General features: G+C 40.9%; 1 protein-coding gene across 1 annotated transcript; it reads right to left on the reverse strand.

Annotated features, from left to right (window-relative positions):
• Positions 1–415: 415 nt before the first annotated feature.
• Positions 416–98,280, reverse strand: pard6a (par-6 family cell polarity regulator alpha). Its single transcript, XM_041192469.1, has 3 exons — positions 98,114–98,280; positions 97,216–97,438; positions 416–3,548 (listed from the first exon to the last, which is right to left on the reverse strand). Exons 1-3 carry the CDS (start codon positions 98,210–98,212, stop codon positions 2,704–2,706), a joined length of 1,167 nt encoding a protein of 388 aa, XP_041048403.1. The 5' UTR covers positions 98,213–98,280; the 3' UTR covers positions 416–2,703.
• Positions 98,281–136,337: the final 38,057 nt, after the last annotated feature.

Raw genomic sequence — 136,337 nt, forward strand, 5'->3', positions numbered from 1 at the left:
AAAATCATTTTTCCCCAGCTGAGAATTTCACTTTTTAAAAAATTTTAATTACTCAACCTAGCATTAACAACAAGGGGCAAAACAGGCTTAGAGGAGTTACTGAACACGACATTGAAAAGGAACCAAATCAACATTTGAGAAGTTAAAACATGAAGCTCATTGACAGCAGAACCTTCAGCTAAATGGATGCTGCTACTCTAAAACTTCATCTAAGCCCCTTTGCTTCCATCTCTTCCTGCTTTAAAAACCACCCAAAAATCCCTTTTTGGTTAACCCTTGATCTCATTCCCGGTTCAGTAGTTTTCCATATGTCAATCTGTGAAGACCTTGGAAATTTTGTGCGCCTCACCGATCCTGTATAAATGCAAGTTGTTATAGATTACTGGTGGTTTACAAAGCCTAAAGACGCACTAGCCCTTGTTAGAATTTTTATTTGAATAATCATACATCTATGTAACATTCACAATATTATACAGCTTGAACCATTAAGACTGCTAATCTGTTAAATATTATAAATACAAGGTTTGTACAGTTTAAGGGAAATCAGGTAGAGGCGAAGGATGAGTGGGGTCAAATACAAAAAAGTAAGAAAAATATTGCCCTCATTTCATAAAAAATTTATACAAAATATTCCCAGTTAGATAAAATTGCCCCCATCTCTTTAGTAAACAGATTAGATGTATAACAAATTGACAAAAATACATAGATGGTCTAAAAACAAAACCTTCAGGAAAGTTATACCCCATTATTGAACCCTGCTGACTTAGAACTACCATAAGTAAAATGTGATTGGGGGAACCTCCATTAAAATATAATTAAAATAAGGTAATGGTGAAAACAAATTCTGTGTACGATGTACTAAAGTGATTAGTCATTTATATTGAAATTAAAATTGAGAGAGAATTCCTGAAAGCATTTTCACTTCAATTTGTGTTTTTTCCCTGAAAGCTTGAGCCTTTTCAGTATTAAGGAAATACTGTCTTTAATAAAGAGTTTTTGGCAGTCCCAGTTGTGTTTTGGGAGAAAGCAGAGCCAAGAAACACTATGCTTATTCCACAGGAAGCTTATTAAAACTGCCAAGTCATTGTGCTTCAGACTAGTGGAACTGCTTTTGAAGTGCGCAGAGATGCAAATACTTTGATTATTGCTTTTAATCCAGGGGTCAATGTGTGAACTCTGGATTTAAATTTTAAGCATATTTGGCTATGTAACTAACCAGCTGAAACTAAAAGAAAAATTTAGTTGGTATTTCTTGATGTGCTTTTCCATATAGGGAAGAAATAAACCCCATTTTTATTGTTAAAGGCCCCTTGCTACCAAGGTAAAGGGTCTGCATGGCTTGCATATGGAAAGCACTCAGTATTTCTATCATTTTTAATGAAGTAAAAGTTTATATTGAAACAGACTGGAGTCTGTTCTGTTACAAAAGCTTTAACGGTCAGTCAATATGTTGGTCTAGTAGAAAGTTGTTCTAGGAATTTAGACTGTGCACAATTTTCAAGGTGGGAACACTTTTTAAAAACAAAATGAAAAAAATCATACCTTCATGGCATCCACTGAATTAACTCCAATCTTAGTTCTGCAAAGAATTAAAAATGTAATAGCCATTTACACAGCCAATGCAGATGACAGTGCTGCTTCAGTTAAAGATAGAATCAAGGTTTTCCAGTCATCTAGAGCTTCCATTTTACTGATTTTGTTTATTGAGGTTAAGGTCAAAGAAACTCTAGATCAATTATCAATTTTTGACTTTAACTACTATAAAATATTAACCAAGGAAAACATTTGGGCTTTCAATCTACAGTCTCACACATCTCATGTTGAATATTGCTTTGAAAAAATAGGCTGTAAAACAATTACAACATAAAAGAACACATCAAGCAGCATGATAAAGAGCACTGAAGTCAGCAGGGTCTCTTAAGATACAGGTAGATGTTTGATAGATTACCCTCATACCATCAAAAATGAAAAAACTTACAGCAGCATATCTATAAATTTAATTTTCAAAGCACTCAAAAATATTTTCCTCTCAGGGAGGAAAACAGCAATTTTGAGAAAGGTTTCACTAGTGTTCCACAGAAATTTCAGTACACAGTTTTGTAATTATGTTTTCCATAGGAAAAAGGGGGCTGTTATCAAATAGGAAATGGAAATAATAGGAAATTGCCAAGTAAGGTTTTTTAAAAATTGATATTTGTAGTAATGAGGTCACTATAAGATGTGCAAGAATTGTGGTATGAGGTTACTGAACTTAAATTTTTAAACAGTTTTGCAATTTCACAAGATGCATGTGTGTGTCTTCAGGTCACAGGTAACATTTGTTCAATTGCAACTGTGTGACGTGGTGTATTTCAGTTTTATAAAATTGGAATTGTTTGGGAGGTTGGCTCCTAAAGTGATGTCTTAGCTAAGTATTTGGTAATGACCAAAGTTATAAAATGTCTCATTTCCAAAATAATATGAAGCATAATTCTCTGAAAGATCCTTAATGTAAAAAGTGGTTGCAATTTTTTCCTCTTGCTTTCATATTTGCCAATACCCTTTTGATTCACCGCTGTCAAATATTGCTGGGTGAAAGTAAATTTGATTCCAACCTCCTTAACAAGGTTCCTGTCAAGCTCAACAATGAATTAACCAACAAATATAAAGTTTTATTCTGAATGCTCTATATACTAAAAAAAGTGACAGAACAGGGGAGAAGGTTTATAGCGTTATCATTGTTCCATCTTCTCGCATGTTTCCATGACTTGAAATTATTTTGCTGGGACTGTCACTGTTTGTGTTCAAAGAGTTTAATGAGCCTTTGTATTTACTTTCTTTGTTGTCTAGCAGCGAGCTGTTTAAAGAGATGTTATGCTGCAGCTTTTTGGTTAGGTCTCCATTCACATAATTGGGGAATATTGTTTTTGGAATGTATGACGGCATGTCATTTTCGATTATTATATCACCTTCATCTTCACTCTCTCCTTCTGCTGTACTGTAGTGGTTATAGTTTGAAGTAGTTGTTATGGCATGCTGGCTTGGTGTACTGTCTGTTGACACACCGGAGCTACCAGAAGCTCTGCTGCTGCGAATAACATTATTTCGTTGATTTGCTGGCTTCACAGTGATGATCAAATTGTGACTGTTGGCCACCATCATGTCAGTCACCTGATCCAGCGACTTCCCAACAACATCAATTCCATTTACCTCTAGTATCTCATCATTCACCGCGAGCAGGCCTGTGCTCTCTGCCAAGCCACCCCTGACAAGCCGTGAGATGAAGATTCCTGGAACTTTCTCCACTCCTTGAGGGGTGACCCGTACACTCACCCCATCACGAATATAGAATCCAAGTGGTTTGTCAGAGCCATGTTTGTGAAGGCGAACTCTACGATGAGTTTCTGGAAGGATGTCTACATCAATAATAGAAGAGATTTGTCGGAAATCCTGAGGCATTCCAATCAAGATGTGAGGCTTTGACTTGTGATGGACAGGGCGCAGGACATGAAGACCTTTTTTCTTGCGCAGGAGGGAATTGGTTCCGAATGCTCCACAGTCACCTTCAGCTGCAGAAAGGTGAAAATATTTGGTTACTTTTCTGCATCAGCAGTAACATTTGAGCTTACATAGAACAGAGCAATGAACAAAGTTATATCCATTGAGTTTAGAAGAACGGAAGCTGGTCCTATTGAAACACAAGATCCTGAGGCAACTTGATAGGGTGGACACTGGGCATATGTTTTTTCTTGTGGGAGAGATTAGAACTAGGGGACACAACTGAAGAATAAGAGGTATCCCTTTTAGGAAGAAGGAGATAAGGAGAAATGTTGAGGATTGTTAGCATGTGGAATTCTCTTCCCCAGAAAGCTGAGGAGGCAGGGTTATTGAATTTATTCAAGGCTGAGTTGGATTTTTGATAGACGAGAGAGAGTCAAAGGTTATGAGAGGCAGACAGGAAACCGGAGTTGAGACAACCAGATCTTACTGAATGGCCTACTCCTAAGTCCTAGGCTCCTATCTAAATATGATTCGCCCCCCCCCCCCCCCCAGTTGTAGAACTGTTCCCAACAGAGTGAATCTCCCAAATGGTTTATAATAAATTTCAAACTGTTTGGAAGAGTGTAAAAAGTACCCTTAAAGTGACAGTTAAATAGCTACACTGTTATAGTAAGGTACGTCTTAGGATAAATTGAGAAGTGTAAGTTTTTATACTCTTTGAATTTGGCATCGTCAATGACATGTTGCCATACAGGTTGATCATTATTGAGATTCATTCCCTACAATTATTTATCATCTTGATAAATAAAGATAACAGAAAACTAGAAGGGAAAGAGTGAAGGCATAATTCACTCCACAAACCTTCCTTACACCTCCACCAATTAGCCCTCAGGGCATTCTGAAACACCTACTCCCATCAAAATGAAATGTGACCATTCCAGGAGGCACTAACCTTCTCTCTCAACAGGGAGGTAACTGTGGATAGGAAACAATGATAAAACTTCATGGCTGACAGTAATAGGTAAAATTACTACTCATTTGTATGGTTCCTTCTATATCCACCTCCATTATCTCCACCCAACCGCCCCCCCCACCCCCCCCCCCCCCCCCCCAAACCACCCTGGAAGAACTTAAAATATTTTCTATAATAAGTATTCTTTCATATCATCTTTACATTAAGAACTACAATTTAGGTTCCACACTGATGGTACAATTGAATGAAGTATTAAAAAAGCTTATATTAGGAATGAGATTAAACAACTTTTCCAACACTGTTTTCTTTCTAACCACCACACCCCACCAGCAACCCCATGGGATTCACAATGGTAGTAAAAAAAAGTTATAAATTGTACATCACAGCTAATCCATCCTCAGATGAGAATATGTCATACTACATTGTCCCGGTGGCCCTTTTGACTGACCTGAAAATCCATTTTAACTGGACTTAAGTGATTGGCAACCCCTGGGACTTCAACCCTTGACTGCTTGAGCTGATAAAACATTGCTGCAACTGCTAGTCTGCCAGACCACTTCAAGAGATTAACTTTTCCTTGTGACAAAATGGAATTTCGTTATGGTCAGTTTATGTTAATGTAAAGCCTGGCAACTTGAAGCAATACATTTCTCATGTAGGGCCAATCCAATTAACATTTGGATGGTAAATTGAAAAAATAAAAATCAATGTGGAGCACCTTGTGGGGAAGAGAAGAGGACCAAGTGTGTATCAGGTCAATTGATTTCTGATCAATCCATTAACTTGTTTGTTAATTGCTTGTTAGTCTATTATAAAGTGATTCCACTTTATTTGGACTAATTAGCTTACAAGTATGCTTTATCATACCTTCTAAGATACAACAAGACACCAAGATCTAGTTTTCTTCCCCTTTTTGCTGAAAACATGCATACAAATATGCACTTTAAATTGAATATTAAATTCACATTGCATCAAATTCAGTATTTGAAATGTGAGAAGTTGCTTCAAGCCCTTACAACTGACTGACAACATATCTGTCAAGCAATGTATCAAGTTGTCATGGATAACTATTTAAACCTCAATGAATATCTTGAAAGCAACTGTGATATTACAATAGTCATATAGTCCTTCAGATTTGATGAACATTATATTTGCTGTCCTGTAGTGTAAGTATTTGATGATATTTAAACTTTAAGGCAATTACTAAATAGATTAAGACAATGAATGCATTCTTCTTCTCCACCACCACCCCACCAATGTAGAGTCCTTTATTTGGATTTCAAATTTGTTGTTTTTCTGCCTGCATTGCAGGATGAAAATGCAACATTCCTGTAAAGCTCAAGGAAAGATCTCAAAAACCCTTCCATTAACCTAAATGCATATTATTGAGGGGGTTTATTTTTTCACGGGATGTGGATGTTGCCGGCTAGGCCAGCATCGTTGCCCACCCCTAATTGTCTTCGAAAAGTTGGTTAGCCACCTTCTCGAATCACTGAAGTCTATGCGCTAGTCGAAACCACAGTACAAAATTCAAATCACTATGCAATTAACAGTATTGTGGTAACATTTCAGCCATTTTACATGGCATTGTTGCAAGAAACCTTGCCAAAGGGAAGAAAAGAATTAAACCAATAAGATGAGCTTGACTTCATTACCAAAACAGATCACTGATGCAAACTAGTTCACAACAGTAACTATGGCTTTGAAAATTCTCAAAGAACTGCTTATCACAAAGACATTTGAAATCATATAACATGTTTTTGTTCCAATCAAGAGCACAGCTCATTCCTCAAACCAATTGACCAGTGACCAACAAATTCATCACCATCTTATACAGTAGATGCCGATTTGCTGAACAGGGTTTCTTTTCCAACTTTGCTGCCTGGTCAGTGACCTCAGGGAATGGATTGCTCACCTATTGTAGAACCAAATGAAAAAAGGGATTAAAAAATTTAAGTGGGTTCTACAACAGGCGGTCAATCCACTCCACCAGGTCACTGCCCAGCAGACTTGTAAAATGCTACCTTCAATATAATGCAACATAATTTGTGAAGTTGGTTTTAACTCCTTTTATGTTTAACAAGAATTCTAGTTTTTAAAAAAATTAGAAATGAGTGTAGCAAATACAAAGTTAAATTAATAAATTTGCAACTGGAGTTGATCTTTGCAGATTGAGGCCATTCTAGCATAGGCATAATAGCAAATCATGTATTTCAGATGATAGTAATCAACATATTTACCATAATCACTATCACATACATGGATTTAATGTCTGAAAAGCTTTGCCAGACAGGAGAAATGTTTTTAAATGCTTGTGAAAAAGCATTCCTGAGTGATGCTCCATTGAACTAAAGTAGGTAGGCAATTGAGCACACAATTCAGCATTTCAATATCTGGCAGCTTTCTCGAGCACTAATTGATTTTAAAGCATAACAGCAAGACTTACTCCAGACTAAGTTCTAATTTTTTGCCAAAAATATACTTTATTCATAAATTTGTAAAAGCACATTACAAAACATTGAATTGAAAATTACAGAGTGCAATAAAATTCAACTTTTCTCCATATAGCATGTTCCACTCGAGGTGCCCCAATACAACTGCAACATTCTTGATATACGATTCATACATTTCATGTCAGGTATACAGTTCCAGTTTCCAGCCCCTTGGTGTACTATGGCTGAAAGGTCTTAGACAGCAGCCTTTCCCCATTGTGCCTCTGTGGCAGCTCCCCAAACTTCAGCGCTAATTATTCATCTGAGAATTAGTAGTACAATAGTTACATTCAACTCAGATAACGCTGAACAGGAGATCTTCAATTCAATTCCCTATGAGCTAACTAATCTCAGTTGTAACACAGGAAACAACTGGTCACAATAGTCCTGTATCAGGAGGAAAAACAAAATGCGGCAAGACCTTTACAGGATGGCGTATGCAAGATGGAAAAGTGCAAGACTCTGCTTTAGAGCCCACTAATCCACCAAAATTATGCATTCTTACAACCAACTTGAATACATCAATTGCCCAAATTATACTCCACCTACCACCTTGTTGTCCACTCATTTAACTTGTTAAAAGATTGCCTTGGCTCCATCTTAGAGTCTTGGAACTTAATCTTTTCTACGCAGAAGTTCAATGCAGAGTTACTAGAGTTCATACTAACATGTGAACATTAATAGAGGTAAAGATCCTTTTGTCCATCCAGCTTCTTCTACACAAGTGTGATATCTTGTACACTCCACCCCAACTGAAACCATGTGATCTCCAGGGTGGAACATAAAGAGAGAAGGGATAGGTCCATAGCAATGCAGTGGTGGTCTTTAAAGGGATATTTCAGAATACACAATAGATACATTCCAATGAGAAAAATAATTTCCAAGGGGAGGACCCACCATCTGTGGTTAACTAAAAAGTTAAAGACAGTATTAAACTTAAAGAAAAAGTGTAATTGTGCAAAGATGGGTGGCAGGTCAGGAGATCGGACAGAAAATAAAGAACAGCAAAGAATGACAAAAAGAGGGGGGAGAAATTAGAGTACGTGAGAAAGCTAGCTGGAAATATAAAGAAAGATAGTAAGTTTCTATAGATGTTTAAATAGGAGAAGAGTTACAAGTGAGCATTGATCGTATAGAAAAAGTGAGTCTAGGGAATTAATAATGTAAAGTAAGGAGATGACAGATGAATTAAACAGGTAATTTGCACCGGTCTTCACTATGGAGGATACCAATAACACCACAGACATAGCTGTAAATCAGGAACTGGAAGGGAGGGAGGAAGGAACTCAGGAAAATTTTAATCACCAGGTGAGTGATATTGAGCAAACTGTTGGGAGCTCCCCAGGTCCTGATGGACTTCATCCTAGGGTCTTAAAAAGTGGCTAGTGAAATAGTTGATGCATTGGTTTTAATATTCCAAAATTCCCTAGATTTGGGGAAGGTTCCATTAGATTGGAAAATAGCAAATGGAATTCCTTTATTCAAAAAGGGAGACAGAAAGCAGGAAACTATAGGCCAGTTAGTTTAACATCTGTCACAGGGAAAATGTTAGCAACTATTAAAGATGTTATAGCAGGACAGTTAGAAAAGTTGAAGGCAATCAGGCAGCGTCAACATGGTTTTGTAAAAGGGAAATCACTTTTAACCAATTTATAAGAGTTCCTTGAAGGAGTCATGTGCTGTGGATAAAGGGAAATGTGGATGTACTGTATTGAGATTTCCAGAAGGCATTTGCTATTGTGCCACATCAAAGGTTATTGTGGAAAATAAAAGCTCATGGTGTAGGGAGTAATATTGGTATGGACAGAAGATTGGCTAGGAAAGAGAAGGTAACCATAAATGGATCTCTTTCTGGTTGGCAAGATGTAATGAGTGGTATGCCACAGGGATCAGTGCTGGAACCGAAACAGTTTACAATTCACACAAATGACTTGGATGAAGGGACAGGTGGTATGATTGATAAATTTTCTGATAAGGAAGGAAGGAAAGCAAGTTGTGAGGAGAATGTGTGGAGGCTACAAAGTGACATAGGTTAAGTGAATGGACAAAGACCTGGCAAATGGAGTATAATATGGACAAATGTGGAATTGTCCATTTTGGCAGGAAGAATAAAAAAGCATATTATCCAAATGGAGAGAGACTGCAGAGCTCAGATGTGTCCTAGTGCATGAATCACTGAAGACTCGTATGCAGGTACAGCAATTAAATTAAGAAAATTAATAGAATGTTGTTTATTGTAAAGGGAATTGAATACAAAAGTAGGGAGGTTATGCTTTAGTTATACAGGGCACTGATGAGACCATATCTGGAATACTATGTACAGTATTGATATCCTTATTTAAAGGAAAGATGTAAATGCATTAGAAACAGTTTAGAGAAGGTTTACTAGACTAATACTAGGAATTAACAGGTTGTCTTATGAGGAAAGATTGCACAGTAAGTAGTAACCTGATCAAAACCTTTAAAGATCAGGAGGGGCCCTGACAGAGTGCATGTTGAGGAGGATGTCTCCTCTTGTAAGAGAATCTAGAACTAGCAGTCACAGTTCAAAAATAAGGCACTCATTTAATAGGAGATGGGGAGAAATTTTGAGGGTCATGAGTCTTTGGAAGTCTTCCTCAAAAGGCAGAAGCAGGGGCCTTGAATATTTTTAAGGCTAGAGCTAGATAGATTCTTGATAAACAAAGGGGTGAAAGATTACAATCAGATCAACCATGATCTTATTGAATGTAAAGCAAGCTTGAGGGGACAAGTGGCCTACTCCTACTCCATGTTCGTATAAAAACCCAGTCCAAATTTAGGGAAGGAAATTCTGGAAAATTCCTCTGCAACCTTTCTGGGCAATCAAAACAAGTCCAGGAGATAGAACTTGGGGCCAGAGTTATGATGTAACAATCCTTCGTAAGAGGTGTCGTCCATCCAACCACGACCAGGCCCAGCTCTTGATGGAATTCAGCGAATCGGCATCTACCATATAAGATGGCAGCCTATTCTTCTTAAGGGTCCATTATTCTCTAGGAAAAGGACCACCTTCTGACAACTATCTACATCTGGCCCTATAAAACTTAAAATTGTGACCCTTGTTCCTCCTTAACCCATTTAACTGGAAGTTATCACTTGTTGAAAAATGTTATAACTTTCATATTGGCATGCAAGTGTAAGTTTTCTAACATCTAATCTACGCTTTAAGTTTTTGGCCTGTCCAGTGCCCAGTAATCAAATGAGAAACACCAGGTTTCATTCATTTCTTCCAAAAGCACTATTGGAAACCCAACATAAAACTTCTCCTGACAGCACAATACAGGATTATTTCATTGGTCTAAGTGAAATAAAAACCAGTACCAGTTGAGCTGCTCATAGGCAATACCAACTGCCAAACTCACCCAAGATTGATTAGATGAATTGTTAGGGCAAATTTACAAACACTTCAAGTGAGGCAGCCATATGACATCTTGCCTTTGCACTACTGCAGTTTGGACCAGTTGGTATAAATGTACAAGGACATAAGTCATTAATACTAATGTTCCTACTGTATTACTGCTGCTGTTTAAAATTCCTATTGTTACATACTCAAGAAAAGTCTGCCCGAAACATGCTGCAAAATAGGAGGACCATTTGCTCATTAATTTAGCTATTTTGAGTCATATAAAGAGCACTGAATACACAAATTGAGAGCTGTTTCTATATTGCACTAAAAAACCTATGCATGTCGCACTGGTTTCCGAAATGTGGCCTTAGTGCAACCAGCTTGAACCTTTTCAGGATTTTGCATCTTCTTGGCTGCTGGGCCTTAGCAAATTCTAGCCAATTAACTTTTGGTTGCAGCTGACTACATCAGGCTTGTGCGATGGATGCTGAAACTGCTAGCATGGTATTTAGCACAAAAAAAAGCAGCTTAGGGCACCAATTTTTTTTTTAAGAAAGTGCATTGAAGCACTAAGAAAATGGTTTTGTTCAGCGTCCAAGGATGTTTTCCTTTCAAAAAAAAAAAATCCCAGGCCTGCAAGAGGGCAAGTATTTTAAATTATAAAAATACTTTTGAACTTTATTTTTACATATGGAAGGAAGAACCAGTCTGCTTAGAATAGAGCAATGTTATTAAACAAAGTTGATCAATGTACTAGTCATTTGTGACAAGAAAAATGTTCACATACTGTATTGGGAATTGGCCAAAGCTCCAGATTACTTTAAGAACAAGACTGCTTTTATCCATTAATAAGTTCTACTGGGCAAAGTTATCATTTGTAGTCTTATAAACTTTGCTTTAGTTATATAAATGAACATTTGCTCCCCACAAAATTCTGCAGAAATTGATTCCCTGTAGCCTTGCAGAAGGGCACTAATCTTCACAGAAAATATTGCTTTACCAGTCATATGCAATGTTTTGCCTCTATCCCTGCCCCCAGCCGACAAATCAAATTTGCAGATTGTTACAATATGAACCAGACCTACATCGACATCCCTTTTATTCTTTCCCCAACAATAATCCATTTAGTTCTGCATTGTTCTAGCAAATTAAAACACAAATTGTTCTTTTCCATCCTCAAACATGGCAGCTTGCCTTAGCGCACATGTAATCTATATGTAACACCAAGATCCTATCTTGTGGCTGGGGTCAGTCATCCTTTAGGTTACTGCCACTTCTGAAGTATGAAAAGCAGTAGCTTTAGGGATCCAGTTCTCTTTATTCTATTTTCAGAGTGATATTGAAAGACCTTTTAAAATGTATATCAAGACAATCCTTTATAAACTCAGATCTTAGTGAAGGTGATTTTTAGTTGCAGCTTTTTGCAAGAAACAGTGTTCATTTCTAAAAGATACTCGCCCAGTTTTGAAAGATGCACTAAATGATAGAGCATAAAGCAGGAAACATCCTATTTTTCAGAATAATATCTTAAAGATACCAACTTACAATGAATTTTTAAAAATAAGCGTTTAAGGAACATTTTTGAATTGTAATTACATCAGCACGTCAGTGATGTAACTCCAACTAGGGAAGGGGTAAAGCATTCCGAAGTAGCGTTATAGAACACCTGAACTCAACAACTGAAGGCAGGGCATCCTGAAAGATGAAGTAATAGATTATAACAACCATCTGGCATCATGATGCATGTTCATGTAGAAACAAAAGTATGCTCATATCTATGGAGTTCCTGAAGAATGTTGTTTTAACAGCTTTAAACCCAAGAACCTCCTTTTTATACATCTTGAGATCTTCAGCTGCATGGAACAAAGATTTCATTGAAAAATCATTCTATTGCTTCCACTCTGCACTGGTCAGTCTTTGCCCAAGTGTCTGCAGACGAACACCTATATCTGAACAGGCTCCAAGTGAACCATAGGAACCTGCTCAGAATATATGATGTGTAATCATTACTGCAGCTTTCATAGGGTTTTTTAAATTACTTGCAATTAATCAACTCACTGGAGGAGGTGGCTCCACAAATATCCCCATCTTCAATGATGGAGGAGCCCAGCACAGCATGCAAAAGATAAGACTGAAGCATTCGCAACAATCTTCAGCCAGAAGTGCCAAGTGGATGATCCATCTCTGTCTCTCCGGAGGTCCCCAGCATCACAGATGCCAGTCTTCAGCCAATTCGATTCACGCCATGTGATATCAAGAAATGGCTGAAGGTACTGGATACCGCAGAGGCAACATTCCAGCAATAATACTGAAGACATGTGCTCCAGAACATGCCACAACCCCATCCAAGCTGTTCCAGTACAGCTACAACACTGGCATCTACCTGGCTATGTGGAAAATTGCCCAGGTATGCCCTGTACACGAAAAGCATGACAAATCCAACCCGGCCAATTACCACCCCCATCAGTCTACTCTCCGTCATCAGTAAAATAATGGAAGGAGTCATCAACAGTGCTATCAAGCAGCATTTGCTTAGCAATAACCTGTTCACAGATGCCCAGTTTGGGTTCCACCAGGGCCACTCAGCTTCTGACCTCATTACAAACATGGACAAAAGAGCTGAACTCCCAAGGTGAGGTAAGAGTGACTGCCCTTGACATCAAGGCAGCATCTGACAGAGGAGCCTTAGCAAAACTGGAGTCAATGGGAATCAGGGGGAAACTCTCTGCTGGTTGGAATCATACCTAGCACAAAGGATGATGGTTGTGGTTGTTGGAGGTCAGTCATCTCAGCTCCAGGACATCAATGCAAGGGTTCCTTAGGGTAGCATTCTAGGCTCAACCACCTTCAGCTGCAACGTGAATGACCTTCCTTCCATCATAAGGTCAGAAGCGTATGTTCACTGATGATTGCACAATGTTCAGCACCATTCGCAACTCCTCAGATACGAAAGCAGTCCATGTCCAAGTGCAACAAGACCTGGACAATATCCAGGCTTGGGCTGACATGTGGCACGAATGTTACTTGCCACTTAAGTGTCAGGCAATGACCATCTCCAACAAGAGAGAATGCAACCATCACCCCTTGATGTTCAATGGCATTACCATCACTGAATCACCCACTATCAAGATCCTGGGGGTTACTATTGACCAGAAACTGAACTGGACTAGCCATATAAATACTGTGGCTATAAGAGCAGGTCAGAGGCTAGGAATCATGTGACGAGTAACTCACCTCCTGACTCCCCAAAGCCTGTCCACCATCTACAAGACACAAGTCAGGAATGTGATGGAATATTCCCCAATTCCCAAATAAATGCAGCTCCAACAACACTCGAAGCTTGACACTGTCCAGGACAAAGCAGCCTGCTTGATTTGGCACCACATCCACAAACATTCATTCCCTCCACCATCGACGCACAGGGGCAGCAGTGTGTACCATCTACAAGATGTATGGCAAGGATTCACCAAGGCTCCTTAGACAGCACCTTCCAAACCCACAATCGCTACCATCTAGAAGGACAAGGGCAGCAGATAGATGGGAAACACCTCCACCTGGTTAATCGCGGGACAAGTGTTGGCAGCTCAAATACTCTTTGAATCTTGCTATCAGATCCCTAAGGGGTAGATATGGCCTGTTTAATGTCTCATCCAAAAGATGCCACCCAAAACAGTGCAGCATTGGAATTTTAGCCTGGATTATGTGCTGAAATGGGACTTGACCTACAATCTTCTGGCTCAGATGACAGTAAGTCACAGTGAAGCATGCTATAATGAACATGGAATGGATCAGAATGTTTGTGCTTTTACATACAGAATTGGTGTATAAAGGATGCTATTTGACAATGACCAGACCTTCTGATGTACTGCATAGTTTGTCATGTTCTCACATGATACATTTAACAGAACAAAGTTGTGGTATATTCCTTCCAGCACCTCTAGTGGTACCCTCAGCAACAAGTGTTACACTATTAATAATCATCACCCTGAACGTTCAGAAACCTGTGATATGCAGCAAATTGCCTAATAGTTCAAACAGGAGAGTCATGTTCAAGTTAACGTGTCCTCTCCACAGCTGCTGCCAGACCTGCTGAGTATTTCCAGGACTTGTTTTTGAAAAATGTTCACCATTTTAAACAATATAAATAGTCATAAATGTTGCAACTACATTAGCTGGCTTTAAGTCATGTGTACATGAAATCTCAATGTTATATATTAGGTATCTACATTAAAGAGTTTTTAATGGGATAGCTCCCTGCAACTCTGCAATGCGTGAAAAAAACAAATGTGGATAGTAGATGGTCAGTGAACATCTGTAGAGATATAAAAAAAAGGTTGATGTTTCAAACAGAATCCTTCAGGGAGTTGGTTTCATTTGGATTCCAGAAGACTGATGTCTGTGCTGTGTCTTGCAGTGATGCTAAATCCAGCTCTTACCCCAGCAGTAGAGTCAGTAAACCAATTAGAGGTGCTGGTCTGCTAAAATCCAAAATAATGTCTCCCTTAGACTCAAGGATGGTGCTAGAGCACTGGAACCTTGTGCAATAAAAGGGCGTAAAGATAAGCCCAGCAACTACAGGGCAGTTAGTATAACCTGGTGGTGGGGAAGCTTCTAGAAATGATAATATGGGATAAAATTAATAGTCATTTGTGCAAATGTGGGTTAAGGAAAGCCAGCTCAGATTTGTAAATGGCATTTATCCAACTTGCCCGAGTTTTTCATGGAGATAACAGCGTTGATGAGGGTAATGCTGTTGTGGTGTACATGGACTTCCAAGAGGCACTTTATCAAATGCCAAACAACAAGTTTCTGAGCCAAGTTAGAGCTCATGGAAAAAAGGGACAGTAGCAACATGGATTCAAAATTGGCAGAGTGACAGGAAACAGTAGCGCTTCATGAAGGTTTTTCAGACTAGAGTGGAGTTCCCCAGGGATCCGTGTTAGATCCCTGCTCTTCCTGATACATATTAATGACCAAGACCTTGCTGTACAGTGAAATTATAATGAGTCAAACTCAAATGACTCAAAATTCTAGTTCTGTTGAAGCTGTCAACCATTCTTACCAGCAGAATAACAAATGCCCATAGAACAATGCCAGTGATGAGCCAAAATTCTGCACTGGTCACTCTGGATTAGCCAAACGTGTCCAAATTTGATCTTACCAACCATAGCAGAGTTAGACCACACAAAAAGGGTGAAATCATGGAATGCTGAGCAAGCCATCATTTGTCATTAAGACCTTCCAATGAAAGGACATGCAAAACCTGAGAGTATGGTTAAACCTGTGAGAAACTTTAAGTGTTGTCAAACAGAGAGAAGACAAAGCCAATCCAGCAAGTGGAAAACAGTGACATGAAGCAGAAAGCAGACAGAATGAGAACGAAGCTTTGCTAACATGATATAAGGTGGCCCAAGCAGAGAATGTTCTCATCTCTGGTCCAATCCTGCAGGAAATGGGACTCACCCTGGCAAAGCAGCTGGGCCACATGCAGTGACAGATGGCTGGACCAATTAAAGACAAGGCATGGCATCATCTTCTGCAAGGCAAGCAGTGAGGGTGTGGTAGTTACGGCAATGATGACACATGACTGGCTCCAAAATGGTCTCGCTAACATACAAGTATGCGCCAAGATATTTTTAACATGGCTGAACCTGGAATATTTTACTTTCTTTTGCCAGGCCACTCTGATGTTTAAAGGTGAAACATGTACTAGTGGGAACGAGAGCAAGAAATATGTCAACATGGATGGTACTGAAAAACTGCCACTTCTTGTGACAGGCAAGTCCAAGAAACCATGTTGCTTTGCAAGTGTCAAGACACTACCTATGTAGCATGAGGCTAACAAAACTGCCTGGATGACCTCCGGCCTTTTTCAATGCAAAGCCCCAGCCTTTTGCAAGTTCAGGTCACTAAAGCATGAACAAATTGAGTAGACTTTTTCATACATTTCCTGCATTTTCATTTTGACATTTGAATCTATTGTTTTAGACACACTTTAGTTTATAGACATATCAGCTTACATAGAGATGCATTCATATGGAAATGGGGCCTGCTCAGCTATCATGAAGCTCTATTTAAATCACAAATTTGGAAGCGGCTCCCCTGGGATTTGACTCATTGGGATTTTACTGTATTGTAAATGGTGAGGATGACAGTATAGGACTTCAAAAAGGATATAAAACAGGTTGGTGGAATGGGCAGAAAGACAAGTAACAGATTAAATTTAAGTGTGAAGGGATTCATTTTGGTAGAAAGGATGCAGAGAGACAATATAAAATAAAAAGGTGCAATTCTAAAGGGGGTGCAGGAGCAGAGGAACCTGGTTATTTATGTGCATAAATCATTGAAGGTGACAGGACAGGTTGAGAGCATGGTTAATAAAATATACATTATCCTTGGCTTTATTAATGGGGGCATAGAATACAAAAACAAGGAAGTTCTGTTAAGCTTTTATGGAACACTGATTTGGCTTCAACTTGAGTACTGTGTCTAGTTCTGGATGCCACACTTCAGGAAGAATGTGAAGGCATGGGAGTGCAAAGATTCATGAGAATTGTTCCAGGAATGAGAAACTTCAGTTACATGGATAGACTGGAGAAGCTGGAACAGTTTTCCTTTTTCTTGAAGAGAAGGTCGAGAAGACTTGATGGAAGCACTCAAACAGAGTAGGTAGGGAAAAACTGTTTCCATTTGTGTTAGGATAGAGAACAAAAGGACACAGCTTTAAAGGTAATTGGCAATATGAGGAAAAACTTCACACATTTGAGACATGCAACTGTCATTAAGTATAGACATTGAACAAAATACTAGCTGGTGACTACTTTCAATAATACATGGCTCATTCTTTGGAGAGCAAAGCACCAATTTCCAAACTTTTCTGAACAAATGGGGAGAAGCAAAGCATTGGAACTCCCAGCTTCAATTGGAAGATGTCAGTCTTTGTTTTGTAAATGCAGTTTGCATTTACAAAACAAGTTAAGGATCTAGGTGCACTGCCTGGGATTGGTGGAGGCAGATTCAATCAAGACATTCAAGACAGAATTGGATTATCAGAAGAAGAATGCAGGACGACAGGAAAAAAGGCAAAAGAGTGGCACTAGGCAAATTGTTCCTTCAGAGAGCCATCACAGACACGACAGGCTGCATGGCAGCCTCCTGTAAACATTCAGTAATTCTGTGATGTAGCATTAATGCAAAAGCACAACATTAAAAATGCCATAGAATTCAGCTTTAGCCAGATTTAATGATCATTTGGCTGCAACAATTGATCTGTCATGTCAAAACTGAAACCTGTTTGAATCTGACAAAGGAAAAAAGTGACCTTAACATTACTACCCTTTGTTTCTTTTTCTATATATGATATCTGACCTGTGGTGTATTAACATTTTCAGTATTTTGCTGCATGGATAAGTGTGGCTTCTTTGTAAATGAAAAATGAGGCTTTGTTGGTTGATCAAATTAGCAATACTAAGATAGGGGTGGAAATATTTACATACTGAAATTATTTTATTTAAAAAGCTCTGCTCAAAAATCTACCTTACTCCAAGCTTTCAGATTACTGTCCCACCTCCAAACTCCCAAGATCTTCAGTGTTGATTTCTCCGAGCTCTGTACCCACCTCTAAAACTCCATTTAAATCCCTCCAGTCTGGCTTCCACTTACTTACAAACACCAAAATATCCCTAGCCAAAAGTGACAAACAATATCCTGTCTTGGTGCTTTATAATTAGCAATCTTCTTAGTCAACCATATCAAATGCTGCATTCTTCAATGCCTCCCTTCAATTGTCCAGCTTCATGGGACTAAAGTAGCATTCTTTTAATCCTATTTACCTGGAAGTACCTGGTGTAACTCTGATAATCACTTCTATGCTCCCCAGTCACTTCTGGGGTTCCCCAAGAATCAATCGTTAGCTGCCTCTTGCATCATCATTCACAGGCATGCAGGGCAACTTTCACACACAGCATTCCAGCACCTCTCAACTGCCTCTGTATTATCAAACTGTTTATTTGCCATCAAGATATGGAGGAGTTAACGCCCCTGGCAAAGAACAAAACCATAAAGTTTACCTCCCATCACAAACAACATTTCCTTGCTGAATAAAAACAAAAAACTGCGGATGCTGGAAATCCAAAACAAAAACAGAATTACCTGGAAAAACTCAGCAGGTCTGGCAGCATCGGCAGAGAAGAAAAGAGTTGATGTTTCGAGTCCTCATGACCCTTCAACAGAACTAGGTGAATCCAAGGAGAGGGGTGAAATATAAGCTGGTTTAAGGTGGGTGGGGGGAGAGAAGTGGAGGGGGGTGGTGTGGTTGTAGGGACAAGCAAGCAGTGATATCAAGCAATGCCACCCCACCCCCCACCTTAAACCAGATTATATTTCACCCCTCTCCTTGGATTCACCTAGGTCTGTTGAAGGGTCATGAGGACTCGAAACGTCAACATCATTTCCTTGCTGGAATTCATCCTACTTTCTGGCCACTTTCTTGGGTTAAACCAGATTGTTCACAACCTCAGCATCTGGTTTCAGAGTTGAGCTTTAAACCCACATATTACTTACCAAAACTGATTGCCCACTTCTGCCCCCAGGCTGCTGAAACTTTTATAGATAACCACCACCTCCATATTTGACAGCTTTAACACTCCTTGCTTTCATCCTTCTCAAACCACATCACACCCAACTTTTGCTGCACACCATTTACTTACCTTCTTGCTAATCTAGCATCCATTCCATTACCCAATTTATAGAAATTACAATATTCTTCCATTCATGGCATTGTATTACCTGCTCTTCCAGCACCAAATCCACACTAACATTCTCTTCCTGACTTCTGCTTTTATGCATCTCCTCCCTCCCTTCACTCCATTGGTTACAAAGCCTTCAACTGCCTCAGTTCTACTGACTCCTTTAAGTCCTTTCATATTTCAACTATTTTCAAAGTCTGTCTTTAAACAAGTTGCTTCCTAATCTCTCAGCTCAACATCTAACCTCATGACTGTTTTTACAAAGCATGTTGGGATATTTCTGCATACAGCACCTTTCACATGAAAACTGATTTGCATTTACAAAACAAAGACCAATTGAAACTGGAATTTCCAGCGCCCTGCTTCTCCCCATTTGTTCATAACTTTGGAAATTGGTGCTTAGCTCCCCATAGAATGCACCATGCACTGTTGAATATAGTCACCAGATATTTTGTTCAATGTCTATACCTACTAACAGTTGCATGTCTGTATTGAAAGATTAGAGGAATCGTGGGGACCTGCCTAAATCAATTACAACGAAACCCTGTTGCACTAGTTTTAAAATAGCACTAAAAGTAATTAACTTTCAGAGATGCACAAGGTGCATTTCCAGCTACACATTAAAAAATACAGAATCTTAGTCTAGGATTTAGAACATCTGCATGCATGTTAACATGGTACATGTGGAAATAAATAGGAGCAAAGGGGTGCTTGGAAATGTGTCCAAAAGTAGAACTAAACCAAGAGTTAGCATAGCAGGATTAAATGAGTAATTCAGCTATGGATATAAAGCTTTTCAATTGTAAATGGGTTATTTTTTTTTATAAAAGCAGAATGTGGTTCATCTGGATAACATTTTAAAATATTGCTGCCAATTTCTTTCATTGTTTGTTTTCTTTATTCATTAGAATTGTTTAACTTGATACACGAGCTGTTAATGTTTAACACGTTACCTAGGTTGATGGGGGTGGGGAAGGGGAAGCGATTTCTGGTATTAAGTGGCTCCATAAAATAGCTGTGATGAATCTGCATGTTATTTTTCAACAACTCTTATGCCCTTGATTTTTGTAGATAGTATTTATGAAGTTCTAAAAAACAGGCAAACATTCCAAAGTAAATTACAGCAACCTCAAAGCCAATATTATTAGTTTCAGTTTAAAGTGTAAAACATGTGGTCATATATATAATGATAGAGTTCATAGAAACTTGGATCATAAGAGGCCACCATTCAGCCCATTGCTCCTGTGCTGACCCTTTGAAAGAGCTATTCAATTAGTCCCATTCCCCTGCTTTATCCCCATAGCCCTGAAACTTTCTCCAATTCCCTTTTGAAAGTTACTGTCTACCCTTCCAGACAGTGCATTCCAGATCATAACTTGCTGTGTAAAAATACACCCATCTCACCTCTGGCTTTTGCAATTATCTTAAATCTTTGTCCTCAGACCTTCCTGCAACCAAAAACAGGTTTTCCTCATTTACCAAATCTAAATATTACATGATTTTGAACATGTCTGTTATAAACCTCCTTAATCATTTCTGCTCGTAGGGCTATGGGATAAAGCAGGCAGTGGGACTAATTGAATAGTTCTTTCAAAGGGTCAGCACAAGCACAATGGGTTGAATGGTAACCTCCTATGCTCCAAGTAGAGCAATCTTAGCATCTTTAATTTCTCCATACAACTGAAAGTTCCTCATCCCTGGTACCATTCTAGTAAATCTCCTCTGCACCCTCTCCAAGGCCCTGACATCCTTGTTAACATTTGGTACCAGAGTTGGACACAACTCCAGCTAAGACAGATGATTTTTTAAAATAATAATAATATAGCAAGAAAGACCCAAACCTCCCTGTCCCTTGCCATTTTAACACTCCACCCTGCTCTCTTGCCCACATGTCTGTCCTTGGCTTGCTGCATTGTTCCAGTGAAGCCCAATGCAAACTGGAGGAACAGCACCTTATCTTCCAACTAGGCACTTTACAGCCTTCCGGACTGAATATTGAATTCAACAACTTTAGATCTTGAACTCCCTCCTCCATCCCCACCCCCTTTCCGTTTCTTCCCCCTTCCTTTTGTTTTTTCCAATAATTTATATAGATTTTTCTTTTCCAACCTATTTCCATTATTTTTAAATCTATACCTTTTATGCCCTGTTAGTCTTTCCACCCCACCCCCACTAGAGCTGTACCTTGTGTGTCCTGCCATCCATTCTTAATTAGCACATTCGTTTAGATAATATCACCACCTTCAACACCTCTTTGTTCTTTTGTCTGTGACATTTTTTGATCATCTGCTCCTATCACTGCTTGCTTGTCCCTACAACCACACCTCCCCACCCCCACCTTAAACCAGCTTATATTTCACCCCTCTCCTAATATTACTCAGTTCTGTTGAAGGGTCATGAGGACTCGAAACGTCAACTCTTTTCTTCTCCACCGATGCTGCCAGACCTGCTGAGTTTTTCCAGGTAATTCTGTTTTTGATTTTTTTTTAATGTTTAGCATAACCTTGCTTTTATACTTTATGCCTCTATAAAGCCAAAGATTCCATATGCTATAATGGGGATATCAACAAATCCTGCCACTGAACATAACCCTCATGGTTTCTGTTCCTGCACCCTTTTAATAATGCACTATTTAGTCAATATTGCCTCTCCTCATCTAAAATGCATCACTTCACATTCTTTGAATTAAATTTCATCTGCCATGTTTTTGCCCATGTGTCCACATCTGCTATCCTCAGTTTGCTACTGAGGAATTTCATATCATCTACAGCCTTAGGAATTATACCCTGTAAACCCAAGTCAGGGGAACTCCACTGTATTTCCCCCTCCAGTCTGAAAAATAACCATTCAACAACATTACTCTGCTCTGAATCTTAGCCAATTTCATATCCATGCTGCCACTACCTCTTTAAAAAAAATGAAGCCCGTGAGATTTAAACTATTAAGTGGTACTTTGCCAAGGTCTTGTGGCAGTGTTAGCACCCCTACCTTTGGGCCAGAAGCTCAGGTCTCAAGTCCCACTTCAGGACTTAAATGGCCAAGAAAGATGCTTTCGTAATGTGGCCAAACAGGTTGATTAACAGCCTGTGGCTCTTTCCAATATGCCTAACGACAGGCCGCAGGACTGTTTCCTGTAAGCCGTACTGCAGAAGGCAATGGAAACCACTGCAATACTTGGCCGAACAATCATGGACCAGTCCATGGTCACCAACACACCTGGAGGTGGTGGTAGTGCTTACCAAAGCCTTTTGAGATTTCATAGATACAGTAAACACCCTCAACCATCTTCTGTTACTTAAAAGAACTGCACCAAGTTAGTCAAAAGTTTCTGCATAATCAGGAGGAATCATCCAAACATGAGGTGGATTGCTATTCTATCTTCCACTTTGATTTGTGTAGTTGATAATACATAATTTTAGTCTAATGTATTTACAGTTAGTTATTTGCACAGCAACTTCCATCTAGTTATGAGAGCTGGGGTTCATCATTCTATCCATCTAAGTTACAGTACAAGGTTGAAGTTTTATTTGCTTACAGGATGTGGGCATTGCTGGCTAGGCCAGCATTAATTGTCCATCCCCAATTGCTCTTAAGGCAGTGGTGAACCAGCTGCAACCTGTTGTGTAGGTACACCTATAGTGCTGTTAGGGAGGGAGTTCCAAGATCTTGACCCAGTGACAGTTAAGGAACAGTGATATTTGTTCCAAGTCAGGATGATGAGTGACTTGGAGGGGAACTCCGGGTGGTGTTTCCAAGTGCCTGCTGCCCTTGTCCTTTTAGATGATAGCAGTCGTGAGTTTAGAAGGTGCTGTCTAAGGAGCCTTGGTGAGTTGCTGCATTGCATCTTATTAGATGGTACATACTGCTGCCACTGTTTGTCAGTGGTGGAGGGCGTGAATGTTTGTGGAAGGGGTGCCAATCAAGCAGGCTGCTTTGTCCTGGATGGTGTCAAGCTGTAGTATTGCCTGGACAAGTGCAGCTCCAACAAGTGGAGTGTATTAAATTATCCTCCTGACTTGTGCCTTGTAGATGGTGGACAGGCATGAGTCAGGAGAGTTACTTGCTGTAGAATTCTTAGCCTCTGACTTGCTCTTGTAGCCACAGTATTTATTTAGCTAGTCCTGTTCAGTTTGTAGTCAATGATAACCCCCAGGATGTTGATACTGGGGGATTCAGTGACGGTAATGCCATTGAATGTCAAGGGGCAATGGTTAGATTCTCTATTATTGGAGATGATCTTTGCCTGGCACAAATATTACTTGCCACTTGTTAGCCCAAGTCTGGATATTGTCCAGGTTTTGCTGCATTTGGACATCGACTGCTTCAATATGAGTCATGAATGGTGAATGCACAATGTTCAGCCCCAATCATCAGTGAACATCCCCACTTCTGATCTTATGATGGAAGGAAGGTCATTGATGAAGCAGCTGAAGATGGTTGAGCCTAGGACACTACCCTGAGGAACTCCTACAGTGATGTCCTGGAACTGAGATGATTGATCTCTAACCATCACAACCATCTTCCTTCATGTTAAGCATAACTCAAGCCAGCAGGGAATGTGTGTCTCCCCCACCCCCGATACTCATTGACTCCAGTTTTGCTAGGGATCCTTGTTGCCACACTTGGTGAAATGCTGCCTTGATGTCAAGGACAGTCGCACTTACCTCTGGAATTCAGCACTTTAGGACCAAGGCTATAACGAGGTCAGGAGCTGAGTGACACTGGCAGAACTTGAACCGAGTCTCAGTAACCAGATTGTTGCTTAGCAAGTGCTGCTTGATAGCACTTTTGATGACCCCTTACATCACTTTACTGATGATAGACGGGGCAGTAATTGGTCAGCTTGGATTTGTCCTTTTTGTTTACAGGACGTACCTGGGCAATTTTCCACTTTGCCAGGTAGATGCCAATGTTGTAGCTGTACTGAAACAGCTTAGCTCGGAGCGTGGCAAGTTCTGAAGCCCAATCTTCAGTACTACTGCCAGAATATCATCAGGGTCCATAGCCTTTGCAGTATCCAATACAGCCTTCAGCTATTTCTTGATATCACATGGAGCAACTTGAATTGGCTGAAGAATGACATCTGTGATGCTGGGGACCTCTGGAGGAGGCAGAGATGGATCACCCCCTTCTGGCTGAAGATTATTGCAAATGCTTCACTGATGTGCTGGGCTCCTCCATCATTGAGGATGTGGATATTTGTGGCACCTCCTATTCCAGTGAGTAGTTTAATTGTCCACCACCATTCACGACTGTGGCAGGACTGCAGAGTTTAAATCTGATCCATTGGTCGTGGAATCGCTTATCCCTGTCTATCACTTGCTGCTTGGGACACTAGTCCTGTGTTATAGATTCACCAGTCTGACAACTCATTTTTAGGTATGCCTGGTGCTGCTCCTGGGCATGCCCTCCTGCACTTCTTTCAACCAGGGTTGATACCCTGGCTTGATGGTAATGGGTAGAGTGGGGGATATGTCAGGCCATGAGGTGACAGATTGTGGTTGAGTACAATTCTGCTGATGATGGCCCAGAGCACCTCATGGATGCCCAGTTTTTAGATGTTAGATCTGTTCGATATCTATCCCACCTTTGACTACAGCTTTTGTGAGCAAAGTAGTGAGCTGATTTGGCAACTTAGCACCAGGATTCTGTTGTGGTTGGCCTAACTTGTGGCTAAGATTTACATTAGGGAAACAAAGTCATTTTTAAAAAGTTCCAGATTTGTTTCCTGAAGTCCGCTGAATTAGCTAATCTTGTTCTACGAGAGAGGGGGAGAAAAAACAAAGTCATGTTTACCATCGACCCTCCCTTTGATGCCCAGTGATTCCTGCTAGAGAATTCACATGCAGAAGGACAGGATCAGGCTCAACTTAGATACCATAGTCAAACTTTGCCAAAATTCACTGTTTAGATTCAGCCCTGAAGATTGACCATTTGGGCATGATACCAATGGGCTGTTGATTTTGTGGAATTGTACTGGTGAGTCACACTGGAGCTGGTGGTTTTTGTACAGAAAGAAACAAATGACTTATGGAATTCCTTCTACAATAAACAAAATATACTACTGCAAACCATCTTCCCAATAGATATACAGTTGTGACTTGAATTATTCAATGCTATATTGCACTGCAGGAAGATAACCAAACATTGGATGTTTGGAACTGATTACAAAGGCAGTAATCTCATCTATGTTAAGAGATCATAAACCAAAAGAGTGAAGCACTGATCAGAATCCAAAAGGAAATTATGAGCTTTATTTGCTTTCAGTCTTTAGAGACCTGCAGCAGTATTGTTCCAGACAGTGATGACCAGGAAGCAATATTGCACATACTGAAACATTAGCTGTCATCAATGCAAGCTTATCAAATGATAGCAGCTGATAATATAAACCAATATATACAAAATGAATTAAGATGGGTTGGTTACTTATAAATCCATTTTGCTTTTTGGTAGAAATCTAAAGGTGCTGCAGTGCAACAAATTACTAATGTGTATTGCTGCTTTTTGTACCATTAGTTCTGGTACTATTCCTGCAGGTCTTCACTTAACAACAAGCGCCACAGGGATCAATGTGCCAAAACATAACCAAATCCATCTGGTGGATGTATTTTTTTTTAAAATAATGGATCACAAATGTGATCTATAAATACCTTTACAACATCAAAGACAAACAGCATTCTCAAACAGGAATGCTCTTGCATGTGCATTAACAATTGGAGGGAAGAATTTTCCATTTCTTGGAAAAGCTTTTCTTTCTCAGCAAAATGTACTATATATTTTATGTTCCTAACTCTAGGTCAGCTTCACATTTTCTTTTATTACATGGATTTGAGCTATGACTGAACATCTGAATAGAGGAACAGCCATTGACATACTGCCATCATTTCACACTACCCCCTCCCCCTCTAAAGATGGTTCCTGGGCTGGTAGCTTCATGGAGAGATCCTTTGTTCTACAATTCTCTACTTGGTCATCCGCTGCCCATTTCCCCACCCCAGTGTCCTCTTTTTCTCATTTCCCTGGCTCTAAAAGTGGGTGCATGTTAGCCCCTTCTGCAAGTTAAATGCTAGCTTAAAGTTACTTGCGTGAATTCACTGCTTGTTCCTCAACCATGCCTGCTCTTTTCCCCACTGAGCATTGACTCTTTGCTTAAATTTGGCTTAAAGATATCTCGACATCTTTGGACATCAAGACATTTCTCCACTGGTCACCACATTAAGACTCAGCTGATGCATCTCTGATCTGCTGTTCAGCTTCTTAAAATTTGAAGTCACTTTGTTTAGCCTTCAGCCATCCCTCACCTCTACTGTTACCTGCTGAACTTACAGCTGTCCATCAGTTACAATCTGGGTCCTGACCACAGATTCACTCCTGAGCTGTCTCCACTGGCTTTAGATCTTAGGGTGAATGCCAGCTTAGCCACAGTTTATCTACCCCATGATCTGTTCTGCACACCTTTAGATGTTCACTCCCATTGAAATACCTCCAGCAGTGCATCCTCCAAGACTATCGTTCAAATCGCTCACTTGCTCACCACATCATGCTCGGGATCTGGATATCAGGATATCAGATAGTCAATACTCAACTGACCCCATCTTATCTACGCTAAACTTTGGCTAACTCTGAACTCCCTATTATCATCTTTCCATCTATTCCTTGTTTATCACCAGGACATATCTAACCTAATCTTGCTATGTAAGCAGGCCTTATGCAACTTGAACTTTGCTGCACCTATTTCCATGCACAATTCAGTTGTTGCTCCAAACCTGAGCCCATCAATCCTAGTTCCCTCCTTTCTTATTTCCCTTTATCCTTTCTAGGACCCTGCCTATTGACATGCCTTTACATATATCCCCTCAAATTCTTACTCCAACCCTTCAGTATTCAACCTTCTACTCTCCAGCCACCATTCCAAGCTCGACTCCTGCAGACAAGCCTACAGCTTCCTTCTGTCTCCCTTGGCATATGCTAAAGGACTTCTTGTCCTCAGCAGTTTGAAGATGAGATTGAAATCACCATGGTATGCTCATTACCCTCCTATCATCCATACAAGCTTCCTTATCTGTATTCACAGCCACCCACTTGACCTTGCATTTCATATGACCAGACTACTCCCATACCAAATCAGACAAGGCCATCTGACTTCCTTGTGTGTGTGGAGAGCAATACATTCTAACCCCATTTCCTGCTGTTGTCCTAGAATGACAAGATAATCTCCAACTTCTCTTAAATACAAATCCTCTTGAACCCCCTCTCCTCACCTTCTCCATCCTCACCTCCCAAGTGTGAAGATCCCACGGACTTCTTGGTCACTAAGATTGAGACATCCATTCTGCTGTCTGTTGCTTCCTTCCCTTCCCTGAGCCCCCTTGGCCAAGTTTATTGTTTAATCCTGAACTTTAATCACTATTTTCTCTCCTATCTTCTTTCATACTAACTCCTAGCTCACTTATGAACTCACCTCCTGCTTTTCTTGACACTCTTCCCAAACTGCTGACCACCCAACTTCCTTTACTGGCCCCACATTATTTGATATTGTTAACAGTTCTTTTTTCTCCCCTCAGGAACCGTCCCCCGTCCCACCCCTTTAAAACATCACTCCCACTCAAAAGAAAACAATCCCTGACTCCCACTCCTGTGTTTGAGCACAAAAACCAAGTTTGAAACCAGTACTGAGGGCGTGCTGCACTGTCAGAGGTGCTGTCTTTTGGACGAGATGTTAATTTGAGGCCCTATCTGCCTGGTCAGGCGCACATAAAAGATCCCATAGCACTATTTTGAAGAACAGCAGGGGAGTTATCCCCAGTGTCTTGACCAATATTTATCCCATAAGCAACATCACAAAAAGATAATCTGGTCAGCATCATGTTGTTGTTTGTGGGAGCTTGTTTTGTGCAAATTGGTTCCACGTTTCCTACATTACAACAGCGACTACACTTCAAAAATACTTCTTGGCTGTAGGACGTCCAATGGTTATGAAAGGCCCTATATAAATGCAAGTCTGTCTTTTCTGTCCTTGCAAACAATCATCCCATTCCCAAACTCTCTTCAAAGTCTTTGATTCTATGTGATTTTGATTGCAGTAAACTATCCTTTCTTGTCCTTCTTACTTGTCTGCAGTCTTTAACATTATTGATCACACTATTCCCCTCCAGTGCTTCTCCTATCATTCATTTGGTTCCATTCTTATTGACCATGTTGTAGCCAGAAAATCACCTGCAATAGCTTCTCTTCTCATTCCCATACAGTAATGTCCAGAGTCCCCCCATGATCCCTTTCTATTTCTCATCTACATGCTGCATCTTGGCAGCACCATCTGAAAATATAGCAGGTTCCACATTTATGTTGCCAAAACTCAGCTCCACTTCTCACCACCTCTCTCAATCCCACCATTGTCCTGAATTGGTCACATTGCTTGTTTGATGTACACTACTAGATGTGCATAAATTTCCTCCAATTAAATGTTGGGAAGACCAAAGCAACGGTCTTCAATCCCTGCCACAAATTCCATTCCCTAGTCACTGACTCCATCCTTCTCCCTGGTAATTATGAGGCTAAACAATACCATCTGAAAGTTTGATTTTGTATTTAACCCTGACTTCTGGCTTAAAATGTGACACCAAATCTTCTGACTACAGATCTACTCTATCCCCAAGATGCCTACTTCTACCTCCATATTATCTGACTTCAACCTAGCTTAAACTCTCATCCATGCACTTGTTACATCTAGGCTTGACCATTCTCCTAGCTAACCTTCTACCCTCCATAAACTTGGTCATTCAGAACTCTGCTGCTTGCTCATGTCCTTACTGCCCCAAGACCCATTCACCCATCACCCCTGTGCTCGCTGACCTATACTGGCCCCCAGTCAGCAACACCTCTATTTTAAAATTCTCATCCTGGTTTACAGATCCCTTCATGGCCTTGCCCCTCATTTCCAATCTCCTCCACTCCCACAACCCCAAGATATGTGCTCCTCAAATTTTTGCCTTTTGCACATCCCAGATTTTAGTCACTCCTCCATCAGAGGCTATGCCTTCAGCTTCCAGGGCCCCTGGATTTAGAAATACCTTCATAGATCTTTCTGCCTCTTTCCTCCTTTAAAAGGGTCCTTAAAATCTACCTCTAATTCCCTAATATCTCCTTACAGGTCAGATTTTGCATAATAATGCTCCTTTGAAGTGTCTTAGGACATTTTATTACACTAACAGACATTACATAAATACAAGTTGTTGGAAAAATTTTAAAAATAGTTTAGTCACATTTTAAAAGTAAGTCAGGACTATAAAGTGGGATTCTAGCATTTAGAAGTTGATTCCATGGACAAAGGAATGAGAACAGGGAATATCAAAAGTAAAAAAGTTATTTTGGGATGGAGGTTTGAGCCCCAGGATTATAAATAATGTATTTAGCTTCAGTTTGGTTACACATAGAAAGCGTCATTCAAATGTTTACCACCTAAGGAGTACATTAGTACAGTTAGAGCAGAATCCATGACTGGGCTCAATAAAAATCCCATATAAGGCAGCCAAAATTTGGTATGAAATGTGGTAGTCTTCCTATGCTTAAAACTAAAATTTCTGCCCTTCTGTTTATTGCAAGCAAATTGTTTGCAGCTGCATGTGTAAAGCCAGCCAAAATCAATTTTAAAATGATACCATCCAAATAAACTGTTATGGCTTCAATTTTGTACTCTTGGCTGATCAAGCCAATTATGCTATTATTTCCTTTTGTAATATAATTCTAGTTATGTTACGACACAAGGTGATGTTCTAATTAATTGAGGCATTGTTGCTTGGATACAGGGTCACAAATTGCTGCAGCAGCAGGATGACATTTAAAAAATTATACTCCCATATAATCATGTCTGCTCAGTATGGCCACCTTTAAATTTGTTTCAAGATGTTAAATTATTTAACAAGGGACAGTTGTGAGAAAGATTCACCAAGCAACAATTTTACCAGATAAAATTAAACTTACATTCAAACTCTAATAAGAGCAGCTTTATGCAGACAATTGAAATAGAAAAGAAATGTTGAAGAAATACAAATACAAGGAAGTTTGTAATCTAGTAACCCGAGGTCAACCTTAGTCAGGCTACATTTCAGTTATGCCACATCAAGCCAAGAGGAGCACTGAAGAGTCACTATTCCATACTGGTTTTTCAGTTAGTGCAATTAAACACATTTGTAATACCACAAATTTAGAAACAAGAGCATTTTAGTTTGCAAATCTTTGCATACCTTAGCAAGATCTTCTCCTTGGGCAACCATAGTTTCTGTAGTATAACTGGTAAGTAGAGTCTCACAGCATAATATAAGGTAGTTAACAGAAATCTGATTTTAACTGATTTAGTCATGAACTGCTGTCATTTACTTGTGCAGTCCTCACACCTCACTCTCCTCTACCAAAACTGCCAAACTCTTGGATCATCCTGTGGTAGCAAGTGGTTTTGGCAGATAAGTATGCAAAAACTTTTAGTCTCCTTTCTTCACTTCCATCACTAAACACCCTTGACCTCATGATTGTTTTTGTCACCGAGCCCAAGGCCATCTGTTCAGTTGTCTCTGCTGCTTCCTCACCTTGCAGGTTTCCCCTGCCCTCAACTTGAACTGCATCTTTCTCTAGTTACCTCTATCAATATTCAGTATTTCCAAGCTTCCCCCTCCTACTCCCTTGACCCAATTACCACTAAACTGCTGCCTATTCAACTTATCCTCCTGGCCTCCAAGCTAGGTGGCATTGTAACCATTTCTCCATTTTTAAAAATCACAGCTATCAAGCCTCAAGAAACCCAACCTTGTTCTTTTGCTGGTACTGCTCCATTTCCAAAATCCTTTTCTTTTAAGCTTGTAAACATGTCTTTAACTCCATGGGCAGAACATTACATTTCCTCGCTAGCAGGTTTGCGGAAGGGGTGGCATAAAATTTCTCAGATGGCTTTCCCACCAGGCTGCCGCTTGCCCCAACCTTTCTGCAACTATACGGTGGGACAGGGGAGGCCTAGACTGCCACCCCCCCTCCCCCCCTCCCCTCTTTCACCCAGAGGCCAAGTAGTCATTAACTAGCCATTTAAGGGCCATTTACCACCCAGCTTCAATTTTCAGGCTGGCAGAAAGAAGAGAAAGCCCAGAATGTCATTCTGCTCAGGCCTCAAAGAAGGTGGAGGGGTGGTGGTGAGGGAAGCAGGGTATGCCTCTGTCAGCAGTCTCTTTTCAACATCAGGTGCCCTATCCCCCAGCCTCTCCAACACCCCCAACCTCCTCCTTCCCCCAGCTCTGCCCACCAATTTGGGATTCATCTCCCCTCACTTACCTGATCCTAGACTCCCAAATTCCAGTCTCTGGGACTAAAGATTGGCCCTCAGCTTTGAGCTAGAACTTCCTCCCAGGTGAAGGGCAGAAGTCCAGTTGCCAGTCAATTAACACTTGGAGTGTTTACTATCAGCAGAGATGTGTTCACCACTGACTCTTCAGAAGTTGCCTTGAGTAAAACTTGGCAACTAACGCTTCAAGCCAAAACATCTCACAAATGTTGTATGTTAGAAGTTTTTCTAATTATTGGTTAATTCAGAAAGTAAGTCACTCAAAACACGTCTGATGCACTTTTCCACGAGGATTATTCAGAACTACAATCAGTTGCATGGCAAAGTTCCGGAAAGCAACCTTTAACACCTACCCCAAGAGATGCAATTCCACTTTTGGGCATGTAATTAGAATAATAATGAAACAGAGTTCAACTTTCCTTCAATAATGTTTTATATACAAATTTTGAAATCGTTACCACTGTAAACATTTCTACAGTCTTTCAGTATCTTTCACCTGATCCAGCAAGATACCAGAGAATAGAAATTAAAGGCAATGCACTTCGATTTATAATTGAATGCAAAGCATACCAAATTAGTCATGCACCCAAGATGAACAGGCATTAACCCCAATGCTATGTTTTTTAAAAAGCCTGTCTGCATGCCCAAACTGACAGGCTCCTAAATATGTAAATTAGGGGCCAACACCTACTGAAGGACCCCATCCAGAAATCAGTTGCTGTTGAACAGGTCAGTTATTGGGCCTACCCAACTGAGGGCTCTTCAGCCCTCTCAGCAAAAAGACATTGATTTCTTTTTCCTAAAAATATTTCCATGGAACCAGAAGGAACAGGACTGATTGCCTCCTCCCTCCCCCACCCCAATCAACTGCTTGCCCCTGGAACTTACAAGGACACTTACCAATGAGGGAGGCACCTTGACATTGATCTCTTTACACTCTGGATGCTCAACCAGGAATAGCTGCATGGGCCACCCAGACCAGACTCTAATCCTAAAGATTCTTGTATATTTACATATTAGGACTGTTTAAATTTTTTTCTAAATTTTCATTCATGGGCTGTGGGCATCACTGGCTAAACCAATGTTTATTGCCAGTCCCCAAATGCCCTTGAGAAGGTGATGGTGAGCTGCCTTCTTGAGCCACTGTAGTCCATGTGGTGTAGGTACATCCAGTGTTGTTGGGGAGTTCCAGGATTTTGACCCAGCAACAATGAAGGAATGGTGATATAGTTCCAAGTCAGGATGGTGTGTGGCTTGGAGGGGAACATCCAGGGAGGTGTTCCTAAGCATCTTGTCCTTGTCATTCTGATGGTAGCGGTGTTAGATTTTGGAGGTGCTGATTAAGGTACCTTAGCAAGTTCCTGCAGTACGTCTTGTAGATGGTATACACCGCTGCCACTGTGTCGATGAAGGGAGCGAATGATTGTGGATGGGGTGCCAATCAAGTGGTTGCTTTGTCCTGGATGGTGTCAAGCTTCTCGAGTGTGGGAGCTGCATTCATCCAGGCAAGTGGGGAGTATTCTATCACACTCCAACTTGTGCCTTGTGGTTGGTGGACAGGCTTTGGAGAGTCAGGAGGCAAGTTACTCACTGCAGGATTCCTAGCCTCTGACCTGCTGTTGTAGCAACAGTATTTATATGGCTAGTCCAATACAGTTTCTGGTCATTGGTAATCTCTAGGATGTTGATAGTGGGGGATTCAGTGATGGTAATGCCATTGAATGTCAAGGGCAATAGCTGGATTCTTTCTTGGAGATGGTCATTGCCTGGCACTTGTGTGGCATAAATGTTACTTGCCACTTGTCAGCCCAAGTCTGGATATTGTCCAGGTCTTGCTGTAATTGGACCATGGACTGCTTCAGTATCTGAGTCATCACAAATGGTGCTGAACATCGTGCAATCATGACTGAACATTCCCATTTCTGACCTTATGATGGAAGATCATTGATGAAGATGTTTGGGCCAAGAACACCATGTGAGGAACTCCTGCAGTGATGTCCTGGAATAGAGATGATTGACCTCCAACAACCACAACTATCTTCCTTTCTGCTAGGTATGACTTCAACCGGCAGAGAATTTTCCTTGATTCCCACAGACTTCAGTGTAGTATCAAGGAGCCCTAGCAAAACTATCAAATGCTGCGTTGATGTCAAGGGCAGTCATTCACACCTCAGCTCTTTTGTCCATGTTTGAACTAAGGCTGTAATGAGGTCAAGAGCTGAGTGATCCTGGCAGAACCCAACTGAGCATCAATGAGGTTATTGCTAAGCAAGTGCTGCTTGAAAGCACTGTTGATGACCCCTTCCATTACTTTACTGAAGAACAATTCTGGTTTCACCACCATTTCTGATGGAAAGCTACTTTTGGAGCTCAGGAGGAATATACAATTAGGTCAAGTAATTGAACACTGACTTCCCCATAAACTGCTGTTTGCTATGATCACATTCAAACAGTCTTGTGCATAGAAGACAATAATCGAATTCCAAATTATACTAAGAAAAATACACATTTCAAATCATACTGGTAGAGCTTATGCATAATTGCTTGCTATATTGGATTTACACAAGTTGAGTGTGTTGGGTAACAAAAACCTGAGCCATTGTATTGTATACATCACCTAAAGCAAATAAAAAAAATCTATCCCTGTGTGCAGCAGTCTGGTTTCTGGACAGATAGCCAAGATCCAGCAGCAAATCACATTCCACCCTTCTCACTGGAGTAGGCAGGGAAGGAAGAAAAAAAAAGGGTCAGGCAAGAAAAATGAAAAAAACTATAGGGAAGGGCATGAGTGTGTAAACCTGAGAATAAATCCTCCTGCCTCTGAAGCTTTCCTTCTCTTTGAAGGATTTAGTGAAAGTTTCCAGAAGCGATAGGAGATTAGCTAATATAGGAAGAACATTTTGTAATAAACAAAACAATTGTTTGGACCAATTGTACATTATGGGAATAAAAATAATCTAAGGGGTTGGAACCCCAGACTTGTCCTTAGGGTTTTATTTACACCACAGGATTTGTCCTTAAAAAATAAACAGAACAAAAACTTCAATTGAAACCTGAGCAGAATGCAAGTCAGGGGGCAGGGCCTGTACTGACTAAAACGCACCAAGTGGCACATGACTGATTTATTTGTACTGAGGCCGTGAGTGCATCTATTCCAACTATTCAATCTGTTGAATCACCACTTGAAACATACTGCTGGAATGAATGATTCCAACTTCCAACAAGTCATTCCACATTAAAAAAACCATTCAGGTGAAACAAAGTGTATTCTTTTCATGTATTACTGAGCTGTGTGCATATCTGACTGTTCACAGCAACTGATTTACTGATAATGGAATCAGGTGATCCATCACTAAACAGAATGGAATGTGGTGCCGAATACCACAAGCAGCACATCACTTCGTAACCAGGGTGCACAGGCATACTAAAGGAAACTGGAATGTTTGCTAATAAATGTGAAGCTCATCTTTCATAAGCAGAATGCAAGATAGAGCTAAGCCATCCCACAACCAATGGATCAGATCTTTAGTCCTGTTACATATAGTCGTGAGTGGTAGTGGATGAAATAGAATAATTTTCAGTGATTTATTGTAAGAGTGGGTTAATGGTAGGGTTTGGATAGAGTGTGCACGTGAGATTTAATTGAATTGGAGACAACTCAAGGACTCGGGACCACCTATCAAAAAGCAGCTAAGTTTGAAATGCTAAATATGTAAACATGGCTGAAGTTTTAGAATATGAGGTGTAAGGAAAATTTGCATTTTGATAAATTAGGGTAGTTTGAAATTCAAAGAGATGGTAGGATGTAATGCCCAGCCAGAAGCAGCTAAGCCAAACAGTGTGTTTATTTATTCCGAGGATTACTGATAATATGAGCACTATGAAAGATTTATATTATGAGGAGGGTAAAGTTCCAAAAACATATTGGAACAATGGAATTTGCATTAAAAAAGGAGAGAAGGCTATGTGTAAGAGGAGAAGGCATTCTAAGATCTAATAAGTGTGGAAAAACTTCCAGCCTTTGTGCATCAAATTGCTGTCTACAGGAACCGAAGCTGAGAAAACTCAGTTTGAATATCACTGTCCAGGGCAGTGTGTTGCTTTTCCTGGGTTTATTTAAATCTATTGGTTTTTCTACTGTTATCTTAACAGGGAAGCCAGATTAATTAGGAGTTTTAAGAGTTATTTTGGTAGTAATTTGTAGACCTATGTATATGCTTGAAATCTTTTGTTAATAAACGTTTAATTTAGTTTTCTAAAAACCTCAAGTTGTGGAAGTCTCGTTACTGAATTCAGGGCACACATCAAAATAAAGTACAAATGGCAAAACAGTTTTGGCCACGTGATCAAGTTTCCCTTGTGCATTTGATCCACCTGGCACACATCTGCCATGTCATAACAGTGGACATTTAAACATCGGAGGAAGTGGCTCTGGACATTGCCTGCCATCCACAAGATAGTAGAGCCAAGCACATCAGTGCAAAAGATAAGGCTGCAGCATTTGCAACTATCTTTAACAAGAAGTGTCAATTGGATAATCCTCTGATTCCTCTTGAGATCCCCAGCATCAGATGCCAGTCTTCAGCCAATTTGGTTCACTGATTTTAAGAAACAGCTGAAGGCAGTGGAATGGATACAATAAAGGCTATGAGCCCTGACAACAGCCTCACTAAGACTTGTGCTCTAGAACAAACTGCACCCATAGCTAAGCTGTTCCAGTACAGATACAACATTGGCATCTTACCAAAAATGTGAAATATTGCCCAAACAGGCCCTGTCTACAAAAAGCAGGACAAATCCAATACAGCCAATTACCACCCCTTCAGCTTAAGTTGAATCAAAGTGATGGAAGGTATCATTGAGTTCGCTATCAAGTAGAACGTACCCAACAATAACCCACTCGGTTTGAGTTCTGCCAGGGGCATTTCTGCTCCAGATCTCATTACCTATGTTGGGCCAAGGCTGTAAAAAGTTGAATTTCAGAGGAGAGGGACTACCCTTGACATCAGAACAGCATTTGATCGAGTTTGGCATTAAAGAGCCCAAGCAAAATTGAAGTCAATGTGAATTAGGGAGAAAGCTCAACTAGTTAGAGTCATACCTAGCACAAAAGGAAGATGGTTGTGGCTGGTGGAGGCCAATCATCCCAGTCCCAAAACATCACTGCCAGGAGTTCCTTCAGGTAGTGTTTTAGGACCAACCTTCAATGACCCTTCCCTCCATCATAAGGTCTGGAGTGGTGATATTCACTGATGAATAGTACTGAACACTGCAATACTGAAGCCATCCATACCTGCATGTAGAAAGACCTAGACAACATTCAGGCTTGGGGTGATAAGTGGGAAGTAATATCTGCGTCACAAGTCTGGACGATGACCATCTTCAATGAGAATCTAACCATCACCCATTGACATTCAACAGCATTACCATCACTGAATTCCCTACCATCATTCTTGGGGGTTACCATTGACCAGAAATGGAATTGGAGCCATATAATTACTGTGGCTGCAATGGCTGGCCAGAGGCTGGGAATTCTGAGGCAAGTAATTCACTTCTTAATTCCCCAAAGCTTGTCCACCATCTACAAAGCACAAGTCAGGAGTGTGATGGAATATTCACCACTTGACTGGATGAGCACAACACTCAAGAAACTCGACAAAGACAAAATTAGCCCCTTGATGTGCCACCATCTACCGCTGTCACCATTCACTCCCTCCCAGTGCCTCTGCATAGTGGTAGAAGCGTGTACCCATTTACAAGATGCTTTGCAGCAACTCACTGAGGCTCTTGTCAACACCTTCCAAAACCATGCCCTCTGTAACCTAGAACAACAAAGGAAGATGCATGGGAATATCATCACCTGCAAGTTCTCCTCAGAGCCATACACCATGACATTGAATGATAATCGCCACTCATACACCACCAGTTGGCCAAAACCCCAGAACTCCCCCCAGCAGCATTGCGAGTGTCCCTACACCACATGGACTGCACAGGTTCAAGGCAGGGGCTAACCACCAAGGGCAATTGGGGATAAGTAATAAATGCTGGCCCTTCCAGTGATGTTCTTCCATGAATGAATAAAAAATACTGCAACTATTTATAGGAACCTTTGGTATTTCTAGTGTAATATTTTGTACAATTTCAAACAATTAGTCCAGGCATGTTAAGTGCTGTTGGCCTGAGTTTCTGCAAAATTCCTCAACCACTTCACAGATCACTATTCCAGTGTAAACTGGTATTGGTTGGACAGGCTGTATTCCACAGCAACAAGGGGAGATAAAGTTCCTGCAAAGAATTTGAATGCTGAACCAATAAACAGTGTAGATAACAACTGTCGCCTGAGCCAAACTAATTGCGAAGAAATGCACCTCCACCAGAATTTGTAATTTTAAGAAATCATTATTCACTGGGAACCATCTCATTACTGCAGTATGCGCCTTAGCTAGAATAATTTTATTTCACGTAATGCCTTTCACAATTTCAGGACATCCCAAAGCATTTCGCAAACCATAGTCACTGCTTTAATGTAAGGAAGCAACGATTTGCACATAACAAGATCCTACAAACAGAAAAATCAAGTAGTTGGATGATCAGATTTTTGAAAACCTCAAATTTGGCCACAAGAGCTTGCACATCCACTTAAGTGTACAGAGAGGGCCTCTGGTTAATCTACCATTTGAAGACACCAACAAGTGTCAGCCTATTTTAGCAGTGCTTATACTGTGTGAACAGTTTCACCTGATCCACAGCCTGCCGAGTCTTGTTGAAACTTGGTGGCCAGATCACCTGAACACTGCTTCCAACAGCCCCGGAAAACTGCATTTAAAATTGTGTGCCGTAGCAGTGCTGGCATACACTTAGAGGAGTGATAGATAATGGAACCAGATGGTGCATGGTAGTGGTGGGAAAGGGGTTGGGCAATAGGGTAGACAGAGACCAAGTGGCAGGAGATCAGTGTCAAGAAATGTGGCAGTGTTGAGGTGGTGGGGGGAGCAGTGGTGGTGGGAGGGAAGTGGTCTAGATATAGTGGATAGAAGGACTTATTTCTCCTTATTGAGAGGTCAATAACCAGGGGGCATAGATTTAAACCACATGGCAGAAAGATTAGCAGAGTTAGATTACATTTTCTGCCAGAGCACACAAGCGTCTGGGAATTCACTGCCTGAAAAAGGGTGGTAGAGGCAGAAATTCTCCTTGCGTTTAAAAAGTATTTGGATATGCACTTGGAAATGCTATGGAGCAAGAGGGTACTAAAAGAACTTCATTTTTTTCAGCTGCTGCAGCATTAAAAAGCTAATTGGTCCTTCCATGACATGCTTCACCTAATTTCCCCCCCCTCATCTTGTAGATAGCTCCCAAAAGAGGGACAGGGCCAATCTTTGCACATTTAAAATTGATGCAATAGTGATCTTAGACAGCTACCACAAATGCTTAAGCAGCAAGCACCAATTAGGCAATAGTATAGGACCAATTGTGCCCAAAGCACAGGCATCTTACACATCAATCCCTACAATGAATACAAATAGCTTTTGCTAAATATGGCCCACACCAAGTGCCATGGTGTCAGAAGAGGCCCAGAGTTTGATTATGTACTCACCTCTGGACTGGGGTTTCAACCCGTGACCTCCTGATTGGTGAACGTGCCACCATTGAAAATATTGAAGAAATCCCCTTTTCGATCAAGTAGTATGCAAGAATAAGGACAATGACTAGACCACCTGACACTCGAGCTTGACTAGGATGATGTTTAAAGAAATTACTCGTTCTCACATTGCTAAATGTGTGCGTAGAGCGATTGAGAGATAAGTAGGCCAGATTATTACTTTTTATCCCTTAACCCACATTGAATATTTCTAAATTTCAAAGCTTCATGGAGGTCAGATTAAATTTTTCACTTACACATTATTGCTGTATTTGTAGTGTGACATCACCTTGAACTCTACACTTGCAAAGATTTGTTTCTTAAACCTACTTTCAGGGTCTTAGTTATGCTGCCAGGAAAATATTGACCTGTTCTGACACAAAAGGATAGCCTTAAGTTGATAGAGCTACCATGAGAAGGTTATAAAAATGCTACATTTGAAAAATTGACTAAAATGAATATACATAAAATTACAATTTTTCCATAAAAGTGCTACTTTTTTTTTAAAAAGTAGTTCAGTAAATGGCATTTAGTTTTCCATTTCAAAGGCAAGTTCACTTGGGAGAGGTTCTCACATACTAGATTGAGAAGCTGAAAAAGACATCCATATGAAAGAAAAAATTGGAAAGGGGACAAACAAAAAATGTGCCATTTTGATAAAAAAGGCTAAAAAGCGGAAAGAAAAATCAAAATCTAAAACTAAGGAAAAATTGGAAGAAAGAATTTGTTTACATTACAGATTTGGGTTTTTTTGCATTGAAAAGAATTCTTGGAATGTGGTAAACATTCACTCACCCTCAATTGCTCAAGGGCAGCAAGAGTCAACTATTTATAGTATGAGACCAACATTGCATGTGGATGAGATCAGATAGGGTGAATCAAGTCCTTCCCTTATAGATTAAGGAAATCTGTTGTTTTTTTCCCTGCAATCTTTCATAGTCAGATTGTTTAAGAATTTGCCATGGTAGAACTTTAACACGTGATCCCTCTTTAGCCCCACAATCCTTAAAGACTTTGTCTAACTCTAGTCTCTTGAGCATTCTTGATTTTTCACTCCATCAGTGGTCACGCCTTCATTTGACAAGGCCCTAAACTCAAACCTCTTCACTTTAAAGAGGCCCTTAAATCTACATTAGATCAGTGTATAAGTTGAAAGATGACCTGATTTCTTTTGGCATGTCATTTGTTTACATATACTTGGCATACAAATTGACTCCCCTTTTCAGTTACAAATATTATACTCTGATTAGTAGCTGCCCTCCAATTTTTCACCCCAGATATGCATTTTTTTTTTTTAAAAACTTGCCTTGCACTACATGGGACCAAGCAGGCGACACAGGCTCTGTTGCAAAGATGCACAGGAGTTCAAGACTTACCCAGAACATGGCAAGTGACAACAAAAACGGGTCCTCCAGCAAAACAAATCAAGTTATGAAGCCAACTTAAAGCTAAAAGGTCATAATATTTGCCAAAGTCAAACAACTGTGCTGCAGAGAGGGAATTCGGTGTTAGAGAAAAACTGCTGTGAGATTGGAAGGAGGAATCCTATCTGATGAGACTAAATGTGCCATCAAAGCAGGGACCAGCCACCCATCTGATTAAGTGGGCCAATTCAAATCTCAAGTTCAAAGATTTCAGAGTAACAGCTAATTGGTATAGCCACTTTATGGCACAACACAAGACTATGATTGCTCAGGGACTACCAAAAGACCTCAATGCCAAAAATGACTAGCTTCCAGCAATTCAGACTGTGGCAAAAAACAGTACTTATTATGCCACATCAGCAACATGGATAAACGCCCATAAGTTTCAATATGCCCAGCAGCCAAACTGTAAAACCATGCCAAACATCAAGATCCCTGCAAGAGTTTTGTGCTTGTCCATGACAACAGTTGGATGGAGTGAAGTTATGGATTGATAGTGTAGAATAGATGTCCTAGTGGCCTACATAAAGAATGCAGATTAGTGTAGGACATGTTCAGATCCCATGTGACTACTGAGATCAAGAGATGCCTGCAAAGAAATAGCACCCATGCCTCAACAAGCCACTCAAGGATCATGTGCACATATACTCTTTTTTGAGTGAAGGTTTTTTCTTGGTCCAACACCCTCCTCCCCCATTCAGCATTCACATACCTTTGTGTGCTCCCCTGCTTGATGTTTTGTGGGGTTTCATTATCAAATGATGGGATGTTGTTGCTACATCAAGTGTCATCAGATAGATTAAAAAATGCAGACTATCCAATACAGTGGATGGAGAGGAAGATGTGGAATGATGATTCTGAAAGCGGAAGCCACATCTGATCCAGAGTGGTATCCTTATGATGCCATAGCCAAAAAGTGACTTAATGAATTTGATGAACTCTTTGCATCAGATGCTGAAAATGACGAATTGGATGGTTTTAAAATGTTTAGATGTGGTTAATTAATTTAATAAACTGTGATGTTAATTTAATATAAATTACCAGTGTTTTTTTTTATATTTCAAAGAGCAACCACCCAGATCAGTGGTTCACATTTTTTTTTTTAAACTCAGCATTTAACTTAACCCCATTTTGAGGCTTCAAAAGGTAGACTTGTATGCCATGATCTATAGTATCCCTTTGACCAAGTTTTAGGGTATTTGCCCCAAGATCTCCTTTTGTTGTTTGGTGTCAAATTTTGCTTTAAGTTTTCCTGAAGTGCCTTGGAATATTTTATTACATTAAATTTCAAGTAGTTGTAGTACTGGACTAGCATCCACAACTGCTAAGCTACTGCACTCACTAATTTTTCATAAGTAACCATGTTCCTGACTGTCATCACTTTGCAAATCAAAGAATAATTAATTCTGAAAAATGTAATCCATGTACTGTGTCAATGACATACTGATTTGCTTTTAAAAGAACTTCACAACCTGTTGGTCCTAATGCCCAAGGGGGGGAACCCTCAATTCTGGCCAAGTAGTTGACAATCATTCAACACTGTTGATACAAAACATATAAGTGACATTACCAGTACAACAGTATAAGGGGAATTCTCAAGTTACTAGTTCTAATGCTGTGGTTTTAATGCTTCTCTCACTACCAGCAGACTCCTGAAAACTAATCATTTACTAAATTGCAGGAATGCTATGGGTTACTGATCTGAGATGTGGCACACAAGCTGAATGCTCAAATTTATCCTGCAGGTAAAAAGTTTTGGACAGCTACACAAAGGAGTAACAGGATTTTGTAAGCGTGACCAAAGTGCAGTAGATGAACAACAATTATTTGACTGCATTTCCTTTGATTATGTTCTGTAATAATCCCAAATTTAACTCACCTTTCAGTCAAATTATTCAATATCTAAAACAAATGCTTTAGAAATTGCTTAGAAAATGGGTGCAAAAGTTGGAGTGCTTTTTAATAATAGAGCATGCACATATAAGGTAGCTTAGTATTAGTTATTGAAACTGTGCCAGGTAGCAAGCAAATCCTCAAAATATACTAAAATGAAACTGTTGTTTGGAATGTCCAAAGAACACTACCTTCAAAATTACTTTGTCATTCCTGTTCCAGCAAAGTGTACACTGAATGATTAAAATTGTGCCACAGTTGTATTTAAGTTCAAGTAAAAAGGGACAGTAGACCTGTTGTAGTTCAATTGAACCCTTTCTCCTCCCTCTTAGTTTACCCCCAGCTTTTCCTATAGCATGAGGGCCAGTAAAAACACAGCATTTTAAAGCAACTAAAAGTCTTTCGTATGTCAGATCCTTAAATAATTTAACTTTATTATCCCTTGGATATGCATGAAATCAAAGGTAACACTATAGGTTACCTGATCCAGTGGAATACGATAGATCAAAGTAACGTACTTCAGAACAATTAGATTTCCAAGTTCTTAAAAATTCAAAAAAAATCAAGATAAAAGTCATCAAGTATTTGTGTTTGAAGAGCAAGGCTTTTTGATTAAAAAAAAAATCCCTTATTCATGTTCAAAGTGATCAGAATATTTGTTTTAGTCAAACAAATAATACAGAATTAATTACTATTGATAGGCTTGAAGCATCCATCAGGAAAAATGTGAACTTACCAATTTACTCTAGTAAAATTTTTATACTTTTAGAAACCACCAGTGTTTTGTGTTGATTTATAAGAAGCATGTGTCCTCAGTGTCCCTGTATCCTACTTTTAAAATCTAATAATTAGGGCCTGTGCCTTTGCCTCTTAGTCCTGTCCCTCCCAGTCTATCATGTTAGCCAGTACCTTCATTATAAAAAAAGCAAAAAACTGCAGATGCTGGAAATCCAAAACAAAAACAAAAATACCTGGAAAAACTCAGCAGGTCTGACAGCATCTGCAAGGAACTATGTTCCATGAATGCAGCTGTCGGTTACTGAATTTCATTGTGTTCCATTATAGAACAAGGACATGTCCAAGATTAATTCCACTTCATGTAGACTCCAAAGCAGCAAACTGAGTGCTCGTCATTTGTTGAGCCCAGTGACTGCAATACTCAAAGCAAACAGAAAAAATGAAAGTGTTTGTAACGCTTTCCTTGCCTATCCAGAGACAGTTGTAAAAATAACATGCGTTTTTCTGTGCAATGTTCAATTAAATGAGGTAATCCTTTACTCCACAAAAATCTTCACTTCTAAATGATTTTTGTTTAAGTGTGTACAGGTTCAAACTATCTATTTAAAATTGAAAAGTACATTTGGTCCATATAACTGGGTAAATCATGCGTCAATTTAAGCTTGTCTAAAACAATAAATGCTCTACTCCGCTTCAGCGCAAAGTAGTCTACACAGGACAGACTTGTTTTATTGTAAGTTAATGCATTTAGTATTTATTAACCATCCCAAATTGCCCTCAAGGTGGTGGAGGGGAGCTACCTTCATGATCCACTGCAGTCCACGTGGTGAGGGTCCACTGTGTTGTTGGGTTGGGAGTTATATAATTGAGTTGATGACAATGAAGGAAAATTTCAAAGTCAGGCAGTACAGAAGCATACAATCAAAAATATGCTAATTTAAGATTAGCATTCATGGCATCCAGGGTAATGAAATATTATGTATGAAGTGACATTTGTAACAAAGTAAAAAGTAGTTTAAAAAAGTAATTTTGTTTAGAAATATTCACCAGTAACTGACAAGGAAACATTTGCAAATTGTTCCTTTCAGTGCTGTAGCTATCCATGTCCCGCCTCTCAGACTGATATAAAAGGCAGATCAAGTGACGTTTGAACAAACAGCAGAATCACATTGCAATTCTACCTTCCTGACTGTTGTCCATGACCTTAGTTAGAAAGTATGCATGGGTTGAGTGTCGGATGAGTATAAGGCTGGGCTTGTCTATTGCACAGCACTAAACTTTCCAACACAGAACTCCCACTGGGCAAGGTACAGGTATGTAGCTGGCAAGCAAGCGCTAGTGCCTTCAGGATGAGAGAGAGAAAATTGAAACAAATTTGGAAAAACTTTAGTGTACTTGCATTTATGAATTTGCTTTTTGAAACTAATTCAGGAATACTGGGCAGAATTTTACGGCCCTGTCGTGACAGGGGCAGGGCAGGGCCGTAAAACACAACAAGCTGTTCAAAAGTCCATTGACTTCAGCAGGACCATAAAATCCCGCCAGTGTAAAATTCCACCCATTGACTTGGGCATGCTGAAACAACCCAAGTGTATTGGTAACATTGCCGAATGGCCTCTGTAACTGAAGTTCCATTTCAAAACTATGCATCCATAGTTCAACTTGTAGTTGATACAATGTTGGTGGCATACCTCCCCCAATTTACTAATGAAGCTATGTAGAGTAGCAGCAAATGTAAATTTGTGTCAGATTAGGGAAAGCAATCAGTCCAAGACAAAACAAAACTAATCAGCAAGACCATATTTTATTCAGGTTCTCAGTGGGAGAGGGAGCTACTTGTGAAAACTTTTTTGTGCATACATAACCTTCACAGGGCACCTCATCTACATGTCTATTTATTGCAAACAGAAATGTCGTCCATGATGAGCCAAGAGCAATACAAACACTGCAGTTAGGTCTATGGTTATGCTTTACTAATTAAGTGAAAGATCTCATTCCAATAGTCAACCTTTTCTAGTAGCAAAAGGTGGTTCAGGATGACCTGTGCATTAAATTCAAGTTACAATCCAAAATTATTTTAGATTTTGCAAGTATTTAGCTAGAGAGTTCCCCTAATGCTGTTTCAATAGTTCGATTAAAAAAGTCTCACTCCCAATGTATTTTACAGCTACCTTTTTATTTGCAGGTATCAAAGTGCTAATATATTATTTAATTCAGTTAAATAAAGTCAGTTAACATATGATTAAGCAATATACAAACCTAAGATAAAAACAAAAAAACTGTGGATGCTGGAAATCCAAAACAAAAACAGAATTACCTGGAAAAACTCAGCAGGTCTGGCAGCATCGGCGGAGAAGAAAAGAGTTGACGTTTTGAGTCCTCATGACCCTTCGACAAGGTCAAACCTCCTGCTTTCTGTTGCAAAGCTGGTGATTTACTCCAACACAGATTCCCACCAAAGGGTGGTGGGAATCTGGAGCTCACTGCCTGAAAGGATGGGAAGAGGCAGAAACCCTCATAATATTTAAGTAGTATTTGGATGTGTACTTGTGATTCCATGGCATACAAGGCTATGGGCCTAGTGCTGGAAAATGGGATTAGAATAGTTAGGTACTTGTTTGACTAGTGCAGGCTCGATGGGCCTTTTTCTGTGCTGTAGCCCTCTAAGATTGTGCATGAACAGAATCAAAAGACAAGGTGTTGGCCTGGATTTTATGTTATAATAGCAAGACCACCAGTACTAATCATTATTAGACTAAACCAGACAGCAACCTTTAGATTTCTGCATTTTACTGGATACACATGAACTCAGCTTCAGAAAACAACTTCTGGTGCCTACACATGTGCAGAAATCTGGAACTCGCTGTCAGAGTTGCTCCGCTTTTATACAGGCTTCACTATACTGGAACCTTGATGAGCTTGACGTTAGAATCTGTACTTACCCACTAGTTACCCAATAAACAAGCAGGATATAAAAGTTAGGGCTGCTACATTCTGGCACAAGTGAGTTTTTTTTAAAAATGGCATAGTACTGCTAAACAATCTCTTGCCCTGATTCACATTTGTGGAAACTCATTCCTTCAGCATTTAATGGTTGACAATTTTTAAAAAGTGAATGATTTCTGTCTCTTTTCTTTCCTCAATCCCATGTCTTTCCCTCTTTCACTTTCTGTACATAGTGAATTAAAATATTTAACTTGTACTTCCTGTGTCTGAGGATTCTGTAGTCTTATTGGTTGGCGAGCCACAATGTTGCTTGTCCTGTTTACACATTTGGAAAGCCCCTGCATGGTGCTGGATCAGATATCACAACAGTAAGTTGCCATTCAAAGATCCACAAAAAAGTTTTGTAGACAGCTGCGAGTACAAATGAATGTCAGGCACCATTCCTTCGCCACTGAATCAAAAATCTGGGCCATTGAATGTGAGGTAGTGTAAAAGGGCAAATAGAAAAGTGGTAGCCTATGTCACATTTCTCCAGATTTTTATTTCCATTGGCTTCAATGGAAATAAAAATTGTAAGAGGTGTAAAATAGATGCAAACATATGCATTTCATTACGATCAGGAAGGGGGTTTACTTTAAAAACAGCCCCGATTTCTCCTTTCACCATCAGTCCGTAAACAGAAAGGCATTTTTGATTTTGATTTCCCCTTTATAAGCATTTCCCAACCCCTCAGTTTTGGTGTGATCCAATTTCTATTAATAACCCCACAGCAAACTCAAGATAGGGTAAACTCAGGGTTAGTTTATTTGCACACACAAACACAAGGGTTGGGGGGGGCAGGGGTGGTCACAACATAGTCTCCTTTTCACTCAGAAAAGAGGGGGGATAGACAAAGAAAATTTACAGGGCAAAGACCCCAGAATAAAGAATTGTTTCACATGAGTTCAAAATCAAAGTGCAATGATGTATTCTTTCAGAGGTTGGCAGGTTGAAAACTGATGCTGGATAATTCACTTTTCCAGTAGAGTTGACTTCCGCAATGAGATAGGCATGCAGAGATGAATTGGTCTTGTAGGCGATGATATAGAAGTTCCAGAGTCCTAGCAGAAACACAGTGTAGATGGGAGAGCAGAAATTCAAACCTGGACAGATCTCTGAGCTGCTGTTTGCTATATGGAATATGGAAGACTGATTTGCAGTACAGCAAGACAGTACAACTGTTTCACCCAGCTAGGGTGGGGTTATGTCACATAACTCCTACCTCCCCACTTTGTTAATGGTTCAACCATTAAGAATTTGAAAGGAAAGGTGCAGGGTCCTTTGTCCTAGCAGACTGAGACACCAGTAGTTAGGCCAGGCTTATTAAATGTAGATGGCCTTGATATAATCCTCCTCAAATTAGGTCTCTGCAGCCCACAGGGTCATTAACATCTCAGAGATACAAGGTGTCAGCTTCTCTGATATTGCCAAGTTCCTTTGGTTCAGCATTACAAGCAGCCATAGCTTCAGCTTTTTTTAAAAAATCCATTACAATTTGCAGGAATTATATTAATTTTGAATATAATAATGTTTGAAATTGCAATAACTGCCTCCTGGACTGAATGGGTTTCTGCACTTTGAATACTATGTCATGGGTCCTTCGTAATATGGTGTAATTAAGCTTTACCAGAAGAAAGCTTGATCATTCCGGACTTAGTGGGCATTAGCTATGTGGCAATATTGCAATTAGCCTCCACACTCCTGGGCTAAGGAGTGAGCAAACACCTGTTTCTTGTTTCTATTTGTGATCTCTCTGATAAGGGCAACAAAACTTTCCAACCCCTTCCCCCACAAATCAAATAACATGATCTTAATCCCCTATAGTTACAGAATTGGTGATTAGGAGGAAATGCTGGAGGGTAGCCAGCACTGAAACTAGATATGCTTCAATGTTTTAGGACAGGAACTAAGAGGGAATAATGCAATAAAGTAGGTTACAACACCAAGTAAATAAAACAAAAATGGACTGTTGAACAATATGCTTTTTAATGCAGTCCTAGATCATTGTTAAGGGTGTGAAGCACAGGATTTTTGATTTCACTACTTATAATTGAAAGCCTATTGAATACATATTTATGGTCAATTCTCCCCATTAGAAAACTATACAGACATGTAATTTGTATTCTAGTAGCACAGAACTGATTTAATGCAATTAGCATGCCAAGATGTCTTTAATTGACGAGATTTTACTAAGTCTTAGGGAATTGAACAAAAATTCTCACAGCTCAACAGCAACTGCTCAAGGATATCAATGGCCATGATTTTTACCCAGTGGTGATAATAATTAGCATTTCCATCAGAACCTGTGGCAAAAGTGGACTAATGTAACATTTTCCAGAGCCAGTTGGCAGCAAGCAGATGAAAGCAACAAAAAAGCATAGCCTTTCAACATGAAGGAACTTAACTGACTTCAGTCCAGATTGAATCGACTATTTTAATTCCACTCACTGGTTCAACCGTTAAATCAAGACAATACTAAATGCTTAAAACTTTATTATGACCTCCTAACCTCCAAATATTACTGCTAAATTCCTTTTGAGACTGTGGTTTTATGCAAAAATGGGAAAAGGATGCTCTATCTGCAAAACTTCAGTTCTGAGAGGATCTGCACTCAGCAACATGAGACAGGAGTATGCCTACAGCCGATTGATCTCACTGCCAGAATAGGCTCATCGCTGACATCAACTCCTCCCCATATCACAATTACCTGTTCAAAAATCAATCTCTTGAATAGACTAACCAACTGAACTTCCAAATCTCTCTAGTATAGAGAATTTCAAAGATTTACAACTGTCTGGGCCAAAAGGTTCCTCATCTCCTTTCCTCAAGATTCAGCCTTCTAGAAAATCTCAATTGCAATTTTTAAAAAAAATCAAGGTGATAAAATTAAACCCACTACCTTGACATAATTACACATTCATATTCACTTTAATAAGCACAGCTCTTATACATTTGCACTTCCAGCTAAGTAAGGCATTTGTCTTCTTCTAGATAATTTGGATCTTGATGTACAGGTTTTCCAGTCTTAGAAAAGAGCATTCCAACTTATAATAAACAGCAAGCAAACAATACCAGTGTGCCATTGGCAGCAAGGCAAACAACCTACAGCTGACATTCTAAAAAATGCTTTAGACAGCATGATCAACGTATCCTCAAATCATCCATTGCAAATATGGTAGAATAGAGTTAGTTATATTTGGAAAAGACCAAGTGTAAATACAGAAGAAATTGAGGTTGAAGAGTTTTCCTTTTGACAGTATTTAATGCTGACACCAGAAGACAGTTGATCTTCAAGGTGAATAGCCACCATTGGGTAGATTATAAATAGTGCGTGCACCCCCCCACCCCCCAACCCCAAAACACTATCACAGCCTTTCTTGACTCAGCTCTGAATTTTAAGGTGTCTGTTTCAGATCTCTGACTCAAGACAGTTGCAGTCACATCATGAAGCAAGAGCAGGATTGTGAAAAAAATACTTGACAAGGAGATCCAATACCAAATCAGCTGTGCCAGCTCAGCTTTCTACAAAGTATGAGTGAGTGTTTGACAAAGATTTGGGAAAATAAACAAAAGACCTAGTGTACAGAACAGTTGTCGCTCCTGTACTGCAGTGGGACCCTAGATTGCATCAGCAGCACATAACAGCATTAGAGAAATTCCATCAGCAATGCCTCTGCCACATCCTCTGAATTCAATGGGAGGACTGACAATGGTGGAATCCTTCTTGAAGCCAGCTCCACAAGCATTCAGACAAAACTCCTGCAAAATCAACTTTGATGGACCAGACAAGTCCAAATTGCTGAAAACCCTCCTTCCAGGTCCTATTTTTACAACTCAAGGACCAACAAAGAGGACAAAGACACTCTCCCTGAAGCACAGCAGCATTGACATTAATGACTGGGAGGAGCTTGCTACCAATTGTGTTGAATGGCAACTTATCAAGGTTTAAGCCCCAACATCTTGATGAGGCAGAGGAGAAAAGAAAGCCAATCCTGCACTTCAGATCCCACTACCTTGTGGGACATCCTGCCCCATGTGTCCAAAGATACTCAGGTAGAGAATCAGCCTGTTTGGTCATAAGACAACCCATGGCAGAAACCGAGTTGATGACATCCTCGAATTGAGGGACAGCTGATTTGGAAAAGCAAAATCAGATCCCACTTGTCCAGAACTTGAATCCCCCAAGCAGAGGGGATTACTTCCATCACTGCTTTAACTCACTGCTGAATGAATCGAAACATTGATAATGTAATAACACTAACATTTTTCAGATAATGATTTATCAATTTTCAGATTTCGTCACCCCAGCCAAATTCACACTCCAATTTGAATGTTTCCAATATTTAATGGTTCGATCTATCACTTGAGGGTTTGATCATTCTCCTTTACAATTCAAATTATTTCAGTCAATATCACAGTATCTTTACAGTGCAGGAGGCTATTCAGCCCATTGAGTCTGCACTGGCTCTGAAAGAGCATTTCACCTAGTCACATACCTCTGCCTTATCCCCATAACCTTGCACATTCTCTTTCTGGTAGCGATCTAATTCCCTTTTGAATACCTCGATCAAACCCGCCCCCCACCCTTTCAGGAAGTTTGTTCCAGACTCCAACTAGCCTCTGGATGAGAAGAGTTCTATTTCAAAAGGAGGGTTATCATAAACAGTGATATATAAAAAAAGTACGATGTGTCTAACATTCAGCGAGTTGCTGCTTATAGTCAAGCTTAAGACTTCTCATTCCAGCTTCTCACATCATGTCATAGGACATTTACATTTGAAAAGCACAGTTTGGATTTGTTAGCGCCAGTCTGCTGATTTGATGTGCTGTTTGCCAGTTTGAGATTTACCCTACACAATGGATCTAGAAAAAGGAACATAATCCTGAATGCCAAGTAAAGTCCACTCATCTGTTGTTTCCGAGAATGCAGTGAACGCACAGATAAGTGATAGCCAAGTATTAATCTTTTGAGTTTATTTAAAATTATAGTTTAATTTTTTTCTTAAGAGTAATTACACTAGAAAGGCTTTAAAACCATATTTTTCAAAAAGTTTGGATATCCAATGTTAAATGAAGCTTTTCCTTATCAAAAATATCCCAAACAAACGTTGTTTCTCAAAATGTGCAGAACTGCCCAAAACCTTACCATGTACATGCAAATGCCAAGTGATCAACATTACCATGATTTAAGGACCGAGTTTTGCATAACTTATTAAAGGGAACCTCAAGATTCAATTACTATTGTTTTACTCCCATCCTTAAAAACATGTAATAGAACTAGGCAAATCTAGCAGAAATGCCAAATCACATGCATTTACCCAATTTTGTCCAGCATATATGGTTTATCAACACTTCTCATACTTGTATTTGATTGGTTGAAATTTCACTTTCAGAAACTATGACATATCACAACTTAAAGGGTACGAAACAAACCATCAGCGATTTCAATAACGTCCAATTAAAAATCAAACAAATGATTGACCAATAAATTTCTCCAAGTATCTTTTTATGGCCACCATCTTGAACAGTCACTGTGAAACTTATTTATAATACTAATTTGTGTTAATGTAATAAAGACCTACAAAGCTACAAAACCTCTCCCAAAAAGCCATATGATTTTATTTATACAGCAGCACGTTTAAAACGTCCAAAAATAATTTTCCACTGGTGGTCTTGCCGTTGTGACAAGCCTAGCCAGAGTCAAGGTGTGCTCTACAAGCTACTGCTAGGGAGACAAAATTTAGAGTCTTAGCATGCATCTCTGTCTACAACTCTTAAGAGCTAACTCATGAGCAACGTGATAAGGAATATGCTAGTACTGAATCAAATACACAGTCTTAAGGAAAATAATTTCAGAATAGATTTGAATTGCTTGAGAAGTTATGCTTGAAACCCTGTAATCAAATCTGATGTCTGATTATTCATCTCATGCATGTTCATGAACGTGGAATGGCTGCTATACTTCTAAAAATGTAATTAATTGTTCATTTGTTGCCATTCTCACCAAGCTCTTTCCAACATTAAGACCCACACACCAAAACGATCGAATTAAACATAAAACAAAGCTTTCTATTTCAACCACTACCATCACTTACGTAACTCCATCCTTGATTCAATCACCCTGTACACAGAATCCAGATTACAAGTTGAGCCAAACAATCATGGTGATCTATCATTGTGCTTTGGGGTGGTGGTCTGCCCAGGGTTACTGTGGGCAAAAAGCTGGTTATTGGATTGGCACAAACTTCATTGGCACCATGCCTGTTATCAAAAAAAATAATTTTGGCAGTTAACAAACATGCAAGTCCAAAAGACAGTCAGTACTTAAAGGGTTAATTTGAGCTGTTTCATTTCAGTGATAAGTTAGCATTTCAAACCCCTCTGCAACACAGCATTCCTACCACAATCTCTTCCAGCCTCATGGTTCCTTTTTGCACCCTCTGATCCTTACTGATCTCCTTGCTCACTAGTCATTTTCGTCCAGTGTCTTCTTTCTAGAACACTCAGCAATCCCACCTAGTCACCTTCCGACAGCTTTTAATCTCTTCTTCCTCCTGCTCAAATGTTCATTTATTAACTATTAGCCTGTAAAACCAATACCAAGCCAAATTTTATTTTCACCCAAAATGTACACAAATACAGTTCAGCAAGAATCACTATGACAAATTAGCAGTGGCAATCCTAGCCAAATGTAACACTCCAGCTGAAATCAGCTAACTTAGCATAGTCCACAGATCAATCCTAGGGCCTTCTGGTCTGTGTGGCTCAGTTTCATATTTTACACCCACCAAATCATTAAGGAAATTGCCAGCTTTAAGTCAGTCATGCTAAAAACTGTTCATCAGCCAGAACTTCAAAAGACAGATTAAAATCTTGTCCCTATAGTTCAACTGTAAATTTAAGTACAACAATGCCAGACATTTGAGTTACACAAGCCAACAACTGTTCTGGAACAGGTTTTGGGAGACGTACTATAATATTTCTGGCAGTAGCTGAAAAGATTGATTTATAAAAGAACAGACATATACATAGTCTCAAAATCAGTTACTAAAACATCATTCAATTCTAACCAACTCTTACAATTAAAAAAAAACAATATTTTTAATAATGAATAAAAATGCAGTCTTGGGGGAAAAATGTTTTATACCAAAAATAGATAATGAGCCTTGTATAACATTACAAGTAAAGTTTTCAAAAAAAACTTGTACAGTACTTTTCACCTAATAAACCATCTCGAAGCACTTTCACCAGAGCATTATAAAAATAAACTGGGTCACTGAGCCACATAATGAGATAGGTCAGATGAACAAATGAACAAAAGCTTGGTCAAAGAGGTAGGTTTAAGGAGTGTCTTCAGCGAGAGACAAAGGTGTAGGGAGGCTAGAGGTTAGGGCCTAGGCAACAGAAGGTGTGGACAAAGATGAGCAATTAAATATAGATATATATTTTGAGATAGAAAACACTAAAAACTCAGCTCTGAAGAGTCAGACTCAAAACGTTAACTCTCTCTCCACAGATGCTGCCAGACCTGAATTTTTCCAGCATTTTGTGTTTTTATTTCAGATTTCCAGCATCTGCAATATTTTACATTTATATGAGCAATTAAAAGGTCAGGGCAGCTTATGAGGCCAGAATTTGAGGAGCCCAGATATGAGAGGGTTGTGGGCCTGGAAAAGATTAGAGATAAGGAGCGGCAAAGCCTTGAAAACAAGGATGAGAATTTTTTAAAAATCAAGGTGTTGCTTGACCAGGAGCCAAAATGTTGGTCAGCAAACATGGGTAATGGATGAATGGGACTTGGTGAAAGTTAAGACACAGGCAGAATATTGGATGACCTTCAGTTTAGAGGGTAGAATGTGGGTGCAAGATAAGGCACAGGCAGAGTTTTGGATGACTTCAAGTTTACAGAGTTTAGAATGTGGGAAGCCAGGCAGGAGTGCATTGGAATTGTCAGGTCTAGGAAGTAAATGAAAGCATGAGGGTTTTAGCACCAGGTGAGCTGAGGCAGGCAGGGAAGTCAAAAGATGGAAATAGACAACGGCATGATTGATTACGAGGCCAGAAGCTCATCATCTCGGGGTCAAATATGGCACCCTTAAAATGATTATACAGCATGTATACATCAGAGGGAGAAGAAGATCTAACAGAACTACAGACTTCTAAGCAAGTAATTCAAGATTTAAGATTGTTCATCCCACCTACCTTTTCATTGTTTGAGGGGAAAGCGTATATCACAGAATTACAATTCTTACAACACAGGAGGCCATTCAGCCTCTACCGGCTCTCTGAATGAGCATTTCACCTAGTGCTATTCTCCCGACTTTCCCCTCATAACCCTGGACATCACTTACTTCCCTTGAATGCCTCAATTGAACCTGAACTCAGGCAGTTCATTTTAGACCTCAACTACTCGCTGAGTGAAAAAGTTTTTTTCTCATATTGCTTTTGCTTCTTTTACCAATTAACTTAAATCTGTGCCTTCTGGTTCTCAATCCTTCTGCCAATGGGAACAATTTCTCCCTATCTAGCCTGCCCAGGCCCCTCATGATTTTGAATATCTCTATCAAATCTTCTCTCTGCCTTTTATCTAAGGAAGTGTCTCAACTTCTCCAATCTATCTTTGTAACTGAAGTTTCACATCCCTCAAATCATCTTCATAAACCTCTTCTACACTGTCTCCAATGCCTTCATATTCTTCCAAAATGCAGTGCCCAGAACTAAACAGTACTCCGGCTGTGCCCAGAGCTGTATGCAGTACTCCCACTTAGGTCTAACTAGTGCCTTATATAAATTCAACACAACCTCCCTTGCTCTTGAACTTTATGCCCTTATAAATAAAGCCTAGGATACTGTATGCTTTATTAACTGTTCTCTTAACCTATCCTGCCACCTTTAATGACTTATGCACATATACACCCAGGTCCCACCGCACCCCCTTTTGAGTGTATCCTTTATTTTATATTGTCTCTCCATGATCTTCCCACCAAAATGAATTACCTCATTTCTCCACGTCAAACTTAATCTGCCACCCATCCACCAACTTGTCTATGCCTGTAAACTGCGAGGATGACAATACTTCAAGTTTTGTATCGTTCCCAGATTTTGAAATTGTTCCCTGTACACCAATGTTTAGATCATTATCGGGAAAAGCAAGGGTCCCCATACCAACCTTTGGAGAGCTCCACTACAAATCTTCCTCCAACCTGAAAAGTATCCATTAACCATTACTCTGTTTCCTGTCATTCAAGCCAATTTTGTATTCATGTTGCTAATGTTCCTTTTATTCTGTGAACTATAACTTCTCAAGTCTATTATGTGGCACTGTAGCAAATACCTTTAGGAAATGAACAAAGTGAATAAAATGCACAATGAACAAATAGCAGAAATAATACTTCTGTTTTCCTATATATTGAAAGTATCATACTGTCCCAATTGCATCTGCATTACTTAGTGATAAGTCAATCAAAGCAGATTCATTTTGCCAAACTCTCCAATTCTCCCCTCCCTCTCCTACACAGCAAGATATAAACAGACATGATTATTGCTGAAGAGAGACACATTGCTGAAGCTTTTCATCTTGCACACATTAGGACAGATGCAACAATATCAAATTTCAAATGAAAAGGGGTTCCAGTTGGTTGACATATAGGCTGATTACTTACTCCTTGGCAAAACTTGAGCCAAAGTCAAGCTGATAACCAATCAGCTCCCTTTTTTCCCCCTGTAGTATAAGTTGTGTTCATTTGAAATTTGGTACTCTTGCGTTTGTCCTGATGAATGCAAGATGAAAAGCTTCAGCAACATGTCTTTCTTCAGCAATAAAACAAGATATTTCATTCAAGACTCAATGGGCCAAATAGTCTGTTTCTCTGCTGTGCTCAGAACTGTTTAATGTTCCATCAATTGAGCTCCTGCTATTTGCAGTTATTCATTAGAAGGCATTTTAACCTTGTAAAAAAATAATTGCAAGATTACAGCTATCATTTTAGCACTAACGACCAAGCTACTGGCTGAATCCAATTTTCTATAAATGTTTATTTCAATACAATGGATCTGCGGAGGTGACGTCTCATTATTCTATAGGCTATGCTTTTTCAAACATACCACACTGTACAGGTCATTTATATTGTAAGTTCCACCCAGCTCCTGAAACTATTTGAAACAACCAAGCATTACGCATAATATAGTTTCCCCATAATCTCGGTTTACTTTTTTAAAAATCTCTTAGTCTGATAGCAATTGACTAAAAGGCTAAATATACTTTGAATTTTAAAAATCCAAAGTTTTATTGCTGGATCATATATTTTAGATTATGAAAGGATGGTCTCCAAACTCAGAACAATATTCCAGCTGAAGTCAACCAAGTTGTGCATTACAATGTATTCTGTGCCTAGGTCAGTATAACCCACAGCTTCAGTTTTTCCAACATGTGAAAATCTACAATAATTTGCACAAAAGATCAGTGACAATAAAAAATTTGTAAGACCGCTTAAACCAACCAGAGATATTGAAAGATTGCAAGAATTTCCTTCATGGCATTCACAATTCATTCTTGAAAAGAAAACTGCAATAAGCCACTCAAACTCTTGCTAAGTCAATAAGTATCACTGGTGTTCAAAATACTGGCCCGAAATATTAAGCTACTCAAGGAGATAAAACTTGAGTAATGTAAACCAACCAGTCACCCTTAAACATAGTCTAAAGCCAGCTGACATATTTGACATTGTTGGAAATACACCCAGTTAAACCATTCAGACCAGTTGAGTAAATTTACTTGTGGAATGTGGCTCATTGTAAACCCAACCCAAACTACTTCCCTCCTCAGCCACATGTTAAAAAAGGCAAAGTACAACTCTAAAATGACTTGAATGGTCTCCAATTACTCTATTAAAAACATTAACACCTTTACACACCAGGCTGAAATTTAACCAGAACAAAGCCATAAATCATTAATCTGATCAACAAACCTTGGAATGGGAATAGATCAGGATTACAATCAGAGTTGAGATCATTCAAATTCACATTCTTCCCACATCTAGCACTGACTGCATATTTCCTGGCTGCACTAATTTCAAATCAATGTATAATCAAGCTATGGAAGGATATGCAGTAAGGAGTTTTTTCACTCTGGTTCCATAGATACAATGTGCAAAACCAATATTGCTGATAAGCAGTGCTTGAGCCAAACCACAAGATCACATTTCAGCCACTCTCACCATGCCACTAGCCCTTTCAATGAAGTAAATGCAATAACATTGCTTTGTTATAATTTCTAATTAGGCCATCACATTGGTTGGGGGTGGGGGGAGAAGAGGGGGTGGGTTTGGTGTTCCAATATAGTAATAACAGTAGAACACTAATCCATACTTAACAATTCATCCTGAGGGATCTGATCTCAGCCATGTTGTGAATGTACAAATAATGTGGATGCCAGGCTTAACTTCAAAAGAAATAAAAAAAGGTGTTACCATTACCCACTGACACTTGGCCAGAATGGAGAAGATGGAGGATCATGATGGCTGTGGTTATTGGAGGCTAATCATCTCAGCCCTAGGCGATCACTGCAAGTGGAGTTCCTCAAGGTAGCGTCCTAGGCCCAAACATCTTCAGCTGCTTCAACAGCCTTCCCTCTCAACACAAGGGCAGAAGTGGGCGTGAGCATTCAGTACCATTTGCAACACCTCAGATTCTGAAGTAGCTCTTTCCCATTTGCAGCAAGATCTAGACAATTTTCTATTTGGTCCATTAACTGGCAAGTAACAATTGCACCACACAAGTGCCAGGGAAAAACCTATCTCCAACAAGAGAGAATCTAACCACACCTCCTTGACATTCAATGACATTACTAGGACTGAATTCCCCATTATCATCCTAGGGGTCACCACTGACCAGAAACCAAACTAGACCCACCATATAAATCCTGTGGCTACAACAGATCAGAGGCTGGGAATTTTCTGCAGCATTTAACTCACTTCCTGATTCCCCAAAGTCTGTCTACCATCTACCAGGTCAGGGTTGCGATGGTATACTCTCCACTCGCTGCAATTGAAAAATTTAACTTAGCCCATTGGTCTTAGGTGAGCTGGATGTGTAGCACCAGCACCACTCAAGATTAAGCAAAGTAATCCACTTGATCAGCACCCCATCCACCACCTTAAGCTTTCATTCCCTCCACAACCAACCCAGTGGAAGCGGTTTGTACATCTACAAGATGCATTGCAGCAAATTGCCAAGGTTCCTTTGACAGCACTTTCCAATCCTAGAACAAGGGACAGATGCATGGGAGCCCACCACCTGCAACTTCCCCTGCAAACCACACTTCATCCTGAGTGGGAACTATATTGCTGTTCCTTCACTGCCACTGGTCCAAGTCCTGGAACTCCTTCCCTATCACTACATTGGTGTACCTACACCACATGGACTGCAATATTTCGAGATACAGCTCAGAACTCGAGAGCAATTAGGGATTAGCAATAAATGCTGTCCTTGCCAGTGATGTTCAAATCCCAAGAATAAACTTTTAAAAATGTAACCATCCAACCTTTTGATCAGAGGAAGCAAGTAATAGTTGAATACACATCTGTTCAATGAGATTCACTTTGGTATGGATTCTGGGTGGCTGAAGGTGGTGCAGCCACCAGGTTTACAAATGATTCCCTTTGTCAGTCTTGATGTTGAAAAGTCAGTTTAAAAACCCAAGTTCCATTTTATTGTTCAGTTCAGAATGCATTGATATATCAATGAACTGGTTGAAGATTTTTCAATTGCAGTATTTCTAATCCAACCCACAATGCTAAGATTCTGAAGTAACTAGAAATATAATTGCTTATAATTCTAAGTAACATAAAACATTGTGGCTACATGCAAAATTCTTAAATTACTAGTCAAGCCACATTTAGTTTTTTTTGAAAGATGCCTCCCTCACTCTCTTGCCAATCCAACCTGTCTTCCCCACCCTACAACCATTCTTAGTTCATGATCCACTCACTATTAGAAGTCATGTTTCCCAGAAGGTTGTGGCTTCAAGCCCCACTCGAGACTTCAGATCATAATTTATGCTGGTACAGGTGACCACATTTCAAAATGTACTTTATTAGCTATAAAGCTTTATAGAATTTTTATTCATTCATAGGATGTGGGCTTTGCTGGCTGGGCCAGCATTTATTGCCCATCCCTAGTTGCCCTGAAGGAGGTGGTGAGCAGCCTTCTTGAACTGCTGTAGTCTGATGTAGGTACACCCACAGTGCTGTTAGGGAGTTCCATGATTTTGACCCAATGACAGTAAAGGAATGGCGATATATATCCAAGTCAGGATGTGAGTGATTTGGAGAGGAGCTTCCAGGTGGTGGTGTTCCCACCTATCTGCAGCCCTTGTCCTTCTAGATGGTAGTGGGTTTGGGAGGTGCTGTCTTAAGGAGCCTTGGTGAATTCTTGCAGTGCATCTAGTAGATGATACACTGCTGCTGCTGTGCACCGGTAGTGGGAGTGAATGAATGTTTGCGGATGTGGTGCCAATCAAGCAGGCTGCTTTGTCCTCAACAATATCAAGCTGCATTCATCCAGGCATGTGGGGAGCATTCCATCACACTCCTCACTTGTCTCTTGTAGATGGTGGAGGGGCTTTGGGGCATCAGGAGGAGAGTTACTCATCGCAGGATTCCTAACTCCTGACTTGCTCTTGTAGCCACGGTATTTATATGGCTAGTCCAGTTCAGTTTCTGGTCAATGGTAACCCCCAGGATGTTGATAGTGGGGGATTCAGTGATTGTAGTGCTATTGAACAGCAAAGGCCGATGATTAGATTCTCTTTTGTTGGAGATGGTCATTGCCTGGCACTTCTATGGCACAAATGTTACTTGCCAACTGTCAGCCCAAGCCTGGATATTACCCAGGTCCTGCTTTATTTGGACATGGACTGCTTCAGTATCTGAGTCGTCGCAAATGGTGCTGAACATTGTGCAATCATCAGTGAACATCCCCACTTCTGACCTTATGACGGAAGGAAGGTAATTGATGAAGCAGCTGATGGTTGGGCTGAGGACACTACCCTGAGGAACTCCTACAAGTGATAGTCTGGAGCTGAGATGATTGACCTGATGAATGCCCTAAGATAGTGAAAAATGTTATATAAAGCCAAGTTCTCCTTTGTACATTTAAATTGTCATTATTTTACTTTAGGAGACGAGCACCATTTTTTGGCTCCTGCCATTTATGTTGCTATACTCAGCAAACTCAGACCTAGTTTTCACAGGTTGAAAGATCTGTAGCCAGGATAAAGGAGACATGTTTAGCTGTACAAGTGCAGGGAGTCAACTCACAGCTCTCCCAGGATCAAAATTAAAAACAGCACATGGATGATGCAGTCAATTTTCATATACACATAATTATAACATAAAATTAGTGGAGCAGTTCAGACGCAAAAGAATACACTGCTTCAAAAGCCTGCTTCACTAGGAGTAAAACTTGAAGTATGGAATTTGTTTGCAGCTTGTGAACATGGATGTTCCATTGTCTGTTTTCAGGATTTTTTTTTCCTAGCTTCTGTTCTTCTGTCTAAAAATGGTGACAAAAGTGAAATTTTGTCTATGATTTTCTGTTTAAAAATAGCCATTTTCTATGCTTCATTTAAAGCATCTACTTTTGCTTAAACTGGATCACCCCTTGCAGAACCTGAATAGATGAAAAAATTTATTTGAACATGCAATCCTCTCCAAGTGATTTTCCTCTGCAATTTGACCAGGTGATTTGTTTTTTTTTAAAAATCCACACAGCAAAGTCAAAAATGTACCACCAGATGTCCACATTGCTGCCACAAAAAAAGTATATAATTTTGATGCATCACAACACTTCCTTCGATCCTCTCAGAACAAGCTGCAGGAAAGATTTATCAGTTCAGTCAAGTGATTTGAGCCTATTACAAATGAAATGGGACTAAAGTCTCTAATTAAACATCTATGTATTTGCAGTCCTCAGCAACACTCGCATTTAATCGCCCACATGCTTGTGTCTATAAATTGTGCACACAACTTTAGCTAACTGACCAACGTTCAAAAGTAACTGCCTGCTTTCAAGGAATTAGGAGCATTTGAAGAACAATTAAACTTTAAGCTTGCACTTGTTTAATTTATCAACACCTTTTTCTCAATTTCATAGGACAAAATTATTCACTTCAGGAGGAATACTTCATAAATTGAGAGAAGTCAAAGGGATCTGGTGGACTAATTTGTCAGATTAACCACAAGAATGGTTTTCAGATAATCTCTACTATATTGGATTGCTTAATATTTCACCCATGCAATTTGCCATTGGTGAATCAATTCTCCATTAATAGGCGTATGCAATAGGTTAGCCTGTTACAAAAAGGTGTCTTATGTGTCAATTTTTTGTTTGGAGTGGGAGATAGTGTTTCAAGATAGTGGAATTCTGCCATCCTATAGGAAATCTACAGGAATTAAAGAAAAAGGTTTGTTTGCTCCAAGGTACCCTGTGTGGATTAAGCTAGCTTTCTGGATCATGGGAAGAGCATGACCTTAAACTATATAAAAAAAAGCAGTGAAAATTAATATTTGGAAGCCTCTGGCCTCCTCAAATATCATTTAGTCAAGTATCAAATTCCATCCTGGAAAATATCATGTCAAATTGGCTCAGTTGGTAGCATTTTCATTAAAATCAAAATTGTGGGCTCAATTGAACACTAAAATTATGTTGCTGTGTTGATGTAGTACTGAGTGCTGCATTTTAAGAGATACCATTTTTTGACATCAGTTTAAATATCCCATTACACCTACCTGAATATGAGCAATATAAAAGACTCCATTGCACTATTTGAAAAAAAGCAGGGAATTCTTTTGGTGTCCTGGTCAACATTCTTTCAGTCTGTTTTTGTTGATTTTGATTGTCAGTCAGTCATTCATTAGTTCATCATTTGTGGGACCTTGTGGGGGCAAATTTGCTCCCAAAAAAAGTGACTTCACTTCAAAAAGTAATAGATTAACTTAAGCACTTTGGGTGTTCCAAGGACAAATGGAAATGATAATTTGAAGAGGCCAAAGGAATATGGCCTGACTTAGCAGTACAGTCAGAAAGTTGCAGGATCAAGCCCTATAAAGGCCGAGCATAAAATCCAGGCTGACACTTATTGCAGTACTAGCGTAATATTCTCTCAGCACTGCACCGGCCAAAAGGTGCCTTCTTTAGAAGGAAGATTAAGCTCACTTTGCCTCTTTGGTGAGCGTCAACAATGCCATGGCACTATTTGAGGTGCAGGAGAAATCTGAGTCCTGACCAATACCTAGCCTTCAACCATCATCAAGGGAGATGATCTTACTATTTATGTTATTGCTGTTTGTGTAAGCTTGCTGTGTACAAATTTGCTACTGTGTCTTCCAGCAATAAAACAGTGAATACACTAAGTATTTCATTAACTGTAAAAATGCTTTGGGACATGTGAAAGGTGCTATATGTTTTTTCTTTTCATCTTGGCTTCGCAGCTATTCCAACGATGATCAGAAGCTTTGACCTCAATTTTCTGGTCCCGCCTGCCACAGGAATCATTGCGGGTGGGATGGACAATTTCAAGGACCAGAAACAGTCCATTGACTTTGGATGGGAATTTCTGATCCCATGGTGGGCAGGACTGGAAAATCCCATCCTTGGTAAGGAACAGAATTATTTTTAAAAATATAATTAGTGCACCAATGTGACAAATTTTCCTTCATACGTGTCATATTCTAATACTGGCAGAAGCAGGATTTTTTTTATTTTTTAAATACACTAATTTCTGCAATAACTTCTGAAAAGAGAAAATATCCATTTGTTGGTTTGGAAATTCTGTTTTTGAAAGAGAAATGTTGATGCCCTAAATTCACATTGTTATGTAACCTTTTTATTTTAAATGACATGATCTTTTCATCTGTTCCACACAAAGTAACTTCAGAACTCACAGCTTTAAAATCTTCCTTATTTAAATGCAAGATTTTGTGAACAGTTGTATGAAGGCCTCTTATCTAAGCACTGATCATTCTTGCTGTTCTCCTATCCTTGCTGGATGAGTCAGTGTAAGATAAAGAAAAAAGCTGCCACAGCATAGCAAAAGTCTAGAATAAAAGGCTGCAAAAAACTGTTGTACAATAGGATAATTCACATTGAGGGTATTGCATTTAGTATACACAAAAATCCACAATTTTATAGGATTCCATTAGTAGGATAAATTTAACCATTAAAATGCATTAGTTTTAAAACTACTAGTCTGGCCAATAGCTCACTACACTATCTGTAATTGTAGTAGTTCGATTGAACTAATGCCTTGCATATTCATTGCGTTGTTATACTAGGATTTTCATTTCACATCAATGCTAAACAATTGAAGAATCCAAACTACCACAAACCTAGTCCTTCTAAAATGCTGTCATATCAGTGATCAACACAATATGTTATCTTCTGCATTATCAAAATGCAAGCATATCAAACAGTTACACTTATGGGGTGTGTTTGGAGACAATGTTGGCATAAGAAAGTGCTATATACATTCAATTTTTTTTTTTTACATGTACTTTAGGATTTTATAAAAATATAATCATTCAAAATCCTTGGGTGGACAGATGAGTCACATAAATAGATGCTCCAGCCAGAATGTGTCAGCTCCATTGAGAGCCTCCTCAAAATTATGTTTGGAAAAATTGCAGAGGAAGCCAGTGCCATGCAATGTTCGGTACAAGGATTGGGACTTGCATCTTTCAGGAGAAATGGAAAAATCAATTCTTGTGATACTGTCTTTCAGCAGTTCATTTCTATCAAATGTCAATTACTTGGATCAGCTGAGGTTACTACAAGACAAGTTTAAAAAAAAATTCACCAATAGCTTGCACTAAAAAAAGCATACTAAACATTTTCCCTTTTGGTTCCTCATCTCCTGCTGCTCTCCTCTCCAGTATAATGAACCATTTTGTAACTGAAAAGGGGAAAGAGGTGGCATCTTCATGCTGCTGCCAAAGGACCACCTGAGTGCGCCACCAAGAGATTTACAAGAGTTATCAAGACAACTCAGTTGACTTTTCCCTCTTTCCTGTTTTTTGGGAGAAGGACAAGAGTACCTCACTTCAGACAAGATCAAGATCAGAGTACAAAGAATCATTGGTGCTAATGGACCACTCCCATCAGCACATTTCTACACTAAAAATTTTGGGATGCAAGATTTTTAAGCACTTTCAAACCAGGTTAGACAACAGAAATGGAAAGCTAGTGTCCATGTAGCATTCTAAAAAGGAAGATGATTTACACTACAGTTTATGCCAGCTGTTAGAAACTAATTGGGCAAGAAGAAACAGTTATACCTTGTGGTACCCAGAAGTTTGAAATAATCTCACACTTAGACAAAGACATGGGAGCTTAAAATTTTTTTTCCCATATCTTACCATGTGCTGCAGAACAGTGTTGCTTTGATACATGGGCTGTAGTGCAGTAATGAGTGAAGTGACATCCGGGATACTTGTGTACACACACACAGTTCCTAATTCTTCAAAATAATAATAATATTACACTATTGTTACAAATAACAGTTTACACACAGGCTTATTTTTAATCTGGCAAGGTGTTTTTTTTTTAAATGTAGCGCACAGGAAGTGAGACTGATATCAGGAGATTCTCTGAATGGCTAACATTTGAAATGGACTTCTGAACAGGGCAATGGAAATTTAAAAATGGATCAAACTTGATGCATCGATTGGTGTGGAGCAGATGTGTGGTTGTTCTCAGTGGATGAATTAAGAGGTGAATAGGCTTCGTCATCTAAGTATCTTGTGACCTTGAAACAGGAACGGTTAGAGGAGAGGTAGCTTTTGGATCAGGGATCAGGGAGTGAGACTCGAGCTAAAGCTTGGTTTTAATCTCTGAGATTAAAGGCAAAATACTGTAGATGCTGGAAATCTGAAACAAAAAATGCTGGAAAAACTCAGCAGGTTTGACAGCATCTGTGGAGAGTAAGGCAGAGTTAACATTTCGAGTCCGTATGACTCTTCTTCAGGTAAGGTTTGGTTAATCTCGCTGGTCTGTTCAAAATCCAAATGCCTTTTCTTCCCCTTCCCAGATTTAAAATCTAATCATGAAGTATGAAAGTATGAAACCTGAATGCACCAATATAAAAATTTAAAGATTTCCATAGATCGAACCCCCATTTTCCCTAGAAATACACCAAATTGTGCCTTCAACATTTGCATTTTCTTCCTTCAGGCTTTCCTACACTTATTTTTTTCTCCAATATACAGAATATTGGGTATACCAACAAGTTTAAGCCACAAGGTTCATTTTACTACTGGTTTTCAGTCAGGGCAGTTCTCCTGTAATCGGTTTTCTTTTGGGGTTGGGGGTGAAATTAAGGAGGTGCTGGCTGTTTGATGCAGTGATTATGTATGCAGGGTCAAGGCTTTGGTCATGTTTTTTTTAAATTACATTGAAAGTAAAATCAAGGCAAAAACATTAATAAGAGCTTTGCCAACACAAAAATCCAGCAAAATTGTCCTGGATTGATCAAGTCAAATCATGTTGAAAAAACCACAGAAGGGAGACAGTTTACTGATTTTAAAACAACCTCACCCAATGTGTTGACACAATCCAAGAATAGGATTTGTTTACTGTAAACCTAGCTTGAATTATTTTTATATTTTAAATTCACAGTGCATGAAGATTGCATGGCATAAAAAGTTAATTAGTTTTTATTGTTCTCATATTCCAAAATGTGACTGCATTCATTAAAAAAACTGAGTTTGAAACAAATTCAACTCTGAAATGTAGTAGTCATTACAGGGACCTGGCTACAACCCAAAAATGATCTAGAACCAAATATTCCAGGCTATAGGATCTTAAAGGTAAGGAAATTGGGAGGGGAATAGTAGCAATATTGCTAGCCAATACAAGTACAATGAAAGGGATATTAGTAAATTAGTGGAAACATTAAGGGGTAAATTAAAAAATGGTGAAAGGATGCATGACTCAGTTCTCCCACAGACAGGTAGTGGTGCAGAGGTGGGGGAAGGAGGAGATAAATATGGAAATGAGGAATTCATGCAGCAAAAATTAATGTGGTTACTATGTTTTTAAAAACATTTCAGACAGAAGCAGAGCAGCAGAATAGTAAAGGCAGTGAATTTCTAGAATGTATTTTCTAGAACAATGTGTTTTGTAACACGGGCTATTAGTAAGTAAATCAAAATTGGGTTATAATCTGACAGCAAGAGATCATCCCACAAATAGGGATCATAACCTGATTGTATTTGATATTAAGTTGTGGGGTGGGGTAGGGAGGGTGGTGGTAAGAAGGGAGTGTCACAAATCACAGGTTTTAAAATTAATTGAAGCAAACTTTGAATAAGCTGAGCTGTGCTGTTAAATAAGTAAACCTGCAACAAAGTGGAGGTATCAAAGTATTTTATTCAATATAAACCCCAATAAAGGCAAAAGGTGCCATATGTAGTTGAGCCACCAGGGGCAGTCAGTAAGCCAAGATGCAGTATCAAAAAAAGAAAGGGTTTACACAAACAAGGAACGTTACAAACAGGGGACTGGAAGAGCTAAGAAGCAGAGACAAAGAACGTAGCAAAATAAAAAAGGAGCATTGCAATGGATATCATGGCTAACTACAAAAGTTTTGATATCAAAATATTTTTGATAATAATGGGTGTTTGGGGCTATTAAAGACAGATGCAGACATGCCTAATATGAATAATAGGAAATGGCATATTTGTTAAATTAATACATTGTATCCATTTTTCCAGAGTGGTAGAAGAGGACAAATACTGATTTAAGGGAACCCAATAATTGAAATGGACGATACTTAGTGAATCTAATACAAAGTTTAAAAAATAAATCCATGGAAAAAACTACGGTACTTAAGTAGCCAAATCTCTAGGGCTAAAAAAGATATTTTAAAAATAGGTTCAGAAATTATAGATGCATTAGTCATGATTTTCAAAAACTTTTGCTAGGTTCAAGAACTGTGCCTTTGGATCGGAAAATTGCGAATGCCACTCGATTTAGGGGAGATAGAGAAACTAGATCACTAGGCATGTCAGTTTAAATATTATTTATGGAGGTGTTTCTGGAATTCAGAAACAATGTGAATGAGCACTTAAGTATCAGCTAACAAGGAGCTGGGAAAAGTCTGTAATGTCTGACTAATGAGGTCACCAGCAGTGGATAGGGAGTGATTATGGATGTTGTCTGCGTGAATTTCCAAAAGGGCATTTGATAAGGATCTATGCAAGTTTTAGCAAAAATGAGAACATTCAAAATTGGAAGTAAGCTTTGTGACATGGATCAACAATTGGACGAGAGATAGGAGACAAGTAGCTTTCTCCAGGGATCTGTACTGAGGCTTCTGATTTTCAAATATATTATTGACTGATATAGTAATGCAGAGAGTTAGCTACAAAATTCAGAGTATATACCAGTACATTTAACCAAGTTAGGTACAGTAAAAGACAAAGGGACATGGACAGACTAAACGAGTGAGCAAAAGTTTAGCAGATGCAGTTCAATGAAGGAAGGCGATACCTATGTATGGGATGATGAGACTTGATCTCCATCCGTTTCCATTCACGTACTGCTGATACCTTCATCCATACTTACCTCTAGACTGGAGCATTCCAATGCTATTCTGGCCAGCCTCCCATATTCCATTCTCCACAAATGAGCTGATCCAAAACTCCGCTGCCCAGATCCTACTTCATATTAAATACTGTTCACCCGTCACCACTGTACTCATTGATCTACATAACTCCTGGTACACAACACCTGAAATTTTAAAATTCTCATTGTTTTTAAATGCCTTCATGGCCTCACCCTTCCCTCAAGACCTAAAACCCTTAAAAAGATCTCTACATTCCTCCAATTGACATTTTGAGCCTCTCCACTTGTAAAATCAGAGCCCCATAAGAAACATGAAGTGCAAAGAGAACATATATGGAGCAGACTTAAAACTCATTTAACTCGAGTCCATGTAATCAGAATCAAGACATGGTCATTTGAGTCACACACGCAGCTGAGTCAATCCCAATCAGTTAACTTGGAAAACACCATACAGCAATGTAGTGGTGAGTTTTATTATGCTCTTCTCTATTCTGTTTGTTATTTCAAGTAAGCAGTTCGGTGACCAAAGCCTTTAGCCTTAAAACGATGTTCAACAGTACTTAGGAGTTAACTCGTCCTTAATGGAAGCAGCTGACCTCACTTGCTAGCAGCTCAAACAACTCAATGTTCAAAACAAAAATAGTGACATTGGAAATCTGAAATTAAAATGGAAAATGATGGAAATACCAAAGTATTTCCAGCATTTTCTTTTTTTTTTTTTACTTACGACATTAAAAACCCAGTATCCTGCAACCCATCAAAGCACACAAAAGTCTTAAAAGGATTGTTTCATCATAATGTAAATTTATATTACATTTTACAAGGCAAGTTTGCTCATTTAATGGCATGATTGAGCCAACCATACAGCATTTGTCACCTCTACAATAAGTATTTAAAATACCTGTAAAATGAAGCAGCAAGATTTAAAATTTTAGTACATCAGAGCATTCAGAACAACTTAGATGTTTGGCATCTTATAAAGCAGTACAGTATAATTTATCTTTCCCCCTACCCTTCAACTTTGTTTTCTAGGAATTCCAAACACCTGCATGGAAATTCATATTTTTTAAGTTAGGTATCCTAACAGCAAGAACTTTTTCCAGATTGTGAAGTTAAATAGGTGGTTTCCAGGTCCCTGGCATAGAGCTGCGTTCCCTCACTTTACCCAATAACGAGGCTGTTCGGTGTGGGCTCCAGCTGTTGACAACTGAAGAAACACTAGGCAAATATTTCACTCAGTGATGAGCAACAGCTGTACACCAGATGAAATCTGATGCTAACATATATTTGTGAGGCAGTCATAATATAGGCCCGTACTTAAAAAGCCTCAGCACAGTATTAATGCCTGAAAAGCGATAGCTAATTTAAATATGAAGAATAATGCTGTTTGCATATAACACATTTGTACTATTCAGATGTTGAGCAGTTCATCAGCAGTATAAAAACAAGATGTTTCCTAAATGTGGATTAAATCATGCCATGAGTTTGACAGAGAAGACCAGACTATGTTGAAAGCATTACACCTTCAAACAATATTGTTATTTGTTTACCAGATGGAAGTGATAGCATTTGTAGTTAACTAACAAAATAATTGAATTTCCTTCCAGTCAAATAGGGCATATCATTCCTTTAATTTCTGCCACTCTAGGTGAGACACTGACACTTGTTCATTGCACTCAATTTGTGTCCTTATGTCAAAACCAAACTTGGTTATTCCTTCAATTAAAATGGAGAAGAGGAAGAATTATGGGCTCAGGTCTTTATCCCATCACCATTAACTAGTAATATGAACCAAATTTTTAAAATAAATTCTTAACAATCTTGAACAGTAATGGTTTGTATGATTAACTTACTGATCAACTGTGACCAATAAAAAATAAATACAATAAAAATAAAAACTCAATTTTAGCTGCTAGCCCATAAAGAATTAGATTTTACATTTAACAACTATATCAAGTTTCGGCTTTTGTACACATTTACTCTAAGCTTAATCACTTGTCATACAGGGGAGAGATTACTCCAACTGGTCATTTTCAACACATTTGGCAGCAGGAAATAGACTATGATCCCATTGTTGCTTCATATGTTTTAGCGGAGGTGCTACGGCCAGAGATTAGAGTTTGTCCAGTAAGTAGCTGAACCACACATACCGGGGGAACAAGATTTGATCCTACTATGTGCTAAGTTAATTGAACTCAGCTGTGATAATAGTAGGGTGCTAGTTTAAAGGAGGGGAAAGTTAGTCAAAATTCTCACTTCCTCCCCACAGTTCAAAATCCCCGAGGATCATGAGAACAAGTACAAAATGGGAGGACAAGACAGGATCTAGCTTAGCTGTGCCCAATAAATCAAGGATCAGCTAAGCTTCAGGAAAGGAACAGGAGGAAAAAAATAAGCTGAAGGTCACAATGATCAGATGAAGTTCTTTTGAAGAATTTTGTTGGCTGTTTTTGAACTAAAACTTGTGTAAAAAAAAATTTTAAATCCAATTTGGAAGAAAGTTATAATTTGAAATTTAATATGACATTAATGTGGCTCAAAAAGCAAATGCCATTTTGGTTTAGATACAGACAAAAGTTAACTGATTTTAGACTCTGACATGCATGCCCAACTTCCATTTCTCCTACAACACCTTTCGAAACCCTCAAATCAGGTTTCCACCTTGAGAACCAAAAATAACCACAATCAAAGCCACTAACATTCTGTGCGAGTTTGACTAGGGTGCATGTCCACCCTCCTCAATCTCATCCTCAGAATTGATGTTTATAGGATAGGAAGTTGAGAGTTCTATTTGACCCAGAACAGAGTTTGAGCCCATATCCTCTTCATCACATTAAGAAGTGCCTCCACCCCTATCTCAGTCCATCTGCTGGTGAAACCATCTTTTGTCATATCCAAACTTGACTTGTTCCAAAGATTTATTGGTCACCTTTTCATCCTGCACCCTCCATGGAGTATTTCTCTGCACCATCCTGCTGGCCTCTTGGTGACCCAAGGTCCTGATTTCCCACAAATTTAAAAATTCTCCACCCTGTATTTAAATCCTTCCATGTCCTCATAATCCCCATTTCCAACTTTCTCCAGTGCAATGATCTAAATGTATATTCCTCAGACTCAGGAATCTTCTGCATAACGTTCTTTGTTCCATTATTGATAGCTGTACCTTTGTTTTAAAAAATATTGTTCATGGATATGGGTGTCACTAATAAGACCAGCATTTATTGCCTGTCCCCAATTGCTTGAGGTGGTGGTGAACTGCCTTCTTGAACTGTTGCTGTCAGTGAAGATACTGCCACTATGATGTTAGGTAGGAAGTTCCAGCATTTTCACCCAGTGATGATGTAATGATACATCACTAAGACAGGATAATAAAACTTGGGAAGGGAACTTGCAGGTACTGGTGTTCCTATGCATCAACTACCCTTTTCCTTCTCACCAGTAGTGGACCCAGTTTTGGGAAACACAAGAAAGCCTGTATAATCTGCAAGTGCATTTTGTAGATTATACAGATTAAAGCCACAGTACACCCATGGTGGAAGGAGTGAATGAAAAGGTATGGATGAGGTGCCAAGTCAATTGGGTTGTTCAGTCCTGGATGGTGGTACAGGAGCTTCATTCATCCAGGCAGATGGGGAATATTCCATTACACCCCTGAAATGTATTGTAAATGGTGGAAAGGCTCTGGGGAGTTAGCAGATGGTAATTTGCCACAGAACACAGCCTCTGACCTGTTTTACAGCCACAGTATTTGTGACTGATTCAGTTAAGTTTTGGGTCAATGGTGACCACACCCACCCAGGGTGATGAAGGAATTTGTTGATGGTAATGCTGTTGAATGTCAAACAGAGGTGGTTATACTCAGTGGGGATGATCATTACCTAAGTCAACTATCAGCTCAAGCCTGGCTGTTGTCCAAGTCTTGCTGCTTGTTGGTACTGTTTCAGTATCTGAGAAGTTGCAAACAGAACTGAACACTGCAGTGAACATTCCTATTTGTGACTTTACGATGAAGCAAAGGTCATTGAAGCAGAAGGTTCGGCCTAGGATACAACTGCAGGCATTCCTCCAGGTAATGTCCTGGGACTGACATGATTGTTCTTCAACAACCACAACTATCTTCCTTTGTACTTGATTCAACCAGTGAGAGTCCCCACCCTCAATTCCCATCGGCTTCAGTGTTGCCAAGTTTCCACAATGCCAGTGTCAAGAGTAGTCATTCTCAACTCACTTCTGGAATTCAGCTCCTTTGTCCAAGTTTGAACCAATATTAAAATGAGATCTATAGCAGAGTAGTCCTGGTGGGAACCAAACTGAGCATTGGTAAGCAGGTCACCAAGCCACTTGATAGCACTGCCAATGATCCCTTTTATTTTACTTCACTGATGAGAGAGTAGACCTGCGTGGCAGTAATTGGCTGGATTGGATTTGCGCTCTTGATAGGACATACTTGGGCCATCTTCCACTTTGTAGGGTAAAATGCCAGCATTGTAGCTGTACTGAATAGCTTAGGAGGCAGAGCTGGTCTGGAGCTCAAGGTGTCAGCACCACAGCTGGGATATTGTCATATCTCATAGCCTTTGCTCTCTCCAATGTACTCAAGTCACATTGGTTGAAGACAGTCATCTGTGATGCTGGGGACCTCAGGAATCAGATGAATCATCCATTCAGCACTTCTGGCTAACAATGGTTACAACTCAAACCTTGTCTTTGCACTAAAATGCTGGACTATGCCATTGTTGAGAAAGGTGCATATTTGTGGAGCCCTCTCCTGCTGTTAGTTGTATAACTGCTCACTGCCATTCATGGCCAATATACAGGACTGCAGAACTTTGATTTGACCTATTCGTTATGGGAGTGCTTAGCTCTATCTATAGCATGTTGCTTCTGCTATATATTGTACATTTAGTCCTGTGTTGTAGCTTCACCAGGCTGGCACATTTTTAGGTGAGCCTGACATGCTCTTCATGGAAAGATTGATTGTCTGGTTTGATGGTAATGGTAGAGTGAGTGATATGCCAGGCCATGAGATCAGATTGTGGTGGAATACTGCCACTGATGGCCCAGTGCCTCTTGGATGCTAGTTTGAGCTGTTAGGCTGGTGTTAAATAAGCCAGATTCAGAGCATTGGTAGCCACACATGATTAGAGGTTGTTCTCAGGTGTTAACATGTGATTTAGCTTCCACAAGGACTGCGTTGCGGTCATTCCTACCAATAGTCATAGGCAGATGCACCTGCATCCTGATGAGGATGAGGTCAAGTAGGCTTTTTCCTCGTTGTCTCCCTTACCACCTACCACAGGCCCAGTATGGCAGGTATGTCCTTCATAACTCAGCCAGCTCAATCAGTAGTGGTGCCACCAAGCAAAGCATTGAAGTCCCCCACCTAGAGTATACTGTGTCCTTGCTACCCTCTCTGCTTCTTCCAAGCAATGTTGCAAGGGAAGTACTGATTCAATGCCGAGGGAGAGCAGTAGATGGTAGTCAGCAGGTTTCCTTGCCCACATTAGACCTGACATCTTGAGACTTCATGGTGTCCTGAGCCACTGTTCAAGACTCCCAGGGATATGCTCCTGACTGTACCCATTGTACTGCCTCTTCTGATGGGTCTGTCCTGCAGTGAGACAGGATATCCTCAGGCATAATACCGTAACTGAAATTTCTTCCCCACATCCCTTAATTTCTTTCCTCGTCTTCCACATCCATTACTGACAAAAGCTTTTGGTCACCATTTCTGCCTCAGTGTCCATTTTTTTTTTTAAATGCCACTGTAGCTCCTTGGGACATTTGCTGCATTCTAGGTACTATATAAATACAAACATTATGGAATAGTACAAACCTTTTGAGATAACTGCCTGTTGTTTGAGTTATATAGTGTGCATTTAAATTTTGAGCAGCTATGAAACAAAGCCTCTTTAAATCATGTGTACTGCACTTAGGTGGGATGCAAATTTCAGTAGTGCTCTCCAATATCTGTGGCCTAGTTGAAATAGAGAACCTCTATTATTGTCCAGACCCATTGCTCTTAGAATATTTGTTTGGTGGCCTTTGATGACATGGGTTGTTGAAATCATGCTTTGTAGAGAGCTTGGACTATTAAATTAGTCTGATGCTAGTGCACTTCAAATCAATAAATGGAGCCCTTGGGAGGACTCAGAGCAGCTCCTAAACCTAGGAGGAAATTGTGGTAATGGTTTCCAATATAGTTCAGCCTGCAAGAAATTCCTTTTTGATGGATGGATTGTGCTCCCTTTCTTTATCCAAACAGTAATTGAGAAAAACTCACCAAGTAGTTCATTATCAGCTTCCCAAATGTACTACTAGCATCCCACTCCAGGCAGATTAGTTAGGGAGCAGTGAAGCAGAAATCCTCTTACAAACAGTAAATTACTGTCATTTGTTAGAGCTTGCTCCATAACTTTTATCTTCAACAAAAAGATACAGTACACCAGCTTCTGTAGACACATTTCAAATTTGAGTGGATCAGAGATATCTGTCCACATTAAAATCTTTCATTTTTATTTTGTAATTCAAGTGGTGGGTAGCATTTAAGGTTTGCACATTGTTTTGTGAAGAAAGATTTTAAATGTATAATGGTAACAGATTTGTACATCTGCCTCAACATGTTACTTTGTTTTTTTCCCCTTTGTCCTTCCTGCAGCAGAATTTGAAGTAAATATGTGGCCTTATGTTTAACATGTCCCTTAATCAGCTACCATGAAGCACAAAGGACAAGGACAAAGCAGCCTGCTTCACTGGCACCCCCACACCATCTTAAACATTCACTCCCTCCACCACCGACAGTGGCAGTGTACACCATCTACAAGATGCACTGCAGCAACACCTTCCAAATTTGCAATCTTTACCACCTAAAAGGACAAGGGTAGCAGCTGCATGGGAAATACCACCATCTGCAAGTTTCCCTCCAAGCCACACATCATCCAAACTTGGAAATATATTGACATTCCTTCACTGTTGTTCAAAATCTTAGGAATTCCCTCCCTAACAGCACTGGGTATATCTATGCAATATGGACTGCAGCAGTTCAAGGGGCCAACACACTACCACCTGCTCAAGGCAATTAGGGATGGGCAATAAACACTGGCCTAGCCAGCAATGCTCACATCCCATGAAGGAATTAAAAACACAAGTGGCCAGATAGAAACTCCAGCCTAGTGTGAACACAGGTTTTTTTTAAAAAAATTCATTCATGGGACATGGGCATTACTGGCTCGGCCAGCATTTATTACCATCCCTAATCAGGAGAAATCGTCCACCAAACATGAACTGGATTGCTATTCTGCTTTCCACTTTGATCTGTGTATTTGATCATTTTATTTTAATTTAGTTACAGTAGTTATTTGCATGGCAACAACTTCCATCTAGTTACAAGAGCTGGGATTCATTATTCTATCCATCTGCTAAATTGCAATACAAAGGTTGAAGTATTACATTTTTTTAAAAATTCATTTACAGGATGTGGGCACCACTGGCTAGACCAGCATTCATTGCCCATCCCCAATTGCCCTTGACAAGGTGGTGGTGAACTGCCTTCTTGAACCACTGCAATCCATGTGATGTAGGTACACCGACAGTGCTGCTAGGAAGAGAGTTCCAGGATTTTGACTTGGTGACAGTGAAGGAACAGCAATTTGGTTCCAAGTCAGGACGGAGTGTGGCTTGGAGGGGAGCTTCCAGGTGGGATTCCAATGCATCTGCTGCCCTCATTCTTCTAGCTGGTAGTAGTTGTGGGTTTGGAAGGTGCTGTCTAAGGAGCCTTGCTGAGTTCCCGCAGTGCATCTTGTAGATGGTGTACACTGTTGTCACTGTGCGCCAGTGGTGAAGGGAGTGAATGTTTGTGGATGGGGTGTCAATCAAGCAGGTTGCTTTGTCCTGGATGGCATCAAGCTTAAAGTGTTATTGGAGCTGCACTCACCCAGGCAAGGTAAGAGTATTCCATCACACTCCAGATTGCCTTGTAGATGGTGGACAGACTTTGGGGAGTCAGGTGAGTTACTCACTGCAGGATTCCTAGCCTCTAACTTGTTCTTGTACCCACAGTATCTATAATCGCTAGTCCAGTTCAGTTTCTTGACAAATTGTAACCCCAAGGATGTTGGATAGCAGGGGATTCAGCAATGGTAATGCCATTGAATGTCAAGGGGAGATTGTTAGATTCTCTGGGAGATGGTCATTCATGCCACACAAGTGCCAGGCAATGTTACTTGCCACTTGTCAGTCCAAGCCTGGATACTGTCCAGGTCTTGCTGCATTTGGACATGGACTACTTCAGGATCTGATGAGTTGTGAATGGTGAACATTTCGCAGATGATTGCACACATCCCCACTTCTGACCTTGTGATGAATGGAAGGTCATTCATGAAGCCACTGAAGATGGTTGGGCCTAGGACACTACCCTGAGGAACAAGGCTGTAATGAGGTCAGGAGCTGAGTGATCCTGGGAGGAACCCAAACTGAGTGTCAGTGAGCAAGTTATTGTGAAGCAAGTGCCACTTGATAGCACTGTTGTTGACCCCTTCCATCTCTTTACTGATGAGAGTAGGCTGATAGGCCAGTAATTGGCCAGGTTGGATTTGTCCTGCTTTGTATACAGGATGTACCTGGGCAATTTTCCACATGGCTGAGCTGATGCCAGTGTTGTAGTTGTACTGGAACAACTTGACTAGGACCACAGCAAATTCTGGAGCCCAAGTCTTCAGTACCATTGCAGGAATATTGGCAGGGCCCATAGCCTTTGCAGTATCCAGTGCCTTCAGTTGTTTCTTGATATCATGTGGAGTGCATAGAAATTGCTGAAGATTGGCATCTGTGATGCTGGGGACCTCTGGAGGAGGAGCCAGAGATGGATCATCCACTCAGCACTTCTGGCTGAAGATTGTTGCAAATGCTTCAGCCTTATCTATTGCACTGATGTGCTGGGCTCCCTATCATTGGGGTTGGGGATATTTGTGGAGCCTTCTCCTCCAGTAAGTTGTTTAATTGTCCACCACCATTTATGAATGGATGTGCCAGGACTGCAGAGCTTAGTTCAGATCCATTGGTTGTGGGATCGCTTAGCCCAGTACATGCTGCTTACACTGTTTGGCACGCAAGTAATCCTGTGTTGTAGCTTTATCAGGTTGACACTTCATTTTTAGGTATGCCTGGTGCTGCCCCTGGCATGTCCTCTTGGACTCTTCATTGAAGAGACAGAAGGTGCGAAGAGATGTAGCAGAAAGGAATATAGGAAGTGAATGATAAGACTATTGATTCTGCATTCTAGTAAAGTGATCTAATTATTAAATATTTATAAATGAATATAAAATTGCATGTCCAATCATACCCTGCTCCAAACAAAGCGGAAAATGAAACAGTGCATGAAACTACCACCGTAGTTCCTTTGTCATTAGCATCTGAACTTTTCACAATGACAGAACTTCATTGTGATGAGCTTTCAGGGTATTGCCATTCCAGGAACTATACCTGCCAAAAAAACTTCCCAGATTAGCACCATATCTTAAATTATTAAAAAATGCCTTACTTAGAAACCACAGCAGATATGGGAGGAAAATCTAAGTACAAAAGACCACCTCTCCCTGGTGGCGTGGGTGTGTTGTGTTTTTTTGGGAGGTAGTTGTGTTGAGTGCAGGTGCATGAAAAGTAAGCAAAGTTTCATAGGAAAAGGGTTGCACCCCCTCAGCCACAGCAGCACTGAAATCACCCAGCAAGCCAGGAGGTCTGTGCTCCCAGCAGAGCTAAAAATGTCAGATGATTGACCAGAACTCTGAATTTACCAGGAGAAGGGAAAACCAATCATTACCACTATTTACAGAAAAAGGCTCAAAGCTTGCCCTTTCTTCCCCCTGCCCAACATTATATTACTGTGCATGGGAAGTGAGCACTTACCCTCCATTAATTTTTCACTAGGAAACCAGTTTTCACAGATACTTTATGTTCAAGATACTTAGACATGATGCTCAGACTTGCCATGAAGTAACTTTAAGATTTTTAATTAATTAGTGAGGAATTAATTAAAGCTCTTACACTTTCGCCAATTAGAGCAGATTTGCTGAAAGCCAAGTAAGTGCTTCCTGGGTTATTTTACATTAAGTAAACAAATAGTGATTAAAAAAGGCAATTGAATTTTCTTCTGGTTATGTTCCCAATAGTTTGTACTTTTCTCTGAAAAGGCACTTGGAAGATGCACAGCTGCTCTCATGCAGTCTAATTTGAATTATTGAATGTAAAGCAAAATACAATCAACTTAACACAGTTGGGAAGAGAAATTAAGTGCATTCCAATGAATGAAAAGTCTTAAAATCACAAGGATCAAACAAATCTTCTTCCACCCTTAAAATTTCTGAATACTTACAATCCCTAGTAGCCTTTTGAGAATTAACAAGTTTTAAATCAATAGAACTGTTGATAAACCTTGAAGCTCATTAATAAAATTAGCTCAAATGTTTACGCACCTCGGGTGTAATTTTCCAATTGGAGGGGAGGAATCGGACTGACTGTCTCCCAATAACGGATTCCCAGTTGCAGCCTAGAGCTGCAGGCCTACCCAACCGATAGCCAGTTCAGCTATCAAACTGGCTGACTGTGGCCAGGAAACATACACACAAAAAAAAAGTCCCACTGTTGAATTTGTCAGAATCTCCTGGAAATCCATATTCCAGGTTTTCTGATCACCAAACCTCCACTCCCAATTCTACAACCTTTCAGACTACCTGTTTTTTAAAATTAGAAGCCTTTTCCCTTTCAGTTAACATTACCCTCAGGAAACTAATGAAAGATTACCCTTGTTTCCAGCATTTATATTGCATTAACTAATTTGATTGAGACATTTTGCAATGACTGTAAAACTACATCACTGATGCTTAGAGAACTGAGACCCAGATTTTGCAACCAGCAGCAAAGCAATGGCATTTTCTGTTGACCTCAGACAATCTACAATCTGTGTAGATCAACTTTCTCATTTGAATCTGACATCAAGTCAAAGTATCTCCAGATGTCCAGCAATATGTCGTCCATGGGAAAGTAGCCATTCACATTGAAGAATGCTCACAAGATGGCAAACCAAGTAAAGTGCACTGATCATCTTCATTTTTTTGTAAAATGGTGTCTCAGTTGCTATGGCAACTCTCCTAATCTAAAACCTTGGATTAATGATGGTAGAGGCTTCAACGTTTTTTTCCATTACATGGATAACCAGGAATCTCTCCTGCTCTTGCTGCCTGCAATTAGCATGTTGGAAGGATTTGCAGACCAGTCCTCAAGCTGATTGGCCACATTATGAACACAACTACCTTGGCCTTCGAGTCCTGGGGTAGGATTTGAACCCGAAGCTTCAAGGTAGGGACACGACCTACGGTGCCACAAGATCTCCCTTTTGTAAATTTTACACAGTTAAATTTTACAGAATAAAATAAAGATTGGAGCACACTTTTTTTTTGGATATTTCAGCTTCTAAACTTTAAGATCTATGGATTTTTAAAAAGAAAAAAAATTGACATTACTCAAATATGAAATGAGTTTTCCAGCATCAAAGAGATTGTTCAGCAATAGTTGACTTTTAAACCCTAGTTACATTTCATCAAGGTGCAACTTTTTAGGAGTCTTTGATATCTATATTGCAGTATGAAAGAGAAGTTCTCATCCACTGATTTCTAAAGATTGAAGTCCCTGCAGACAGCAGCAACAGCAAGAATCAATTCACAAACTTCTGGATTTCCATGTTTTAACTGTATGTGGGGACACCAGAAGTTGCTGTAAATGTCGTTGGGTAATGATGGCAACCAGTGACAGTTTTGCTGTTACCAGGACCACGATCACAGAATCAGAGTGCAGAAGAGGCCCTTCGGCCCATCAAGTCTGCACAGATGCATCGAGTCTGCATGATGTTTTCTGGATTCAGCTAATTTTCTCCACTCAATTCATTCCCGTACTATTAGCTTGCACATTGCCTTTGTGGCTGTGAAGTTGTCAATTTCCCCCCTTCTCCCTGCACATCCATCCTGGGCAATTACCTGAATTTAAGAACTTACCCCAGAATTACCTTCCCAGTAGTACAGCCATTTTTTTTTGTCAACTAAAATTGATTTGTGTTAAACACGCTAGCAATATTTAAGAACTATTTCTGTAACATAGTTCCTACACAATAAAAATAAATAAACATAGCTTTGCCAACTGGATTTAGGAACAGACCACACCCTTTATCTCTATCATTGACACTTCGGTTATAGCACAACCATGTTTCTGCGAAGTGTGAGGTAATAGATTACACTGTGCAGATGAGTTTCCTGAGAAATAAGTCAGTAATTGACTCGTGACATTTTGTTACAATAGGAAAATTGGGTTGACTGCAATTTGAGTCAGTTTTTGGGCCCTACCCAAAGAAAAAATCTCAAAATCTTTAAACGTCACAAGTAACTTAAATAGAAGTTGTGTTTACTGACTCTGGCTATCGCTAGGTAAAGTAGCGAGAGAAAAAAAAATTCTCTTAATTGATCATAATATTCTTACCCAAAATTTGGCAATAAAACAAGAGTGCAGTTGTGCTCAATAAAGGGTGCACTTATGTTACAAGATCAATGCTAGTACAAAGCAGTTTTTTTTTTGCATGCAAGGTGTAAAGCGAATTTGCATTTTTAGATAGATGAAAGGGGAATTGAATTTCAGTGAGGTTAATGAGAATAGTAGCAACATGAAAAGATCTAAAAAGAAAGGTAAAAGTTCCAAGACATATGGAAACAATTGAATTTACATATTAAAAAAGGGTGAAACATGTATAAAAAGGAAATTGTGGCAGTGTGTCAGAGAAAGGCATTGTAAGACCTAACAGAAGTGTGTGAAGTTGTGCATATGCCTGCTGTCTACAGAGACTGAAGCCGGAGAGAGTCATTTTGAATTCCACTACCCAGGGTATTGTGTTAATTTGCTGGAACTGTTTAAAATCTAAAATTATTTTTGGACTGTTGCCTTAAAGGGGATGTAACTGGGAACCAGGTCAATTAGGGATTTTAGGAGTTCTTATAGTAATTTATAGACCTGTATGTGTGTTTGAAATCTTTTGTGTTAATAAATATTTTAATTTTTAAAAAATCTCTCAAGTCTTGGTGAATTTCTGAATTCATTGTAAGCATCAAAATAGATACAAATTGCAAAACCATTGCGATAGCGGGATAGAGTTTCCCTCGTGGATTCGATCTGCCTGGCACACATCATCTGCTGTGTCATAACTGCTGCATCATAACATGCTTAGCACCAATACGAAACGACTGAAAAGATGTTTAGGTCCAAATTGAATGTAAAGCCGAGCAGCGACCCCCCCCTCTTCCAGTTACTTGAATACAATTTAGTTTAGGCTGCATTTACACAATTGTTTGTTCTCTGTTACTTCCAGACTTTACTATCCCAAAGTTCTCATGGTCAGCATCCCACCACCTTGTACTTTCTGTAAATAAGAGGTCATTCAAAATTTTGAATTATCTTAAAGCTGCAAAATATGAAATATTTTGGTTTTCTTCCAATAATTGATTTATATTGGTAGAGAAAGCAGCTCTCTCCATGCCATCAAAGATCAGTGCCAGCTCATTTAGAATACAAAGTAGCTGAATTAGGGACTATTGTCAGCAATGATATTCCAATAACAGACTAACAAAATGTTACCCAAACTCATCTCAAATTACGATAGTTTAAACGCATCAGTGTTTCTAGTCAGTATCTTTAGCAGAAAACACAGTCCTTTCTATAAAAGAGACAAATATAGACTAAGGGTAAATTCACCAAGTGATCAAGTACAAAGCCATATAGTGTACTTCTAATAATCTAAGTCAGTTTCAGTTAATTGAATTATTCAATACAGTAATTTCAAATATTGAAAACATAGCAAAGATAGTGTAAAAAAGTAAAATAATTTTACTTAAGTAACTCACAATAGAGTAGATTCCGTTCCAGGTTGGCTGACTGCAAACAGGACAATTAAGTACTACAGTTGGCCATAATACCACCAAGCCAAGAGCTACAGGACATTAATTGCTGGCTTACTCATCCTGGATCACGAATCACTAATCCCTTACAGGAAGCATACATTATCAGAGAAAGATGCAGACAATTGAGTGAGACTCTCAAGAGGTGGGTGGAAAGCATCCTAGTTGTTCAGCACTTAAGGGTTCAAGCGATTTCAGTAAAATACTGATCTCATGAAGGAGAAGGAAATAGAATACACAACTTTCAGCACAGTCTGCATGCAAAGTATACCATATAGAGGAGTCTGTGGCATAGTGATAGTGTCACTGGACTAGTAATCCAGAGGCCCAGCTAATGCTCTGGGGACATGGGGTCAAATCCCACTACAGCAGCTGGTGGAATGTAATTTCAGTTTGAGGCATAAGCATTAATGATTAAAAATGAAGCTGCATGCATTCCTCAGGGTCAGGGTTAAATCATTGTTCAAGAACTCTGGACTAACCCATCACATGTACTAAATAATCATAGTTGGGATATTATTTTGGAAAGCATAATTAATCTAATCATGATAGCTGGATTGCTACTCAACAGGAATGATCTGCTGGACAGTCAAAACAGCTATTGATCTCAAGATTGCATTAGGTATGGAAGTGGATGACCACAGGTAATTTAGAATACTAGATTTGGCAGCTGTTAAACAAAATCAGAGTAGCTGGCTAAATTTATATTGATTTTAAGGTTTATAAGAAAGCCTTCATGACTAGAAATAAAAATTTTGATATGGATTGGCTGTTTTAAGATGCAGCATTTATAAGTCATACTCCTTTCAAATTCTACAAGCTTCATACAAGTGTTTTAATTATAATGCCTGTTTCTCTTCCAAGAGTTTTATTGGTTAACAATGACAAACATCTTGCATTGCACCTTGAATGTTTTACCAATTTAAAAAGGAACTATATAAATACAAGTTGCTGAATGCATCTTACTAGCACAAGTCTGTTTTTAAAAAAAATTGAAGTCTTGCTCGACAGGGCAATCCTGTCTATAAAAGTTGGATTACATCGCACTGCATATATTTGGTGCGTCTTTTCTTACTCATCGGCTGAGATTTTACATTCACCACTACGCAAGAGCAAACCTTTGGTCCACATATAACTTTGAAAAATACTGGCACAGGAGTAACAAAACAGATATTTCTAAGTGCACAGAAGAGTAAAGTTGACGTTTCAAGTCCTCAGTTCTGTTGAAGGATCATGAGGACTCGAAATGTCAACTGCACTCTTCTCCGCCAATGCTGCCAGACCTGTTGAGTTTTTCCAGGTATTTCTGTTTCTGTTTTTGTTTTGGATTTCCAGCATCCGCAGTTCTTTGCTTTTATTTCTAAGTGCACAGTTGCATGCAATCTTTCTGGTTCCTGTTTAATGGAATGTAGTTTGGTCACTGACTACAGGGCAATAATTCTCCTGCAAAAGTATTTTGTGTGTGACAATGACACATACTTGCATTCTAAATAATGATAGATACTACCACAATTGTGAAGTCACAGTGGCATGAGACTAGTTGCTGTAGAACTGCATTCTGACCAAGGTGACTCCCAACCCAATAGAATTTTACACTACAAGAGCAGTTGTGAACCTACTGTCGCACTAGCTACTTAAAGAAACCTTAATACTGATAGAAGGTAATCTCATCAGATACCTAGCAGGAAATATAACTGCATTCTCTAGAGGAAATGAAACCAAATTAAAAAGAAAAGTTTTCCTTCCTCTTATTTGAATAGATGGGATGAGATCAGTAAGGATGAGGGAAAATATGGTTTGAATCCTGAACAAGAGGATATTAGTTTGCAAAGATTGGGGTTGAACTTGCTGCTAGTGCAGTGTCCAAGTGCATCTAAATTAATGACTTGAGTGATATAAGCATTAATAGGCAATGATGTTTAATGTGAGGTAACACATCAGTTAGATAAATAGATCTCCTTCCTAGTGGTGCTCAAAAACTTTAAAAATTGTACAACTCTTGACCTGGTGTATGTCTCCAGGATTTTCTGTTTAGGACTGGTTTCTACCCCTTCCCTACCCAAGATCTCCATGAAAAATAAACCACCGAACAGAGCTATCCAAATCAGACATTCACAAGGACCTCTTCACGTGGACACTAGGGACAACCTTATGACTTACACTTCCAACTTCAGCCCATTCAAGTAATTTTACTACTCGACTTCTATGCTATAATCATAACCTTTTCATTCAAATTTTTTCAGCCAGCATGAATGCTGCCTTGTTTCTTTTGTTGTGGGTGGGGGAAATGTGTGTGTCACTAGAAGGTATTAGCATACAGATTACAATTATACAAGAAATGCAGAGAGTGACCAATTTTAGTTTAAAGAAGCCCCTTTTTAAAAAAAATCACATTGAAAAAGTTTTAACCTCAACCAAAATAGTTTTAAAACAATGTACACAAAACACCAATAAAAGTTACTTCACAGTCAGACAGACAATCTCATTTTTGCAGCAGTGAACAACTGGCATTTGGCACTTACATGGTCAATGCGACAATCTAAATATACATCTGTTTTCAGTTGGTGTTGTAGTTTATCTTATTGGAAGCAAAATTTGAAACAAGAGTTTATTTCCAATTTTCACACGAGCCTGTCAGGTATTTTTGTTTTCACTCGTGCAGTAAAAAGCAATTAATTCTAAACTTGTTCCTTCTGCTCTATCTGTAACCAGTAAAAACTAACCATCTGAATTTTGTATCTATCAATTTCAAAACAGCATGTCAGCATTTGTTGGTTACCAGCTGCTCAGGAATTGATTCCAAGAATCAATATTACAAGTATGTCAGGCTTTCTTTAGGCTTACAATGATGCTTTGCAGGCAGAAATCCATCTTACATAATGCGCCAAAACCTATATCCTGGCAAGAAATTGCACACTCTTACATTTGATGTGTTTCAACAACATTGAGCTCGGGAAAATATTAATATCCCACATGAATCCACAATTCTGCATCTTGTCAATTTAATATTCTGATTTAAGGCAGACAAGATCTCCGAATTCATCCAGAAATAACAAATGAATTTCACCTGTCATCATTTAAGAATGGAGAAATAGATTCCATCACTATCTCACTTGATCTAAACTCGACAGTGCTGTTACCAAAATGGTCACCATCTCACCAATACACATGTAAAGGTAGTATGGCACAAATGACAGTAACACCAGCCTCCAATTCCCATGACAAAAACTAAGAGTTTGTCAATTATAGCAGTTTCTTGTACCAGCAGCATGGAATTGCGAATCAACTCATGGTTACAACCTAAAAAAATCATGATGTCAAATCTGTGCCAAGATTGGCTTTAGTTGAAACATTGATTTAAATAAAACAAATTTTAAACAGTGCAAATGCTCAACATTTTGATTGTCCACTAACTGAGCACAAAATAAGCTTAGACTAGTTCAATTTACATAGAAAACTCAGCAGACTCCTTATTGGTGGCAACCTGTCTAAGATGATGGTTTGCACCTAGGTGGTCAACTCTATGTTAAGCATTACCTGGTGCAGCTCAGGAGCCCCACCAGGCATGGCAGTCTCTGCTGCATTTGCTGCAGAGGAAGACTGGGCTAAGCTGGTGCATGATTTTCTGGCCTCTTCTCAGCCAGCTGAGCTTTCGGTTTTTACTTGCCTCTTCTAATGCCTTTCCAAACAAACAGTCAGCCCCCAGAGTTCACAGCTATCAGTGACTGTCTCCTAGTTGTCAGTGTCAACATCCACCATCTTCATATCTCATTTCCAAAGTGTCCCTGTAGTACACATGGGTGTGGACATCCAGAAAGTCATGACCATGTGACCAGTTCACCATGCAAAAGAGGTCTTTGGGTACATATCCGATGAATGTGGCTGAACTAGCGCAAACGTCATTGGCTTAACAAGGAGTGAGGTGATGGTGCTGTGTTACAGATTACCTAGTCAAGTTGCTGTACCAACATGTACTTTTACATGCTGTAGTCTGGAGTTATGGATAGTGATGGTAGAGGCTCCAACTTTCTTTCCATCACATGGCTGACCAGGAATCTCTCCTGCTCTTACTGCATATCATTGACGTGCGTCGGAAGGAGCAGCAGGTTGATAATCAAACTGCTTGGCCATGTTATGAACACACCTTCCCAGGCCATCAGATCCTGAGATGGAACCCGGACCTTCTGGCTCTGAGGCAAGGTACTACCCACTACCACAAGACTTTCTCAGAAATGTGTATGCTGATGAAATTAACATGCTTCAGGATCCGAGTCAATAACCTTATCTTACCAAGGAGATGCCAAGGATACAGCTGGGACAGCATGGGTGGAAACCGTTTAACCTTCTCTCCTACCTAGCATATGTTATTCAGGCCTCACCACCAACATGGTAATGATATGGTCCCTATAATTCAACAGATTTCAGTGTGACACTAATTCTTAAAAATTGTACTACAGGGTATAACAGCACTACAAAGAACTAATAGTCTCATCTCATTAAAGATGTTAGATCAAATTTGTTGCCTTTTGAATTTACCTGCTAAAACACAATTGACTCCAAGTCAGTATGCTATAGGTATCATGCTGCATTAATTTCTTGGCCTGCCCTATATAAGGATGGGGATGTTATCTTAAGAAAGGATCTGAAACAAAAAAGTTGAAAACTACTTTTGATGTTAACTATGATGGCCAGAGTTTTCCAGCACCACCCTCACTCACCCCACAGCAGGGTCAGCGAGCCATTGAACTCTATGTTCACATCGGCGGCACCAGAAGAGGGGCTGGAAAATTCCAGGTGATGATTGGGATTCTTAAGCCCCCCCCCCCCCCAGTTCATAAACACACAGGTATAGCAATCAGAGACCTGTACAAGCTTGTGGGTCTCATTAGAAACCAGCCTCCAAACGCAAGAGAAAGTAAATTGGGGAGAGTACAGCATGAAAAATCACCCAGAATCCATTTGAACAAGAATTTCCTGAGATCCAAAGTCAAAGTAAAAAGTTCCAGGTGTTAACAGTAAGCTCACTTTCATTTGGCTTCAGTATTTACATGTAGATTCATCACTTGATTCAACTATGCAAAACAATGCTTCACAGAACAGCCATTTTATATTTAATCATAATTCTAAACACTAAAGCAAAATTCACTTGCAATTTAAAATTACTGTTAATGTCTCCAGTTGAGTTAATGCTATTCAATGACTGATATGTACCTCCATTTCATTTACCCCCTCAAATTTCAATTGACCCAATATGCATAGCTTTTTGGGGAGAGGAGTTCCAAATTTCCACTTCGATGTCGGAGTTCTTCCCAATTTATTTCCCAAATAGTTGAGCTCTAATTTCAAGATTATGCCCTCATTCTGGATTCCAGAGGAAACAATTTCTCTTATCAAATTTAAACACCAAATTTTTTAAACTCAGTGAATACAAACCAGGTTTACATAAACTGGTCTCATTCATGTGATTATGAGCTGCACCTTCTCCAATATATGTTCCCCAAGGTGCATTGCTGTCACAAAACAATATTTTTCATAATATTATTGTGGGGTATTGTAAAGTAGGCTTATGTTTGTGTGTGTGTCTAGATGGTTCTGTGTGGTTGATTTAATTAAATTAGAGTTGGTTAGATTGCAAGGTTGAAATTATAAAAAGAGAATTAGATGTAAAAAGGGTATTAGAAATGCTGATGAGCGAGCTAGGGTAAAAATCTCAGCAGACAGGGTGTGAATGAAATTTGCATTTTAAGTGGAGAGACGCTTTTGTTTTTCAAAGAAACATGAAGTTTTACAACTTACAGGATAAATAGGGCAAGGTTATTACATTTGTTTTTCCCTAAAGGAAAGGCCATATTGACAACATGAAAGATTTTTATGGTTTTGGAAAGTAAATTCCAAATACATATGGGAACAATGGGATTTACAGATTAAAGAAAGTGAAATATATTTAAAGGAGGAAGGTTGTATCAGGTGGTGGCCATGTAAGATCTAAAAGATACTTGTGGAAAGAGCCTCAAGTCACTTTGCAGAAGTTTGCTGTTCCCGTAACCAAAGTTCTGTTAAAAGCCTTTGTCAAGTGGGTGCCTGTGGTAACCTTGCTGGATTGCCTATCTAAATTTAAAATCTATTTTGGACTGTTGCCTTAAAAGGGGGTGTCTAGTTGGGAGTCAGGTTAATTAGGAATTTTGGGATTTGTTATATGACATAACAGTGTAACTGTAATCTTATGTGTTTCAGTTTTTTTTTGTTAATAAATGGTTTAATTTAATTTTAAGATCTCTAAAATGTGTTAGTGGACTCATTACTTCAGAATTCAGTGCACAAGCTTCTCATAATAAATACAAAATGCAAAACTGTTGTGATAGCATGGCCAGGTTTCCCCTGTGGATTTGGTCAGCATAGCAAATACCACCTGTCGTATCATAACATTCCGAGTACTGTATCCAGTATTGGGCAATAGGTCTGAAGCATAATTCCTCACTTTCGAATTCCAACCTAATTCAGTGTTTTCTGCAAACTTGGGTTTAAATCTCTACTGCTTCATTCAAATCTTTAATTCCAACATCTTTGAGATACAGGCCAAACTCCATTACACTGATTTCTTCTAGTTCCTATACTTTTAGTAGTGTGTATATGGACATCACTATCCTTCTCCACAATTCCTTGGGTCTATGGTTCAGACAATTCTGAATATTAACAGCCAAAATGGACCATTATAAACCATTATAGTGAAGTGAATTACAGTGCAGTGCATGTCTCATTATAACTTTCTGCCCCCATCCACAGAACTTATTGTTCCTCCTCACTTGGTATAATTGACAAAAATAGATGTACAACTCTACTCCTTCACAAAAGTTATTAATATACATGAAAAACTGGAGGCCCCAGTACAGATCCCTGGGAACACCACTTACCAATCCACACAAGGTTACTTCAAATTTTTGCTCAATGTGAAAACTTATCAAATGTGTCTTCTAGAAAGTCAATACGGATAACATCTGTTGTCACCCCCCTATCCATCACACTAGTGACCACCTCAAAAAACTTCAGCTATAATTGAGATACAACTATCCTTCAAAATGAAGATGCACTAATTTGCTTTCAAATTAGGTTAATATGCTAATACAGTCAGCAACAGCAAAGTTGATGTCAGGATTGCCCAAGAGATTTTTAAAAAATATAAAACATGTTGCCAGCAGCGAGTCTTAAAGCTGATGAGTTTTCTTGAATGTTTGTGTCTGCACAAAAAGTGTAAATATGGATTCAGCAGCATCAATACAACTCTGTAAAAGCAGCTCTGGTCTGCCACTAACTATCCTCACTCCTAACCATGAAAATAAACCTTCCTATAGAAATTACAACTGATCAGCATCAAACCAGGGAAATTTTAGAGAGTCATGCACTCCCAAGCATAAATCCAGCAAACATTTTCCACGTGGTTTTGAAGCAATTGTGCATACAGATTCATCCCCTCATTTAGGGAGGAACTTTACAAGATCTTAAGGCTTGCTGAACAACTATCACTGATATGGGTCTTCTCTCCCCCCCCCCCAAACCACTAAACTGTCCATTTATTTAATTAGAATATAAGATCATAAGACATAGGAGCAGAAATTAGGCCATTTGGCCCATCGAGTCTGCTCCGCTATTCAATCATGGCTGATAGTTTCTCAACCCCATTCTCCTGCCTTCTCCCCGTAACCTTCGATCGCCTTACGAATCAAGAACCTATCTATCTCGATCTTAAATACACTTAATGACCTGGCCTCCACAGCCTTCTGTGGCAATGAATTGCATAGATTCACCACTTTCTGGCTGAAGAAGTTTCTCCTCGTCTCTGTTCTAAAAGGTCTTCCCTTTACTCTGAGGCTGTGCCCTCAGGTCCTAGACTCTCCTACTAATGGAAACATCTTCCCCACGTCCACTCTATCCAGGCCTTTCAGTATTCTGTAAGTTTCAATCAGATCCCACCTCATCCTTCTAAACTCCATCGAGTATAGACCCAGAGTCCTCAAACATTCCTCATATTAAACCTTTCATTCCTGGGATCGTTCTTGAGAACCTCCTCTGGACCCTCTTCAGGGCCAGAACATGCTTCCTGAGATACAGGGCCCAAAATTGCTCACAATGTTCTAAACACGGTCTGACCAGAGCCTTATAAAGCCTCAGCAGCACATCCCTGCTTTTATATTCTAGTCCTCTCGAAATAAATGCCAACATTTCATTTGCCTTCCTAACTACCAACTCAACCTGCAAGTTAACCTTAAGAGAATCCTGGACTAGGACTCCCAAGTCCCTCTGCACTCCAGACTTCTGAATTCTCTACCCATTTAGAAAATAGTGTATGCCTCTATTCTTTCTAACAAAGTGCATGACCTCACACTTGCCCACGTTGTATTCCATCTACCACTTCTCTGCCCATTCTCCTAACCCGTCCAAATCCTTCTGCAGCCTCCCCGCCTCCTCAATACTATCTGTCCCTCCACCTATCTTTGTATCATCTGCAAACTTAGCCAGGATGCCCTCAGTTCCTTCATTTAGATCATTAATGTATAAAGTGAAAAGTTGTGGTCCCAACACTGACCCCTGCGGAACTCCACTAGTCACAGCCGCCATCCTGAGACGGACCCCCTTATCCCCACTCTCTGCCTCCTGCCAGACAGCCAATCTTCTATCCATGCTAGTACCTTGCTTCTAACACCATGGCTCTTATCTTATATATGCTTGGGATTCCCTTTTATTTGGGCACAGCAAGGCTCAACAAACCGCAAAAGGTGATAAAGGATCAGAGAGTTTGACAGGTTTAGTAGCAGGCTGACTGCTTGTCAGGGTCACAGGACAGTTAACTCTCCTGTTTTTCTTCACAGGATCTCTCACATCCACCTGAATGGGCAGACAGCACCCGGGGTTCGCATCTCCTCAGAAAGACACTGCCTCCAGCAATGCTGCACCTAAGTGTGGACCCCAGAGTAGAGCTGAGCTCCTGGGCGAAAGGGGAGTCACTCACACACTGAGCGGGTGAGTGAACGGAGTCAAAGGGACAGGCTGCGGATAATCCTGGGACATATTTTACAGCTCGGTTAAAATATTTGCCTATGGAATACAAATTTGAGACCTCAGATCGCTCAGAATTTGACAATCCAAACCCTGATCCAGTTACTCAAAGTAGTTTACAATAAGCCGATCTTAACATTGTGGGGTAGTTGACATTGACCACTGTGCAAAATAAAGGAATCTAATTTGAAAACTGAGTGAACCCAAGAGGAGTTAAGTACAACAGATATACTCCAGTTAGAAGAGTCAATATTTGTCCATCTAATAACCAAGTGGACACAAATGGCACCTTCCCAAGAAATGCCAACATATTGTGCGAAATGGAAAGAGATGCTACACTAAGATATCAATAGATGCCTCAGTGTGTTTACTCAGTAATCGGACTGTAGAAATCAGAAAGATCCAACATTTAATTGAAACAAAACGCAAAATATCTAGACATTGGAAATCTGAAATAAAACCCTGACAAGAGCATTAGTATAATATAGATTCAAGTTGCTTATTTGCATATATTGTCTCTAATGTCCACCAGTTTCACTAGACTGCCTGATTTATTTTAACTAAAATAAAATCCCATTAGTTCACCATGCCTCCCATGATTATGTACTTACATAGAGTAGCATTGACATGGACAGTTTTTACAATGATAGCAATATATTTAAAATATTTCACACAGTCATAGTCTACGTACAAAAGCAATGGCAGGAAGGATTGCGTTGTTCCACAAAGGATTCACATTGTGGAACAATCTCATTGACAGGTCTACAAATCCAAATAAACCTCTAAATCCAGCAAAAGGCCCATTACTTGCACAGCAATTTCCCATATTGGAAATGTCAAAATTAGCACTTTTTTTTAAGCTCCATTTAAAACTTCTGTAAGCAGATCTCTGGCTCATTTTGCAAATAAAAAACGCATTAGAAGGATTAACTGCAAGATTTCACTGATAATTGGCAAATGATCTTTTGTGGTTAAAAAACTGATTTATTAATAAACCGATAGGTACAATCCTAGAACAGTGACTCAACTGAGACCAAACTTGGAATGAAAATCATGGTTTTCGTTCCTAACTCTTCCTTCAGAGAAGTATTGTTCTTAATCTTGGCCAAGGTGAGAGGAACTGGCAGATGTAGTTTCTTGTTGCAGGAACAAAGAGGTGACATTAATCAGATCTGTGGACCTGTCCATACATTTAACATGTTTAAAATCAGCCATTCGTCTACATTGTAAATTAGCTTGGGGTGAGGTGGAGGACACAGCTACATTTAAAGTTAGGTCAATTGTACACAGATGACTAGAATTTTACATACACATGACTGCTACCAACTGAAGTACTGCAAGACAGTCCTATCCACTTTTAAAAAGGTCAGAGGTTACCAAGCTGCGTCATCAGCAAGCATCCAACTTAATCAGCTAAATGTATAAAAGCTAGTTACAACTGCTTTACGACTGTGACTCACTGCTACACTGCATGCAATTATTTACACAAAACTTGTATTACATAGCATTTTTAAATATGGATCAAAATATAGCACTTCATACAATCATCAACCCACACTAATGAATCAGTTCCATTTTAGTTTAGTGACTTATACCATTTTGGTTTTTCAATTTATGATTTACCAAATTGTGCCAAGCATCTTGTAAGAGCATATTAGCTCTTGCTAAATGTTCACCAAAAAATCAAACAATATGCTTTTCTAAAGAATAGTTTGAATGGAATATAGGTTCACTATCCATCCAGCATTTAGTCAGTGGCACAAAACCCCACGTTAGATGGTAAAACTGGGTACCACCGAAGCCAACTAGAATTTTTATATAACTTTGTTTAAAAAGAATGTCTGAACGTCTCAAAGAAGTTAAATATAAAACAGGAAGAGCACGCACAAATGAATGGTGTATGAACTTGTCTATAGCAATTTGTGACACAAAGCTCCAGTTGATGATTGCTTGTGAAAAGATTCAGTACTAGGCATTGCCAATGATATTGCATTTGGAGGTTTGGCACTGAAAGAGTACTGAGGTTTAGTTGCAGCAGTTCAATATTCCTGGCATAAACTTGCAACCCTAGAATATTGCAACTTTGAGGAGGTCCTGTTCACTCCACATTTTAAATTGTATGAATTACATATTGTGGGACAGAGAATAAAGAAGCTGATAAGAGCAGTATTTTTTTGCTATTTTCTTTTATGATTTACAATATAATATTGTGTAAAAAAAGATTTACTCTGGAGGCACAAACTCAGATTTGGATTCAGTTAGGCAGTAATTGTATAATCTCATGAAGCTGGGTGTGGTGGAGAAAGGATAAAATTTCATCATTCACCTGGCCAGTACAACCATCATCTGTTAGTACACAGATAACAAAGACCTTCAAATCAACACCTTCAACCTGTTCTGCATTTTCATGGAAAACACTTGCTTATCCACTTAAGATTGTAGAAATCAGTCCATAAAGTTAGCTCACTCAAAATCAAATACTTGGGTGCTATATTGGAATTCATGAGGTCTTCATTGCATGCCTTTATCAGCATTGCTCAATTATATCAAAGCATTTAAACTTCTTGAATATGTGCCACTGCATTCTTGAACCTTGGCAGCATGCCATTTGCTTACCTACCAGAAAAGCACTGCAACAATAAACAATCTCACTAAAAAAATTTAATATAAGCTATAACCAAAACGTTAATAGGAAGTGAGTAATCCTTATCAATGACTGCACCAGGTCTGATAGCAATACAAAATCCATATTCAGAGCAGACTTTAAAGACTATTGGAACATGGTTCTGTAGCCCTGAAAAAGATAATGTAGAAACTTCACATTGTTTCAAACAAAATTTGACAGAGCCACATGAGATGTTAGGGCAGACAACCAAAATCGTGGTCGAAGAGGTCAAAGAGGAGTGTCTTGAAAGGAAAGAGGTAGCAAGGTACAGAGGTTTAGGGAGGAAATGAAAGCTCATGGACCTGGCAGCTGAAGGCATGCCTACCAATAACAAAGTGCTTAAAATTATTGTTGATCAAGAGACCAGAATTGGAGCAGCAGTTGAAAGGCTAGAGGAGGTTACAGAAATAAGGAACAGTGATGCCTTGGAGGGGCTTACAAACAAAGGTTGAGAATTTTAAAATGTAGGTGTTGCTCAACAGGGGGCCAATGTAAGCACAGGGGTGATGCATGAACAGGGCTTGGTGTGAGTTAAGACACAGGCAGCAACATTTTACGAAGAGTAGAACATAGAAGGACAGCCAGGAATGCATTTGAATAATCAAGTCTAGAGGTAACAAAACACAAGCCCATGAGCTTGAAGGGGTGTGGCATTGGGCAAAGTTACAGAGATAGAAATAGGTGATCTTACAGATGGCACAGATAAGCTGTTAGCAACTCATCTTGGGGTCAAATATCATACCAAAGTGGAGGCCTCAAGAGTTTCCAGGGAGAGAAATGGAGTCAGTGGCTATGGGAACAAAGTTTATGCAGGGACCAAAGTCAATGGCTTCAGTCTTACCAAGATTGAATTGGAGAAAATTTCTGTTCTAGTGCTGAACGTCAGACAAGCAGTCTGGCAATTTAAAGACATTGGAGGCATCAGGAGAGGCAGTGAAGGGGTACAGCTAGGTGTCGTCAACTTATTTGTGGAAATTGATGCCACCTTTTCAGATTATATCACCAAGTGGCTAAGAAATGGGAGGAAGAGAAGCCAATGATTACCTCAGTTCCTTGTTGGACAAAAGGTGCAGGAGTAGGAATTGAAGCTATTGCTCTGGCTACAATTAAGAATGGAACCCAGCTGGCTGACAGCACAGAGTCATTGGAGGAGGATAGTGTGGTGTCGTGATAGTTTGGTGAACCACGTCAAAGACTGCAGACAGGTCAAGAAGCACGAGGAAGAATAGTTTACCTTTGTCACTTTCACTGTCACATAAGTTATCATTTGTTGCTTTAATGAGAGCCATCTGAGGTATTATGGCAAGGGTGGAAACCTAACTGGAGGGATTCAACGTGGAGTTCAGAGAAATGTGGATGTAGATTTGAGAAATGACAAGTTAAGGACATGAGAGGAAGAGGATGTAGTTTGCAAGGATGGAGGGGCCTAGGGTGCTTTTTCTTTCAGGAGAAGAATAATGATAGCAGATTTGAAGGAAAGGAGGACAACACCCTAGGAGAATGCACAGTTGGCTCTCATGTTAGTTGATATTGCTAAGAAGGGAAATTGGTGGTCAGTAGTTTATTGGGGATAGGATCAAGGGAGAAGTTGGTAGGTTTCATGGACAAGGCAAACTTAGAGGTGAGGAAAATAGGGAAGAGAGTAAAAAGTATTGGGGCAAAGGTCAGTGCAATTACCCACAATGAGCTTATGGATGGAAAGGACCTTGTTCACAAATGAATGGATATTCTGCAGGAGATGCAAAGAGGAGCAGTGAGAGCTGATTCACTGGCAGAGTTCACAGGGCTAGTACTAGGATGGGTGGGTTGGACAGAGCAGAAATTGACAAGATGGGCAGTAAAAAGCATTAAATGCCTCCTGCAAGAGTGAAATATTTGCAATCTCCTTCCTCCAAACAACTAATGCTCAGGCTATACTATATTTGATTCCCACCTACATGTTAAATCTTTATTTTAAAAAAATTTGCTAACTCGATTTACCTATGGTTACAACAGTTATCTTGACACCAGCAAGGTAGCAAATATATAAAATACAAAAGATGGTTTTTACTGGAATTGCAGCTGCACTTCAGACAAGATGTTATTCAATTATCCTTAAGCAATCAAAAGATCTGTGATTAAATAAACCTATTGAGTTCCACTTCATAATTGAATCTAAAGCTATTCTCAATTCATGGGTAGCATGAAAGATGTTCAGGTCATGAAACCACCATGATAGCAACAATCCATCCACTGTAGTTTAAGAACATATGCATACAATAAATTCTCAATTACACTGATTGAGTTTGTGATGCATTGTTAAGACATCATTAGGGCACACTACTAACTTTCTACAGCTGTTTGGATCACTAGTTGACAATTTAATCTAAGGCACTCGAAAGCTGCAGACTCTGCATTTTTGTTTCCCCACTTTTAAGTAATAATATATAGTTTAGGGGATTGTAAGATAACTTTATGGTTGCAAAGTTTGTAGCCCACACAAATTTTGATGTCTACAGATTAGCCCCTCATCCACTCTGCAGACTCCACAATGAACAGGAAGAAAAATACTAGGATCACATATCAGCACATCAAAGGTTAGAATTCTAGAAGATTAGTATGTAACCATCAGTATGGGATGCACATTCATTCAATTTAATTTGGGTACTTATGGAATATCATAATTGTTATGGTGCAGGAGGAGGCCATTCAGCCCATCAAGTCTGCAACAGCTCTCCCAATGACCATCATGATTCAGTGCCATTCCCTTGCCCTTTCCCCATAACCCTACGCATTGGTTGTATTTAAACAACTATCTAATGCCCTCTTAAATGCTCCGATTGATCCTGCCTCCACCACACTTCCAGGCAGTGCATTCCAGACTCAAACCGCTCGATGTGTGAAAAGTTTTCTCTCACATTACGTTTGCTTCTTTTGCAAATCACTTCAAATCTGTGCCCTCTTGTTCTTAATCATTTTACAAGCAGGAACAGTTTCTCCCTATCTACTCTAGCCAACCCCCTCAAGATTTTGAACACCTCTATCAAATCTCCTCTTAGCCTTCTCCTCTCCAAGGAGGACAGTCCCAACTTCTCCAGTCTGTCTTCATAACTGAAGTTTCTCATCCCTGGAACTATTCTCGTATAACTCCTACATCTCTCCAATGCGTTCACATCCTAACTAAAGTGTGGCACCCTGAACTGTACACAATATTCCAGCTGAGGTCTAACTAGTGTTATAGGGGCCCATGAGTATTTTTAAAGAGAAACCAAGTCTTTCCAGGAACCAGCAACCCTTCAGTGAGACACATCCGCCTCAAAATAATATTTTAACCCATAAATCTAATCAACGATTCTAACAGGGAACCCGGAGTTTAGATCATTTCTCCTAAAAATCTGTATTTTAAAGCCATTTTTATCGCCAAGTCTGACACTGGCTGCAGTGAGTCACTATCTATATTTAGCCCAAATAAGACAAAAGCAAAGTGAATAATGGATAAATCGTCGGTTAAAAATAGCACTCTCATTGAAAGAGACTGCACGCTATTTTTTCCTGTTTTTTTGGCTAGGATTAACGGGATTCCGTGCATAGCTAGGACCTTTTATGATCAACTCAGCCTGGATCGGGGTTACAAGGTTCTCTGTATATTTAGGATCATAAGTGATTAAGAAGGACATTCTTACCAGCTGCGACCATCTATAGTTTCAAATCGATACCCAGACCATTTAACCCACTATCGGATTCCGCGTTACTCTCAAGAGCAATTTGTTTTTAAAAAATGGGAAACATCTTCGGGAGCCAGCGTTGCAATAAAAAGATTGTCGTATAGTAGGTGCTGCACTTACCCCGTCTCTGAATGATGACTCGCAGCAGAGGGTTGGCAGACGATAGCGCTTTGTGATAATTGTCATCGTTGTTGATGGGCAACAAATCCCCGTGGATGTCGGTGTATCCCAACAATACGTCCACGTACGGGATCTGATGGACGGCTTGGATCAGCTGGTAAAATTCCTGAAAACCTCCAACATTTGAACGTTTTAGAGCAAATCTTCTAAATTCAGCGTCGAACTGCGAAAAAAGAGATAATTGAGTTTGCAGCACCTGCACGTTTAAACTCTGTTAGGGTTTTAATTCAGCAAAATAACAATTAAACTAACCAAGTGCTCCAAAATAACGTCCTAAAAATCCAAGAATAGATTTTGTAAGCAATAATATCATTTTCGCGAGCGAAGCCCTGCCTGTCAAACTCTTTGCAATACGTAACATTAAATATGGCTCCAACATTGCGATCATAATTCACATTACGAGATGTTGAGAAACTGGCACCATAGCTTAAAGAGTCTGTGCAGGAAGCAAGAAAAACAAGTGCCGCAGCAACATTAGCCGCCAGATCCTAAAAAATTGCAGGCGCCTTGAGATTTTTTTGCGAAAGAAGGTGAGGTTTGTTACAATACTAGCGGGTCAATTCACTCCCATGAGCAGCACGTCCCGAGTAACCGTAGTCTGTGCGCAGTTGTGAAGACAACACACACACACACACACAGCCCCTGGAAAACATCCAGGGACCAGCGATCGGTAGAATTGAGACCCGTTTTGTTGCATTGTTACATAACCTAAACCACCTTACATCATTGCCAAAAAAATCCCACGATGCTATATAGGCTTTGATATATGAAGCCAGTTTAGCATTGAGAGAAATACTAATTTTACATAAGAAAATCAAGCAATCAGCAAATTCTCTACCTTGCTTTTCACCTCGATAATATTGTCCACAGTTCTGGCTGGTGTCCTGTGGTGTTTGGACATGGTCTCACTGCGTTGCCCACAGTCTATGTCAACCATACACTGCTAAGACTCAGCTGCAGGTAGCTGCACTATTACCGTATGGAACTGACTTCTGCGAGAATACCACTGGCCCGGCTCTACGTCACCGCGCGATGATGACTCCCGCCTCCTCAAATTCATGAATGGCTGCTTGTGGTCCCGGGGGTGTGGCCAGGACAGGTATCATTATGATGTCATGTGGAATGTTGCTGTCAAGTAACGATGGCAACATTAGAACGCGATTGTAATTTGTACCTTCTCAAGAGAATGATGTTCAGAGCATCAGTTGCAGGTATGTGCCTTCAAGTCATTTTATAAGCAATGTAAATAGACATCAGAAGAAAACTAAGCATTTTGTAGGTCACTTCGTTATAATTTTCTGAAATGTTTCAAACCGCTTCACGTATAACGATTTACATGATGTACGAAGACTTGCGAAGGCTAACACCACCTGCCACGTTCGTGCAAAGCAAGATGCCACAAATAGCAATATGATGAACGCACATAATCTACTTTCGGTGATACCGAATAGATATTTTGCCTCAGTTATCACTGAACTGGCAACAAAGAGGAAATGACAACAGTAGAAATCAAGAGCAATATTATAACAGGTACGATAGAAAGAGAAGAGTTACTAGCCAAATCTAAGAAGAATAAAGTTCCTGCTCTGGATGGATTGCACATTTGGATACTCAGTGAGACTAGGAGGGAAATAGAAGAGATATATTTAAACAAAATCAATATAAAAAGGATAATATCAGAGCACCGGCAAACAGCGATTGTAACTCCTATTTACAAAATGTGAGATTTAACTAATCCAGGGCTCTCTAAAGCAGTTAGCTTAATGTAAATGGTAAGAAAGATACCAAGCTATCTGTTAAAAGATCAAATGATAAAACAGCAAGAGCCTAAGAATGTAATAGCAATAGTATAGATTTTTAACAGGAAGACCATGTTTAACGAACCTCACTGAATTAATTAATGAAGCAACAGAAAAAATATACAAGGGCAATGCGGTAGACATTTTAAACATGGGTTTCTAGAAGGCTTTTGATAAGGTACCAGGTAAGAGAAAAATGGAGACACCCTGGGAATGCAAACAATGTGCTGGGGTTCATTTCTGGAGGAATAAAACACAAAAGCAGAGAGGTAATGTTAGTTATTTAGGACCTTGGTTAAACCACATGGAATACCGTGTATTTCTTTTGTCCATACCACAAAAAAAGTTATTGCAGGATTTGATAAGTACAGAAAAGTTATACAAATATGGTTCCAGAACTGAGAAGCTGTATGCATCAGGAAAAATTTGAGGTTTTTTTTTCCTGGAAAGAGCTGATTAGAGGAAACCTAATAGAGATTTTCAAAATTTTGAAAGGATTTGGGATAAAGTGAATCTAAGGTAAATTGTTTCTACTTCTGGGTGAGTTCAGAACAAGAGCGTTCATAAATATAAGGTGCCACCAACATATCAAATAAAGACATTCAGAGGAATTTCTCTACATGGTGATTGGTGAGACTGTCCAACTCACTGCCACATGGTGTTATTGAAGCAGGTATCATTAATTCATTTGAAGGAAGGTTTGATGCTTGAATGAGGCCAAAGGGATTGACAGACAATGGGAGCTGAGCGGGAAGAGGCAATTAGAGTGGGAGGAGGCTCATGGGGAGTATAAATACTGACATACACTAGTTGGGCTGAACAGCCTGTTTCTGCACCATAGATTTCATGTGATTCTGGTTGAAAGAGAAAGCATGACTCGGATACAGGGAGAATCCCTGCACTTCCTTGAATAGCACATGGGACCTTTACTGTCTAGCTAAATAAGCAAACTGAAATTAATTTTAATGTCTTAATTATAGGACAGGACTTCCAGGAATTCAGGATTCCCTTAGTTTGAATCCTATGCCAAATGCAGTCATAGAGGTCTACAGCACAGAAAAAGGCCCATCGGCCCGTCGAGTCTGCAACAGTCAAACAAGTACCTAACTATTCTAATCCCATTTTCCAGCACTAGGCCCATAGCCTTGTATGCCATGGTATCGCAAGTACACATCCAAATAATACTTAAATGTTTTGAGGGTTTCTGCCTCTCCCATCCTTTCAGGCAGTGAGCTCCAGTGGCACACCACTGTTAGCCAGAGAGTTGGCATAAATGGGTCATTTTCTGGTTGGCAAGATGTAGCGAATCGTTTGCCACAGGGATCAGTGCTGGGCCCTCAACTTTTTACAATTTATATAAATAACTTGGGTGAAGGGACTGAAGGTATGGTTGCTAAATTTGCTGATGACACAAAAATAGGTAGGAAAGTAAACTGTGAAGACGACATAAGGAGGCTACAAAGTGACATTGAAAGATTAAGTGAGTGGACAAAGATCTGGCAAATGGAGTATAATGTGGGCAAATGTGAAATTGTCCATTTAGGCAGGAAGAATAAAAAAGAAGCATATTATTTTCATGGTGAGAGATTGCAGAGCTTTGAGGTAACAATATCCAGATGGTAGAGCAGAGTACAAAGGAAGATATTATGAGAGCTTGCCAGAAAGGTATGGTGATAATCGTGGGGGATTTTAATCTACATATAGACTGGAAAAATCAGATGGGCAAAGACTAGGTGAGGAGTTCATAGAATGTTTTCAGAATAGTTTCTTAGAACAGCATGTTCTGGAGCCAACAGAGAGCAGGCAATACTAGACCTGGTATTGTACAATGAGATAGGATTAACTAATGACCTCATAGTGAAGATGCCCCTAGGTAGCAGTGATCATAATATAATTTTAATTTGACATTCAGTTTGAGGGAGAGAAGAGTGGTTCTAAGAGTAGTATTTTAAGCTTTAATATGGGCAATTATGAGGGCATGAAAGCAGAGTTAATTAAAGTGAACTGGCAAGTGAGGTTAAGGGATAGGTCAATAGAGATGCAGTGGCAGACATTTAAAGGGATATTTCAGAATACACACAGAATAGATACATTCCAACAGGAACAAAAAATTCCAAGGGGAGGGTCCGCTATCCATGGTTAACTAAGAAAGTGAAAGATAGTATTAAACTTAAAGAAAAAGCATATGATTGCACAAGGATGGGTGCAAGTCAAAAGATTGGACAGAATATAAAAAAAAGCAAAAAATGACTGAAAGATTAATAAAGAGGGAAAAATTAGAGTAGGAGAGAAAGCTAGTGGAAAATAAAAGCTCATAGTGTAGGGAGTAACATATTGGCATGGATAGAAGATTGGCTAGCTAACAGGAAACAGAGAGTAAGCATAAATGGGTCATTTTCTGTTTGGCAAGATGTAACGAGTGGTGTGCCACAGGGATCAGTGCTGGGGCCTCAACTTTTTATAATTTATATAAATGACTTGGGTGAAGGGACTGAAGGTATGGTTGCTAAATTTGCTGATGACACAAAAATAGGTAGGAAAGTAAGCTGTGAAGACGACATAAGGAGGCTACAAAGTGACATTGAAAGATTAAGTGAGTGGACAAAGATCTGGCAAATGGAGTATAATGTGGGCAAATGTGAAATTGCCCATTTAGGCAGGAAGAATAAAAAAGAAGCATATTATCTTCATGGTGAGAGATTGCAGAGCTTTGAGGTACAGAGGGATCTGGGTGTCCTTGTGCATGAATCACAATAGGTTTCTATGCAGGTACAGCAAATCATTAGGAAAGCAAATAGAATGTTATCATTTTTTGTGAGGGGAATTGAATACAAAAGTAGGGAGGTTAATCTTCAGTTATCCCGGCGCTGGTTAGACCACATCTGGAGTTCTGTGTACAGTATCAATCTCCTTATTTAAGGAAGGATGCAAATGCATTTGAAGCAATTCAGAGAAGATTTACCAGACTAATACCTGCAATGCGTGAGTTGCCTTATGAGGAAAGGTTAGACAGGCTAGGCTTGCATCCGCTGCAGTTTTGAAGAGTAAGAGGTGGTTTGATTGAAATATATAAGATCCTGAGGGGTGTCGAGAAAGTGGATGTGAAAAGGATAGGCAGAATCATCTCAGATTTGCAATGAGTGCAGTAGCGGGTGGGTAAAACAACGTTTTTCCCTCCGGCCACAATGGCAGGTTTTCACGTCGTATCATCACAAACCCACTGCATTAGTCATGCATTCCTGGGAAACATGGCCTTTTGATGGCGGATGGGCTGTCATTCGCTCGCCATGCCATCACCTCGCCACTTCATCATGCTGGGCGCCATATTTAAGATCCAGATGTGCGCACACATCTCAGTGCTTCCAGCCCAGGACTAATTGGAGGGAAGATGTCCACGAAAGGCATAAAGATTGCAACCCCTACATTTAGTGTCACATCACTGGAACATCTTTGGACGCTGTGGAGGCCTGCCACGATGTCCTCTACTCCCGCCCTGGCCACAGAATGGGCAGAGGCATGACTGACCAGGCTTGGGAGGCAGTGACAGTGATGATCAGTGCCAATGCTGCACAGAAGAGGTTGACCATCCAATGCAGATAGCGGATGAATTATCTCGTTCGTGCAGTCAGGGTATGGAAACCATCTCATCACTCTAAACTCACACACTCAAGCCCATCACACATTCACTGGCATCTCACTCACTGCCAGCTCAAGGGACATCATCACCCATTCTCACACACATATCTTCAACATGTCCATCTGACCTCATCTCCTTTGGAGTCTGCATCCTCAGCCCTCACCATCTTGAGGCCACTCGCACAGATCAACATGTGTCCCCCACACACCCTGGGTTACCCTCCTTCCCCACTACAGCCCTCCTCCTGCAGCCTCTTCCCTGGCCTGAGGCCTCTTCTCCCCCTTCCCCAAGCTAGCCCTAGGCTTGCAGCCATTATAAAGCCACCCACATAAGGCTGATTTGGTAAGTAAATACCTGCCATGAGCCCCCCTAAAAGTGATATGGTGCTGTCTGTGAAGCCTGGCGCTGATGACTGCGAGTGCTGACCAAAGGAAGGTAGGCAAACAAACCTTGAAGTCTTGAGCAAAGTGCAGCCCACCAGGTGCATGTCATGTGCTGTTGTGAAACACGTTCCCGCCAATGTGGGTGGACGATCCAGCAGGGCTGGGGGGTTGATTGTGGGGGTTAGAACGATTCCAGCGGGCTGGCCTAATAATGATATACAGATGTATTACAATGAGGTTCCTGAAGTCCAATGGCAGGAAACACAGCCAGCCATTAGCAGGCTGAGCGGAAGATTGCAAACTGGTTTCACACCATCATGAAACCGATTGCGCCATACTATCTGCTCACACCACCAAACACGCCGACGCCAGCGAGCACGGAAAATCTCAGCTGATGTTTCCTCTTGTGGGAAAACCTAGAACTAGGAGTCACTCTTTAAAAATAAGGGTTCGCCCATTTAAGACAGAGATGAGGAGAAATTTTTTTCTCTCAGAGGGTCTTGAGTCTTTGGGAACTCTCTTCCTCAAAGTGTGGTGGAAGCCAAGTCTTCAAATATTTTTAAGGCAGAGTTAGATATATTCTTGATAAGCAAGGGGGTGAAAGGTTATCGGGGGTAGGTGGGAATGTGGAGTTGATGTTATAATCATATCAGCCATGATCTTATTGAAAAGTGGGAGTAGGCTCAAGGGGCCGAGTGGCCAACTCCTGCTCCTAATTCATGTGTATGTTTGGCCCATACAGAAGTCGTTTCCAACATTTATGAGGTCTTTCATTCATTCAAACTGGATCAGAATAAACTCAATATATAAAGAGATATATATTGCTAATAAGGAAATATACCTGTCCCATGTTTTTTCCTCCCTTATCATTATCTCCCTCGAATTTTCTCCTCAAATTTGAGTACAGGGGTTCAGTCTGGGGTTTGTTGCCTGGCCACTGACATCCATTGATGCCTGACCCAAAAGACTTCATGTTGTGTGTGAAATTAATGAGTGCTTGTAGGCTATTTGATTATGGAGTGCATCAGAACTGAGCACAATTTTGTTCCCACTCAACATCTAATTGTGCAAGCTGTTCAATCGCTAATTCAACACATAACGTAGACTAAACCTGAGACCTCCCTGGTCCTTATGGCTCACTATTAAGCAAGGCAGTGTACTTACACACTAAATCATAAGAGAATCCAATACTTTTTTATTTATAGAACTGTGTAAAGGTCATCTTATGCAATGACCAATCACTATTGTTGCTGACAGTTGTGCAAACTAATTCATTCTCTAAAATTAACATATGCCCAGCAAATAAGGTAGCACCACTTCTGCAGTGCAATGACACTACATTATTACATGTGCTCTCCGATACTGTTAATTTGTTCTTTTCTGAGCAAAACATTGGAAACAAGAAACAATGCTAATAAAAATAGAAATGTGTAGCACCCCTGATGGCTTGGAGGGTAAATACACCAAGAGATACTAAGGTGTGCAGATTAGAAGGTTCAATTTCTAGTCTGTGCTGAGTTAGCTGATGTTAGCCAGGGTTAAAAGTTGGGATCCTGTAAATGATCCCAGTCCCCTTAGACCAAGTAGGGGAACAATTAAAGAGAATTCTCACTTCTCATCTATATCCAATGACTCCTTATAGAAAATGTACATATGTGGAGATCAAGTGGATCGGGTTTGGTTGTATTATTCTCTACAGTTAAATAGTCCGCTAACACTGTCCAGGCTTAAACATGAATAATGACTGAGCTGGCTGAATCCTAAAGGACATAACTGCTAGACTGGGTCTGTGGCAAGTGGTGTGGGAATCAACAAGAGGGAAAAATACTTAACCTCATCCTCACCAACCTGCTTGCTGCAGATGCATCTATCCATGACAGTATTGGCAGGAGTGACCACTGCACAGTCCTTGTGGAGATGAAGTCCCACCTTCACATTGAGGATACCCTTCATTGTGTTGTGCGGCACTACCATCGTGCTAAAGGGGATAGATTTCGAACAGATCTGGGCAACTATTAGGCGCTGTGGGCATCAGCAGCAGCAGAATCGTACTCAACCACAATTTGTAACTTCATGGCCCAGCATATCCCCCACCCTACCATTACCACCAAGCCAGGGGATCAACCCTGGTTCAATGAAGAGTGCAGGAGGGCATGCCAGGAGCAGCACCAGGCATATCTAAAATGAGGTGCCATTCTACAACACAGGACTACATTTGTGTCAAACAGCATAGAGAGCAAGCAATAGACAGAGCTAAGTGATTACACAATCATAAAGCCATAGAAAATTTATGGTGCAGAAAGCGGCCCATTGTGCCGGTGCCAGCCAAAAAAAGAGTAAAAAGAAACCAGTAACTCATTTTTAATCCCACTTTCCAGCATCTGGTCTGTAAGTTACAGCACTTCAGGTGCAGACCCAGGTCCATTTTAGATGAGTTGAGCGTTTCAACCTCAACCACCAATTCAGGTAGTGAATTCCAAATGCCCACCACTCTCTGGGTGAATAAGTTTTTTCTTATGTCCCCTCTAATCCTTCTACCAATCACCTTAAATCTATGCCCCCTGATAATTGACCTCTCTGCTGGGGGAAACAGGTCCTTCCTGTCTACCTATCTAGGCTTCTCATAACTTTGTACACCTCAATTAGGTCACCCCTCAGTCTCCTCTGTTCTAAGGAAAAACAACCCTAGCCTATCCAATCTTTCCTCATTGCTGCGATTCCCAGCCCTGGCAACATTTTTGTAAATCTTTTCTGACTCCCTCCAGAGCAATTATGTACTTCCTGTAATGTGGTGACCAGAACTGTATACAAGACTCCAGCTGTGGACTAACCAACATTTTATACTGTTCCATCATTATGTCCTTGCTTTTGTATTCAATACCTCACCCAATAAAGCAGAGCATTCCATTTACTTCCCTGACCACCTTATCCACCTGTCCTGCAGGAACCTGTGGACATGTGCTCCAAAGTCTCTCGCTTCCTCAATCCCTCCCATTTATTGAGTATACCTTTGCTGTGTTTGCCCTCCTCAAATGCATTCCCTTACGCTTCTCTGGATTGAATTCCATTTGTCACTTTTCCATTCACTCAACCAAACCATTGGGGCAGAATTTTTCCATTGGCGTGCAGGAAGCAGGACCTGCATGCCGACGCGTAAACTGACGCGTGGTCGGGCACGCACCACGTGCTTTGCACACGTGTCCTTTGCGCACCCGCCAGTCATTACTGGGCCAATTAAGGTAGTTGAGGCTCCAATTATCGTGGATTTTAAGGCATTCAGGCTCGCGGCTATCCGAAACTTTAATGATGCTCAATCATGGGTGGGAAAGAGGGATCATTGTTTTTGCAAATCCAGACATTTAACAGTTAGTGCCCAGAAGTTATTGAAAGTTGCGTGTGTGAGGTAGAGAAGTCTCAAATGCATTGCAGCTGCTTGGACTGTACTCATAACCTTCAGGTCAGCACTTTTCAGTGAGGATTTGTTTTGGGGCCTGTAGGTTTCAGCAAGCCTCCCTGAGCCTGGGAATGAGAGGTGATCTCTCCACTGGAGGCACATCATCCAAGGAGGAAGGGAGGGCTAGAAGGGGGAGGAGGCCTGGAGTGCACATTCAGCCTCCAGGGGAGCCACCTTTGGGAGGACAGGTGCAGGCACAAGGGGTGCAGGGCCAATAGGTAGTCCAAGGTGCAAGGGGCTACAGAAGACGCCACTATCCTGCTACCAGAGTAAACAGAGCGTGAACTACTTACCTCAATATGTCTGAGGTGCAGTGCCGAAGGAGGCTCCGGCTGTCAAGGGAGACAGTCAACACTATCTGTCAGATGATTGGTCCATAGATATCAGCAAATGTGTGGGTGGGCACCCCATGCCCATGTCTCTAAAGGTCACAGCTGCCCTCAACTTCCATGCCTCTTTCCAGGGCTCAGTGGGTGATCTCTGTGGTGTCTCCCAATCAGCTGTCCACACTTGTGTCAAGCAGGTCACAAATGCTCTGTTCAGGCATGCACTAACCTTCATCCACTACTGCTGGGACGAGGCCAGCCAGACAGAGCAAGCCAGAGATTTCGCGGCTATTGCTGGCATCCCCCGCGTCCAGGGTGCAATAGACTGCACACATGTGGCCAACAAGGCGTCAGTAGTTGAGCCCGGTGCCTTCATCAATAGGAAGGGCTTCCACTCCATGAACGTGCAGATAGTGTATGATCACAGGATGCAGATGGATTGAGCATGTGCCCGGGCCCATTCAGTCCTCCAACTGAATGATGCCAACATGCTACTCACCCTTCCCATGCGCAGCAGGTCGTTGAAGCGCTGGGTCCATGAGTGCCGCACCACATCGTGGGAGCTCACAACCTCCGCAACCTCCTCCCACACACGCTTCATCAAGTGGGGTGGTCTCCTCCTCCAGTCCCCGGGGACAAGCACATCCTGCCATGCTGCCACCTGCTCGAGGAGGGTAGCAAGGCACTCATTGTAAAACCTTGGCGCACAGTGGCCACCCGCCCTACCCTCCTGCATGGCTGTTTCTGATTTGCCTTCCCCCAACCTCTGGCCTTGGTGCAGCTGTAGCTTTGCCTTCAAACAGGCCGCCGGGTCGCCATTGGACCCAGCAGTGATTGCCGTTCTGCCTGCGCCCGCCCACTTCCGCCATCCCTGGGAGTTGCCAAACACGCTGGGTGGGCCTTAATTGGCCCACCTGCGCAAAATGGCCGCATGATCCCGATCGCTACCTGATATGGGGAAAACTCCCCCCTTGATATCTTATGGAGACAACAGCTATCCTCTTCATTATCAAATACACCACCAATTTTTGTGTCATCTGGAAATTTCCCAATCATTCTTTAGCTCTGAAGAAGAGTCATAAGGATGCGAAATGTTGACTCTGGTGTTATTTCTCTCCACAGATGCTGTTAGACCTGCTGAGTTTTTCCAGCATTTTATGTTTTTGTTTCAGATTTCCAGCATCCGCAGTATTTTGCTTTTATCCCAATCATTCCTCTGACAGTTAAGTCCAAATCATTAATATATATAGCAAACAGCAAGGATCCCACACTGAGCCCTGTGGAATGCTACTGGAAACCACTTTCCATTCGCATAAACATCTATCAACCATTACCAAAAACAAAAATACCTGGAAAAACTCAGCAGGTCTGGCAGCATCTACGGAGAGGGACACAGTTAACATTTCGAGTCCGAATGACCCTTCAGCAAAACTAAGTAAAAATAGAAGAGAGGTGAAATACCCCTTGTTTCCTGTCGCCGAGCCAATTTTGGATCTAATTTGCTCTCTTCCCCTGCATCCCATGGGATCTTACTTTTCTGACCAGCCTGCCATGTGGGACCTTGTTAAATGCCTTACTAAAATCCATGTAGACAACATCCACTCATCAATCCTCCTTATTACTTCCTCAAAAATTTCTATTAAGTTAGTAAGACATGATCTTCCCCTAATAAAACCATGCTGGCTGTGATCAACCTGTGCCTTTTGAACTGGCAGTTTATCCTGTTTCTCAGAATTAATTCCAATAATTTGCCCACCACCGAAGTCAGATTGACTGGCTTATAATTTTCTTGCCTATCCCTCACACTTTTTTAAAATATTGATACAACTTTCACAGACCTCAAATCCCCTGGTAACCTCACCTGTGTCTAGTGAGGATTGAAAATGATCCTCAGAGCATCTGTAATTTCCTCCCTGGCTTCCTTTAACAACTTGGAATACAATCCATCCAGCCCTGGTGACTTATCCACCTTCAAGGATGTCAATCCCTCCAGTACTTCCTCTCTCAATATGCTTATTCTATCTAATATTTCATACTCCTCCTCTTTAACTACAATGTCTGTATCATCCCTCTCCTTAGTGAAGACAGAGACAAAGTACCCATAGAGAACCCTGCCCACATCTTCAGCATCAACACACAAGTTATCATGTACATCTCTGATAAGATCTACCCATTACTTAGTTATTGTTTTGCTCTTAATGTACTGGTAAAACATCGTTGGGTTTTCTTTGATTTTGCTTGCCAATATTTTTTTTATCCTCTCTTTGTTTTCCTAATTTCATTTTTTACTTCACCCTGTATTTTCTATACTCCTCTAGGCTTTCTGCAGTATTGAGCTTTTTGTGACTGTCATAAGCTTTCTTTTTCTGCTTTATCTTACCTTGTATGCTTTTAGATAACCAGGGGGCTCCAGATTTGGCAGTGCTACCCTTTTTCTTTGTGGGGACATATCTACACTGTGCCCTTAGAATCTCACTTTTAAAGACCTACCACTGATTTGACACAGTTTTCCATTATAAGTAGCTGTATCCAGTGCGCTTTCACCGGTTCACTTCTCAGCTTTGTAAAATTTGTCTTCCCTTAGTTTAGAATTTTTACTCCTGTTCTATTTTTGTCCCTTTCCATAATGACGCTAAATCTAACTGTATTATGGTCACTATCTCCAAAATAGTCACCCACTGCTACTTCATCCACTTGCCGAGCTTCATGTCCAAAGACTAAATCTCAAATGGCACCCCTTTCATTGGGTTTGTTACATGCTGGCTAAAAATGTTCACATGAATGCAGTTCAAGAACTTTGTACCCTCTGCACCCTTTACATTGTTCGTATCCCAATTGATAATAGGATAGTTGAAGTTCCCCAACTATTACTGCCCTATTGTTTTTGAACTCAGAAATGTGCTGACATGTTTGCTGTTCTAACTCCCTTCCACTATTTGGGGGTATATACTTAACTCCCAGCAATGTGGCTGCCCCTTTTTTATTTCTGAGCTCAACCCACATGGCATCATTTGATGCTTCTTTTAGTATATCATTCCTCCTCACATCTGTAATTGTTTCTTTAACCAATAATTCTCTACCCCCAACCTTTTTTAACCCCCACTCTATTCTGCCTGGAAACTCTGTATCCAGGAATGTTGAGCTGCCATTTTTGTCTCTCTTTAAAAGCCAAGTTTCTGTTATAGCGATGATGTCATGCTGCCATGTATCTATCTGTGCCCTTAGCACATTGAATCAGATCCAAGCTCTGTAGTCCTGGCACATCCAGCCCTGAACTATGGTGGACAATTAAACAACTCCTTGGAGGAACAGACTCCACAATATCCCCAACCTTAATCATGGGAGAGCTCAGCATGTCAGTGCAAAGGCTAAGGCTGAAGCATTTGCAACAATATTCAGCCAGAAGTACCAAGTGGATGATCCATCTCGGCCTCCTCTAGAGAGCCCCAGCATCACAGGTGTCAGTCTTCAGCCAATTCGATTCACTCCATGTGATATCAGAAACAGCTGAAGGTATTGGATACTGCAAAGGCTATGGGTCCTAACAATATTCTAGCAAGAGTACTGAAGACTTGTGCTTCAGAATTTGCCATGCCCCTGCCAAGCTGCTCCAGTACAGCTACAGCACTGGCATCTACCTGGCCATGTGGAAAATTGCCCAGGTATGTCCTGTACACAAAAAATAGGACAAATCCAAGCCTGTTAATTACCACCCCATCAGTCTACTCTCGACAATCAGTAAAGAGATGGAAGGGGACATTAACAGTGCTATCAAGCGCCACTTGCTTACTGCGCACTGCTCACCTGCTCACTGACACTCAGTTTATGTTTCACTCAGCTCCTGACCTCATTACAGCCTTCGTTCAAACATGGACAAAAGAGCTGAACTCTAGAGATGAGGTGAGAGTGACCACCCTTGATATCAAGGCACTATTTGACCAAGTGTGGCATCAAGGAGCGCTAGCAAAACTGGAGTCATTGGGAATCAGGGGAAACTCTCCACTAGTTGGAGTCATACTTAGCACAAAGGAAGATGGTTGTGGTTGTTGGAGGTCAATCATCTTAGTCCCTGGACATCACTACAGGAGTTCCTCAGGTGAGTGTCCTAGATCTCACCAACTTCAGCTGCTTCATCAATGACTTTCATTCCATTGTAATGTCAGAAATGGGGATGTTCACTGATGATTGTACAATATTCAGCACTATTCACAACTTGTCAGATACTGAAGCAGTCCGTGTTCAAATGCAGCAAGACCTGAATAATACCCAGGCTTGTGTTGACAAGTGGCAAGTAATATGCACACCACACAAATGCCAGACAATGACCATCTCCAACAAGAGAGAATCTAACCATCGTCCCTTGACATTTAATGGCATAATCATTACTGAATTCCCACCATCAACATCCTGGGGATTACCATTGACCAGAAACTGAACTGGACTAGCCATAAAAATACTGTGGCTACAAAGGCAGGTCAGAGGCTAGGAATCATGCAACAAGTAACTCACTTCCTGACTTTCCAAAGCCTGTCCAACATCTACAAGGCACAAGTCAGGAACATGATGCAATACTCTGTACTTATCTGGATGAGTGCAGCTCCATCAACACTCACGAAGCTTGACACCATCCAGGACCAAGCAGCCCGCATGATTGACACCACATCCACAAACATTTACTCCCTCCACCACTGATGAGCAGTGGCAGCAGTGTCTACCGTCTTTTCAGGTGCACTGCAGGAACTCAGCAAGCCTCCTTAGGCAGCACCTTCCAACCCCACAGCTGCTACTATCTAGAAGGTCAAGTGCAGCAGACACATTCTACACTTCCATTAGCAGTGAGGGTGTTTGGCGGTGTGAGTGGATAATATGGCGAGAAGGCCAAAAATCGGTTTTACGCCACCATGAAACCTGTTTGCGATTGTCCACTCTGCCCATTAATGGCAGACCACATTTCCCACTGTCCAATGTCAGGAACTAACTTTTAATGCATTTGCATCTTATCATTGTGCCAGCATGCCGGAATCATCCCCCCCACATCAAATTTGCCTCCCACGCTGGCGTGACTTCAGAATGGTGTGATTTACAACTGTCTTTGAAAGCCGTGCACCTGGTGATCTGAACTTCGAAGGGAACTTGGAGGTCAATGCACAAAACCTTTTGCAGTGCTTGTGAGGGTTGCCTGTTGGATATCAATGAAGAGGTGTCACCCATTTGGTGGGGGAAGGGGGGGGGGGGGGGGGGAGCGGGGGGTCGGGGGGCACAGGCAAGTCACATTTTCCTGGCTGGCTTTGAGTGCAATGGTGGTGCAAGAGCTTCAGTGTGGACGGTGGAGGGTGCGAAGGCAGCACAGACCGATGGAAGTACACAAGGTGGTGGGTGGGGGGTGGCAGAGGAGAGGGTAGAGGGTTAGGGAAGCAGCCACACATTTGGAAATGGTTGTCAAAAGTGAGCATTCTTCTACAGCTGAGACCATTCAGCAGCAGCTCCATTGACATGCTTGGAGTGGAGCCTCTGAAGCTTCTCTGCGTACTCAAGCAACACAAAAGCATAAATGTACCACAAAACGCTCCAGAACATTTCATCCCTTAGGCGCAGACTGCAAATGAATGTGTGTTTTAGGGGACTGCAGAACAATTGGATGACTGGGCAAGTTGTACAATCCCCTTGCGAAAAGTGGCCACGGAGCAGTCACTGGTGGAGGTGCGCACATTCCCTTGCGCTGTATCTATTCAGGTTTGGATCAGTATCCCTTATGGTTCAAGCTAACAGTGTAGCCTTGCAGTACGGGTTAGGAGAATGCCTGTGCTTGAGCTGAGAGCACAGCAAGCAGTCGAATGGCCAAAGCTGCCGCCAATCGGTAAAGTGGACTGGGGCAGAGGTGGGTGGAGCTTTGAACAGCCATGAAGCATACTACACACTGGCCATCCAAGTGGTGGCCAGCGCTCCCTGGCATGCCTGAAGGAGTCTTTGAATGCAGCTGGAGCAAAAGACTTAACCAGAGAGGTCCTTAGGAGACATATGCTAATCCACGCATCTCTCACTTTGATCCTGCAGGAGAACATCAGGATCATGGAGCCTGGTGACCTAACAATATACCTCATGGCTTACAGGGAGCAGAGAAGAAGGAGAAAAGTGCGATGGAGGTGCCTGTCTCGCCAAAGGGAGGAGTACCACTCTCAAGATGAAGGTGCAGCAGGGGTCTCCTGCACACACAGCTGAAGATCCACAGAGAGCCGTCGCTCATAGGTGCCTCACTAGACCCAGGGTCTGTAGGCGGCACTTATCATTCCTGCAGATGACTGAGAACTAGTGTCACCGAAGACCGCGTATGTCTAGGGAGCTGGTCAGTCACATATGCCACCTGCTGCAGGATTTGATGCCACAGGGACTTGGAGGGCATCCATTGCCAGTGGCTGTGAAAATGACTGCAGTGCTCAATTTTTATGCCAGTGGCTTCTTCCAGAGCTCCACAGGTGACATGTGAGGGATCTCGCAAGCCTCCACCCACATGTGCATCCAGGAGGTCACGGATGTCATCTTCACAAAAGGCACAGAACTTTGCGCATTTCGACCAGGATCAGGCAAGCCAGGAAGCAAGAGCGCTGGCATTTGCGGTGATCTTTGGTTTTCCACAGGTGCAGGATGCCATTGACTGCACTCAAATGGTGCTTAGATCTCCATGGCATCAAGGAGTCCAATACGTTAACCGCAAGGGCTTCTACTCGCTGAATGTTCACCTCGTCTACGACCACCACAAATGCATCCTACAGGTCTGTGCACGATTCCCAGGGTGGGTCAACGAATCCTACATCCTCAGCAGGTTTCAGATCCCTGACATCTTCCAGGTTCCACAGAGGGTTGGCTTCTCGGGGACAAGGACTGCTGTAGGATTGGCTCCTTGGAGACAAGGGCTACCCATAGAGGATGTGGCTGATGACACCCGTGTGACAGCCTCAGACTCCAGAGAGATGGTATAGTGAGGCTCATGCCGTAACCCAGTCTTTGGTGGAGCAAACGATTGGCATACTGAAAATGAGGTTCCCGTGTCTTGACATGTTCCGGTGGAGCACTGCAGTACAGTCGCCACAGGGTGTCGCGCATCATCGTAACTTGCTGCATGCAACCGGGGAGGACCTGGCTGAGGAGGAGATGGAAGAACTACACATCTCCTCCGATGAGGAGAATGTTGAAGGGGATGAGTGAGGGTGATTAGGTTCTCAAAGGCGAGGATGCCAGCGATGAGGCAGGCATGCTTTTGAGTTCTAATAGCTGCAAGATTTGTGAAGGATGATGGTGAGATGCAGGGAGAACAGTCCTGACATCCTCACCCTGCATCTGTGAATGTTTGACTCCTGTGTGGCTAATGGCAGCGCAATACCCTCAGTGCTCAGGTTCATGCCATGGAGACACAGCAGAGGCCCTAATAGTCATTAGATTCCAGGAGGATGATGACAAAATGCAGTGAGGACACTCCATAGATCTTCACATAGCCTCTGTTGACATCTGACTCCCACGTGGCTGATGGCAGCTCCCTTGCGCTCTGTGATCAGGGTCATATCATGGAGATGCAACCGTGAAACTTTAAGTGAACCTGATCCTTTGACAGGCTTCATCACCTGTATTCTTCAGGACCACACTGCCACCAGACACAGATGCTGAAGACATGGGTGCCAGCCCCACATCAAAGGTGCTGAGAGCAGACAGAGAAAATGATGGAACTTTGTGATGCCTGCCCACAACATTCTGGCAGCAATAACAAGCACCATCAAGGTGCAGGCATCACTGATGTGTCCAGTGAGTGTGAAGCCGGACGATCACTTTGCTCTGAAGGTTACACACTGCAAAGGATAAGAGGTCCTGGACTCAGACACCTGCCTTTATCTTGTGCAGGAACCAAAGTTTCACATTTGAATGACACGAACACTACTCATCATAACAAGGAGCCATAGGCAAGGAGACATTCTTGGGAGTTTATTTACAATAGTGAACATTATTTACAAGTGATTAACACCTGTGCCTATGTGGTGCAACTACATCTTCTTTGGGGCTTGGCCTAAATAGCCAAGTGGTTATGGTACTGAGCTTGTAACCCCAAGATTAAGAGTTCAAATCTCACAATGGCAAACTATGAAACAATATAACTTCATCTGGAAACAGACAGAAAAGTGTTTGTACTCAAAAGAGTTACATCTTCTTTGGGGCTTGGCCTAAATAGCCAAGTGGTTATGGTACTGAGCTTGTAACCCCAAGATTAAGAGTTCAAATCTCACAATGGCAAACTATGAAACAATATAACTTCATCTGGAAACAGACAGAAAAGTGTTTGTACTCAAAAGGGGCTTGGCCTAAATAGCCAAGTGGTTATGGTACTGGGTTTGTAACCCTAAGATCAAGAGTTCAAATCTCACAATGGCAAACTATGAAACAATGTAACTTCATCTGAAACAGATGGAAACAGGTTTACTCAAAAGAGTATCAAGAGTTCAAATCTCACAATGGCAAAACTATGAAACAATGTAACTTCATCTGAAACAGATGGAAACAGGTTTGTACTCGAAAAGTTACATCTTCTTTGGGGCTTGGCCTAAATAGCCAAGTGGTTATGGTACTGAGCTTGTAACCCCAAGATTAAGAGTTCAAATCTCACAATGGCAAACTATGAAACAATATAACTTCATCTGGAAACAGACAGAAAAGTGTTTGTACTCAAAAGAGTTACATCTTCTTTGGGGCTTGGCCTAAATAGCCAAGTGGTTATGGTACTGGGTTTGTAACCCCAAGATCAAGAGTTCAAATCTCACAGTGGCAAACTATGAAACAATATAACTTCATCTGAAACAGATCAAAACAGGTTTGTACTCGAAAGAGTTACATTTTGCTTGGCCTAAATAGCCAAGTGGTTATGGTACTGGGCTTATAACCCCAAGATCAAGAGTTCAAATCTCACAATGGCAAAACTATGAAACAATGTAACTTCATCTGAATAGGAACAGATGGAAACGTGTTTGTACTCGAAACAGTTACATCTTCTTAACTTTCCTAATCCTGGTGCTACATCTTGGTTCTCCCCCAACATCCACAGAGGAGGTGGAGGCAGCCTGCTAACTGCCATGCCCTGTCTGTGATAACCTGGGTGGGTGTTCTCTGGAGGGTCGAGTCCTGGAGAGCTCCGGCCTGCTTTGGGTACCCTGCTGTAGTCCAGGTGCACCCTCCTTGGCTTGTAGAGCTGGAGATGATAGGATCACAGAGAGAGGGGATTTGGATCAGCCAGACATTCCCAGAGTCACCTGGTTGGATGCCCCGGGGTGTCGAGCTTCTGGTCCTCCTCCCAATGGGTGCCCGAGGGCCCTTGGCTTACTCCCTGAAGAGAAGGAGAAGCTGGAGTGAAATTAAGTTGTTCCACACCCCTCTCGCGTTGACACTGCTGGAGGTCAACTATGGCATCAGCGATGGAGTTCAGCCAGTGCAGCAATGTTATACCAATGTTCTGGACCAAGGTTTCCATGGCGGCCGCCAATCTGCCACTGTTGACCTTGGTGCATCAGCGTGCAGGCACAATCACCTCAGACTGAAGGTGGAAGGACTCTTCCATCATCCATTGCAATTTGAAGAGTGCACCAGACATCCCTTCCTGATGTTCCCATGATTGCCTTTGCAGCTCCAACCATTGATTGAGGACCAAGTCCAGAGGCTCATTTTCTGAAGATTCCATGCCTCCAGCAGTCCTCCAAGTGCCAGCAACCTCAGTGTTACTGCCTCCACCTGTTGTGGAACAAATTGTGTGCTGTGCTCACCAGATTGTGATCCCGAGACTGTTCTGCATCTAGGTCCCACTGAGGTGTGTGTCAATGCACTGGTGGAGGGTGTGAGTAAGTGCCGTGATGGTTCTTCAACAATGCTGTCCTCAGGATTCTCATCCAAGGTGCTCTCGGTGCTAGAGTCGGGGTCAAGATTGCCTGAGTACGACGTGGCAGATGTGCCTAGGAGAGAAAGTGGAGATAATTAGTGCTTTACAGCCGCATTACACACACAACAGTGGACTCAGTGTAGTGTTGACATAGGGATGCTCTGATGCAGGATCCTCATGTTGATGCTTGCCGCTGACCTCACCGTTGCCACAAGGATGGTCCACATCCTCTCTGGCCAGTTCCAGTGCACAACTTTCGAAAGGAGTGAGGATCTTGATGTTGGGCACTCTACCCCCGGTCTGGGACCTCGCCCTTTGATTGTGCATGATCTTGTCCTGCATAAAGACAGATGGAGAGAGTGTGAGCAAGGCACATGCCAGGCCAAATGAGAAGAATGCCAGTCATGTGTATGTGCTGAATGAAGCCATGGATGGGATGAAGAGGTGATCTCCAGAGGAGATGAGGCCAGATGGAGGTGTGAGGGTGTGTGTGAGAGAGTGAGTGGTGATGTCCCTTGAGCTGGCAGTGAGTGAGATGCCAGTGAATGTGTGATGGGCTAGTGAGTGAGTTGAGAGTGATGAAATGGTTGATTTACCCTGGTGGCACGGATGAAATCATTGATCCTTTTTCTGCACTGGATGGCCGTCTTGTGTGCAGTGTTGGCACTGACCACTGCTGCCACCCAAGCTGGAGTGGTGAGACTGAGGACCTCCTGCCAGAGTGGGGGTAGAGGTGGGCCTCCATTGCATCCAAAAGGCATTCCAGGGATGCGTCACTGAATCAAGGGGCTGCACTCTTCTTGGCTTTTGGAGCCATGTCTTCATTGAGCAGTCCTGGGCTGCAAGCATTGAGGACAGTGCGTGCGACTGCAGATTAAATATGGCACCTGGGGTGACGAAGCAACGAGGTAACAGCATGGTGGGCAAATCGGAGGCCGCCTAGTGAGACCATGTGTTTCTTGCGATTGAATAATTTATGAGGCGGGAAGCGAACGATACTTTGCAAAAACCTGCCATTGCGACTGGTGGGTAAAATGTCACTTTTCATGCCCACTATTGCACCTAGTGCATTTCTGGGCAGCAGATAGATGGGAACACCGCCACCTGGAAGTTCCCCTCCAACTCACACACCATCCTGACCTGGAAATATATCGTCGTTCCTTCACTGTCATTGGGCCAAAATCCTGGAACTCCCTCCCTTACAGGACCGTGGATGTGCCTACAGCACTTGGACTGCAATGGTTCAAGAAGGCAACTCACTATCACATTCTCAAGGGCAATTAGGGATGGGTAATCCAATGATCCAGGGTAATGCTTGGGGACTGGGTTCAAATCCCGCCATGGCAGATGGCAGAATTCAAATTCAATAAAAGTCTGGAATTAAAAGTCTAATGATGACCATGAAACCATTGTCGATTGTTGTAAAAACCCATCAAGTTCACTAATGTCCTTTAGGGAAGGAAATCTGTCATCCTTACCTGGTCTGGCTACATGTGACTCCAGACCCACAGCAATGTTGTTGACTCTTAAATGCCATCTGAAATGGCCTAGCAAGCCACTCAATTGTATCAAACTGCTACAAAGTCACAAAAAAGGAATGAAACCGGATGGACACCCCCGGCATCAACCTAGGTACCGGAAACAACAACGGCAATCTCAGCCCTTTTGACCCTGCAAAGTCCTCCTTACTAACACCTGGGGACTGGTGCCAAAATTGGGAGAGCTGTCTCACAGACCAGTCAAGCAACAGCCCGACATAGTCATCTTCACAGAATCATGTCTTACAGATAATGTCCCAGACACCACGAACACCATCCCTGGGTATGTCCTGTCTCACTGGCAGGACAGGCCCAGCAGAGGTGGCGGCATAGTGTATACAGTCGTGAGGGAGTTGCCCTAGGAGTCCTCAATATCGACACCGGACCCCATGACCCTATCAGGTCAAACATGGGCAAGGAAACCTCCTGCTGATTACCATATAATGCCCTCCCTCAGCTGATGAATCAGTGCTCCACCATGTTGAATGTCACTCAGAGGAAGCAGTTAGGGTGGCAAGGCTGCAGAATGTACTCTGTTTGGGGGACTTCAATGTCTATCACCAAGAGTGGCTCTGTAGCACCGCTACTGACCGAGCTGGCCAAGTCCTAAATGACATAGCTGCTAGACTGGGTCTGCGGCAGATGGTGAGGGAACCAACGTGAGGGAACCAACAAGATGGAAAAACATACTTAACCTCATCCTCACCAACCCGCCTGCCGCAGATGCATCTGTCCATGACAGTAACAGTAGGGGTGACCACCACATAGTCGTTGTGGAGACGAAGTCCCGCCTTTACATTGAGGATACATTGTGTTGTGTGGCACTATGATCATGCTGAATGGGATAGATTTTGAACAGATCTAGCAACTCAAGACTGGGCACCCATGAGGCGCTGTGGACATTCAGCAGCAGCAGAATTGTACTCGAACACAATCTGTAACCTCATATCCCCCACTATACCATTACCATCAAGCCAGGGGATCAACCCTGGTTCAATGAAGAGTGCAGAAGGGCATGCCAAGAGCAGCACTAGGCATACCTAAAAATGAGGTGTCAACCTAGTGAAGCCATAAGACAGGACTACTTGCTTGCCAAACACACAATCAGCAAGTGATTGACAGAGCTAAGCGATCCCACAACCAGCAGAATAGATCTAAGTTCTGCAGTCCTGCCACATCCAGTTGTGAATGGTTGGACAATTAAACAATTCACTGGAGGAGGAGGCTCCACAAATATCCCCAGCCTCAATGATGGAGGAGTCCAGTACATGCAAAAGAGAAGGCTGAAGCATTTGCTACAATTTTCAGACAGAAGTGCTGAGTAGATGATCCATCTTGGCCTCCTCCGGAGGTCCCCAGCATCACAGATGCCAGTCTTCAGCCAATTCAATTCACTCCATGTGATATCAAGAAACAGCTGAAGGTACTGGATATTGCAAAGACTTATGGGCCCTGACAATATTCTGACAATAGTACTGAAGACCTGTGCTCCAGAACTTGCTGCGCCCTTAGCCAAGCTGTTCCAGTACAACCACAAAACTGTCATCTACTTGGCTATGTTGAAAATTGCCCAGGTATGTCCTATACACAAAAAGCAGGACAAATCCAACCTGGCCAATTACCGCCCCATCAGTCTACTCTCAATCATCAGTAAAGTGATGGAAGGGGTCATCAAAAAGTGCTATAAAGCGGCACTTGCTTGGCAATAACCTGCTCACTGATGCTCAGTTTGGGTTCTGCCAGGGCCACTCAGCTCCTGACCTCATTACAGCCTTGGTTCAAACATGGACAATAGAGCTGAACTCCCGAGGTGAAGTGAGAGTGACTGCCCTTGACATCAAGGCAGTATTTGACCGTGTAGCATCAAGGAGCCCTAGCAAAACTGGAGTCAGTGGGAATCGGGGGAAAGCTCTCTGCAGGTTGGAGTCATACCTTGCACAAAGGAAGATGGTTGTGGTTATTGGAGGACATTCATCTCAGCTCCAGGACATTGCTGCAGGAGTTCCTCAGGGTAGTGTCCTTGGCCTCATCATCTTCAGCTGCTTCATCAATGACCTTCCTTCCATCATAAGGTCAGAAGTGCGGATATTTGCTGATGATTGCACAATGTTCCGCATCATTCGAGGCTCCTCAGATACTGAAGCAGTCCATGTCCGAATGCAGCAAGACCTGGACAATATCCAGGCTTGGGCTGCCAAGTGGCAAGTAACATTCACATCACACAAGTGTCAGGCAATGACCATCTCCAACAAGAGAGAATCCAACCATCACCCCTTGATGTTCAATGGCATTACCATCATTGAATCCCCCACTATCAACATCCTGAGGGCTACCATTGACCAGAAACTGAACTAGACTATCCATATAAGTATTGTGGCTACAAGAGCAAATCAGGGGCTAGGAATCTTGTGACGAGTAACTCATCCCCTGACTCCCCAAAGCCAGTCCACCATCTACAAGTCAGGAGTGTGATGGAATACTCCCCAGTTGCCTGGATGAGTGCAGCTCCCACAACACTCAAGAAGCTTGGCACCGTCCAGGACAAAGCAGCCCGCATGATTGGCACCACATCCACAAATATTCACTCCCACCACCACCGACGCACAGTAGCAGCAGTGTATGCCATCTACAAGATGCACTACAAGAATTCACCAAGGCTCCTTCGACAGCATCTTCCAAACCCACGACCACTGCCATCTAGAAAGCCAAGGGCAGCAGATAGATGGGAACACCACCGCCTGGATGTTCCCCTCCAAGTCACTCACCATCCTGACTTGGAAACATATTGCCATTCTTTCATTGTCGCTGGGTCAAAATCCTAGAACTCGCTCCCTAACAACACTGTGGGTATGGACTGCAGTGGTTCAAGAAGGCAGCTCACTATCACCTTCTCAAGAGCAACTAGGTTTGGGCAATAAATGCTGGCCCAGTCAGCAAAGCCCACATCCCTTGAATGAATAAAAAAATCTCTAAGACAGCAGAGATGGGTCCAATCCCCATCAAAAGTCAGCTCCTTCCGAAGAGAAGGGAGAATACTGAGGAAAGATGTCAATGAAAATTAAAATCATTTGATGGTCCAGTGGGGAAATCTGTTATTTCTCTGCCATTCATTCACTGGTAGAATCAGGATCAAATCAGAACATAATCTGCCATTCATATTGAGCTATTTTCACAGGTGGCTACCTTCTTTCAGGTTATCTTCTTGGTACCAAAGAGAGATGAGGCAGATAGCTGATGATCAACAAATGATACACAAGTTAGACTCAGTAATTCCTGCCAGAAAATCACAGAGCAGTAGTGATGATTCATTTCAGTGTGGAAAGAAGTTACCAAGTATCCAGGTTACCATTAATGACACCAGCAACATAAAAGATAAAGAAAGAACTTGCATATATTAATTACGTTTGCTAGTGTGGTTGGGAAGGGTTTCAACTAGAATTGCAGGGGAATGGGAACCTGAGTAAGGAGACAGAGGAGGGGGAAACAAGGATAGAAAGAAAAGACAGAAAAGTAAGAAGCAAAATTGGAAGGCAGAAAAAACAAGGGCGAAAAACAAATGGGGTCATAGTGCAAAATAAAGCTAAGATGACTAACAAGGTTAATAAGACAAGTCTAAAGGCATTGTATCTTAATGCACGGAGCATTTGCAATAAGGTAGATGAATTAACAGCGCAAATAGGTGTAAACGGTTATGATATAGTTGCAATTACGGAGACATGGCTGCAGGGTGACCAAGGATTGGAACTGAACATCCAGGGTTATTCAATATTTAGGAAGGACAGACAAATAGAGAAAGGAGGTAGGGTAGCATAGTTAATAAAGGAGGAAATCAATGCAATAGTGAGGAAGGATATTGGCTTGGAAAATCGTAATGTGGAACCTGTTTGGGTGGAGATAAGAAACACCAAGGGGCAGAAAATATTGGTGTGGATTGTCTATAAGCCCCCAGATAGTAATGGAGATGTAAGGGAAGGCATTAAGCAGGAAATTAGAGACACATGCAATAAGGGTACAACTGTAATCATGGGTGACTTTAATCTACATATAGATTGGTCAAACCAAACTAGCAATAATACTGTGGAGGAGGATTTCCTGGAGTGTATACGTGATGGTTTTTTAGACCAATACATTGAGGATCCAACTAGAGAGCAGGCTATCCTAGACTGGGTATTGCGCAATGAGAACGGATTAATTAACAGTCTTGTTGTGCGGGGTCCCTTGGGGAAGAGCGACCATAAAATGATAGAATTGTTTATTAGGTTGGAGAGTGAAGAAATTGAATCCAAAACTAGAGTCCTGAATCTAAATAAAGGGAACTACAAGGGTATGAGGTGCAAATGGGCAATGATGGACTGGGGAACCTTACTAAAACGGTTGACATTGGATTTTTAAGGAACATATGCATGAATTACAACAATTATTCATTCCTGGTGCAAAAGTAAAACTGGAAAGGTGGCTCAACCATTGCTTACAAAAGAAATTAGGGATAATATTAGATCCAAAGAGGAGACATATAAAATTGCCAGAAAAAGCAGAAAGCCTGGGGATTGGGAGCAGTTTTGAATTCAGCAAAAATGGACAAAAGGATTGATCAAGAAGGAGAAAGTGGAATATGAGAGTAAACATGCAAGGAACATAAAAACTGACTGTAAAAGCATCTATAAATATGTGAAGAGAAAAAGATTAACAAAGACAAATGTAGGTCCCTTACAGTCAGAAATGGGGAAATTATAATGGGGAACAAAGAAATGGCAGAAGAATTGAACACATACTTTGGTTCTGTCTTTACAAAAGAGGACACAAGTAATTTCCCAGAAATGTTAGGGAGCCAAGGGTCTAGTGAGAGGGAGGAATTGAAGAAAATCTATATTAGTAAAAAAATGGTGCTAGAGAAATTAATGGGGTTAAAGGCTGAAAAATCCCCAGGGCCTGATAATCTATACCCCAGAGTATTAAAGGAAGTGGCCCTGGAAATATTGGATGCATTGGTGGTCATCTTCCAAAATTCTATAGACTCTGGAACAGTTCCTACAGATCGGAGGGAGGATTTGGTGGCAAATGTAACCCCACTATTTAAAAAAGGAGGGAGAGAAAACACAAAGAATTACAGACCAGTTAAGCCTAACTTCAGTAGTGGGGAAAATACTAGAGTCTGTTATAAAAGACGTGGTAACAGAATACTTGGAAAGCATTAACAGGATTAGACAAAGTCAGCATGGGTTTATGAAAGGGAAATCATGCTTAACTAATCTACTGGAGTTTTTTGAGGATGTAACAAATAGAATGGATAAAGGAGAACCAGTGGATGTGGTGTATTTGGATTTCAAGAAGGCTTTTGATAAGATCCCATATAAGATGCCAGTGGGCAAAATTAAAGCACATGGGATTGAGGGTAATATACTAGCATGGATTGAGAATTGGTTGACAGATCGGAGACAGAGAGTGGGAATAAATGTGTCTTTTTCTGAATGGCAGGCGGTGACTCGTGATGTACCGCAGATATCAGTGCTGGGGCCCCAACTATTCACAATATATATAAATTACTTGGATGTGGGAACCAAATGCAATATTTCCATGTTTGCTGACGACACAAAGCTGGGCTGGGTTGTGAGTAATGTGGAGGATGCAAGGAGGCTTCAGGGTGATTTAGACAAGTTGTGTGTGTGGGCAAATACATGGCAGTTGCAGTATAACATGTATAAATGTGAAGTTATACGCTTCGGTGTGAAAAACAGAAAGGCAGAGTATTATTTAAATGGTGATATATTGGGAAATGTGGATGTACAAAGGGATCTGGGTGTCCTTGTACACCAGTCAATGAAAGTAACTAGGCAGGTGCAGCAAGCAATTAGGAAGGCAAATGGTATGTTGGCCTTCATTGCAAGAGGATTTGAGTTCAGAAGTAGGGGTGTCTTACAGCAGTTATACAGGGCCTTGGTGAGACCACAGCTGGAGTATTGCATGCAGTTTTGGTCTCCCTACCTAAGAAAAGATATACTTGCCATAGAGGGAATGCAGTGAAGGTTCACTAGGCTGATACCGGGGATGGCAGGACTGTCATATGAGGAGAGATTGGTTTGACTGGGCCTGTATTCACTAGAGTTTAGAAGAATGAGAGGGGATCTGATTGAAAGGTATAAAATTCTAACAGGAGTAGACAGACTGGATGCAGGGAAGATGTTTCCCCTGGTTGGGGAATCTAGAACCAGGGGCCTTAGTCTCAGGATACGGGAAAGGCCATTCCATTTAGGACTGACATGAGGAAACATGTCTTCACTCAGAGGGTGGTCAACCTGTGGAATTCTCTACCACAGAAGGCTGTGGAGGCTGGGTCACTGAGCACATTGAAGAAAAAAATTGATAAATTTTTGGAAATTATGGGCATCAAGGGGTATGGTGAGAAAGCGGGAATATGGCGTTGAGATAGAGGATCAGCCATGATCATATTGAATGGTGGAGCAAGCTCGAAGGGACTAATGGCCTACTCCTGCTCCTAGTTTCTACGTTTCATGACCTCAGAACAACACAAAATGCTTCACACCCAATTAAGAGGTTTTGTGGCTGAGTTGTATTAGGAGAGGTAAGAGGCAACAGAAACAGAGGAGTCTTGATTAATGTGGTTTTATGTTGTGGGTTAAGGTAGCAAAGACCTGCTCTCTCAATTTCTCATACTGAATGTACAAGGTCCATGGCACAGAAATAGTTGTGCTGCCAGAATTATGTTTGAGGTCCTGATGATGTAATTGTGATATCAATTTCTATTTCATGAAAGTAACATTCTTCATCCATTTTCAAATCTTGGTCAGAATTTTGCACAGCGATAATCTGTTTCTGAGATTTTGAATAATTGGCCATTCTGGTAATTAATCTCTTTACAAGACTTGTAAAGGAGTCAGCACCAAATTAGTCTTTACCTTGATGCCTGTCAGGTTCTGACATCTACCTCATTTGTATCCATTTCTCAGCCTGCAACTCAACTATTGGCAGAAACAAAAAAAAACTCCAGTTTTTGAAGATGGCATATCACATTTACGCTGTTGTATCCAATAAACTAGTGTTTTAGAAGTGTTATTTTAAATTAGCTGATCTAGTAATTGCAGCCTCAGCAAAATTCTTCAGAGCGTTTTAGTCCAGGACTATCTCCGCACCTAACTCATGTTCCGCAGCCTTCGTATACCGAGGCCTTTTTTTCCTGATCCTACAGCCATTTCTGCATGGATTAATATGATTAGCATGAAAAGCCAATGTCTCTTTGTCTGATTAAACCAATGTTAAACTTAATATGGTCAGTACGTTGACTGTCAGTCACATGATTGATGTTTGACTTAATTTGTAGCAAAAAGGGACGCAATCAGCTTAAGTGTCTGCTCAGGAATTTCTACATTTCCACATTTTGTGCTGAAATTGAATGCATTATCTTGTATAAAAATCAGAGAAAACAGCTGTAAAAATAAAATCACCAACATTTCTGAAACCAAATCATGGTGCAATATTCGTATGTCAGTGTGGTAGAACACGTCACAGTACATTTGACACCGAAGCTGGTAAAATCAGAACTGAAGAGTAACTCAGAAGGGGGGGGAACACAGTTTTACCAATGTAATGAGGGATGATCACATAGTCAACCCATGGAAAATCTTTACAGGGACTGTTGACCCTCTGATTTTCCACTTGGAGGTTGGGCGATCTGAGTCACAGACATCTCTACAAACATTTCACTCATTTTGTTATTTGATTCTATGATTTGGTTGGCAGGAGCTGTGGGACATTCTGGGTGATGTTTATCTGTCCTTCCTTCCAAAAATAGCGTCAGCCTTCGCTCAGTTGGTAGCACTCTCACGACTAAATCAGAAGGTTATGGGTTCAAATGCAGAGACTTGAGAACATAATCTCAGTTGACACTTCAGTATTGAAGGAGTGCTGCACTGTCAGAGATGCCACGTTTCAGATAAGATCTTAAGTCAAGATCTTGTCTGCCTTCTCAGGGGGATGTAAAAGTTTTCATGGCATTATTGAAAGAAGATATGGGAGTTCTCCTTGTTGTCCTTGCCAATATTTATTCCTCAACCAATATCACCAAAAGAGATTATCTGGTCATTATCCTATTGCTGCTTGTGGATTCTTACTGTGTGCAAATTAGTGCCCCATTTCCCACAGTGCAACAGTGACTACACCTCAGAAGTACATAATTGACTGGAAAACACTTTGGGGTGTCCCAGAGATTGTGAAAGGAAGTTCTTTCTTTCTTTAAAAATAGAGCTCATTCACCCTCACCTGACTGAGAACTGAAAAGATAAGAAATCACTAGAGAACTGATTATACACAATACAGTACTAGATGCCGCCTCTGGAAAGCCCCTGATGCCCCCACAACACCATCCCCAGACCCCTCCACTTTCACCAATACAGACTGGAAGCTCACTGACTTTATCTAAATGGATCTGGCCTCACAAAGTATCAGGACACTAATACTCATGCCCACATGTCTGTCCTTGGCCTGCTGCATTGTTCCAGTGAAGCTCAACGCAAACTGGAGGAACAGCACCTCATCTTCCGACTAGGCACTTTATAGCCTTCCGGACTGAATATTGAATTCACAATTTTAGATCATGAACTCTCTCCTCCATCCCCACCCACTTTCCGATCCCCCCCCTTTTTTCCAATAATTTATATAGATTTTTCTTTTCCCACCTATTTCCATTGTTTTTAAATGTATTTCCATCCATTGTTTTATCTCTACCTTTTAGCTTATTTCGATTCCTTCACCCCACCCCACCCCCACTAGGGCTATCTGTACCTGGCTTGTCCTGCTTTCTACCCTTAATTAGCACATTCTTTAGATAATATCACCACCTTCAACACCTCTTTGTCCTTTTGTCTGTGACATCTTTTGGTTATCTCCACCTATCACTAACCTTCTATCCAGCTCCACTTGTCCCACCCTCCCCTTAAACCAGCTTATTTTTCACCTCTCTTCTATTTTTACTTGGTTCTGTTGAAGGATCATTCGGACTCGAAACATTAACTCTGCTCCCTCTCCATAGATGTTGCCAGACCTGCTGAGTTCTTCCAGGTATTTTTGTTTTTGTTTTGGATTTCCAGTATCCGCAGTTTTTTGCTTTTACTTTTATTTTTGGACACTAATAGTTGGGCATGTGCTAACAACACACCACTCAATTTGTATCTGATGAGAGGCCTAAATCAGAACATGCACGTCATTGCATGGGAGCATCAACACACATTGCCCTCAAATACAGAAGTGTAGGACTGAATCTTCCATTCCTCTGAGCATTTGATCTCATTCACAATGCATGGGGAGGTGCTTGACAATGACTCATTTAGTTTCCATCTACACCTCCCCCACCCGCTCCCATCTCATGTTGGAAGAGAAAAATAAGGCAATCTGATTAGCAGGCTACTGTTGTATGGTTTGGTATTGACAGAACCTTTGGCCTTTTGGGTGCAAGAGGTTCATAGCATAGTGATAGTTGGATAGGATGAAAAAGGAGAAAATAGATGGACTTCAACTCCTAAAAAATTTCCTGTGCCCAGAACACCAACACAATGTAGATTATGTTTTTTGTGTAACTGAGCAGAAATGACATGAGATTATTTTGGATATCACCAAGTTGTGTGAAACACTGCATCTTTGAGGATGTAATGAGAATTCAATGGAAAAGTACTTGTAACATTATCAGGCACCTAACAATGCAAATCACATCACAATGCATCATTGTTTTCAGTCCTTTAAATTCACTCAAGCGAAAAGTAAACATTGGCAAACACTTTACCATAAAGGTTGGGTCCCTTTAAGAAAGAGCCTAATCTAAGCAAACATGGGAGGAAATAGTGGCTTTGGAACCAGAACAACCGGTGATAATCTCGTGCCCACTCATTGTGTCAATTTTTAACCTGAAAAGCTGCAGCTTCATGTAATCAAAAGAATGAGTCACTCACCCACTCATTTGTTCATTCATTTGTCTCTTGCTCAGTTTATTACTTGCATTTTTATTCTCGCACTCTAGCTAATGAAAATGCCATAATATCAAAGGGAGTGTAAAATAAATGTTGACCTCAATTAAGGAAAACAGAAACAGTGCTGAAGTCATGCATTCCAACCCAGAATTAATCATCCAACCCAACATTCCCAAGGTAAAAAACACATTCCCTGTGGAAGTGTGTTTTCCTGCCCTGAATAAATCTGCACCACATTCTGTTTAAAGCTTCAGTGATGATGTTTGTTACCCCAATGCATTGCTGTGAATTAAAGGGGAAACTTTCCAAGCTTTGCATTAAGGCAGGGGGACCTGGGAGCAGCAAATGTAACTCTCACTAAAATCACAATGGTCCCATATGTCATGAGATTTCCCAAGAATAGCAACAGGGGACGGGGGTGGTGGGGTGGTGGTGAGGGGCTGTAGGAAGCAGATATAAAAGGGGACAAGCAGAAAGGGGTATGGGAACTACTGCAAGAGTTTAAAGGGAAGTTTCATTTTTGCCAGACACCCAAAGAGAAGGCACAAATCAACCTTCATTTGTTCAGGCATGTTTACAAGTGCTTGGATCCCAAAGCAACTTCTTTACAGAAAAGGTGGCTGACCTTCGTGTCCATTTCTCTCCCTAAATAGGTGCCAGCAGCAAAACTTGGTTGAAATAAGTTCTGCCTGATTTTGTCCATTGTGTGACAAATTACCTGGTTGTGTCTGGTACCAGCAGTGGCAGCTCTTGTGAAAAAGGTAGGCACATCATTAGTGCAAGCAGAAACAGCATGGAAATCCCTCCCCATGCGATTTCCTGGTGTACTAGATACTAAATTCAATGTTTGCCCAGTAAATCTGGGCTTGGATATTCCCACTTGAAAATGAGCACAGAAGTAGTGAGTGTGGGCAGAAACTGGTGTGCCATCATGCTCCCAAATGAAGGATGCTCTCCTGATCTCCAACAATTGAATGGGGGGATTTAGATGATTTCAGGATGATGGAATTACATCATTTACAAGATTTCTCTTCATCTCGCTCTTGCATGCATCATCACAGGGCCCATCAGTACTTAAAGGTTCACAGGAGTGATTCTTCAGGAGTGAAGCTGTTAATCAGGGCATGGAGAGCCAAAGGGACTCCCAACAATCTAAGAGAATTCCTTATATTGAAGATAATTTTATCTCCAGACATTCCTCTTCACTTGGCCTTTCTTGTGGAGGAGGAGAAGGCTGGAGCAAAAAGTCCTGAGAAGGGTCTACTGGCATTAGAGATGAATGAGGAAGGTGAGAAGCCACACAGCAAATAGAAAATTAGGAGCTTGCAACTCTTGTCTCCAGCTTTCTGTGGTGCAACGCCAGAGAAGGCTTTGCTTCCCTCAGAAAGCACTCAATGTTCTGCAGGATCCTGGAACCAGACCTTCACTATTTGCAGTTTCTTAGCAATCACAGCTGTTACATTCTTAAAGAAAGCAGCTAAAATGCAAAACTGTTTGGAACTACAGTATATTTTGTGCAGATGTAAAAGATACAAAGTTGCAATTTTCACTTTGTTTAAAGAGTACAGTATTAAGGGAATAGAAATGGTTTGTTTCCTAATTCTACTTAAAGAAAACAAGGTTGGTAACTTATATAGGAGCGTGCAATCAGGCTTGCTACAGGTGAGATACAATATGCAGGCAATCAGAAGATGCCCGCGCTGAGCTTCAATAACCATAAACCTGGAAACAAGAATAAATACTCCCCATCTAGGTCAATAAGAGATGTTTGTGCATTACAGTTTCTAATATATTTTACAATAAGTGATACAATTGAATAATTTAGTATGTACAAAATTATTGCTGTCTATTATCATTCAATGATGTAAAATTGAATTCCCCTATAAGAAATTTTCGGTTGGGCTGAATTTCTGGAACAGTTTGCTCAATGCAAGGAGTTGTGCCAATGAGGAATATTTCATTGCTGCAAATGCTGCATCTGGGATAATCTGAGTTTTCACAGTGTATAGTTTACATTGTTCAACTTAGCTATTATTAGGATTATAATTTAATACAGCCTTTTCTCTCCTTTGCCCCTTCCACCCTTTCATGAAGGTGCCGAATCCTTGCTGAGTTATGGATCCAAGAGTGCTAGGTTACTTTTCCAAGTGGCTGTTACTAAAGTGTAAATCTATAGAGTAAGATTTCCTTCTCTCACATTGCCAACTATTCTGTGGCACTGGGATTGATGATGGTGAGAAATAGGCTGTGATTTGCCACTTAATTCCACCCCTGCCGCCCCACCCCCGCCTCCCTCCACATTTTTATCCCACTTAGTATCCCACAGACAGGGACAAGCAGTTTACAACAACTCTCTCCTCCATCCCCACCCCCTTTCCGATTCCCCTTTTCCCCAATAATTTATATATATTTTTCTGTTCCCATCTATTTCCATTATTTTTAAATGTATTTCCATCCATTGTTTTATCTCTACCTTTTAGCCTATTTCAATTCCTTCCCCCCACCCCACCCCCACTAGGGCTATCTGTACCTTGCTCCTCCTGCCTTCTACCCTTAATGTCACCGATTAGCACATTTCTTAGCTAATATCACCACCTTCAACACCTCTTTGTCCTTTTGTCTGTGACACCTTTTGGCAATCTCCACCTATCACTGGCCCTCTATCCAGCTCTACCTGTTCCACCCCTCCTTAAACCAGTTTACATTTCACCTCTTTTCTATTTTTCCTTAGTTCTGTTGAAGAGTCATACGGACTCAAAACATTAACTGTGTTCCTCTCCGCAGATGCTGTCAGACCTGCTGAGTTTTTCCAGGTATTTTTATTTTTGTTTTTGTTTTGGTTTTCCAGCATCCACAGTTTTTTGTTTTTATCTTAATTAACAATACCTACTGGCTGTAATACCACACCCACTCCAGTTTTCAATGTGAATTTGAAGTCTCCCTGCTGGAAATGCAAAATCAGAAATTTCCCCCGAAGGGGTTTATGTGGAGAAAAATACCTGCACATACTTGATAGGCTAAATAGTCTGGATCTATGCTGCAACATGCTATGAAATTCTTTTGGGGAAACATTTTGCCCCCATCAGGGGGGAAGTGTGGGAGCGGGTGCCGGTGGCCAGCCTACTGATTAGTGTCCCCAGGCGGGGAGGCGCCGCTACTTTACGTGGGTGGGCCAATGAAGGCCCGCCCAGCTAGACATCTGCCAGGAAGCACTATGCACTCCCTATGCAAGTGGTGGGGGAGGGGATTCCCTCAGCCAGAGTGCACTCTTTCGTGTATGCACACCAAAGAGCGTACAGATCTCCCTGAGGCAAAGTGCTGCCTCAGGGAGATCGGCTCCAATTCAAAAGTTGACAGAAAGGTAATAAAAATTTCCCTGACATGTCCCCTCATGTGACACTGTCACATGAGTTGGGACATGTCCTTAACTTTTATGTAAACATTTGATAAACACTTAAAAGCCCTCATGAATCCTCATCCCGCCCGTGGATGAGGTCTCATGCTTTTTCCGAGGCCCGCCTAGGCTCCCAGCCTGCCCGCCAACCCTAAGGCTGGATGGGTAGGTCCATTAACCTTAATAGGCTGTTGACAGTTCAGTGGGCACATATAACCATCGCTGAATCCCCCACAATCAACATTCTGGGGGTTACCATTGATCAGAAACTGAACTGGACCAGCCATACTGTGGCTACAGGAACAGATTGGAGTCTGAGTGAGGAGGCTAACTCACCTGACTCCCCAAAGCCTATCCACCATCTAAAAGGCACAAGTCAGGAACGTGATGGAACACTGTCTACTTGCCTGGATGAGTGTGGTTCCAATACTCAAGAAGCTTGACATCATCCAGGACAAGGCAGCCCGCTTGATTGGTACTCCATCCACTTACCTAAACATTCACTCCCTCCACCACTGACGTACAGTGACAGCAGTGTGTACTATGTACAAGATGCACTACAGCAACTGACCAAGGCTCTTTCAACAATACCTTCCAAACCAGCGACCTCCTCCACCTAGAAGGACAAAGGCAGCAGACACAAGGGAAGACTACCGCCTGAAAGCTTCCCTCCAAGTCACACACCATCCTGACTTAAATATATTGCTGTTCCTTCACTGTCTATCAACATCCTGAAATTCGCTTCCTAATAGCACCGTGGATTTACCTGCACCACATGGATTGTAGTGATTCAGGAAGATGGCTCACCACTTCATGGGCTATTAGGGATGGGCAACAAAAACTAGCCTTGCCAGTGCCGGCCACATCCCGTGAAAGAATAAGACAATTCCATTCACTGTAATTTGCACTGGAAATCCTTTAAGTGCTTAATCTGACCAGACAAACCAATAACTAGGTACTATGTGTGTCAAATATTAATGATATTTCAATTGCTGGATGAATAATATGACAAGTTCCTAGTCAGATATAGTATTAAAAAACAATTTTAAAAATCATTTTTCTATCTGTTTCAACACAGAGAATCTTTGCATGCTGCAAAAAATGGCTCCGTGCCATTCCTATGACTACACAAACGCTGGTGGAGGGAGCACTGGTGGACACCAGCAGGCATGATCCCAATGTAAGTGCTGAAATATTGCCCCATGGAACTGGAGGAGTATGGTGAGAGGTTATTAAACGTCTTTCTACATTAAAATTCAGTAGAAATTTTAGTAACTTTATCAGCTCAGGCAGGGTAAGAACAGTTACAGTTACCTTCCATTAATTCATTGCATCTACAAAACTACCCACAACCCATATTAGGGCTGAAAATCCAATGCCCTTCCGCCACACTTCCCCCATGAGTGCAGCAGGAGTATGGCAGAAGATACAAGTAATTAGGCCTGAACCTGAATACCACCCTTTCCAGCAGTGTTCACAGGGCCTTGTTTAAGGTGGAACAATCAGAGATGCCTTGATTGGAAAGACACCTGGAGAAGCAGCAACAACTATACACTCAGTGAAAGAGGGCATATAAGCTGCTCCAGGAATGTAAGCGGAGCTCACCCAGAGGTCTAGGCCTGGGGAATAGCCTGGACCCCCTTTGAAATTTTTTCCGAAGATTATTTTTACAGTCTGTTTGCAAAAGTTTCAATGGGCATCTTCCTGGATGCTTCCCAAGTAGGGCTCCAGAACTTCTCCTCCCCAGAGCAGACAGCCTCTGCCAAACAACTGGCCCCATCCCTCCCCATCAAGCAACATGTTCATTGCAAATATTAAAGTGAGGTTGCCTCCCCATCCCTCGATGCTGCATACTCTGGTGGGGTAAGGAGCAAAGGTCACCAACATGATCATGTCACTTACACCAGGATGTTGTCCTCATGAATTTTCAAGGCTGTTGTCTTAAACTATTTCCAATGCTTGCTATGAATGTCCGTAATGCATAAAGTACTCATAACAAAATTGTCCTTCTCCTGAAAGTGTTCCTTTATTCACATGCTCACTTGCTTTCAGTAATTATCCTCTCTAAAATAACTGCATGTTGCACATGTGATCACACCCACTGCAGGCTGCGTGCTGACACTTGGACAACATTGTACATCATAATGACAAATGTAACTTCTCATCTCTCTGCTCTGCTTGTAGCAGATGGTGAATTGTAACAAAAGCGAGAACACACACACGAGGAGGACTCCTTAACACTTGTGCACTAACCCTGTACCAGGAAAAAGCCTGCAACTCCTGGAGAGAAACGTCAATCAAGGGGATGGAGATAAGGATGTTGGAGGACTGACCCAACTCAGGATTGGAACTAATCACTTCCTTCTTTCTGCTTATCCTATCTCTTGTTTGTTTAATGGTAACAAATCATATAATATTTAGCATGTCATCTCTTTGTCTGGAAACCTGCATTTTCCAAGACTGCAACATCAATAAGATAACTTGCCCGCCACCAGGAAGAATCAAAAAATTACAGTAACACTGGATATATATTTTCCCTCACACTACACATCTGCCATTCTATCCCACTCAAGCACTAGCTTGGAAATGTCTCCACAGAGGATTTAGGCAACAATTTGGAATGGAGTGAATTGGCTGAGATTGAAAGGATAAGTGAGCAGGAGCAGCTGGTAGTGGCAGAGGGAGAGCAGGAAGCTAATGATTGGTGATCTGCCAGTGTTCTTCCTTGGCCGATGAGCCTTTGGTTCTTGTTCTCATAATTCGGATGCTTTCTGAGCATTAGTTCAATTCATGGGGACCATGCCAAGTATTGTACTGCATGGGTTCGGAAGCAGCATGTGTACAGCCTTGTATATAGTCTTGTAACATTTCTCCCCAACATGGAGTAGACAGTGCTAGGTATTTGCAATGGAACCTCTCTCATACCAGAGGCTCTAAATCCAATTAATGCTCTGATTCCATAGAAACCTGCTTAGAGCATTGAATGGACAAAATCTTCCAGCTTTGACAGGCTTGGAGATTGGCTGATGAGAATCATGAGGCGGAACTTCACAGATCTCACTAGTGTCATTAATTCTGCTGTCACACTGTTCAGTACCATCTTGTGGCAATGTTAGCAGCAGACTCATAGCTGGAAGGATTCAGGTGCTAATGTTGTCTCTTGGTATGACAACACATCCATCTTTCAGCTACCACAAGTTTGTCTTTCTGGCTCAAATATTGATAAGACTATGGGAATGCATTTAAATGAATATATGGTGATGGCTGCATAGGAAGTGAGCATTGACTTGAATTTGATGCAATGATTGAAAATAAGCTAACTATTCAGAATCCTTTCTGCTCTAGACAGGGAGTGGTTTTGTGCAATGGAACCTGTAGGGTCACAAAGGTACAATCTATAGTCCCCTGAACATCTCAGAATCCTCGCATTTATTAAAATAGCATGGCGTTCTCATATTGCAGTTGAATGTTCATGGGGAAGGATATGAAACTCTTTGCTTAAATAAACAGAACCTTTATCGAGCTTTATATATCTATGCATTGTGGGTCGAATAGTGTTGGTGATGTTGCTAATAACAAACCCCTAGAATGATCCACAGGCATAGAATGTGAAGGATGTGATTAATGTTATAATCTTCACAGCCAGTGGCAGTGGCATTCTTGTGGATGAGTATGACTGCAAACGGAGGTATGTGCACCTAAGGCTGTAACTGTGATGTGAGTGCACTGATGAGCAGGTGCAGAATGGCTCTAGAGCAGTCTGACCAGTGTTGCTTCACTCAAGTGGCTTATTTAATTCCTCTGTGCCTGATAAACACAACCAGGAGAGGGTTATTCCCATGGAGAAGCTCATTGTAATGCAATTTATGACATTGAGGCAAAAGTGACAGTCTCCTAACAGATGACACAAAGATATTTGAACACCTAAGTGACAAAACAAAGATAATTAAGAAACAAGGAAACAGTTGACAAACAGGGTCAGTCTTCAAGCAATTTTCCCTTATTGACCTTCCTACCAGATGTTCACACACTCAAGCTCAAGGCTAGACTAGATGTGTTTCCATCAACAGCTCAGGCCCTCATATTATTTTATGTTAGTTGGTTAGTAAAATAGTGATATCCCAATGGAAGCGTCAAAAATTGTAAAATTGATATCGATACTTCATTAGGGCCTCCTTCAAATATGGACTATCAATTTACCAGGCACCAGAAAAAATTGCACTTGAAACTTGCAGGGGGTGCTAAACAGATGGAGAAGCAGTATGATGGTCTTCCAACCCAATGTCTGATTGGCCTCACCCAGTTCATGGCCAGGTTTTAGGCAAAATTGATCAGAAAATTGTGGCCAGAAAGTCAGTCTTGTAAGATATTGGGGGAAATTTGTTTAATTCTGTGAGCACTAAACCAATCTAGCATGAGGAATCAATGTTGCATAGCACAGCTGCTTTATCCATTGTTATCAGGGAGCTGTCAATGGAATGGAATGCAGAAGCGTTACCAGAACTAAATACGTGGTAATGGGATGATAAGAGTGCTACAATTTGTATCATTCAATCTGCTTGATAATCTTCATTGTTTCCCTAGCCTAATGTACTTTCTGTCACAAGATTTAGCTTTAAATTCTAATAGGTTTGGGAATACTAAAGACTG

Source organism: Carcharodon carcharias, chromosome 7 (genome assembly GCF_017639515.1).
Source record: "Carcharodon carcharias isolate sCarCar2 chromosome 7, sCarCar2.pri, whole genome shotgun sequence".
In the NCBI taxonomy this organism is placed as follows: domain Eukaryota; kingdom Metazoa; phylum Chordata; class Chondrichthyes; order Lamniformes; family Lamnidae; genus Carcharodon; species Carcharodon carcharias.

Coding starts and splice junctions, on each gene's coding strand:
- pard6a (XM_041192469.1), bottom strand. CDS start 98,212: ATGGTTGACATAGACTGTGGGCAACGCAGTGAGACCATGTCCAAACAC. Junction 97,439..98,113: donor TTATCGAGGTGAAAAGCAAG/GTAGAGAATTTG, acceptor CTTTTTTCGCAG/TTCGACGCTGAATTTAGAAG. Junction 3,549..97,215: donor AGTCATCATTCAGAGACGGG/GTAAGTGCAGCA, acceptor ACCTTTCTGCAG/CTGAAGGTGACTGTGGAGCA.